General features: G+C 36.4%; 4 protein-coding genes, 1 long non-coding RNA gene and 2 pseudogenes across 5 annotated transcripts; 3 read left to right on the plus strand and 4 right to left on the minus strand.

Annotated features, from left to right (window-relative positions):
• The first annotated feature begins 12,338 nt into the window (after positions 1–12,338).
• LOC115984797 lies at positions 12,339–15,632 on the plus strand (annotated as a pseudogene).
• An 18,026-nt stretch (positions 15,633–33,658) lies between these two features.
• On the minus strand, positions 33,659–35,033 carry LOC115984798 (F-box protein At5g49610-like). The gene has a single exon (XM_031107800.1). It carries the CDS (start codon positions 35,031–35,033, stop codon positions 33,801–33,803), a length of 1,233 nt encoding a protein of 410 aa, XP_030963660.1. The 3' UTR covers positions 33,659–33,800.
• Positions 35,034–38,075: 3,042 nt separating this feature from the next.
• LOC115984799 (probable LRR receptor-like serine/threonine-protein kinase At3g47570) lies at positions 38,076–48,952 on the minus strand. Its single transcript, XM_031107801.1, has 3 exons — positions 48,156–48,952; positions 46,969–47,385; positions 38,076–38,248 (listed from the first exon to the last, which is right to left on the minus strand). The coding sequence occupies exons 1-3, from the start codon at positions 48,895–48,897 to the stop codon at positions 38,076–38,078; spliced, it is 1,332 nt and encodes a 443-aa protein (XP_030963661.1). The 5' UTR covers positions 48,898–48,952.
• Positions 48,953–49,201: 249 nt separating this feature from the next.
• LOC115984800 (LRR receptor-like serine/threonine-protein kinase EFR) lies at positions 49,202–50,761 on the minus strand. The gene has a single exon (XM_031107802.1). The coding sequence runs from the start codon at positions 50,759–50,761 to the stop codon at positions 49,202–49,204; it is 1,560 nt and encodes a 519-aa protein (XP_030963662.1).
• A 13,679-nt stretch (positions 50,762–64,440) lies between these two features.
• LOC115986767 lies at positions 64,441–69,742 on the plus strand (annotated as a pseudogene).
• Positions 69,743–89,622: 19,880 nt separating this feature from the next.
• Positions 89,623–90,524, minus strand: LOC115984801. The gene is made up of 2 exons (XM_031107803.1): positions 90,246–90,524; positions 89,623–90,087 (listed from the first exon to the last, which is right to left on the minus strand). Exons 1-2 carry the CDS (start codon positions 90,522–90,524, stop codon positions 89,623–89,625), a joined length of 744 nt encoding a protein of 247 aa, XP_030963663.1.
• A 42,248-nt stretch (positions 90,525–132,772) lies between these two features.
• LOC115986769 lies at positions 132,773–133,784 on the plus strand. The gene is made up of 3 exons (XR_004090876.1): positions 132,773–132,994; positions 133,498–133,577; positions 133,657–133,784. It is a non-coding gene; the product is annotated as an uncharacterized LOC115986769 (long non-coding RNA).
• The last annotated feature ends 10,395 nt before the right edge of the window (positions 133,785–144,179 follow it).

The raw sequence follows: 144,179 nt of genomic DNA on the forward strand, positions 1-144,179 counted from the left end.
TGTCACCTTGCTGTGCACTGCCCTCAGCTCTAACACCACTTGCTAAAGAGAGAACATCACGGGGAGACTCCTCTGTTGAGAGGTTAATGATATATAGGAACATTACTTAACTTAAAAGCTTAAATTTAAGAGTTTGGATTCAATTATATTATTTTAACTACTCATTCTTATCATTATTATTTCCTTCTCAGATCTATAATAATTATCTTATGTGGGAGAACTTCTAGATGTCCTTTTGCACAACAAACTAATACCAAAACTTCTACTACCACAACACTATCTTTGTGCTATTTAAAAATTAAGATAATGATGCATGTTGGGGAGAAAACATCTTGAGAAGACTCTTTTGTTGAGAGATTATTATAATATATAAGGATTCCACTTAACCTTAGAGCTAAAACTTATGAATTTGGGCCCAATTATGTTATTTTAACCATTGTCTCTTTTAGTATGGGTCATGAACAAGTCTTACTAGTTCCTCCTCTTTATGAGATTTCCTTTCACTAGCTCATTATCCATGGAAATTAATCACATGTCAATCTCGAATGCTCATCCATGGAACTAGCCCACATGTCTATTTCCATTGAAACCTTATGCCACGCTTGTGTGATGCTCACTTGTGTGTGTTCCAAGTATGCGCACCTTGTCCCCAACTATGAAAGGGGCCCCTATTAACCTTGTCACCTTGCTGCGCACTACCCTCAGGCCTTAGCTCTAACACCACTTGCTAGAGAGAGAGCATCTTGGGGAGACTCCTTTGTTGAGTGATTAACAGGGGTGGCGTTATGTTAGAGCCAGGGGGTTCAAATGAACCCCCTGACTTGTCATTTTATATATATATATATATATATATGTATAATTTTTTTTTGACTTTTGTTTTGACCCCTTAAAATAAAAAAATTTGAACACCCTGACCTTAAATTTTATTTAAAGCCAAATAAAATAAATTTGAATGTGATTATCTTAATGCTACTTTTACAATATTTTCATAATAAATGTTATATGACAAGTTTTAATTGGTTTTTATTTGGACTTATAATTAACATCACTTTTTACCTACCATTAACAACTTGCCACCTAGATTTTTGTTATAAAATTTTTGTGAACGTATTGTGTATTGAATATTATTAAAAAACAGTTTCATTTTTGCTCCTTTGTTAAAAATATATATGTATATTCTCTGTAAGACTCTGGCTTACTTTACTGTTAACAGCAAAATGAAGCTGTTTTTTCATGCACTTTTTTTCTCCATAAGCAAATTACAGTACTGTTACAACAAATATGTCTCTATCTACATTGGTGATTCTTTCCCATTCTCTTTATCTCTCTTTCTTTCTTATGTATTTTTTTTTAGATTTTCTCTTTATTTGATTAAGTTGTTTGATAAATACTCTATAGATTTTCAAGTCCAAGAAATTTTTTAGTGCTTGCTCAACTTCCAAGAGAGCGATCACATGTACGATTAAAAAGCCATACATGATTAAAAAAAAAAAAAAAAAAAAACATACACTTCTGTGGGGCTAGAGAATTTGTGACCCCAGCCTACTTACATTAGGGCCCAAGGCCCGTGCTGAGGAGAGATGTTGCCAAGGACATGCAACGAGAGTCCAAACATCCTAGAAATGTGGCCGAGGACGATCCTGTCCTCGGCATCCCCAAACCTAGAAGGGAAAAATGGCACGTCATCAAAAATAGCCCCCAAAGTGCTCCCAGAAGAAAAGGCGAGTACAGTAAAACGGGCACGGGAGCAGTGTAGGGTCGATTCAAGGAAAAAATGTCACTTCCGCATTGAATGCGCCAACAAACGTCTTGGCTGCATTAATGGGGAAAGGACCCCTGAACAGTATGGTTTCAGTTACTGCAACTAACAGAAGGTGGGGAAAGGCGGCTGATGGGACGAGCACTCAAGTAGTTACCTGCCTGACCAACAGATGGAAGGTCAGGATCAAATGAGAGGGGCTATATAACGTAAGAATCCCTCCTTGAAAGGGGGGATGGAGAAAAGAACCGGAGCCATGCAGGCCGTGTGAAAGGGAAAGTCTTCTTTGATAAATTTAGCTCGCTTCTGTGCAAGCATCTTGAACACCATGACCAACGCCCGTCCGTTCGTCAAGGCCTAGCCTTTTAGCCCACCATCTACAAATTTATTTTTTGGGCCTTTAACGTATGAACCCAATATGAATTGGGGATCGTTATAAACTGAGTCCTTACGATTGGCATCGTCTGTAGGAAGGGGCTTGTGCGTTGGCACAGGCGGAGTTTAGTCATGGTAGAATCAAGCCCCTGTCAACAAGGGTCCTTCGAAGGAAATAGTTATGGTAGTAGTGCAAGCTATGCGAAAGCCTCACCGTCATTTCCAGCAACACAAGGTTGTCGCCCTGACCCAGCTCCCACTCAGAGTTGCACTTCGAAGTGTCGGGAGCAATCCTAGGGGCTTCTCACATCAAATTTAGGCTCCACACATTTGCCAAGGGGCTAATCCTGGCAAGCCCAGTAGCCCGATTCACCGAACTCATATATGTGTTAGACAGAACCAAGGTATTGTATGGTCCTCAGACTCAAACCTATGGGGAAACCAACTACTTCAAAAAGAAAGTGCTAGACAGAACTAAGGTCTTGCATGGTCCTCAGACTCAAACCTATGGGGAAACTAGTCACTAAAAAAATATAAGTGTTGGACAGAACCAAGGTATTGCATGGTCCTCGGACTCAAACCTATGGGGAAACTAGCTACTTCAAAAAGAAAGTATTGGACAGAACCAAGGTATTGCACAGTCCCCGGACTCAAACCTATGGGGAAACCAGCTACTTCAAAAAGAAAGTGCTAGACAGAACCAAGGTCTTACATGGTCCTCGGACTTAAACCTATGGGGAAACTAGTCACTAAAAAATATAAGTGTTGGATAGAACCAAGGTATTGCATGGTCCTCGAACTCAAACCTATAGGGAAACCAGCTACTACAAAAAGAAAGTGCTAGACAGAATCAAGGTCTTGCATGGTCCTCAAACTCAAACCTATGGGGAAACTAGTCACTAAAAAAATATAAGTGTTGGATAGAACCAAGGTATTGCATGGTCCTCAAACTTAAACCTATGGGGAAACCAGCTACTTCAAAAAGAAAGTGCTAGACAGAAACAAGGTCTTACATGGTCTTCGGACTCAAACCTATGGGGAAACTAGTCACTAAAAAATATAAGTGTTGGACAGAACCAAGGTATTGCATGATCCTCGGACTCAAACCTATAGGGAAACTAGATACTTCAAAAAGAAAGTGCTAGACAGAACCAAGGTCTTGCATGGTCCTCGGACTCAAACCTATGGGGAAACTAGTCACTAAAAAATATAAGTGTTAGACAGAACCAAGGTCTTGCATGGTTCTCGGACTCAAACCTATGGGGAAACTAGTCACTAAAAAAAAAAAAAAAAAAAAAAAGTGCTGGGCAGAACCAAGGTATCACATGGTCCTCGGACTCAAATCTATGGGAAATTTCATATATCAAGAAAGGCCTAAGTCTTAGACAAAATGGGAATCCCGCGCGGTCCTCGGACCCCTAGCTATAAAGAAACTAAACACAACCAAGTGTTTAGACCTGGTCCAGTCAAGCCTCGGTCTTCGGATCGAATGCCCAGAACGAGTCAAGGCTATGAACATCATTTGAAGCGTGGCAAAGTGCCATAGTGCTCGGCATGACTCCTCGGACAGTTCATTTTAGGTTACACGTCCTCGGGTGATCAACCCATATACAATACAGAACCTTCAGCTGTTATCTCGGCTAATCTTATATGGTTAACCTACTTGAAGGCGGCATTATGGTGCCCGTCAGTTTTGATAAGTTCAAAGCTGTAACTCTTGATCAACAAGGGTGTTGGCCCTAAATATTATTCGAAAGAAAAAAACACAAACACATCCATTCACAAAATAATTGTTACAGAAAAGAAAGAACATGCGAAATGGGATAAAGCCATCTTTTATTAGACAAAGAAGTAGTACAGCATACAAAAAAGGGGCTTAGACAAGCCCATACCAAAAACTAACTATAAAGAAAAAATAAAAAATAAAAATAATACACGGGAGCGATGGATCCTTTAATCTTGCTCTAGCAGCAACTAAGCAGGTCTAGATGGCACCAATGATGGAAGAGAAGAAGAAGCAAAGGCACCTGATCCACAACCTTGCTCTAGTAGCGACTAAGCAAGTCTGGATGGCCCCAATGATGGAAGAGAGGAAGAAGCAGGGATGCTAAATCCCCATACCAACTCTAACAGCAATCGAGCCAGTATCACATTAGCTGCGATTGTGCAAGAACAGATGGTACCGACGATGAGAAATCTCAGTGATGCCGCACCAAAAATCTGATGCGACCTCCACCTGTTTTGGATTTTGGCTGAAGGAAGAAGAAGTTCCATTCTTGCCTCATCAAGGAGAAAAGGAACAAGTCTTTGCCTCCCTTGCCCTGACCAGGCCATTCTAAGCCTCGAAGACACCCAAAGCGTCTGAAGAGGGTAATAGGGACTCTGGGGACAATCGGAGGGTTAGGAATTTGAAAAGCTTAAAGGGTCTGCAAATAAAGGGAATGACCACCCACCGTACTTCTTATATGGGGAGCAAGCCTGATGGCATTTAATTTTTTGCAAATCTCCAAGAAAAACTACAAATAAGATAAGTCTTGCTCAATTCCCAAAGCTACCTTCAACCGTTGGATTTGCGTCGCCTCGAAAGGAGACCCTAATGAAGGCGCGTCTCGTATACTGAAACGTCAAGAACGCGGCATGGGTAACTAAGAGAATGTCTCACAACCGGGAATGTGTCCTAGGCAAATGAAGGGGCTCCAACATTTATGAAGGACAAGGCTTAGCAAGCCATGATGTAAGCTTGACGCCACCAAAACCCTCCTCTCCGGCCGAGGAGCCGGATAGCAGGATTTTGAGTACTAAACGTGGCCTAAGAACACGCTCGACACCTCAGATGACACGTTTAACTACCTAGAAGTATGTGTAGAAGCAAATTCAATGTCCCATGGGTGCAGATCAGTTAGAATTCTAGCATGTAATCCCAAATATATCATATGCACAACCCTTCACACATGCTAAGATAACTAATTTAACAACCATGAGATTCGCAGCAATAGTAATTGTTGGCAAAGGAAACAAACGTATAATTTAAAGGAGAAAGAAAGAAAGAAATTTCATACATATGGTTAAAGAGTTTAATTACAAGCAAATTCCAATGTCCTCGAAACAGAAGGGAAATTAACTAGTGGCTAAACTAAAAACAAATACAAAAATTGGCCAGGGCTTCTACTTCTTCAATTTTGCTTTAGCCCCTTCCTGGGGAGGCTGAGTAGGGTTAGCCTCAGGGCCCTCGGAGACGTCAGCAAGGGGAATGGCTTGAAGGGGCTGAACCAAGAGGGCTGGCTCCTTGGCATCAGAGACCTTAGCACTGACTGTGGACTTGGCAGCCTCTTGGGACACCTCAAGATTTAGACCTCTAGGTGTTCCTGTCGCTCCATGAAGCTCTCCTCCCTTTGTCGGCTTGCCAGAAGTGAGAACGAGTTGAGCAACTTCCGGTTGAGCAGCCTCAGTCTCCTGTGGAGCGCTCACAGCCTCTGAGCTGGCGGAGGCAGTCTCACAGATGGCCGGAGGATAGTACACCTTCTTCACCTTCCACAAGTCGGATAAAGCCTTCACCCTAGCTTATTTGAGGGCCTCATTCCAAACCTAGGAGCAGTATAGTCTGCATACACCAGGGATTTGAGCTTTAAGAATAGCCTGGGTCTCAGCCACCCCCGCATCGTAAGCCTCCTCCTCGGCCTTGTCCTTGGAGGTCTCGGCCTCAGTCTTGGCAAACTCAGCCTCTGTTTTGGCCCACACGGCTTCATCCCTGGCCCACTCCGCGATGCCCTTAGCATTCTCTGCCTCGGTCAGTTTCTTCTTTAAGTCATTGATCTGCTCCTTGGTGATCTCCAATTGCTCCTCGGCAGCAAGTAGGCGCCTCGTCTGGTCCTCGGCCTGTTTTTGGGCACCGGCCAAGCCTGACTCAGCACTATCCCTGGCCCTGGTCATTTCCTTTAAGTCCTCCTTGGCCTTTGCGAGGTTAGCCTCGAAATTTTTAAGGGTTCGAGCAGCATCTATACGTTTATTACGCTTAAGTTCTGCAGACTTACTTTGCCCCTTAGCTTCATCCTCCAGCCTATAGGTGGCCTGGACGGCCTGCCAATTGAAACAAACACATTATGAATGAGAATCTAGGAGCAAGAGTCAAAGGAGTCATAGGTTTTAGGTACCTTACCATACCCAGGTACCTCTTCATGCTGAGGACAACCTCCTGCATCCTCATACTCTTCAACTCGTTCATATTAGTAGGAAGCAGTAGGGTCCTCTCTAACGCGTCGGCCACATAAGCGCCTTCACCGTCTCCAAGGTTCCTCATGGATGCGTCTTCCATCAATGGCTCCCCATGGAGCATTGGGGCAGGAAGCCAAGCATTCAACGCAGACTGGGCATCAATCTCTTTCCCCTGTCCTTGATGCCCGATCTTTAACTGTTTTTGAGCTCGCGGGGTTTCGTCCTCCTCTCGAGAGGATTGGGATTTCCCCTCGTCCATTGGCTCTTTACCTTTTGAACTCCTCTTTCTCTTCGAGTCGGTGGGCTCTGGCCAAGGAGGCAGAGTCGATTGGGGAGGAGCAGGAAGTTTGGGTCGGGGAGATTGTGACTGCGACCGGGAAGGAGAAGACCTAGTTTGAATAGGTTGAGGCTGTGGTACGGGAGTTGGAACCCCGGACTGTGACTTCCCCTGTGCACTCTTCCCCGACTGGCCATCAATGAGGTCAAGCAAGCTGGTTGGGGGTTTTCTCTTAAGACCCATCTCCGCCCAAGAAGATGTACCCACTGACAACTGTTCTACCTCGGACAAGTTAGGGTCACCCAGGTCATCGGAAGGATCCTTGGATGGATCAGCTTGGTCAAATGCGACGAACTCTTCATCGGATAAACCCAAATCACCCTCGTCCTCCTCTACTTGGTGGGACGGAGAAGAATCCACCAACGGGATACCCTCCGGAACAGGAGATCCTTTAGAGATCAAAAACCCGTGCTCGACTACAGTGATTCTCTGAAGTCGAGGATCGTTGGCTCTAATCACATGCTTCGGGGCGGCAAATGACTTCTGGATAGGGTCGTACCCTAAGATTTTGTGAGCGGCTCTAACTTGGTTGTCCTCTTCATTTACAAAAACCGCCGCTTTAAGGACGGTTTCCAAATCCGCTCGGTTGGTCAGATGAAAGTGGCGTTGAAAGGTGTGTGGATTTGCAAAAAGAAGGCATGTTCATAATTAGTAATTGATCCACACAAATTAAGACGGCACCAAAGATTAAGCCCCCTCCTACTCCCTATACCCCACCTAGTTCTCCCTCCACAGTTGGGCAAGGAAGGCCATCGTGCCACTCCCCAGATACAATAAGGAAGTCCTTGTTCAATCCTTTGTTGGAATCGGGGAGGCACTGGATTAGCCGAACCCTATTGTCTCTCGTCTTCATGTAATAGGATTTGCCCCTCAAATGTTGGAGATTGTAGCACCAATTTACATCATGATGGGTTAGTCTTAGCCCCATTTTTTTGTTTAAGGCGTCCACGCAACCCAGGATCCTAAACACATTAGCGGCACATTGGGTGGGAGTTAATCGGAAATGCCTAAGGTAATCCCTCATTATTGGTCCCATGGGGATTCTCACACCCCCTTCTATAAAGGTGAGAAGAGGAATCACCACCTCGCCAGTTCTTCTCTTAAGATGCCACTCCCCCTCCTTGCAGTACCTCAAACTCACATTGGGAGGTATTTTATAATCGGCGATGAACTTTTCTATCGCCTCTTCGGTCTCAACCAACTTTTTTAATTTACCCATTTCTAGGAGCTACTAAACAGACTCAGGGAATGACAGGAGAAGGAGGGGAATGAGAGAAAAATAAACCTAGAAAAAAGAAAGCACGAGTTACTGAGAACAGAAAACTTACAGAAAGGAGAAAAATTTCCTCGGATGGGCTTTTTATGCTGGAGAGGGACTTGAGTTTGGATGAAAGTTTGACTTAACCCAGGGTATGTGCGCAAGAACTCTTAAGTGTGAAAGTGAAGAGACAAATCAGTTCTAAAGAATCATTTATACTTCCCATCAAAAGTAACTGTGCGGATTTTCCCGCCCATAAAGGTAAGGAAATTTCCACCGTTAGATTACCGTCGCACTGTTGAACGTGGGGAACGCAAAACCGCCCGCATTTAATGAAGACACGCTTCACATACCAAGGCACCAAGAATGTGTCTCTGGCAGACGAAGAGGCTCTGGTACTGATAGATGACAAGGATTGACAAGCTGTGACAGAGGCCCGATGTCATCAAAACCCTCCTCTTCGTCTGAGGAGCCGGACAGTAGGGTTTTGAGGGGCTATTGTGGACCCAGAGAATTTGTGACCCCTGCCCACTTACATTAGGGCCCAAGGCCCGCGCCAAGGAGAGATGTTACCGAGGACATGCAACGAGAGTCCAAACATCCTAGAAATGTGGCCGAGGACAATCCTGTTCTCGGCATCCCTAAACCTAGAAGGGAAAAATGGCACGTCATCAAAAATAGCCCCCAAAGTGCTCATAGAAGAAAAGGCGAGTACAGTAGAGCGTGCACGGGAGCAGTGTAGGGTCGGTTCAAGGAAAAACTGTCACTTTCGCATTAAATGCGCCAACAAACGTCCTGGCTGCATTAGTGGGGAAAGGACTCCTGAATAGTATGGTTTCGGTTACTGCACCTAACAGAAGGTGGGGAAAGGCGGCTGATGGGACGCGCACTCAAGTAGTTACCTGCTTGACCAACAGATGGAAGGTCAGGATCAAATGAAAGGGGCTATATAACGTAAGAATCCCTCCTTGAAAGGGGGGATGGAGAAAAGAACTGGAGCCATGCAGGCCGTGTGAAAGGGAAAGTCTTCTTTGATAAATTTAGCTCGCTTCTGTGCAAGCATTTTGAACACCATGACCAACGACCGTCCGTTCGTCAAGGCCTAGCCTTTTAGCCCACCCTCTACAAATTTATTGTTTGGGCCTTTAACATATGAACCCAATATGAATTGGGGATCGTTACAAACTGAGTCCTTACAACTTCAAAAGTAAAAACTTATATTTGTTACTATTTTTTTTCTTTGTTTCACATTACTCCTAGTTCTACTCTTAGGTGTGTTAGTATTCTTCTTTATCATATATTTTTATTTAATTGATAATACATATAAATATAATAAGTTATTATTAATTTGACAAAAATGTATGATTTATTATTTAATTATATTTGTTGTATTACTGATCTTTAAACTATTAATAATTTTTTTATATTATTGTACAATATAGTTGTATTATATACTGAATTGTATTTAAAATACTATTTTAGATTATTGTATATAATATGGAAGTTGTATGTACAAGAAAAAAAATCATTTTATTTTTTATTTACTCCCATGACAAATTTCTTGCTTTATCATTTTTGAATCCCCTAGAAAACAAATCTGGAGTCGCCACTGAATGTCGCCCATTACAAACTTTCCAAAATATAACAAGTTATCTTGTATTGAAGAAATTTGTATTGAATAATGAATATAGTTCTGTTTGTTTTTGTTTTGGGAATAATATTGACATTTTTTGGTTTTTGTTTTTTGTTTTCATTATTTCTTGTAAAATAGAAATGGAACTAGGTTGTGGCATTTTTTTTGGAACCATGTTATGGTAAAATGCAGTAAAATTTAAACTTGCTTCGTTTTAAGGTCTGTTTGGTTGTGTTAGGACATATGTGTTTCACTTTTTAAGAACATATGTCATTCTTTTATGTAATTGGCTAATCATTTGACAAAACACATTTTACTTGTATTTTGGTAGATCTAGGATGTGTTTAATACTTCAAGAAACATTTTGTTCAAGTCTAGTATTAAAGCCATGAAGATTGGACCAAGAAACAAGTGAAGAAAAGCTGTTCATTAAAGCTGGACAGATAGCTCAACACCTACGGACAGATAGCTCAACAGCTAGGCTATCTATCGAGCTCTTCAGTTGATTGTTATCGCAATTTCGACACCTCTCGATAGCTGGTGGATCGATCGAGAAAGCTCCTGTCTCATCGACAGCTCCTCGATAGCTGTATTTGTCAAAGTTTAAAGCTCGACACCTCCCAATCGATCAAGGTTACGGGAATTTAGATTTTCAGATCTGATTTTCGGCCCATGATGACATGTATGTGTAGGGTTTCTTTTCTCACAACCCTAGACCTATATAAGGCTTATTTTAGAGGCCGTCACATGAGAGAATACAAGGAGAACATATGCAAAAGGTGATGATGCCTTATTCTCTCTGAAATAAGCTACTGCGTCTTTGCGCTTTAGGGTTTTGTAACCAAGTGCTTCTTGATCTTTATTGTTGATGAAGTGAAGAACTTTGCAGCCAACATCTTCTTCAAGTTGGTGAGTGAGTCACGTACTAAGATTCGTGTAAAGGAGTTAGTCACGTACTAGGATCCGTGCATCAAAAAGGGTGACGTTCATATATTGAAGAGTTTAGAGGTTCTGAAACGTTAGAAGGTTTCAGTTGTGAGTTCATCTACAGGGATTGTAGAGTCTAGGGACAAAGGTTTTGTACTAGATCTGAAACTTCTCTTTACTATAGTGAATTGCTTTTTGGGAAGGTTTCCCCCCACGTTTTTTTTACTGTGAAACTAGTTTGTTTCATTGGTTTTCCTGGGTCATCATATCTTGTCTTATTTATTTTTCTGCTGCATGATTTTGACATGATATAGATGTTTGTTTGTTTTAACAAGTTTTATTCATAATAAATCTAATTAACAACTTGGTAAGATGAGTTGTCTGGCACAATTCATCCCTTATTCTTCAATATCTCTTCAATAAGAATTATTGATGTAGGAAATAACCAAATCAAAGGGCATCTTCTGTCGGATATAGGTATCACCTTACCAAATTTAGAAACATTTACCCTTAGCAACAACCAATTTATTGGATCTATCCCTGTTTCAATATCTAATGCCTTGAATCTATTTACATTGAATTTGGGTGGTAATAAACTCACTGGAAAGGTTCCTTCATTAGAGAAGCTAAATAAAATGAGGTTGTTTTCCATAACCCAAAACCATCTTGGAAATGGAGGAGCAGATAATTTGAGTTTTCTTTGTTCTTTGACAAATTCCACCAATCTAAGAGATTTGGAGATTAATACCAACAACTTTGGGGGAAAGTTGCCTGAATGCATTGGCCACTTCTCAACTACTTTGACTTTTTTCTATTTTAATAATAACAAAATATTAGGAAAGATTCCTAATGTGATAGGAAATCTGATAAACCTTGAGGACATAGAAATGTGGAACAATAAATTTTCAAGCAACATTCCCTCTATAATTGGAAACCTTCAGAAATTACAATATTTGGATTTATCTCAAAATAATTTCTTTGGGAATATTCCATCCTCTCTTGGAAACTTAAAAAATTTGTTGGAGTTGTATTTAGAAGACAATAATCTTCAGGGAAGCATCCCTTCTAGTCTAAGTCAATGTCGAAATTTGATAACTTTTCATCTTCCAAATAACAATCTTAGCGGTATCATATCCTTGCAAGTTTTGGGTCTATCATTCTCACCAAACAGTGTTGACTTGTCTGGCAACCAATTCACTGGTGTCCTTCCCATGGAAATAGGAAATTTAAAAAATATAGAACATTTGGATATTTATGAAAACATGTTATTTGGTAAAATTCCTGCTAGTCTTGCAAGTTGTGTAAAGCTAGAGTTTCTAGCCATGAGAAGAAACTTCTTCCAAGGGGATGTTCCTTCATCTTTGGAATCATTAAGAGGTCTTGAACATTTTGACCTTTCTAACAATAATTTTTTTGGCAAGATTCCAAAATTTTTGGAGAGCTTTGATTTCTTACAATTATTGAATCTATCATACAACCATTTCGAGGGGGAGCTACCAACAACTGGGGTATTCAAGAACGCAAATGCAACTTCAATTCAAGGAAATAGTGAGCTCTGTGGCGGCATACCTAAGTTTCAGCTTCCTAAGTGCAAATACAACAAACAAAAAGAAGTTGACTCTTACTGTGAAATTAATAATCTCTATACTTTTTGGGCTTTTTGGAGTAACTTTGATTCTATCGCTTCTACTTCTTTGCTCTTTAAGAAAAAAAAAGGAAGAAAAATACCTCAATTGATTCAATAGATTTCCTTTTGAATGTATCTTACCAAAGTCTCCTAAATGCTACCAATGGATTCTCTTCTGCTAATTTAATTGGTAAGGGTAGCTTTGGGTTCATGTATAAAGGAATTCTTCATCAAGGTAGAAATATGGTTGTTGTCAAGGTGCTTAACCTCTCACATCACGGAGCTTCCAAAAGTTTCATGGTTAAGTGTGAGGCTCTAATAAACATCAGACATCGAAATCTTGAAAAGGTGCTCACAACATGTTCAGGTATTGACTATCAAGGTCATGATTTTAAAGCTTTGGTATATGAGTTCTTGGGAAACGGTAATCTAGATGAGTAATTGCATCCAACTCCAAGAACAAATGAGGCTATTGAGGAACCAAGGAAATTAAGTCTTCTTCAAAGATTGAATATTGCCATTGATGTTGCTAGTGCATTGGATTATCTTGATCATCGTTGTGAAACACCAATTGTTCATTGTGACCTCAAGCCCAGTAATGTTCTTCTCGATGATGACCTAATTGGACATGTAGGCGACTTTGGCTTAGCAAGATTCCTTCATGATGTTTCCCAAGATTGTTCTGCTAATCAATCAAGCTCCATTGGGATTAAAGGAACAGTTGGTTATACTCCTCCAAGTAAATATATTTTACATTTCTTAAATTTAATTTTCTTTCTTTTTCCCATAGTTTCCTTCTATTAATTCAAGCATGAAATGATAGATTCAATATGGATGTATTGTATCTAGAAGATAAAATTAGGGCTGACGAAATACAATTTGATGCCCAAGGCAATAATTTTAAGTGAGATTTTTAAAATAGTTAAATACAAATCAAATAATATCTATTTAACTTTTTTTAAATCAATTTTTTTGCTTTTTTGAGATGCAAATTACTAATTCAGCTATTGTATTTAGGTTTTAGTGACGTCTCTTGTACAACTAATAATAATTAATTAACTTAATCAACACTCTGATATAAATTTTATTTTTACGAAACAGTTTAGGGTTTCAATTGAATTGGATTTCTATTACCTACATTTTAGCAGCCTTCTTGGAGGTGTGAGAAAACAAAAAATACCAAACCCATTTTTTTCTCTTTTTAAAAATAATATTTTGGATTTTTTTTGATGTGGTCCTTGTGACTCTTTTATGAAATTTTATGCATACAGAACCTTAGGCCTAGGCTTAAAGCTGACCCTAGATAAAATGTGTCATAACAAATTTTCACTTCTCTTTATTTTTATTTTTATTTCTTATTACATGCCATTGAAAATAAACCTTTATTACTTGTGAGATTTTTTTTCTTTCCCTTCTTTTTCTAGTACAAATATTTGCCTATCTTACAACATATGTTACATGCAATTGCAGAGTATGGTATGGGAAATGAAGTGTCACTATATGGTGACATCTATATTTACGGCATACTATTGTTAGAGATGTTCACAGGAAAGAGACCTACTGATAGCATTTTTCAAGATAATTTAAACCTTCCTGACTTTGTCAAAGCAACTTTGTCAGAACGAAAAATTGACATTATAGATCCTAATCTTCTTTGGGAAAGGCAAGAGGAAGAGATGAGTAGGATAAACAACACTCGAAATGAGGATCAAAATGGAAGTTCCAAAATTCAAGAATGCTTGATTTTGATACTTGGAATTGGAGTTGCTTGTTCCATAGAATTTCCAAGCGAAAGGATGAACATCGGTACTGTTGTAGTTAATCTTCATAAAATTCGAGAAAGCATTCTTAAAACTAGTATACAAAGACAACGAGTCTGCACGACAGGTAAATTTGTTTTTTCATTGATATATATATATATATATATATATATAGAATTTGGTAATGTATCCACCCACACCACATGATCTCATTAACTTAATAAAGCCATTCCAAATGTTTAAGGGAATCATATAGCAATTAGAAAGCCACTGTCCATCTTGCAAAACTAAAAAGATTGGAGCCACTTCAAATTTTATTAGTTCATTCTACTATACATAGGATTGGGAATGAGTCCAATTACTCTTCCTCTTCTTCTCTTTTGTGTGTGTGAGAGAGAGATTTGGGTGATTTCCATTATTAATTAAAGAGACATCACGAGAAATTGGCTTACGCCCCCTATTAATCTAGACAGAGATTCCTATAAAAGACATAAGCTTAAATTATCGGCACATGTACTAAATTGCTGTGATAGACATGTAAATGTTACAAATTTTAACTAATTAATTTATTGGAGAAATCTTGCTTGTTTAAAATTCCAAATTATTATGTAATCTCTCATATATATATATATATATATATATATATAATAAACATAATTAGATGCATATAACATTCTTAACTAAGGCTAAAAAACTTTCTCAAATAAACATATAGTTTAAGGGGTAAAGTGTGCATTCACATAGTTTAAGGAGGTAAATGTTTATTCTCATAGTTTAGAGGTGTAAGTGTAAAAGGAGATATAATTTAGGGAGTAAAGTGTAATTTTTCCAAAATGTCTTGCAAGCATGTTACTTGGTAAGAGTATGCAAATAGTTCATTCTTCTTTCTCAAAAAAAAAAAAAAAGTTCATTCTTAACTGATTCATTAAATTAATTTTTGTTATTGTGATGGAATAAATTTATTTCAAATTTAAAATTTTCAACTAAAGATATTAACAAACAATTTTTAAGAGCATGGTAAAAAAAAAAATTCATTGAAATTTATATTTGAACTAATATTAAGTTTTTGTCAGAAATTCTAGATTATGTTTGTATATAGAACTATATATTTAAGTATTAGGTATTTTTATGATAGATATGTATGATATCTTCTAACTAAATGGATTGCTAATTCCATAAATATTAAAGGGTAAAGTACACCACCCTCCATTGACGTTTATCGTAATGACACTCCTCACTTGAGATTTATATAAATGCAACAACTAAGTCCAAGCCTCTCAAACTATGATTTCACTAATAGAATATTTCATTTAAAAAAAATATTCTTATTCAAACTTGGAAAAAATGACACTACCCTCCCTTGAGATATGTATTAACTATTACATTTATATAAACCTTAAGGAATGAGTGTCATATGTCATTTCATAAAACATAAGAAGGGGAGTGTCATTTCATAAAACTTTAAGGTTGGTGTAATTTAGTAAATATTAAATGAGTTTGGATTTCATAATTCTACAAATTAACTTTCTTGCATTTTAAATTTTCTTAAAGGTGTAAAAAAAAATTTGATACTTAATTTACCAATTAAATTGTAGCCTTGTAGGTAATGGCTTAATGAATATCTTTTAAATTGTAGGGGAACAGCTCAGTCACAAGTCACTACTACATCATTTTTAGAAATTCAAAGCTTATTATTCTAATTCATTGAAATTTATCTTCCTTTACCACAGGTGCACAAGGTTGATAACTTATTATGAAGGTAGCCAGCATAGTTTGTCAAGTTTATGATATATTAAATTGGAGCAAATAATTCGTGTAATTCAGCAATCATGTCTTTAATGTACTATTTTCGTTAATTCAGCAATCATATTTCTAGCTTGGCATAAAGATCTGATGTATTTTCTCTCTGTGGTTTCAATAAAAAAAAGGCTTAGTCTTTAGATGCCTAGGAAATTTAGATCTGCCTCTATTTAAAGATTTTCATTATATGAATTAATTTGATTCATCGAAAAAATGTTCCACCACAATTTGTTTCTATATTTTAGGCTGATTTAGCCAGTTTTTCTTAATCTATTGGTCTATGTTTTCCCCTTCCAAAAAAAAAAAATCACTGTTATTTGTCAAATATTATAAAAAAATTAATTAAAAAAATCAATTAAAGATCTTTGTGGCAAAAAAAATCAATTAAAGATCTTTTAATTTGTAAAAATTTTGTACCTTTAGCATTTTCCACCTTTTAAAGGCCATAAAAAATTAATAGTTTAAATTTAAAATAAAATATATAAGTCCAAAAAAATTAGCTCAACAACAAAAATTACCAATAGTAAAATTAAAAAAAAAAAAAATTAAGCCCCATCAACTAATTTTGCACAAAACAAACAACCTGACCCTCTAAAAAGTTTTAAACAGAATAATTTTTTCCTTATCCAGCATGCACACAACAAAGACACCAAAAAAAATTCTCAATGATTAAGCAGAAGAGTTAGAGGCCAGAGCTGCTGCACACAGTGAGCAACAAAGCCGCCCCCCTAACTCCAAGTCCTAACTCCGTCCTCGGTTGAAACTTTAGTCCTGACTCCATCCTTGATTGAAACTATCCCCAAAAAAAAAAAACTTGCATAGTTGCACATGACCATCAATAAAAATAAACATCTCAAATCCTAAGCGTGTGGGAATACGTTAGCTGAATGAGAAATAGACACTTGTGGAATCTTCATTCACAACCAAAAAAAGAAAAAGTGGTGTGTCTTGATGTTTGTAATGGTTAAGATTCTCCGTGGAAACATCTCAAATCCTAAGCCTGTGATAGTGATCGAACCAAGAGGCTGAAGCCACAGAACTAATAGGCATGACTCATGAGCATGACCAAGAAGACCTTTCCTGCTTGTTACACCAAGTCCTTGTTCGGTACATATTTACAAGAAATGTCTTGATTACATGACACAGCACACCAGTGACTTTCATCAGCTCCAGCATTCTAGGAGCTACTAATCGTTCATAAAACTTTTCCATCTTTGCTATCATGCTTGGCTTAATTCTGTAAAACAGATCAAAATTACTCATTTGTTAAATTGCTCATTTAACAAATTCACCACCACCATTAGTCCTTAAAGTTTTGATTTTGGTATTAAACTGATTCTCAATAAAAGACTTAAAATGAACAAACACACTAAAGGCATTAGATTTCTGTTTAAGCAAAAACAACCATGTAAAATGAGTAAAATCATCAACAAATATCACATAAAACCTGTGATCAAGCACAGAAACAGAAGGAGTAGGACCCCAAACATCAAAGTGAATTAATTCCAAAGGAAAAGTAGTACTAGATACATGTTTTGGAAAAGAAGATCTGTGCATCTTAGCACTTATACAAGAAACACATTGTGAGCAATTGTCACTAGAAGAAGAAATGGTAACAGAAGGTACATCATTTAAGGTAGAATGTAAAATCTTGGAACGAGGATGCCTAAGTCTTTGGTGCCAAAGCAAAGCCTATAACAGTAGCAAAACACTTGGAATTGAAAGAGGATGTAGATGAAGATCAATCAGAAGCAAAGGGTGGTATAGGATAGACCCCATCTTTACTCAGCCTCTTATATAGGACTTTCCCCGTAGGTAAATCCTGAATTGAGAATTGATAAGCATCAAAATAACAAAAGGCATTATTTTGCAAACAAAGCTTATACACTGAAAGTACATTTGAAGCAACCTGTGGTACCCTAAGAGCAACCACATTAGTGGTTGCAAAATCTTGCAAAATACAAAAAAGTAGTTCATTTTATACATATCAACCAAAAACACACACATATCAGTGGGTGTAAAATTGTGCATAAATGCAAAAGTGCTACAGTAACCGTGCATATATTCACGGTAACTGTAACATTTGCATACTAATATTTTAATAATTTCTAATTTCACTCCTTTTTTTCTCTATCTTTTCCATCTACAAAACTAACGCATCTTCTCTCCCTCATCATCTTCTTCTTCCTCTAATACACACACTCCCACAGACACAAAATAAAAATTCAACCACAAAAATTAAAAATCAACAACAAAATCAACCACAGACACCACAAAATCAAATACACCCACACACGGACACACCAACAGACACAGAGAGAATGGATCGGCACTTGCGTATTAGCAAGTATCGGTGCTTGGATCAGCGCTTGTGGATTGGTAAGTATTGGCGCTTGGATTGGTGAGTCTCAGTGCTTGGATCGGCGAGTGACCGTGATGGAGAGGAGTTTTAGAGAGAAGAGTTTCAGTGGGAATGAAGAGAGTCTCGTGAGTGGAGAGAGAGAGTTTGAGATAAAATAATAATAAAAAGTGAGGAAAATGATTGTTTAAATAAAATAGATGATCGAATAGACAAACTGATGTGGATGTTTTATAAAAATGGGTGTGTACAATAGAAAAAGTAGTTTTTTTTTTTTTGCAAAATAGACAAGAAATTTGCACGGACTGATGCGGTTGCTCTAAGGATGTTATTAAGGTTGAAATTATGTAAAGGAGTAAGAAGCTTACCATTCCCAATATGAGTAACAGGTAATTCTTGCCTACTGCAACAGTCTCACAAGTTGTAGGTTGTTGATGTAAAGAGAGTTGAGCCAAGTCTGGTGTAATATGATTAGAAGCACCTATGTCAGTAAGCCAATTCTGGCTTGAAGGAGGACCTAAATGTGCATCCATTGAAGCAAGCTTAGCTGGGGGATGTCTCCCTTGATAGGCAAAGTTCATCCTATGATAGCAATCCAGAGCAGTATGGCCATTCTTACCACAGATCTGACACACTAGCCTCTAACCTTGTGGAAAATTAGACTTGGATTGTGGCTGGGAAGGGGAGAACTGACCTTGATCATTGTAGGATTGGCCAAAGAATTGAGACTGACCAGTAGTAAACTAATTAGATTGACCACCAGAGAATTGACCATTGCTATTACCTCTTCCATTGCCACGACCATAATTGTTGGAATTCTTTGCCCTTCCTCTATTGAAAGATTGATTATTGAACTGATTAACTGCCATAGCAAAAGAAGATGAATCTCAAAGATCAGACCTTTTCTTGATGGATATTTCTTCAGCATTGAGTAGAGTATTCATCTCTTCAAGTGTAACCACATCACTTCTACTTCGTATAGCAGAGCAAAATGCATCATATTCTGGTGGCAAAGCTTAAAGAGCTAAATGAATAAGCTCTTCCTCATCAAAACAAACTGCCACTGCACCAAGCTTATCATGAATTTCTTTGATTCTTTGAAAGAAAGAGTTCATGCTCTCTTAACCTTTCTTAAGGCTCATCAATTCATTCCTTAAGCTAAGAATGTGAGATCGAGAAACAGAAGCGAAACGTTTCTCCAAGATCTTCCAGACTCCTCTACCAGATTTCTAACCTACTGTGAGAGCCAAGATTGATGGAGAGAGAGTAGAATTGATGAAAGTGAATAGTGCCTGTCCACAATTCCTCCATTGAATATACTCTGAATTAGCTTCAGTGGTATAATTCCCTGAGCTATCCTTGAGAAGAGGATTTGGAGCTTCAAGATTGTCTTCAATGAAGTTGATAATTGAGTAAGCTTCCAAAATCACCTCAATTTGGTGTCTCCAAACCAAATAGTTGTTGTAATCAAGCTTTACTGTCATCATACTCGCCATGTTAGACAGAAGCAGCAACGAAGGATTAACTCCATGAGTAGAAACTGAAGAGTGTGTGCTTGTGCTTGAACTCGAAGCAGAGGAAGTTGAACTTGCAGAGGATGCCATTGACGGCTCTGATCCCATGAAAGAAAACCTTCATTCTTAGAGAGAATTGAGAGAAACCAAAAGAATTGAGATTTGTATTATCACACTAATCAATACATTACAATATCCCAATACATATATACTCTGTTATAGCTAATCTATCCTAACTAACCTGCATAATTTCAGCAGGATTAACAAACTAATAGATGATCTAATCTTGACTGTACACGTGTACATTAACCATAACTAACTCAGCTCTTAATAACTGACACTAAGCTACAGGTAGTTTTACAACCATGCTACTGAACTACATGTCGTTTCAGTAGCTCATGAGCCTTTGTCTTCTGCACTGCACCCTGCTCTTACAATTTCCATGGAGAATCTTAACCATTCCTTGATTCCAACCCTGACAATACGCTAACATCAGGACACCACATATTCTTTTGGTTGTGAATGAAAATTCCACAGGTCTCTATTTCTAATTCAGCTGAAGTAATTAATTAATGTCCCACATTTTTTTTTGTTAAAATACAATTTAGTCCTTCAAAATTGTCCTGAGTGGTTAATTTAATTTGGTACTTAAAATTTTAATATTATCAATCTGTTCCCCATGTTTACAAATGTGATCAGTACATTCCTTCTGTTAACTACTGCCACAATTAAGTACATATATGACACCATTTTTGCGTAAATTTTACTAACAATTTTATTTATTTATTCATTTATTAATGTTCATGGACTCATGTGCAAGTTGGAAGCCTTTTACCAAAACAATGTCACGTACAACACCAAAAACTATTGGCTGAAACCCACATATATCCAACATTAAACATGAGAAATAAAGGAGTTAAAACTAACAGAAGGCAAAGGAAAATAAATAAAGCACAACATGCATATTATTAATACTGAGGTGCGCATGCAAAAAATTTGGCTTATGTGTTATGAATCTTAGTTTTTTATGCAAGCTTCTACGTGTTTAATCTTTTCAAAATAAGTTTTACATGCTGCTTGTTTGCCCAATTGCTTGATATCGATGCCTTCATTCTCCTTAGTTCTGTCTCTCCCATGCCTTTGATTCGTTTTGACGCCAGATCTAATTTTATTGACGTATGGGACGAGAGGAAATTTATAATTTATGAGAAGTACCCCTCCCTCTCTTCATTTCCCTTGTCTTGAGTGTTCAAAAACACAACCTTCTTGAGTTCTAATTTTGCTTTCTCTCCTTCCACTTTGCATAACAATGCTAGAATCTTGCGTGTTTGTTTGTTTAGACCCTTTAAAACAGATTGTTTAACCTAATATATTAACCAAGTGTTTACTTAGGTTAATTATGAGATCCAAGTTAAATAGTGAAAGATCATATCATGCAAACAGTGGAAAAGTAAATAACACATATATGATCACCTAGGAAAACTAATGAAATGAACATTTTCAAGGTAAAAACCTGAGGAGGATTTGACCTAACTATCCTCAAGGTAAACAAATCCACTAATAGAGAATTGAAGTTTTTACAATAAGATTTAACCCTAAATCTATTGCTACCTCTAGTAGTAACTTACTGACAGACCACATGCAAGCTCTGAATCCACGGACTCTTTCTCTCTTGGATTTGTAGCACACAAGCTCCCACGTTTATGACTTTGAGATCCCACTCAAAGGTTTTAGATCACTACTTGTTGAACTTGCAGTAACTAGATTCCACCAGTATTTGATTGTAGATCTTGTTCTGGTAGACACTTGTAGAATTAGAAGGTACAGAACCTTTCAGATCTCACGAGAGTAATTCACAAGTCTTCCAAGAGTCTTTAAAATGTAGTTAGGATTTTCCTTTTATAATTAGGAATGTTGGATTGAAACCCTAAACGTTTTCGCGGGCTTAGGCCTGATTTAAATTCTATAGAAATTATTTTTTTGTGATTTTCAATCGGTCAGGCCTGATTTTTGATCGATTGAGCTTCACTGAAATTTAATTCTTTTTCCTGTAACTTGAATATTGTTGATACTTGACTTGAAACATTTTGAGCAATGTCTAACACTTATTCTAGACATGTTTTTATTCTCAGTTTGCCAACATATACAAATTAGGACTCTAAACATTTAATCCTAAATCTTTAGAACCTAACATTGCAATCTTTAAGGATAGTAAGCATACAGTTCTTGCATGGGAGCTTCAACTTTGGGTAGGCATGGAGTTGTAACATTAGTCATCCACTCATTAATATTGTTTCCACTTTTTTTTTTTTTTTTTTGATAAAACACCAGAAGCTTACAAAAAAGTTAGACCATACAATGATTAATTGGCATTTCAGTTGCCAACTTGGCTAAGGAGCTTACATTACTAAGAACAACTGCTGGGACATACACAGCATGGAAGACTAAGTCAGAGTGAATTAAGGTTTCACTTGCCAACAAAACTCTCTCTTGCCAAGTGGGAGTACACTGTCTGTTGGAAACAAGAACTGATCTCCTACTATCACTGAGCAGCAAAAGAAAATTGTATCCCAAGTCCCTAGCCTTAATCATAGCTTCAAGCATTGCTTCCTGGATTGTGAGTGCAGGTTGTTTCTCTGTACAGCTAGATGTTCTCTACAGAATGACATCCCCTGGTAGATTCCTAGCTTCATAGGCAAAACCAGAGCGATGTAATTTCTTGGCTCTTGATCCAGCTACCTTAATTATGAGTTGCCAAAGAATCTGAGGAAGCTTGTTTTCTCCTTTCTGATCTGACCTTCTAAGAGATGTTGTACTTGTTGGTTTTTAGACCCCTTAAAACAATTGATTTTACCTAGGTAATTAGCCAAGTTGTTACTTAGTCCAATTTAACAAATCTAGGTTATCACAATAACAAAGATCATATCATGCAAAACAGAGGAAAATAAATAACACAAGATATGATCACCTAGGAAACCAAACCAGTAAAAACCTGGGGAGGATTTAACCTAACTATCCTCAAGGTAAACTTGAATCCACTATCTTAAAAGAATCGAAGTTCATACAATAAGACTTACAAGCCCCCACGCTCGAGTTCTTATTGCTGCCAACCAGTAGAACTTACTGACACAACCACGTGCAAACTCCAAATCCACAGACTCCTTCTTTCTTGGATTTACCACCAGCTACAAGCACACCCGCTTGTGTTTTCTTTAAACTTCAATGGCAACATCTGAATTGATAATCAAGGCGTAGATAAATCTTCTCCTTGAAAACCCTAAGTTTGTGTAAAGAAAAGCTTCTCTAGATCTCACAAGAGATTTACACAAACTGCAAATATGAGTAACACTAAAACGTGGCTAGGGTTTGCCTTTTATACTTAGGACAAATAAGAAACCCTAAAAACATTTTAAAACACTTAGGGCTGAATTGGATGAATCTGCAGAAAAACATTCTACCCGAGCTTCGATCGATCGAGCCTGTCTTTCGATCGATCAAGCCAGGCTGAAAGGCACAATCCTTTCCTGCTTTAACTTGATTCCAACTTTACATAGACGCATAACTTTGAGCTAGACTTAAACACTTCTAAACACATTTTTTTGATCATGGTTTGCCAACAATACAAATTAGAGTTCTAAATACATAAAATCCTAAACTTTAGAACCTAACAGTACTGCAGCTAGAGAAGGCTTCTTTGTACCTACAAACAAGAGACTTAGCAGCTAGTACAACTTCTAGAGGGTTTGGGTTCTTCCCTTCATGAACAACAAGGTTTCTGTGAGTCCATATGGTCCAAAGTGTTGTGAAAATCCCTTGTAGATAAGATATGCTCTCTGGTTGTAGAGCTTTATGAATATGCAACAACCTCCCAAGCCATTGTTGTATGGAATAGTTCATAAAATCTGATGTGTGCACTGCCAAAGATGTACCATGCCAAGTAGCTCTGGCAAAAGGGCAGAATAAAAGGAGATGGGAAGTGGATTCTTCTTCTTCATCACAGAAAGGGCAAGCACCTAAGACAGGGATTCCCCTGTTCCTAAGGGTAAGGAAGGTTGGCAAACTGTCATGTAGGAGTATCCACACAAAGTTACTAATTTTCGAAGGGACTTGCACTTTGGTTACCTATAATAATAATAATAATCTATGCCTTAAAATGATTAAGATTTTCTTAAGCAAAAAATCTAGGACCCACACACTTTGACATAATTTAGATACATGACAAGGGAAAATAGATTTTCTTTTTTAGTAAATATTAGTGGTGGGCTTGTGTATAAGTGATATGATCCAATCACACATTTACAAATATTTAAATCAATAAAGTGTGAACAAATGCGTGTCGATAGAAGAGGTGTTTTCTTAAGATATCCTAGGGAAAAAAAAGGAGAAACACTTTTACTTTGGATTCAATACTTTTTGTTTAAACTTCAAATTTCAAGGCCACACCTAACTATGTTGAATTTATGGTGGGAGTTGGGAGGAATTTTGCCTCCATTAGAAAGAATTATTTATAGAGGCGAGCTAAAAGTCACAAATTGAGATATGTGTTGAAGCTAGTGCGATTGTTTAATTACCTATCATAAAATTTTTTACTCTTTTACATTTTAACTTTGTCTAACTTTATTTTTTTTTAATGGTTTAGACTGAAAGTTTCTTTTTTCAGCTCTCAATCTCAGCTATTGAAAGCTATTGCACTAGGTGCAATACTTATCTCAATCCAAAATTCACGAGCATATATATGTTTTAAATTGTCATGATAATTATAGGAATAAAGTCATTTCGAATGTCTTTGGAACTATAATTATTGGGTGATTTTTTTTGTTTGTTGATAATTCGATAGTTATAAGGGGTAGGTGGAATTTGAAGATTTTAGACTCGCTTTTAAAATTATTTTATTCTTATCATATTTCATTTTTATATTGTAGATAGTGTTTTTTAATTTGAAAATATTTATTTTTAATAATATCTACTTGAAAATATCTATCTATCTATTTATCAATCTTAATTAAATCTTAAGTTGGATCTAATAAATAAATTTATTACAATAAATTTTTTATAATGGAAAATTTTGATAAAAATATCACAAATATACAAAACATTAATTAAAAAAGAGTTAGAAGATTATAATATAATACAACAAAAAGATAACAATGAAAATAATCATAATAATATACAAATAGTTAATACATTATTATCTTTTTTTTTTTTAGGAAATAATACATTAATTCTCTTGATTATGTAAAAATACTAGATTCTTTTCAAAATCCATGTATCACTCGAGAATTTTGCTGATAATAATTGTTGTTCAATACTTTTTTCATATTTTTTTCCCCAACTGCAAATGGGTTTGAAACCTCAAGTCCAAAATGGAATAGACGAGGCCCATTTGGATTGACAAATGGGCTTGGTAATAACACGGTTCCAAAGTAGGCCCCAATGCTTGACAAAGAAAAAGACCAGGGTCACAGAGCTATTCTTTGTCATGCCATAAGTCCTCGGCCTTGTTCCTTCGGGTGTGTCATCTACTCAAGATATTTCTTGTAAATCTGTGGTATATGTATATGTGCAGTCAGGGCTGGCCCGAGGCTTAGGCAACTTAGGCCTAGGCCTAAGGCCCCCACCAAATTTGTTTTTTTATCCCTTAGAAAAAAAGGCCCATCTCATAAAGGCCCAAATTTTATTAAAAATACAGAGGCTATAGTATAATTTATATGCTATACAAAACCCAGTATAAATCCTCCGGGGGAAAGCAAGGAAGTACTAGAATCCATGAGCTATTTAAAGAAAAAAAATAGTACTAATGTACTGCATTGTAGAATTCAATACTAGATTGGGATTCCTGATTAAGTAACTTAGAGGAACCAAGATTATAAATTAAGGAGTTGGTAAGATTGATTACCAATTGATACCCAACAACTATCTTAGTCATGTATGTATGTAAGGTTAAGGTGGAAAGACTGAAACACAATTTGCCATAGCAATCAAATGCTTAATTAGAAGAAAAAGACAACATCAAGAGAAGAGAGTCAAAATTGATATGGTGTTCGCATGTTGATCAAGCCTGATCCTATAAAAATGAGAAGAAACATAATTCCTTACTTTTTGGCCAGTAAAGTTGTACACTTTTCACTAAATTTTTCAAAGCAGAAACAAAACTTTCCAATCCACATCATCATCCAAGTTTAGAGCGTAAAAAAGAGGCCAAAAAGACAAAAATCAATCTAGATTTTATACTTTATGAATCCGAATTATTAGAGTTCTTTAATTTTCTTTACCAAAAAAAAAGAGTTCTTTAATTTTCACACTCACGCCCATAGAGTTCTTGAATTATTCAAAAACAGAAATTAGAATGGTGCGTAAATAAATAAATCTAGTTTGATAATTTCACACACACAAGCACACTACCAAAAAAATCTGATTCCATGGATGAACAACATAATCCGTAACACTCACTTCAGTATCATAGGTTTTTGTTAAAGTGTTCATCTATTTGACAAAATTCATAATCCATTAAACTTTAAGGAAAGTGAAACAAATAAATCATATATAAAAATAAGACTTCTAATCAAAGTGGTAATTGTTTTTTGATAATTCGATAGTTATAATAAGAAAGATGAATTTGAACTCTGGATGTCTTGGAAATACTAAGAGATGCCAATCAATTGATCTATAAAACTTTTAGCAAAGTGGCAATTTTCTTGTCAAAGCTTGCATTTCAAAATTTTTGTCAATATCATAAACTTCTAATATTCCTAGGCTTTCAAGTAAGCAATTGAATGCAAAGAAAAAAGACAAGGAAAACTAAATACAGTGGAGTTTTTTTAGTACATTGATAACTTGCATGTAATATTATGATCTTGTGCCCATCTTAGGCCAAAGTTATAAGTCCTTAAGAGCACAGCTCAAGCAATCAATCCATGCAAGTAATAAAATGATGATATCAATTTTATTCAAACTCGGAGCATGTAAATTATTGGCAAACAGGGAGAAACTTTATCATATAATTTATAAAAGATAACATCATAATTTATAACATTCATAACCAATAGACCCAGTTAGTTGTGGAGACTGAGAATGACTTACAATATATAACTGAGAATATTGGATATCTTTTATTTATTTTAAGTCGAAGTATGGTTTTTCTAAAAGCACAAGCACCACCGCACTTCTTAGGTGAGTTGGTATCTCCCCTAATACAAAATGTTTTGGGTATTTAGGGGGTATAGATTCAGGCCGTGGGTAGCGTAACTAGTAGTAGTATTTCTAATCTTTATTAAAAATAAAAAAACCCACAAATGAGCCTATAAATTTTTTTTCTTTAAATTGAGCTTTTGCTACAGGCTTTTTGGAGGGCCTTAAAGCTCTTTTGATAAAATTACCGCACTGTTTTTAGTTACCCTTCTCCTAGTACTTAGCACAAAGCGAAATAGACACTAATTAAGGGAACTTTTGGTATATGAGAACTTTAGTAGCAGTATTTTTGTGTTGTAGAAATTAACAGAAAATGACTTTAGAGTTTTAAGTAATTGGCGAATTACGGTAAGTGGTGCGATGGTGGGTTCTATAGAAAATAGGAGATGAAAACAGAATACACCATGGTCTGTAGCCTATAGGTCTTTATTGTAGAAGCGACCTCGGCTACAAATGTTAATCAATAGTACATTAAACACATAAGTTAATTTATGAAGAAAATTTATTCACTTGATAGAAGAAGGGAAAGAAAAAAGACTTAGTGATGAATTAAACAACTAGGCAGCTCCTTCTCAAAAAAAAAAAAAAAAAAAAACTAGGGAGCTACAAATTATTTGCACCAATATTACATAACATAAACTTGGCAATGTAAGGTTGAATTTATTTGACTTTTTTTTGGGGGTAGGTGGGTGTGTGGTGGTTTCAGCCATTTTTAATTTGACTTTTGTAATGAATTTAGATTCTCTTAAATTTCTCCAAAAACCGCAATTTTAAGTTATTGATTATAAATTTCCTAAGTTTTTGCTCACCTGCATTCTTAAACACACTTTAAGACTGTAGGGAATTTAACCAAAATTCCCAACCTATGAGGAACAAAATAAATAGAGAAAACACACGCCAAAGAAAAATAATCACACGCACAAGACAATATTTACGTGGTTCGGCAATTTGCCTACGTCCACGGAGTTGCAGGGATTTCACTATTATCAGGGAAAAATACAATAGTGCACAAGAACGCTCTCAAGAAACCCAAATCCCAATTACACCCTAGCACTCTCTCACAGAAAAAATAAGAATAGAAACTGACTGCCTCTCTTTTCTCTATTTTCTCTCATGCGGTTGCTAACTAGGTTAATTGGAATTACTCCTTTTCTTTAATCTCACGGCTGCACATGTGGTTCGGCAATTTCTCTCATGTGGTTCGGCAATTTGCCTACGTCCACGGAGTTGCAGGGATTTCACTATTATCAGGGAAAAATACAATAGTGCACAAGAACGCTCTCAAGAAACCAAATCCCAATTACACCCTAGCACTCTCTCACAGAAAAAATAAGAATAGAAACTGACTGCCTCTCTTTTCTCGATTTTCTCTCATGCGGTTGCTAACTAGGTTAATTGGAATTACTCCTTTTCTTTAATCTCACGGCTGCACATTACTTCACAAAACCTAATATATATATATATGTCAAAGTCAGCTAAAAGGTGGGTTACTATTCCAAATAGGATTTGATCAAATAAGGTGGGCTTGTGGCAATTCAAGCCACACACGGGCCCACTTCAACAAATCTCCACCTTTGCTTGAATTGATCAAGCTACACTAGCAAACTCCTCCATCAGCTCCACCTTAACCCTTAAGGGCTCACAAGCTGCAAACATCAACCACAATCTTCCATAACACAATCCTTCATCCCTGCAACTCATCCTCCTGTCCTCAAGCTAGAAGACCAATTGAAGCTGCGCACAGCTTCAACTTCTCAATAGTGACACCCTTAGTCAACATGTCTGCCGGGTTCTTAGATCCACAAATCTTCTCAAGCATTACCAGCTTATCTTCAACAAGGTAACGGATAAAGTGGTATTTTGTCTGTATGTGCTTCGACTTTGAATGAAAAGCCGAATTTTTGGCAAGAAAGATTGCACTCTGACTGTCACTGTGTAGAATGCCCATCTCCTACTTCTTACCCAATTCATCTAAGAAACCATGTAGCCAAATCATCTCCTTTCCAGTTTCAGTTGCTGCAACATACTCAGCTTCTGTACTAGACAAAGTAACAATCTTCTGTAGATTTGAAGTCCATAATATAGCTGTACCACCCAGAGTAAAAATAAACCCAGTAGTACTCTTTCTACTATCAATATCACCAGCAAAATCAGCATTTACATAACCCTGTAGTTTCAAACTTGCACCTGTGAAGCAAAGACATGTATCTGATGAACCCTTCAGATATCTCAGAATCCACTTGACTGCCTCCCAATGCTGCTTTCCAGGCCTACTCATGAATCTACTCACAACTCCCACTGCATGTGCAATGTCTGGCCTTGTACATACCATAGCATACATCAAACTGCCAATAGCTGAGGCATAGGGCACTTTCTTCACTTAGTTTGAAGTGACTACCCAAGGGTGTGCTCATTGGTTTTGCTTCATTCATGTTGAACCTGCTGAGAACTTTCTTCACATACTCTGACTGTGAAAGCTTCAATGTACCATTAGCCTTGTCTCTAATGATTCTCATACCAAGGATTTGCTTTGCAGCTCCCAAATCCTTCATTACAAATTGTTTGGACAATTGCTTCTTCAAATTATTAATCTCTTCAATGCTAGACCCTGCAATAAGCATATCATCCACATACAACAGTAATATGATGTAAGAATTGTCAAAAAACTTAACATAGCAATAGTGATCAGCTTCACATCTCTTGAACCCAATTCTGTGCATAAAACTGTCAAATTTCTTGTACCACTGTCTAGGAGCTTGTTTTAGGCCATACAAGCTCTTTCTCAGTTTGCAGACTAAATTCTCTTGTCCTTGAGCAATGAACCCTTCTGGCTGAATCATATAAAGGTCTTCCTCCAAGTCACCATGAAGGAATGCTGTCTTCACATCTAACTGCTCAAGATATAGGTTTTCTACAGCCACCATTCCCAGTACTAGTCTGATTGTTGACATCTTCACAACTGGAGAAAATATTTCTGTGTAGTCAATGCCTTCCTTCTGCTGGAACCCTTTAACGACTAATCTGGCCTTGTAACGTTTGCTATCATCATGCTCATTCTTTATTCTGTATACCCACTTGTTGTGCAAAGCCTTCTTTCCTACTGACAATTCAGTCAGTTCCCATGTTTGATTCCCCAACAAGGAATCCATCTCATCCTTCATGGCTAACTCCCACTTGCTTGAATTCTCATCTTGCAAGACTTCATCATAACATTCTGGCTCACCACCATCAGTCAACAGGAGATAATTTAAAGTGGGTGAATAACGCTGTGGAGGTCTAATGTTTCTAGAAGATCTGCGGACTTCAGCTATAGGTGTACTCAGATCTACCTGTGAATTTACATTCTCCTTATCTTCTTCACCCCTTTTCTGGACAGTACCTTCAGTCAATTCATCTAAGTTGACAAACTCAGATTTCTTTTGATCTATCTTTGTAACATCTGACACTACAGTTGACCTGTCCTTGTACATAACCTGTTAATTAAATATCACATTTTTTGTTTCTATTCTTATTTTTTCTATGAGAGAGTGTTAGGGTGTAATTGGGATTTGGGTTTCTTGAGAGTGTTCTTGTGCACTATTGTATTTTTCCCTAATAATAGTGAAATCCCTGCAACTCCGTGGACGTAGGCAAATTGCCGAACCACGTAAATATTGTCTTGTGCGTGTGATTATTTTTCTTTGGCGTGTGTTTTCTCTATTTATTTTGTTCCTCATAGGTTGGGAATTTTGGTTAAATTCCCTACAACTGGTATCAGAGCATAGGGTTAGGTTTGAGTGGGAGCAATGGCATAGGAAGCAGGAAAGATGTCTGGAATAGAAAAGTTTGACGGCACAGACTTCGCGTATTGGAGGATGCAGATTGAAGATTATCTCTATGGGAGGAAATTGCATCTGCCTCTTTTGGGGGCAAAACCTGAGGCTATGAAGGCTGAGGAATGGGCTCTTCTTGACAGACAGGTACTAGGAGTTATCAGGTTAACTCTGTCTAGGTCTGTTGCACACAATGTTGTAAAAGAGAATACCACAGCAGATCTGATGAAGGCTTTGTCTGGTATGTATGAAAAGCCATCAGCAAACAATAAGGTGCACTTGATGAAGAAACTGTTCAATCTGAAGATGGCAGAGAATGCATCAGTAGCACAACATCTGAATGAATTTAACACTATCACAAATCAATTGTCGTCTGTAGAAATTGATTTTGATGATGAGATTCGTGCTCTGATCGTCTTGGCTTCTTTACCAAATAGTTGGGAGGCAATGAGGATGGCAGTAAGCAATTCTACAGGAAAAGAAAAACTCAAGTACAATGATATACGAGATTTAATTCTGGCTGAGGAGATTCGCAGAAGAGATGCAGGTGAATCCTCAGGATCTAGTTCTCCCCTAAACCTTGAGACAAGAGGTAGAGGTAATAATAGAAACTGACTGCCTCTCTTTTCTCTATTTTCTCTCATGCGGTTGCTAACTAGGTTAATTGGAATTACTCCTTTTCTTTAATCTCATGACTGCACATTGCTTCACAAAACCTAATATATATATATATATATATATATATGTCAAAGTCGGCTAAAAGGTGGGTTACTATTCCAAATAGGATTTGGTCAAATAAGGTGGGCTTGTGGCAATTCAAGCCACACACGGGCCCACTTCAACAAAGACTTGCCAAACTTTTAGAAATAGGGAAATAATAGTTACTTTCTTTAGAATTACTATTTTTATGGGTTTCTTTCTCCAGTACCCTGCACCCCTTTCTAAAACTTCTTAAGGCTATCCAAGTTTTCTAGCATGGTCATTAAAACAGATAACAGAGCTTTTATGGAAAGACATTGGAAAAGGTTGGCAAAGTTATCTTTAAGTTAAAAATGTGAACTTGTAAAATCTTCTTTTAGCTTTGTTCTAGAGCTCTTTGATCAAATTATGCCTTTACACAAGCTGCTTTGGGGGGGTGGTGGGAGGGGGGTGTTCATGCTCTGCAGGGTTCAACACAATTCTAAGACGTTTAACAACTTTTATAGAGTGACATAAAAGAGGTTGGAAAGTTTTCCTTGACTTTGCTTGCTAATTTAATTGGTATAGTTTTGGACTTTGTATCAGCATCCTTGGTTCAAATTCTATTTTGTCCAGGCCGGGTGGTTTATGTGTATCGAAAGGACTACCCCTGTTATGTAGCCCAGTTTTTGGGCCCAAAAAATATTTATTTTAAAGTAGATTCCATAAACTTCTCTCGCTATTCTTTATGAAAAAATTGATTTTGGCACCACGGACCATGGGTTTGTATATTCTGGAACCAACTCTAATTCCTAGATTAAGGGGAAACCTTGCCTAACTTTTTGGCTCTAAACTTCTAATTGTAAAAATCGACTATATTGCCTGAATCTACTTATATGCTCCACTAATCCCTACATAATTTTGTTTAGTTATATATCTTGCTTGAGTATTTTATATTAAATGCATTTCTTTTTTTGTTTATTTCAGACGTTTGACTTGGCAACAATGAATCACGATGACGTGGATTTCACTGCAAGCGCTGAGCTGGAACCATATTCTGGTGGTTCTACAGGCATGTCGAATGAGTTGGAATGTCAAACAAGATCGTGTTATGGGGTTGTCTTGTGGTTTGAGACTGGTTTTACCAGCAGGTTCTGCAAAGAAATGCCAGTTGTGTTGTCCACATCCCCATACACTCCGAAAATAGTATGAAGGGGAGTTACATATGTTCGTTATACTGGATACCCTATCCCAAGCGTTAGCATATATCCTATCCCAAGCATTAGCCTAAACTTGGTACGAAATAGTAAATACAAGAAATATGATTAGCATACAATACAAAATGATCACTCTAATTGTTTCATTCCTTCACCAAAAGAGCACGCCAAAGCTAGAGGCCTCTCATTCAATCCGACAATTCACCACAAAAAGATAACCACTTATATGCATCACAACAATCCCAAAACTATAAGTTTCAACAATGTTACTTGCACATATTTGTGAATAGTTAAACCCCTTAGGTAATGACTCAAATTTTGAGATTTCAAACTATGAATCTAATTTTTTTTTACTCTATCACATGGAAGATTTCTTGCCGTACATCAATTTCTATGTCATGTTAATAAAGGCCTCAATATAGTACACTCATAACAATGATAATTCTAGCACTACCATCGAATTTTGATTTCTTGCCGTACATCAATTTCTATGTCATGTTAATAAAGGCCTCAATATAGTACACTCATAACAATGATAATTCTAGCACTACCATCGAATTTTGCATAGAAGTTGATGACTAAAAGACCATGAAAAATCATGTATTTCTTTTGAATAAAAATCAATATCAAAACTTTCAACTTGCAAAATTTCAATAAGAATGACAGACTTTGAAAAAGGTCAAGGATGACAGACTTTTATATATATATATATATATATATTTTTTTTTTTTTTCTAGTTTTAATTAATTTTTCCATTCATATTTTGAAATATAATTATCTTCTTCATTAAATGTAATGAATCTCTTCACTCTTAACACATCTAGGAGTAAATTTCCAAAATTCCTAAAATTATTGTTCCTGCAACTTTTATTTAGAATAATTAAGCACTATTTGCATAAAAAAAATCACACTAAATGATTTAGCCCAATTTCATCAAATAATATTCACACAATTTAATATATATTTTTCTAAATAATTATACTAAAAAATTGAGAGTTCAAATTTTTTGAAATTTTTATTCTAATATTATTATGAAATTAAATATGGTCATTATATTCAAATATAATATTTTCTAAAAAATTGGAAAATTAACTATCTAATCTAATGCCCTTTCAAAAAGATTAAAATTCCTTTTCATACTCTTCAATCGATGTCCAAAACCACTACCTGAAAATAGAGGGAACAAAATCCTAGTTAACAATGAGGAATCTTCTATTGTGTTGTTTTTCTTTTCTTTTTGGTCCTCCTTGAAATGAAACATCACTTGGGTACCCCATCACTTCAATCTTCTTTGAAAACATCTGCAGCTGCTGAGCTAAGAGAATATGGGAGCAAAGTTGGATTCTAACATGTCCTTTTTCTTTTTGAAATTTTCAAGGATGAAACATCCCTTAGATCTTCACTTGACTTGTTCTCATCACTTTGATCTTCCTTGAAAACCCCTGCAGCTGCCAAGCTAATGGAATATGGGATCACAGTTGGATTCGACAAAATTAAATCTTGTAGCATAGATATATAGCAAAGCTGCTGCAGTTTCCTACTCCTAAAATTGTATGAGAACAAACACCTATCCATTGGCATAAACAACAAATCTTCATGGAAAGCCAAAAGCAAGCGCCTTTTTACATTACAGTGAGTCAAATCTGTATAACTTTCTTGACATGTATCAACCAATGTCACCTGATACTTGAGCACCCACTCAGATGAGGAATAATCTTTCAACATCCACACACTAAAATCTTCACCATGCACACACACATAATGAAGATATCCTTCTGCACATCCAAGAATGAGTGAACTTGAAGCTTCACCAGGTAACTTAATCACCTTAGAAAGCTCTCTTTCGACGTCAAAACTCAAAATATGGTGGTTCTGAGTTAGCCAATTGAACATCTTGCCAACGAAAACTTTATTGTTTTTGTAAATTTGATATCTGCAATGGCAAACCTCTTTAGAAGTTGTCCAACTACCTGTCTGTGAGGAGTACACTGCAAATGAATACAAATGTGGATCCACTTTTGATTGTTGAATGCTTACCAACTTGAAAATAGGGCGAGTGTTTAATGAATAACCAAATGGATAGAAAGCTAATCCAATGCTATCACCAACAACACACCCTTCTGGCTTCAATGCAATCCATTCTTTAGTCATTGGGTTGCAAATGTATATCACCAGTTCCTTTGCCTCCCTATTTCGCACTCTTCTATAAATATCACCAATAGGATGGATGCAACTCCGGCAACAGAGAAGCCCATTACACGAAGACATGATAACAACTTTCTCTGGAAGAAAATTCAATATGTTATTTTGGACGAATGATTTGTTCTTGTGAATAGGAATGTATGTGATAGGTCTAGAAACACAATCCACATTATCCTTGAACATTTGAAAGAAAAGCCCAGAAGGTCCTTCTCGTTCTAACCGTTTAGAAAGTATATGCAAGAATGAAGTACTACTAATAAACGAATTCCATCCTTTAGAGACACACTTGCTTGAAGAAAGATCCTTCGCAGACAATCGTGACAAAACTTCAGATGCAATATCAACATGAAAGAAAGGGATGTTTGCTTCTTCCATTGCTATCAATTCTCTAATCACTAAAACTTAGATGATTCCAAATTTGGTTCTACAGTTTAGTTTGATGAGAAAGGCCTGTCAATAGGATTCAGAGGAATGAGTCACTCAAGAATGGCCCTTGTAGGCATTAAATTGACAAAACCTGTTTAAATCTACAACTCAATATACACACCAAAAAAAGAAAAAGTTGTTCAAAGGGATACCATTTTTCACACAAATAAAGTTGGAAGTCACAAAAAGTCACATGCACTAATGAGGCTATTTAAATAAATAAATAAAAAGTGTTGAGTATTGTACTACATTGTAGGAATTTAAGACTAGATTGGAATTCCTGATTGTAAATTATGAAGAACTAAGAATATAAATGAAGGAGTTGTTAAGATTGATTACCAATTGATACCCAACAGAAACTATCTTAGTCATGTGTGTACATTTAAAGGTTAAGATGGAAAGGTTGAAACACAAATTGCCGTAGAATCAGAATGGCAAGATAAAAAGTGGTAAACTGTGTTCAAAACAAAAAACAAAATGCATACTTCATGGCACAGAATGCTCGGGAAAGACTATTAGAGATAGTGTTGCAAGAACAGAATCAAATGCATTCATTAGAAGAAAAACACAGCTCCAAGAGAAGAGAGCCCAAATGATATGGTATTGGCATGTTCATCAAGCCTGAGCCTATAAAAAAATGAGAAGTAACGTTATTCCTTTCTTTTTAGGCCAATAAAGTTGCAAACTTCTCACTACAATTTTCAAAGCAAAAACAAAAACTTTACAAATTAACCATATCATCATCAATGTATATGTGCAACGAAGGCAAAAAGACAAAAAATCAATTGAGATCTAGGAAGCACGGACACGGACATGGACACCTTATAGGTATGAGTATGACACGGGTATCATAATTAATTTCTGAAAAATTATAACATAACATAATAAATACGTCACGGGTATGGCATAGAGCATGAGTACTGAGTCTAGTTCCAGAAAAGAAATCAAAGTTAAGAATCCAATATTACCTCAGCAATATGATAGTCGCAGGTCTTGAGAGAGAGAATTATGCTGTTGCGGATTTCGGCTTCGGCTTTTGTATTTTTACTTTTTGATGGGTTTTGGATTCGGCTTGGTCTTCTTTATCCATTCGGATTCGGAGTTAGTTCTAGGATTGGGGTTTTTTTTTGCTGAACTTCTAATTGGATTTTGGGCCAGGCCAGATACGAGTAGGTTTGCAAAATGGGGCCTATGGGCTTATTTGATCCGTTAATTAGTGAGAGTGGTAGGAAAAAAAAAAAACACAATTCGAAGGAGGATAAATTAATTAAAAGAAAAAAAAACAGTAAAATGAAAAAAAAAAGATCTAAAGGAGACAGAATAGAGTAAAAAATCATAAACTTAATTGGTAAAAGTTGATCACCAAAATGATTTGGAGTAAATTCTTATACTATGTAGTGATTTGTAAAATTATTTACGTGTATTTTTAGTCACCTGACATATTTAATCAGCCATGTGACTTTTTAAAATTATATACGCAAATGATATACACATCCCATGTAGAAGATAATTTTCTATTTTGTTAAAAAAGGAAATTAGACTAAATGAAAATTAAATGTCTAGGGTATATAACACACCAAGCATTAAAAAAGAATATTGTGTAATGGGTATATATAGTGCCCATTTCACCTGAGGGTGGACCTCACAAGCATGAGACCCATCTCTATATGAAAGGAGTGCGGTACATACATTGATTAAATCGTATACCCTCCCCCAGCACGAGCCAAAAGTTGAGATCATCCCATTAGAAATGTCCCACATATTTTTGTTAAAATACAATTTAGTCCCTCAAATTTTTCATGAGTTGTTAATTTGGTCTGTACAACTTTTTCATAATACATTAGATCCATGCAATGGAACAAAAGCAGAGATCATCTAATTGGAATTGTCTGTCCTGGCAGCCTGTGTGGATTAGTTTTGCAGAGTTTATTTTTGTTGTATTAATCATTCTATTGTTTTTTATAATTTGTTTAGTCTTCCAAAGGGCTTTTACTAATAGCATTATATCTGTAATGGTTTTGTCCAGGGATTATAATGTTGCAAAGGATGAAAATTAGTGTCTTTTATAATTTGGAAAAAGTTTGGCTAAGTTCAATATTGTGATGTTTAAACTTTTTTTTTTGAGATAAATTCAATAGTTACAATAGGAGAAGAGAATTTAAAAACATAGTGTAACATGAATTATCTACACTATAATATATTTATGGAATACTTTAAGCATTTGTTGAGACTTCTACATTACCAAGTTGGATTTGGAGTGCTATGATATGCTGATTGTTACTCCCCTCCTTATTTAACTCAATTTGTATTAGAGCTCAATTTTTTTTCTTAATTTATATGTTGATTTCTAGATAATTTTATATTAAGCAATTCAGTGGACCATTTAGGCAATATTTGGTTAGTGAGAAAATGTAGAAGGAATTAAAAAAAAAAAAAAAAAAAAGTTTACCAGTAACATCTCCCAAACATTACTTTGGAAGTAATGCTCTTATGTATATGTGCAATTAGGGATAGCCATACCCATTGGGTAATGGATATCCAACCCTACCCGATTCAAATGTTCCGGGTAATACCCGGTTCTTCATGGGTAAAGTTTAACCGGGTAGGGTATGGATGTTACCCGAATTTTTTGGGTAGGGTATGAATATTATCCAAACCCGACCCGTATTTAAAAAAAAAAAAAAAAAAAAAAAAAACCTCTCATCGTCACTCACACTCTTCGATGAGAAACCACAACAACAACAACAGCAATCACAATAACTACTCGGAGGAGAGATTCAACAGAAGAGATTTCCTATTGAAGCAGTCGTACTTGTTTGGCTTCGAATGGAATTTAGCGTTGGAGAGGATGGTGATGGAGCTAGCAACAACGTCACCATGGCGGTACAAAAGAGGAAATTTCTGGAGCAAACGACCATCGCTGTTTGGATCCATAACAAAACCTAAAGTTTTCTCATTCCGCTACTACAGAGGAATGAAATCGCTGTTTTTTCAATGAAGATGATTCTTCCCATTATCGGAAAGATTAGCCAGCTCCGGCAACGACATTGGAGATGGATCATCAAGAAGAACGAAATCAATGACGAGCCCGATGTTCATGAGATCATTGGTGGTTGTCGTCGGAGTAGCAGCGTTCTCGTTGAGCCGGTTATGATGTGGAGATCCTGAGGCACTACTATCAACGGACAAATTCAACAAGAGGTAAGATTAATAGAAACAGTAACAAACTAAAGAGTAGGAAAAAATACACGTGGAGGGGCAATAAAGCTATTGGTTAGTTTTTAAGTTAAAATGTTTTGGATTTAAAAAAAAAAATTAATGGGTTTCGGGTAAGGTATGGATATCCATAGATAATATATCTGGGTATGGATACTAATGGGTATTGATATTCAGGTATTCATGGGCAAATTTTTCGGGTAAGGTATGGTTATACCCGATCCATATCCTACCCATGGTCATCCCTAGTGCAATAAGGGCTGCCATAGTTTTAGGCAACTTAGGCCTAGGCCTAAGGCCCCACCAAAAAAAAAAAAAATTTCCCATTAGAAAAAAAGGCCTATCCCCATTGTAAAAGGCCCAAATCATATAAAAAAAAAATGGAGGCTTATTACTAGAATCCATGAGCTATTTAAAGGAAAAAAAATAGTGTTAAATAATGTACCGCATTGTCGAATTCAATACTAGATTGGGATTCTTGATTAAGTAATTAAGAGGAACTAAGATTATAAATTAAGGAGTTGGTAAGATTGATTACCAATTGATACCCAACAACAACTATCTTAGTCATGTATGTATGTAAGGTTAAGGTGGAAAGACTGAAACACAATATGCCATAGAAATCAAATGCATAATTAGAAGTAAAAGACAACACCAAGAGAAGAGAGTCAAAATTGATATGGTATTCACATGTTGATCAAGCCTGATCCTATAAAAATGAGAAGAAACATAATTCCTTACTTTTTGGCCGGTAAAGTTGCACATTTTCACTAAAATTTTCAAAGCAAAAACAAAAACTTTCCAATCCACATCATCATCCAAGTATAGAGCGTAAAAAAGAGGCAAAGAGACAAAAAATCAATCTAGATTTTGTACTTTATGAATCCGAATTATTAGGTTTTGGTTCTTCTTCATCTATTTTGACTTGAATTGTTTTTTTTTTTTTTTTTTCCAGAAATTAGAACTTCTAATCAAAGTGGGAATTGTTTTTTTGATAATTTAATAATTACAATGAGAATGATGAATTTGAACTCTGGATGTTTTGAAAACGCTAAAAGATGTCAACCATTTGATCTATAAAACTTTTGGCAAAGTGACAATTTTCTTATCAAAGCTTGCATTGCATCTCAAGATTATGTCAAATATCATAAACTTCTAATATTCCTAGGCTTTCAAGCAAGCAATTTAACGGAAAGAAAAAAGACCAGGAAAACAAAATACAGTGGGGGTTTTTTTAGTACGTTGATAACTTGCATGCAATATTATGATCTATGCCCATTTTAGGCCACAGTTATAAATCCTTAAGAGCACAGCTCAAGCAACCAATCCATGCAAGTAATAAAATGATGATATCAATTTTATTCAAACTTGGAGCATGTAAATTATGGGCAAACAGGTAGAAACTTTATTATATAATTTATAAAATATAACATCATAATTTATAACCTTCATCACCAATAGACCCAATTAAATGTGGAGACAGAATTTATTTATTTATTTTAAGACGGAGGATGGATTTTCTAAAAGTACGACAATATAAATGAGCACCATCACACTTCTTAGGTGAGTTGGTACTTGGTACCAACTCTAATACAAAATGTTTGGTGTATTAGGGGTATAAATTCAGGCTGTGGGTAGCGTAACTAGTAATAGTATTTCTAACCTTTATTTAAACTAAAAAACCCACAAATGAGCTTATAGAAAAAAAATTTAAAATTGAGCTTTTGCTGAAGGCTTTTTGGAGGGCCTTAATGCTTCTAAGGACTAGATTTGGATTTGACCTAATATAGGATTGGGTTTTAGCCCAACAAGCCCAAACAATGAATTTATAGAACGTGGGTGAATGAACTACTTCTAGTACGTAAGAAAGATAGTAGCAGTTGTCTATTTAAGAGAATCAAACACAAATAAGGTAAGAAAATTTTGTCCTCGGAACAATCCGAAGAGCTCTGTTATAATATTCAGTTGATGATCAAGATTACAATGGTTTTCCAGATTGTTTCATGCCTCTCTTTCTAGCGCCCTTTTCATGCTATATATTATAATTTTTGGTATCATCCCTACCATACACGTGTAGATTAGATTCTAGGAACTCCTTCCTGTCCCATCCAACATCTCCCAGAATTTTCAACTAGTAGCTGTAAGGCTGCTTCACCACTGTTCAAGTATCACCTCCATATTAATGCAGTTAGGGAGTTAATTGGGATGCATTTAACGCGGAGGTAACAGCTTTTGAAGATATTTGTTACCTTCTTCTTCTCCTTGTCTATCCAATGTCTAACTTCTAACTGTAATGCAACCTGGAAGGACTTTCGAGACAATAGGACATTCTTACCAACCTCGGATCCCCAGTTCTGATGTGAATGTTCTCCTCGGACACCTTTTGAACTATCATGTACAATCTTTATCTCTTCCTCTTTTACCATTCCCATAATAACATTACTTAGTCATCCTCAGACTAGTAAATATCCTCGGATTGGGCCATAGGCCCAATATATACAGTTTTAATGGTACCATCTAGCTGTTTGGCCCCCACAATGCTCTTTTGATAAAATTAATTACCACACTGGTTTTTTTTTACCCCTTCTCTTAGTTCTTAGCACAAAGCCAAATAGACACTAATTAAGGGAACTTTTGGTAATTGGTATATAAGAACTTTAGTGGTAGTATTTTTGAGTTCTAGAAATTAACAGAAAAATGACTGTAGAGTTTTAAGTAATTGGCGAATTACAGTAAGTGGTGCTCTAGTGGGTTCTATAGAATATAGAGGAGATGAAAACAGAATACACCATGTTCTGTAGCCTATAGGTCTTTATTGTGGAAGAGACCTTGGCTTCAAATGTTAATCAATAGTACATTAAGCAAATAATTTAATTTATGAAGAAAATTTATTCATTTTATACAAGAAGGGAAAATAAAAGACTTAGTGCTGAATTAAACAACTAGGGAGCTCCTTCTCAAGGAAGAAAAAAAAAAAAAAAAAAAAAAAAAAAAAAAAAAAAAAAAAACTACAAATTATTTGCACCAATATTACATAACATAAACTATGCAAACTGTGATGCAACCTTCATGATAAGTCATCAGCCTACTTGCGGTGAAAGAAGACAAATTTCAATATAATAAGCATTGGATTTCAAATAATGACGATGTGGTGAGTGAGGTCTTTCCAATCGTAACAAAAATTTTAAAAATAAATATTAACTCTTTACCTACAACTTAAATTAATTTGAAAATTAAGAATCACCTTTTATTTTGGTGGAATTATGATATCCTCATTTAATATTTATGGAATTGGCAATCCTTTTACGTAGAAGATTTAGAATTATAGACAAGCAAGATTTGTCCAAACAAATTAGTTTATTTATTTTATTATTTTAAGAAAAAAGATGTCTGTCCAAACAAATTAGTTAACTTTGTAGCCTTTAGAAGTTTACATCTCTATGTCACCAATTCAATACATGTGGCAATAACTTACATATCTATATGTCACCGCTAGCCCCCCAAGGCACGTTTGGCAGACTGTAACGGTAATTACATAGGAATATGAATAAATATTACAAGGAATACAAGACGCTATAATGTAATGTTTATTACTATTAATTTTTTTGGTGACAACACAATGATAGAACCCTAAAGACAATGAAATGAAAGTATTTTAAAACAAACTTAAGATATATTTTAGAAAATATCTTACTCATATAATTATATTTTCTAAAATTAATTTTTTTAAAATTTGAAAGAGAGATTAATTATTTTTTGTGATTTTTTATTTTTATAATTGTTATGTGCATATAGAAAGTTTTTTTATTTGGAAATATATTAATTTTAAAAATTAATATACCTATTAAGGAAAATAATATTATAGTCATAAACTATTTTACAACATTTTTACAAACTGCTGATGTGACCAACCTTTTATGGGTTTTTATCTAGACCCACCATTAATATAATTTTTTCATTTACCAATAATCACTCACCACATCAGCAATTTGAAAAATAGTTTGTATCTCTAGCATTATTTATTAAGGAATAACTATTACATCCATTTTAGAGATGAATAGTTATTTCTCATTTTAAAGAATAACTATTCATAAGGAATGACTATTCTTTATAATAAAAACATAACCAAATTACTTAATAGCTAAACTATAGGAATAACTATTACATTACACTATTTATTACAGTCTACTAAACGTACCCTGCATGTTTTCTTTGGAAATATCACAAGGCTCTTGACAACTAGATATTTTTAACCTGTACAGTTGTTTGATTTAATTTTATATTCATTTTGCATTAACTCTTTGTAATTCATTGTAATTACCATATGTCCCATAAACTTTGTAATTAATGGAAAATATTATTGATTAAATATAAAAATGAATAAAATTACAAAAATTCACTTGAGACTTGGGTCCGCCTACTTTTCTTTTTGGTGATAAAATCGGTTCTCATTGTCATTGCATTAAGGACTAGTTCCATCCCCCAGCACTAGTGGTGGTTCCAATATTTTTCTCTAGGGGGTTTAGTTAGAAATATGTCATATAAAAGACAAGTAAAAAATAAAATGATAATTTTTTCCCTATATATACAAGTTCCATATTATATCTATAGTCTAAAATAGTTTGTAATTAATAATAAATTATTATATTCATATGTAATTTCAATTAAATAAAATTATATGATAAAGAAGAATAGTAACACATCTAGGAGTAGGAGTAGAACTAGAAGTACATGTGAAACTGAGAAAAAAATAGTAACTAATATATGTTTTTGCTTTTGAAGTGCGTGACCATTAAACCATACATGTGGTCATTCTATTGGAATTTGAGAAAGCACTAAAAGAATTCTTGGACTTGGAAATTTATAGAATATTTATCAAACTACTTGATCAAATAAAAATAAAAATTAAGGAAACATAGAAGAGAGAATGAGGAAAGAATCTCAAATGTAGATATAGATTTGTGGTTGTAACAGCGGTGTAATTTTTTTTTTTTTTTTTTTTTTTTTTTTTTTTTTTGATGAGAAGAAAAATTTAGGAAAAAATAGCTCCATTCTGCTGTCAATGGCAAAATAAGCCAAAGTACCGGAGAGAAGATTAATTTTTTTTTTTCAACTAAGGTGCAAAATGTTGAAACATTTTTTTTTCTTTTTTATAAAATTAAATATTTTACAAGTAGTGTCATTGACACAACACTTTCAAATAAATCTCACAACAAAATCTAGGTGACGAGTTGTTAAATATAGGTAAAAAAGTGATGTCAATTGTGGGTCTAGATAAAAACCAGTTACAACATGCCACATAACCTTTATTGTAAAAATATTATAAAAGTAGCATTACAATGATCATATTCAATTTTATTTAAGTTGAGTTCAAACAAAATTAAAGGTCAGATTGTTCAAAATTTTATTTTAGAGAGGTTAAAACAAACTTGTTTTAAAAATTTTATATATAAAAAAAGAATTTTGGCAGAGGTTCATTTGAACTCGCTGGCCTGAATATAATGCAGCCCCTGCGTAGGACTGATTGATGTCCAAGAATCCAATAATCTCTTCAGCCCATGCTTCTAGCCCAGATCTACAAATCTACATGACATATAGGTACCGTTCACGTCCAGCGTGTCTACGTCTTCTTTTTTTTTTTTTTTTTTTTTAGAACCAATGTAAACAGTAATTCAAAAATTATTATTATTTTTTATTTTCAATTTTCAGTTTTCAGTAAAATAAGCAGTATCTAAATACATCCATACTAGTTTAGGACTCTTGCATTCAACCATCAGTGAGCAAATGATTCAAGGGTGGACTAGTTGAGGTTATTGGATAATTCTATTGTTGATTGAAGTTGCAATAGTGCATTTGGTAAATTAAATTCTATATCTCTGGAACTATAAATTTATTTTAATCTTATATCATATTATGAGAGAGAGAGAGAGATAATTAATTGGATCTCAAATAAGGTCTCTTAATAAATTTATTCACTTAATAAAAATAGATAAAAAATAATCACATAATACACCAAAATGATAATAATAAAAATAATCATAATAAAGTTGAAATACTTATTATAACAATTCTTTTTTTTTTTTTTAAACAAACACACACCTAAGGGAGAGAGAAAGTGGTTATTATAACAATTCTTTTGGTTATATTAAAAGACCAAATTCTTTTCAAAAAATATGAATGCCTTAGAAAATTTTACTGGTGTTAATTATTATTAAAAGAGTCCTTTTTTAATTTTTAATTTTTTTATGGGGTCAACTGCAAATGGGCGTAAAACCACAAGTCCTATACGGAGGAGACGAAGTCCATCATGGGCTGATAAATGGCTTAGGACGAAATGGGGGCCTTGCTAGATGGACAAAGTGAACTAACAGAAAAGGAAAACCAATTTCTCAAGCCCAGACTATATTCAAATAAATAAAACACACACACACACACACATATTACTTTGTAGAGTTTTTTGCGAGAAAGATCTTTAATTGATTTTTTAATTAATTTTTTTAATAATATTTGACAAAAAAAAGTGATATATTTTTTTTTTGAGGGAGAAAACATAGACCAATATATTAAGATAAACTAGCTAAATTAGCCTGAAGTATAGAAATAAATTGTGGTGGAACATATTTTCCATGAATCCAAGTAATTTAAATAATGAAACTCTTCAAATAGAGGCAGATCTAAATTTCTTAGGCATCTAAAGCCTAAGCATTTTTATTGAAGCCACAGAGAGTAAATACATCAGTTCTTTGAGCCAAGCCAGAAATATGATTGCTGAATTAACGAAAATAGTACATTAAAGACATGATTGTTGAATTACACAAATTATTTGCTGCAATATAATATATCATAAACTTGACAAACTATGCTGGCTACCTTCATAAAAAGTCATCAACCTTGTGCACCTGTGGTAAAGGAAGATAAATTTCAATGAATTAGAATAATAAAAAGCTTTGAATTTCTAAAAATGACGTTGTAGTGACTTGTGATTGAGCTGTTCCCCTACAATTTAAAAGATATTCATTAAGCCATTACCAACAAGGCTACAATTTAATTGGTAAATTAAGTATGAAATTTTTTGTTTTTTTTTTGTTTTACACCTTTAAGAAAATTTAAAATGCAAGAAATTTAATTTGTAGAATTATGAGATCCAAACTCATTTAATATTTACTAAATTACAGCCACCTTCCTAAATTTTATGAAAAGACAGTATGACACTTAGTATGACACTCATTACTTTTTTTTTTTTTTTTAGAGAGTTTCAACCTATGGCTCTGCTCTCGATGATAGTTCTTTATCATCAGACCAATACACCAATTAGTTTTTGGTGTAGGCGGAGATTGAACTCCAGATCTCTTATACAACTATCAGAGACTTTACCAGTTGAGTTAACTGGAACCCACCATGACACTCATTCCTTGAGGTTTATATATATGTAATAGCTATGACATATCTCAAGGGAGGGGAGTGTCATTTTTTCTAAGTTTGAAAAAGAATATATCTTTAAAATGAAATATTCTATTAGTGAAATCATAGTTTGGGAGGCATGAACTTAGTTGTTGCATTTATATAAATCTCAAGTGAGGAGTGTCGTTACGACAAACGTCAATGGAGAGTGGTGTAATTTACCCTTTAATATTTATGGAATTAGCAATCCATTTACTTAGAAGATATCATACATATCTATCATAATAAATACCTAATGCTAAAATATATAGTTCTATATACAAACACAGTCTAGATTTTCTTACAAAAACTTAATATTAGTTCAAATGTAAATTTCAATGAATTTTTTTTATACCACGTTCTTAAGAATTGTTTGTTAATATCTTTAGTCAAAAAATGTAAACGTGAAATAAATTTATTGTATCACAATAACAAAAATTAATTTAATGAATCAATCAAGAATGAACTATTTCCATACTCTTACCAAGTAACATCCTTGCAAGACATTTTGGAGAAATTAAACTTTACCCCCTAAATTATATCTCCTTTTACACATACACCTCTAAACTTTGAGAATAAACATTTACCCCCTTAAATTATGTGAATGTACACTTTACCCCATAAACTATACCCTTTTTTTAGACTTAGTTGTTGTTTTTTTTTTTTTTTTTGAGAAAGTTTTTTAGACTTAGTTAAGAATGTTATATGCATCTAATTATGTTTAGTTTAAAATATTATATACACACACACATGAGATTACATACTAATTTGAAGTTTTAAACAAGCAAGATTTCTCCAACAAATTAATTAGCTAAAATTTGTAGCATTTACATGTCTATCACAGCAATTTAGTACATGTGCCGATAATTTAAGCTTATGTCTTTTATAGGGATCTCTGTCTAGATTAAAAGGGGGCGTACACCAATTTCTTGTGATGTCTCTTTAATAATGGAAATCACCCAAATCTCTCTCTTACACACACAAAAGAGAAGAAGAGGAAGAGTAGTTGGACTCATTCCCAATCCTATGTATAGTAGAATGAACTAATAAAAGGAGATCACCCAAATCTCTATCTTTTTAGTTTTGCAAGATGGACAGTGGCTTTCTAATTGCTATATGATTCCCCTAAACATTTGGAATGGATTTATTAAGTTAATTAGATCTAATGGTGTGGGTGGATACATTACCAAATTCTATATATATATATCAATGAAAAAACAAAATTTACCTGTAGCACGAACTCGTTGTCTTCGTATACTTGTTTTAAGAATGCTTTCTCGAATTTTATGAAGCTTGACTACAACAGTACTGATGTTCATCCTTTCTCTTGGAAATTCTGTGGAACAAGCAACTCCAATTCCAAGTATCAAAATCAAGCATTCTTGAATTTTGGAACTTCCATTTTGATCCTCATTTTGTGTGTTGTTTATCCTCCTCGTCTCTTCCTCTTGCCTTTCCCAAAGAAGATTAGGATCTATAATGTCAATTTTTCGTTCTGGCAAAGCTGCTTTGACAAAGTCATGAAGGTTTAAATTATCTTGAAAAATGCTATCAGTAGGTCTCTTTCCTGTAAACATCTCTGACAATAGTATGCCATAACTATAGATGTCACCATATAATGACACTTCATTTCCCATACCATACTCTGCAATTGCATGTAACATATGTTGTAAGATAGGAAAATATTTGTACTAGAAAAAGAAGGGAAAGAATAAAAATCTCACAAGTAATAAAGGTTTATTTTCAATGACATGTAATAAGAAAGAAAAAAAGAGAAGTGGAAATTTGTTATGACTTATGACACATTTTATATAGGGTAAGCTTTAAGCCTAGGCCTAAGGTTCTATATTCATAAAATTTCATAAAAGAGTCCGAAGGACCACATAAAAAAAAAAAAAAAAAAAAAAAAAAAAAAAAAAAAAAAAAAGCTCCAAAAGATTATTTTTAAAAAGAGGAAAAAGGTGGGTTTTGTATTTTTTTTTCTCACACCTCCAAGAAGGCCGCAAAAATATAGGTAATAGAAATTCAATTCAATTGAAATCCTAAACTGTTTCGCAAAAATAAAATTTATATGAGAGTGTTGATTAAGTTAATTAATTATTATTAATTGTACAAGAGGCGTCACTATACCTAAATACAATAGTTGAATTAGTAATTTGCATATCAAAAAAGCAAAAACTTTGATTTAAAAAAAAGTTAAAGAGATATTATTTGATTGATATTTAACTATTTTAAAAATCTCACTTAAAATTATTGCCTCAGGTATCAAATTGTATTTCGTTGGTCCTAATTTTATCTTATAGATACAATACATCTATATTGAATCTATTATTTCATGCTTGAATTAATTAATAGTAAAAAAAACTATGGGAAAAAGAAAGAAAATTAAATTTAAGAAATGTAAAATATATTTACCTGGAGGAGTATAACCAACTGTTCCTCTAACCCCAATGGAGCTTGATTGATTAGTAGAACAATCCTGGGTAGCATCATGAAGGAATTTTGCCAAGCCAAAGTCGCCTACATGTCCAACCATTTCATCATCGAGAAGAATATTGCTTGGCTTGAGGTCACAATGAACAATTGGCATCTGGCAATGATGATGAAGATAATCCAATGCACTAGCAACATCAATGGTGATATTCAGTCTTTGGATAAGACTCAACTTCCTTGGTTCCTTAACAGCCTCATTTGTTCTTGGAGTTGGATGTAACCACTCATCTAGGTTGCCATTTCCTAAGAACTCATATACCAAAGCTTTAAAATCACGACCTTGATAGTCAATACTAGAACATATTGTGAGCACCTTTACAAGATTTCGATGTTTGATGTTTCTTAGAGTCTCACACTCGGCCACGAAACTTTTGGAAGCTCCATGATGCAAAAGGTTAAGCACCTTGATGGCAACCGTATGTCTACCTTGATCAAGAATTCCTTTATAAACGGACCCAAAGCTACCCACACCAATTAAATTAGTAGAAGAGAATCCATTGGTTGCATTTAGGAGACTTTGGTAAGATACATTCAAATTTGAATCACTTGAGGTACTTACATTCCTTTTCTTTAGTAAAGAATAAAGAAATAGAAGCAACAAAATCAAAGTTACTCCAAAAAGCCCAGAAGCTGTAGAGATTATTATCTTCAAGTTAAGGGCCATCTTCCTCTTCTTGGAATTTAAGTATTTGCATTTAGGAAGTTGAAACTCAGGTATGCCTCCACAGAGTTTATCATTTTCCTAGGCAAAGTTGCACTCATGTTTTTGAAAACTCCCTCTGTTGGTACCTCACCCTCAAATTGGTTGTAAGAGAGATTCAATATTTGCAAATCCCAAAACTCCAAAGATGAAGGAATGACTCCTTGGAAGAAGTTTCTTCTCATGGCTAGAAATTCTAGCATCACACAACTTCCAAGAGTTGTTGGGATTGTACCAAATATCATGTTTTCGGAAATGTCTAATTGTTCTAATTTTTTAAATTTCCTACTTCTATGGGAAGGACACCTGTCAATTGGTTGGCTTTCAAGTCTAGAATAATTAGGGAGACTAAGTGAACAATAACTTCTGAGGCTATGGTACCACTATTATTAAGGTACAACCTTAGCAAATTTTGGCACTGACCTAGACTTAAAGGGATGCTGCCTTGAAGGTTATTATTTCCTAAATTCAAAATTGTCAAAGCTGTTAAATTTCCAAGGGAGGATGGAATGTTTCCAGAAAATTTGTTTTGGGATAAATCTAAATATACTAACTTATGAAGAATTCCAATTTCAAAGGGAATATTACCTGATAATTTATTGTTCCCAATCCGCAAGTCCTCCAAGTTGATCAGATTTCCTATCTCAGCAGGAATGTTTTCTGATATTTTATTATCATCTAGATAAAAATCGGAAAGAGTAGTTGAGAAGTTGCCAAGGCATTTAGGCAACTTCCCCCCAAAGTTGTTGAGATTTATTTCCAAAAAGGTGAGATAAGTAGTATTTGTCAAAGAACAGAGAAAACTCAAGTCTTCTGTTTCTCCACTTCCAAGATGGTTGACGGAAAGGCTTAAAAATGTCAATCTATTTAGCTTCTCCAAAGAAGGAACTTTTCCACTTAGTTTATTACTAGCCATTTCAAATGTATCTAGATTTGTGGCATTAGATATTGAAACAGGGATGGATCCAGTAAATTGGTTCTCAGAAAAGATAAATTCTTCAATATTTGGTAGAGTGATACCAATGTCGAATGGAAGAGACCCTTGGATTTGATTTCCACCTACAGCAAAAACCCATAAAGAAGAGAGATTGTACATTGAGCGAGGAATGGTTCCAGAAAACGTATTACACTCCGCATCAATAATTGAAAGTTTCATCAATTGACCAAAAGAATTAGGGATACTCCCACCCAAATTATTAAAAGTTGCAGAAAATATTTTTAAAAATGATAAGTTCCCGAAAAAAGGTGAGACAGTTCCTGTAAGGTTATTCCTATGAATAGTAAAGAATTGGAGCTTTGTCAAGGAGGTAAGCGTAGTAGGAATTTCTCCTACCAATTGGTTACGACTAACACGAAGGGCGACAAGGTTGTTGTAACCAGATAAATTGCTTGGAATTTCCCCCTGTATTGTGTTATTGTACAGTTCTAAGACTAGCAATCTAGTCAAATGACCAATTTCTGGAGGGATTTCTTTATGAAGTGTGTTGTTTTGTAGGCTTAGATTCCTTAAAAAACTTAAATTCCCAACATATGGAGATATAGAGCCTACCAGTTTTAGAGATCGCAAGTTCAATACGGTAACCCTTTGGTGTCGGCGGCCACATGTAACCCCTTGCCATTGACAAAAGTGGATGCTATCATTCCAAGAGCTCATAACCCTAAGAGGATCATGGATTATCTTGGCTTTGAACTCAAGCAATGCCAAACGGTCCGTCTCATTATTCCCGCTGACCACTGAGGTGACAAATATGCCCAGGCACCAAAGAAGAATAAAAGCGTGTATGGAAAAAGATGAAGATGGAGCTGCACTCAGTTGCAAAAGCCCCATGCACTATGGTTGAAGGAACTTTGTTTAGCTAAATGTTCTGGTGATTATATTTTGAAGGAAAAAGATTAGTTTACAAACTAGCAACTGCGTATGTTGTCCAGAGAGAGGGCTGATTTGGCTGTGTAGCACCTTAAGAACAAGCAAATATATAGCATGGGAGGGAAAGGAGAAAATTGGTGCAAGAATTTCAGTGTTCGGACCCACTCCAAAATTGCAAGAATAACTTGAGGGTAATATTCAGGAAGCATATTGGAAAAAGTGTAAAGGACATTTTTCCCCCTTTTTTTTTGGGATGGTAGGAGAGTATGATTTCTTAGTTAGAAATATCACCAAATGCCATTTAAGTTATAAGGTTTTGGACTTTACACAATTGTAAAATTTACATTTAGATTCAAACGTAGCAATTTTTGTCTAACTTTTAGGGGTATACATTGGTAAAACCTAGCTTTTATTTTTATAATGAGAACTTTGCGGCCGATTCTTATCTTTATCAATTTGATGAAAATTTTATTTTATTTTGTTTTTGTTTTTGTCTTTTTTTTTTGAATTTGTATCTAGACTCACACTCACCATTTTGTTATATATATATATATATATATATATATATGGAAGTGTTGTCCTGGCTTTAAATTGAACTATTTCATTCCATATTTATGAGACATCTTGAAAATTCCATGGACCTATGGTGTGGTGAAATAAATATGAGACTTTTAAGTTTAGGTCACGTCCCAACACAATAAGTCCATCAGTACTTTCTTTGTGTCATTTGTATTGGTTAAGGGCGGATATTGTAACTATTAATACTTAATAGTGACAAATTACAATACATCATTTTATTTTTTTGTTAGTATTTTTTAGCTCTTATAATTGTGGTAAATTACAATAGACCATTATTATTATTATTTAAATTGTATATTTTACCATAAAACAGTATTCCAAAAAAAAAAAATTTGTTTGCCTCAACACATTTCTACTAATTGCTCTTTTTTTAATTTTTTTTTTTTTTTTTTTTTTTACATAAATCAATATAAATAAGCTGCCAATATTATTTGCATTTTTTTAAAAAATTATAACATATCAGTCCAAAATATAATCTATGTCATCATTCCCCCAAACCTCAAGATAGGGGAATGTAAATATCCTAAATTGGTATCAAGTCGCTATTATTTGTTACAATAGTTATTACTATCATTTTCTAATGTAACCCAGTATGAAAGAATTAACGGTGTAAATGTTCTCATTTTATTAATTCAATTATATATATATTCTCATTTTTGCTGCAAACTGTTGGTCAAAGATAAATTAAATAATAAATATTATTTTTATACATCTTAACATATACTATATAATATAAATAATAATAATAATAACAAAAACTAAATGAAAAATTATTCTTTTTTTTTAATAGAAAACAAAGAACATGTTCCAAACTTTTAACCATAAAACTCATAACATCTTCTCTTTCTATATAGTGGAAAGAAAAAATATTATTGTATTCCTACACCCCAAAACTCTCTAAATTAATGCAAATGAAAATGAGATTGTTTTTGGAAGCCTTTACTAAGGAGATCTACTTATATTTGTAATCTATAATATATATATATATATATATATATATATTCATGTCAACTTTGAACAGACTATTTTACTCATTACTCATGAAATATCATGAAAATCCCATAATCTCATAATATGGTGAATTGAATGTGGTAACACTGGGTATACATCAACTTATGACTTATGTGACAACGTCAATTGCTAATGCAAGTAATTTTCTTTATGAGAAGAGCTAATGCAGTAATTTGAAAGCAGTGCTGAAGTGTGTCAACTTTCAATGTTAGAATAATTGAAGCCTGGGCTCAAACTGGGGAATCTAGCTAGTAGTGGAGGTTTTGGAAAATTGGTAAATATTAGTATTATTATGGAGCACTCACTTTGGTTGAAGTCCATTATAGTTATTGATTTGAGTAAATACTTTTTTGGGAAACAATTTTAAGTCAAGACTGATTATCGAAAAAATCAACTTTCAAGGTTAGAATGATTGAAGCCTGGGCTCAGATGGGAAATCTAGTGGTGGAGGTTTAGAAAATTTGGTAAATATTAGTAGTATGGAGCACTAGCTTTGGAAAAAGTCCATTATGGTTATTGATTTGAGTAGACTTTTTTGGGCAACAATTTTAAGTCAAGTCTTACAACTTACGTTTATATATAAACGCGCGTAAGTTGTAAGTCTTATAGTTAGAATAATTGAAGCCTGGGCTCAGATGGGAATAATTGAAGCCTAGACTCAGTGTGTCAACTTTCAACTTTCGAATAATTGAAGCCTGGGCTCAGATGGGAAAGTTAGTGGTGGAGGTTTTGAAAAATTGGTAAATATTAGTAGTATGGAGCACTAACTTTGGTCAAAGTCTATCATAGTTATTGATTTGGGTAAAGACCTTTTTGGGCAACAATTTTAAGTCAAGACTTACGGTTTACGTTTATATTCCTATAATGAGTCTTATGAAGGGTATTTTTAAGGAATTTGTTAATGAACTATGTGATTTAGAAAATATTTTAGAAATTTTTTTATGGGCAAGAAAAAAATAATTAATTATTTTGATAGTTTTTTATATATTTTTTATGCAAATGATATCAAAATTTTTATAAAATTGACTATTAAAAAATTCACTAAATGCACATATTACCAGGACTCTAATAATAATTTTAAGGGGTCTAATGTTAAGAGTCTTAAAGTTTAGTTGGTTAATGTTAAAAGGTTTATTTCATTATGTACATTAAGGGTTCTAATTCATTAACCCTCGACTAGTGAATTGTCATAAAAAAATTTGCTTAAAAATAACAACCTTGTTTTATTTATGTTTTTTTTTTTTGTTGAAATTATATTATGAGTATCGTTTCAGATCCTATTTTGGTTTATCCATTGGAATGACACTATATTATGAATACCATTTCAGATCCTATTTCAATTTATCCCAAAAGGGTCATGAGTTATCTTGGCTTTGAACTCAAGCAATGCCAACTGGTTTGTCACATAATTCCCGCTAGTTACAGAGGTGAGAAACAGGCAAAAGCACCAAAGAAGAATAAAAGCATGCACGTAAAAAGATGAGGGTGGTGAAAGTCCCACGGAATATGGTTCAAGGAACTTTGTTTAGCTAAAATGTTGGTAATTGGCTATGTGTTGAAACGGTACATCTGTGTCTTGTCCAGAGAGGAAGAGGGCTAATAGTATGGCTATTTAGCACTTCAAGAAGCAAATTTATAGCAAGAGAAAGGAAGAAAATCAGTGCAATGTGATGGTCGGACTCACTCCAAAATTGCAAGAATTATCTGGGGGTAAAATTCAAGAGCAACTAACGTTCACATTGATGCCACAATTTTGGTTCACACAAAAGACATTTTGTGGGACCTAACTGGGTTCTATGGAGATCTTGACACGGCACAACCACCATTCTCTTGGAAATAGCAGATTTTAGATCATGGTTCTAGAGATTGATTCTTGCCTTATCATGAGGCTGTTTGTTTAAGCTGTTGTGAAAACCTTCAAAATGGGCATTTGTAAAAAAAGTTTGTGTGTTTGAAATGACATTTTAAACGTCTTTAAAAATGTAAATTGATTTTAAAACGTGGGTTTAGGTTGCACAGATGCCTAAACAAACAAACCCATATAGTTGATTGAGATTAAAATCATGGACACCTTAAGGGATGGAGTCAGGACTTGAAGTTAGGGGCAGCTTTGCTATTGGTTGTGTGCCATAACTCTAGACTTCGGCTCTATTGCTTAACAGGTAGTAGTTATTTATTTATTTGTGTTTTTTATGTGTGCATCTAGGTATGGATAAAATTCTTTTGTTTAAAATTTTTTAAAATGCCGAGTTGTTTGTTTGGGTAAAATCGGTTAATTGGGCTAAATTGTTTTTGGCTTTACTATTGGTAATTTTTGTTGTTGGGTAATTTTTGGGTTTGTTTATTTTGTTTTAGATTTTAAATTTGACTTTAAAAGGAGGTAAATGCTAAAATTACAAACTTTTCTTAACAAATTGCTAATGTGGTGAGTGATTATTACTAAATAAAAATATAATGTAAGTGATGGATTCATATGCAAATTAATAAAAATTTACTACTTTAACAGTTTATAAAAATATTGTAGAAAAGTTTGTAGTTATTGTAGTAATCTTAAAAGAATTAATGATATTGTTAAGATGGATAAAATGTAATTTATAGAACAAAATTGCTAAAATTGATACCTATGTATATATTAATATTTTTTTTAAAAATAAATTAGGGGGGCCATTGCCCCCGTTGTCCAAGTCTCCCACCGTCCTTGGACACGTTGTCCCCCTTAGGTGAAACATGGTCTCTCATGCATACATAAGTCCTCTGGCTTCTTCCTCTAAATTTAAAGACTTCGGTGTAACAAGGACAGGTCTTCTTTTTTTTTTTTTTTCGAGAAAGAGGACAGGTCTTCTGGGTCATATGCAATAAGTCCTTTGGAGTTTGGACTCATATTTCCATGGGGAATCTTAACCATTCCGTGATTAAATTTAAAGACTTTGGTGTAACAAGGACAGGTCTTCTTGGTCATACGCAATAAGTCCTCTGGACTCATATTTCCGTGGGGAATCTTAACCATTCCGTGATTAAATTTAAAGACTTTGGTGTAACAAGGACAGGTCTTCTTAACCCTGATAATACTCTAACATCAAGACACCATATATATTTTGGTTGTGAATGAAAATTCCACAGGTAAAATTTTCCTGAGTAGTTAATTTGGTACTTCAATTTATTCTCTCATGTTTACAAATGTGATATGTTGGTGAGATAAACACTTTAGGGAAATTCCTTGAATGATTAACATAACATATAGAGACACACTTTAATCCAAAAAGTCTAAGCTCAATGGGTACATAATCAATTATGTTATAGTAACAACTCATTTTACTCATCTTTATTCAATGTGAGACTTCACTCACACGTGTATACTCAACATGATCAATGCAATCCTTCTATTAACTACTGCCACTATTAAGTACATATTAGAGAGGTTCTATCTCTCTCCCATGCCTTTGATTCATATTGACGTTGGATATAATTTTATTATTTTATATACTTTGATACACCTTAAGTGGGGATGGGGGGAGGGAGATTCAAATGTTAGCAGTCACGATTATGATGGACTATATATATTGGATATTTTTGCATTTTGGTAAGAAAATGTGCCTTTTGGATTTTGAAGATCATAATTATGTTAGGCTATTTTCAAGTTTTATTTTGAATCATAATTATAAAGTTGTTTGAATTTAATTACAATTGGATTTAAGAGTGTTATAAACCTTTTTTTTTTTGAGAAACAAGAGTGTTATAAACTAATACTTTGTTAATGTTAGTTGAGAAATATTAAACACAAGCTTTATCCTAGACCTGGAAAAATTGGGCTCGAACCCATTATCTTGCCTAACTCAGAGGATATAAATGGGAAGGGGTAGAGTTTTTTTGAACCTATGAAAAGACGAGTTAACTCGTACTCAACCCACTGAAACTGTGGGTCAAGTTTACATGCAGGTCACACGGGTTAACCCATTTTTTCTTCTATATCTATTTCGGCCTTTTTAACATCACCCTTTCTCTCACTAGAAAACAGATTCCTTTCTTTACTTCTCAATGTTTCTCTTTCAATAATCCATTCTCACACAACCGGAGTTTGGTAAGGGTCCTCATATTTTCATCTTTCCTATGCAACCCATCTTCTCTTCTCAAAACTTTGTTCTAGCTTAGTAGTTGAAGGAAACAACGTATACTCTAGTCTTGCTTGGCAAAGAGCACCACTTACGATTTCTTGTTGCATTTAACTATTAATGGTGGTAGTTTTCTCACCGAAACCCTGAAATTATTAAGGCAAAATTGGTTACTACATTTTCAGGATTTAGGTTAAGAACAATCTGGTGATAATATTTTTGGTGTGAAAGATTTAGAAGTACATGCAATGTGTGATGCTTCTTTTAATCGGCATCTCCAACGAATTTGGCAAGTACTTCCAATAGTGTTTATATATATATATATATATATATATATATAATTTCATAACAAACTAATTATTGAAGCTATGTTATAATATGTTTGGATTTTAACTCCTTTAATAATAATTTATGGGTGTTCTACACACGTTAAATCTTATAAACATACCATTTTTTTTTCCTGGTGTAGTATGTAAAGGAGATAACTTAATGAGAGTATGAGACTCATAAATCATAATATTTGCTTGGTGCCCTAATCTTTTTATTATTTTTATTTTTATTTTTGATGAAATTGTTTGTAAGTATGTAGGTGAACAGGCTAAAATCGTTTCCTATTGGATTTTACTTTAATTGATTATCACATATATAATTCTTTAGGATTTGACAAATAGCATCATTATGTTCTGCCGAGGTGGATCCACTTTTGACAAAAAAATAAAGCTCCGGAGCAAGGCCGACATTGACTCTAGAGGTTTAATTTAATTGCAATTCAAAGATCAGAATAGTTTTTTTTTTTTTTTTTTTTTTTGGACCTTCAGTTTCAATGGACCGGTGGGTGTGTTAGCTAAGATTAATTAATCAATCAATTTAAAACCTATCCATTTTGAAAAAAAAAAAAAAAAAAAAAAAAAAATCAAAGATAAAGAATCTTCCAGATCATGAATGCAATTATATAATATTGACTATATTAGTTGGCATACTGGACACGATGGAATTGCTGAATGTGACTTTTTTTTTTTTTTGATAACCTTGCTGAATGTGACTTGAGTGACACGTCCATGTCTAAGAGGTTTTGACATCACAGTGGTCGGGGAGACAAAACCACGACCAGGGGCTGAGCCAACCAGGGGGGCATATGCCCCCTGACTCCTCTCAAAATATCCCTTAGGTACTTCTGTTCTTAAGTAGTTTGCCTACCTAATATGGTGAAAACAAAAATACTCTCTCTAGGGAAATAGACCCTGACAGCAACCTGACAAAGTAAAAACAATCTCCCTCACGTATCAAAGGATTCAAAGCATGTGGATTTTCACTTACTTCACTATTTTTTTAAAATAGCTTATATCTTGTGACAAGATTCTTGTCTCATGTTTTCACCCATTTTACTGGTGTATTTTTTTTTTTCATTTTTAAATTCACCGTACATATAACTTTTTTGGTTAAGTAATGCTATAGATATTAACAAATTTTACTACATTAATCATAAAAGATGATGTATTACCATCACAAAAATCAATTATATTTATTTATTATTTTGTTGAGTGGTACTAATCACATTCTTACCACTTCAATTTGTTAGCTTTTTGTAATAAAACTTGTAGCAACTTTAGTATTTTTTTTTTGTCTCAATTTTTTTAAGTTTCTATTCTATATCTTGACTTTTTCAATGTTTTAAACTCTGTTTTTATTATAAATCCAAATTTGTTCACAATTGTTTAATTGTTTTTTTATTATAATCAATTAATATTTTTTAAATTAATTTTATTTTTGCCATCAACTTTTAATTTTGCCTTCCTAGATTGAAATCCTGGCTCCACTACTGTTCATGGCCGATAATTGGTAATACCACCAAGCCACCATGGCCAATGATGGTTTAGGCTTTAAATATATATATATATATATATATATATATATATATAAACAATGATGGTTTAGGCTTTAAATATAACAAAACACAGTGACACAGAGTTAAAAGCAAGCGACAAAGCCTACTTGTTAAGAACCAGAAAAATCTTAAGTAATTGGAATCTAATATCATTACTGCCAATTAACAACAAAACAAATCCTGAAATTTAATAATAAGTAAGAAAGATCTTCTATAAACCAACTAGGTATTGGTACTGACAAATAAAAATGAAGAAAAACAATTAAAGCCATCACCCACTATTCTTCTAATCTCTTATTTAAATTTCTCTTTCAAAGTGGTAAATTTCAAATCTATCTTCTGAAACTTAGAATGCATATAAGAACTTTAGTAGTAGTATTTTTGTGTTGTACAGCTTAACTGAAAATGACTTTAGAGTTTTAAGTATTTGGCGAATTATATTAAGGGTGCTATAAAAAAACAGAAAATGAAAACAGAATATACCATGTTCTGTAACCTATAGGTCTTTATTGTAGAAGAGACCTTGGCTACAAATGTTAATCAATAGAACGTTAAACACATAAGTTAATTTATGAAGAAAAATTACTCACTTGATACAAGAGGGGGAAAAAAAAAACTTAGTGCTGCAGCTGAATTAACCAACTAGGGAGCTACAAATTATTTGCACCAATGTTGCATAACATAAAGCTTGCAAACTATGATGGCAACTGTAAGCGACTAAATTTCTAGTTTGAAATAAATCAAACAAGTAAAATAGTTTCACAAATGCGAATTTATATTGATGATTGTGTGGTACAATTCTCTGAGATTACAAAAGAGTGATCCTCTGATTCGATCTCCTTGCAAAACTTATTGATTAGATTTATGGTAATGTGGATTTGACTTGAACACAAAATATCCTTCAATTTGGTCGATGGATGGATCGAAGATTACTGAAACGGAATTACAATGAATCTCTGGCTATGAGCTTGTTTAGAAATCCTTTGTTCTTCGCGTTCTTCGTGTTCTTCGTGCGTTCTTCGTCTTCGAAGGTTTGTGGTGGAAGTTCTTCGAAGCTTTAGAGGCTTGAATCCGTTGAGCTTCAATGATTTGTGAGTTGTTGATGTTTTCGGACACTTTTGGCTTGATTCCCGTGAACTTTAGGATCTAGGCAGATGATCTGGACGATTCTGCTTCGAATGTTCTTCGATTTTGGGGTTGAAGTTCTTGAAGTTCTTGAAGGCTTTGAGGCTTGATCTTCACAGAGCTTTTTCACTTCTGAATTCTGGTCCTCTAAATGTCTCAGGAAGGCTTCTATTTATAGGAGTTTTGGGGTGGGTGAGCGACACGTGGCGGAGCTTGATTGGTGACACATGTCACAGCTTGATTGGTCCGCTTAAGTCATCGCTTACACGTGCGAGGCTGCTTGAGTCATCGCTTACACGTGCGAGGCTGCTTGAGTCATCGCTTACACGTGCGAGGCTGCTTGAGTCATCGCTTACACGTGCGCTGATGCGTGATTGGCTCTTGCATGACACTTGGCAAATTTCTGTTGGCTTCTGAATAGTGATAGCAAAACCTAGCAGCAATATATGGTGTTCTGTAATTGGCTGTATTTTGTGGACTTGGTAATGTGACGTGTCAGCTTGTGATAGGTCGGGAATTTTCCCTCTCTACAGCAACCTTCATGATAAGTCATCAGCCTACCTGCAGTGAAAGAAGATAAATTTCAATACAATAAGCATTGGTTGAGGTCATTGAGGTGAGTGAGGTCTTTCCAACAATAACAAAAATTTAAAAGATAAATATTAACTCTTTACCTACAACTTAATTTGATAATTAAGTATCATTTTTTATTTATTTTACCTTTAAGAAGATTCATGGTGCAAGAAAGCAAATTGGTGGAAGCATCATATCTCTACTCATTTAATATTTATGGAATTGGCAATTCAATTACTTAGAAGATTTAGAATTATAGACAAGCAAGATTTGTCCAACAAATGAGTTTATTTATTTATTTATTTATGTTATTTTTAAGAAAAAGATGATTGTCCAACAAATTAGTTAACTCTGTAGCCTTTACAAGTTTACATCTCTGTCACAAATTCAGTACATTTGGCAATAATTTAAGCTGAAGTCATTGATAGAGATTTCTGTCTAGACTAATAGGATATTAGCCAATTTCTTGTGATCTCAGTCGTTCCAATAGTGGAAATCACCCAAATGAAAAAACTTTTTAGGCCCCATTATATATATATATATATATATATATATATATTTCTGAAAAAAAAGAAATGGAACAAGCTATATATTTAACGGATAAAGGTTACATTTAGGTATTAATTAATTAATTGGGGCCAATCTAATCCTATGTTGCATAACAGCAGAATGAGCATATATATCAATTTTTAAGCGACTCCATTCTTCTCAGTTTTGCTAGGGAACACAATGCTTATGTTGTATGATTTTCATATTAAATGGTGGGTGAAACTCGTTTTGTTTGTTTGTTTTTTTGTTTTTTTACATTTTTTTTTACCAGCAAGTTAGGTGAATAGTGGGAGAGGGGGTTGATGGAGGAGGTAAGTGAAGGGATATTCTATTTTACACCACTTTTTGGGGGTTTGTTTAGAAATTGTGGGATGTTACTTGAAGCTATGATTTACGTAACTTGGGAATAAAATGCCATGTTCAAGCTTAATTGGGTATTGTCATTAGGATTGCTCCTATAAATTAATAGCTTCAAAGGTCACAAATTCCACCCCTTAGCTTTGATTGACTGCTTTTCTTTAAATGACCACCTGCAAGTCATATGACTTTTAAAAATTGAATTCTTTATTTTGCCCTTACAAATTTCTTAATATACTGAATATTTATGATCATGTGACCTGCATGTGATCAGTAATTTTAACTGTCAACTAGGCTATATGTATAGACATAAAAAGAGTTCCTTGGAGTAGCACAGGATTCTAGCTCATAATTGTTACATATCTAAGTTTCCTCCGAATTTGGTCAAGAAATATGATCAATGGGCTCACATTTTATTTCACGCTCTAACTAACACTAATGGTCCTTTTGGATTGAAAAGATGAGAGGGAAAGTAGAGTAGAGTTGGCTGGAAACTAATCTAATTTATAACCAACTCTGCTCTACTTCAATTCCCTTTGCTCCCCTTCTCTCCCTCAATCCAAACAAGCATTTAATTGTCTTGGGAGTTCAAAATTCGTCCTGTTCCTGACTTTTAAATTTGGTTAATCCTCCTCCACTTCACACACTGATGCCAGAATCTCGTCATCTTTAAGGATATACATTAGGCATGCCTTTCTTGCATGAGAGCTCCAACTTTGGGTAGGCGTGGAGTTGTGAAAAATATTCTCCTAACATTAGTCATCGACTCATAAATATTGCTTCCACTTTGTTTAATAATAATAATAATAATAATAATAATCTATGCCTTACAAAGATTATGATTTTCTTAAGCAAAAAATCTAGGACCCACACACTTTGACATAATTTTGATACATGACAATTGAAAAATAGATTTTTTTTTTCTATACCAAATATTAGTTGTGGGTTTGTGTATAAGTGATATAATCCAATCACACATTTACAAATATGTAAATCCTTAAAGTGTGAACAAATGCGTGTCAATAGAAGAGGCATTTTCTTAAGATATTCTGAGAAAAAAAAGGAGAAATACTTTTACTTTGGATTCAATATTTTTTGTTTAAACCTCAAATTTCAAGGCCACGCCTAACTATGTTGAATTTATGGTGGGAGTTGGGAGGAATTTTGCTTTCATTAGAAAGAATTATTTATAGAGGCGAGATAAAAGTCACGGATTGAGATATGTATTGAAGCTAGTGCAATTGTTTAATTACCCGTTACAAAATTTTTTACTCTTTTTCATTTTAACTTTGTCTAACTTTATTTTATTCAATAGTGAAGATTGAAAGTTTCTTTTTTCAATTCTCAATCTTAGCCACTAAGAGCTATTGCACCAGGTGCAATACTTATCTCAATCCAAAAATCACGAGCATATATATGTTTCAAATAGTGGTGATAATTATAGGAATAAAGTCATTTCCAAAATCTTTGGAACTATAATTAATGTGGATTTTTTTTTTTGGTTAATAATTCAACAGTTATAATGGGTAGGTGGAATTTGAAGATCCTTAGACTCGATTAATCTACACTTTTAAAATTATTTTATTCTTATCATATTTCAATTTTATATTGCAGATAGTGTTTTCTAATTTGTAAATATTTATTTTTAATAATATCTACTAGAAAATATCTATCTATCTATCTATCGAGAGAGAGAGAGAGAGAGAGAATCTTAAGTTGGATCTAATAAATAAATTTATTACAATATTTTTTTTTTTATAATGGCAAATTTTGATGAAAATATCACAAATATACAAAACATTAATTAAAAAATATTTAGAAGATTGTAATATAATACAACAAAAAGATAATAATGAAAATAATCATAATAATGTAGAAATAGCTAATACATTAATTTTTTTTGAGGAAATAATACATTAATTATCTTGATTTTGTAAAAATACTAGATTCTTTTTAAAAACCATAAGAATTTTGCCAATAATAATTGTTGATCAATACTTTTTTTTTTTTTTTTCCCCAACTGCAAATGGGCTTGAAACCTCAAGTCCAACATAGACTTAGGCAAATTGTTAAATTATGTAAATATTGTCTTGTGTGATTTTTTTTTTTTTTTTTTTTTTTTTTTTTCGCATATTTTTTCTCCATTTTTTTATCTCAAAAATCTAGAAATTATTGTATATTTCCTGTACGTACGTCCATTAAACACTTGTAGTTAGTGTCTATTTACAAAATGAACCATGGAGCAATGGAGTACTCTCTAGGAGTGCATTTCTGCGAAAGGTCCCGCATATAATTACAAGAAACAAAAGATGGACATTGTGTATGTATTCTAAGTTGGCTGCTTTACTCCTTTAATCCCTTTCACTTGTAGTTATCTTGATTGCCTCGCGGTAGGTATGATGTTGACGGACAGGTCTTCTTTGTCATGCCATATCTACTATGCCTACTTCCTTGCGATTCCCCGCTATGACATTTTCCAACCCTAATAATACGCAAACACTAGAACACCACATCTTTTGTGTGTAGTGTGAAAGAACCGACAGCGCCGTGATTAAGCAATAATTGGACGGTCTAATAATTACACATCATGGTGCCAAGTAGTGGATAGATGTGATAAATTAATATATATAAAAAAAGGCAAGATATAAACAGGGATAAGGCAAAAAAAAAAAAAAAAGTGAAAAAAAATGACCAAATAAAAAAACCAATGAAGAAAATTATGTGGAGTTGATTATTTTATTTTGGGCTGATGTGGAAACCGGGAGCTTCAAAATTATATGAGGCTTTACCAATTTGCTGTAGAATGAACCCAATTAGAAGTAAACAATTTTCTATTGTTTGGTACTAATGTTATTGATGTGATGTTTACTCAAGATCTGCAATTGAGAAGGAGGGAGGGTCTCCTTTTGGGATATTCTATTTTACACCAATTTTGGGGTTTTTTTAGAAACTGTGTGATGTTTAAGCTTTGGCTTACTCTACTTTGGAATAAAATGTCACGTTTTAGCTTAATTGGGTGCTGTCATTAGGATTGCTCATGTAAATTAATAGCTTCAAAGGTCACAAATTCAACCCCTGGTTTGATTGACTGTTTGTTTTTATTGATCACCTCATATGACCATAAAAATTGAATTCCATTTTGTCCTTATAATCAGTTAATGTTCTAAATGTTTATGACCAAGTGACTTGCATGTGACCGTTAATTTTAACCATCAATTAGGCTACGAGGTACATACACGGAAAAAAATTTCTAGGACTGGCACTGGAAGTCAAGCTTGCAACTGTTGCTTATCTAATTTTTTTACTTTGTACACTGAATTTGTTCAAGAAATATAAAGGGGCTTGCCGTCCATTACACGACTCTGACTAATAGTACCTGAATATCAAGGGGTTCGAAACATCACCATTCTTGCACTAGTTCTCTTCTTTCACTAGCTATAAATATGCTTCTTCTTGAGCTGCAAAGCAACGAAACACACAGTTGTATGATTTCAAAGTCCTAGTTAACCAACATTTTAGCTAAGCAAAAGCCTTTTCAACCACAATATTGAGTGGGGTTTTGTTCACACCTAAGTTCCGCTCCACCATCCTCATCTTTTTCCATGCGCACATTTATTCTTCTCTGGTGCTTTGGTCTGTTTCTCACCTCTGTGGTTGGCGGGAATAATGAGACGGACCGGTTGACACTGCTTGAATTCAAATCCAAGATTAGTGATGATCCTCTTGGGGTGATGAGCTCTTGGAATGATAGCATCCACTTCTGCCAATGGAAAGGTGTTTCCTGTGGTCACCGACATCAAAGGGTCACTGTGTTGGACTTGCAATCTCAAAATCTGGTAGGCTCTATATCCCCAAATGTTGGAAATTTAAGTTTTTTGTGGAAGCTAAACCTTGAAAACAATAGCTTTTATAATGAAATTTCTCCAGAAATTGGCCGTTTGCACAGACTACAAGTCTTGCTATTGAACAATAACACAATAAGTGGAACAATTCCTAGCAATTTGTCCAGTTGTGCCAACCTCAGAGTGTTTCATGTGGCTGTTAATAATCTGGTTGGAGAAATCCCAACAAAGCTTGGCACCTTGTCAAACCTCAAATTCTTTATTATTCATAAAAATAATTTGAAAGGAATTATCCCACCTTCTTTTGGAAACTTATCATCTCTGGAAGGGTTTTCTGCAGCTTATAATAACTTGGGTGGGAGTATCCCTGATTCTTTAGGCCAATTAATCAAACTTGAAATCTTTGGTGTGGATTCAAATAAGTTGTCTGGTACAATTCATCCCTTATTCTTTAATATCTCTTCAATGAGAATTATTGATGTAGGAAATAACCAAATCCAAGGGCATCTTCCGTCGGATATAGGTATCACCTTACCAAATTTAGAAACATTTACCCTTAGCAACAACCAATTTATTGGATCTATCCCTGTTTCAATATCTAATGCCTCGAATCTATTTACATTGAATTTGGGTGGTAATAAACTCACTGGAAAGGTTCCTTCATTAGAGAAGCTAAATAAAATGAGGTTGTTTTCCATAACCCAAAACCATCTTGGAAACGGAGGGGCAAATAATTTGAGTTTTCTTTGTTCTTTGACAAATGCCACCAATCTAAGAGATTTGGAGATTAATACCAACAACTTTGGGGGAAAGTTGCCCGAATGCATCGGCAACTTCTCAACTACTTTGACCTTTTTCTATTTGAATAATAACAAAATATTAGGAAAGATTCCTAATGTGATAGGAAATCTGATAAACCTTGAGGACATAGAAATGTGGAATAATAAATTTTCAGGCAACATTCCCTCTATAATTGGAAACCTTCAGAAATTACAATATTTGGATTTATCTCAAAATAATTTCTTTGGGATTATTCCATCCTCTCTTGGAAACTTAACAAATTTGTTGGAGTTGTATTTAGAAGACAATAATCTTCAGGGAAGCATCCCTTCTAGTCTAAGTCAATGTCGAAATTTGATAACTTTTCATCTTCTAAATAACAATCTTAGTGGTATCATATCCTCGCAAGTTTTGGGTCTATCATTCTCACCAAACAGCGTTGACTTGTCTGGCAACCAATTCACTGGTGTCCTTCCCATGGAAATAGGAAATTTAAAAAATATAGAACATTTGGATATTTCTGAAAACATGTTATTTGGTAAAATTCCTGCAAGTCTTGCAAGTTGTGTAAAGCTAGAGTTTCTAGCCATGAGAAGAAACTTCTTCCAAGGGGATGTTCCTTCATCTTTGGAATCATTAAGAGGTCTTGAACATTTTGACCTCTCTAACAATAATTTTTCTGGCAAGATTCCAAATTTTTTGGAGAGCTTTGATTTCTTACAATTATTGAATCTATCATACAACCATTTCGAGGGTGAGGTACCAACAACTGGAGTATTCAAGAACGCAAATGCAACTTCAATTCAAGGAAATGGTGAGCTGTGTGGCGGCATACCTAAGTTTCAGCTTCCTAAGTGAAAATACAACAAATCAAAAAAGAAGTTGACTCTTATTGTGAAATTAATAATCTCTATACTTTCTGGGCTTTTTGGAGTAACTTTGATTCTATTGCTTCTACTTCTTTGCTCTTTAAGAAAAAAAAGGAAGAAAAATACCTCAATTGATTCAATAAATTTCCTTTTGAATGTATCTTACCAAAGTCTCCTAAATGCTACCAATGGATTCTCTTCTGCTAATTTAATTGGTAAGGGTAGCTTTGGGTCCGTGTATAAAGGAATTCTTGATCAAGGTAGAAATATGGTTGCTGTCAAGGTGCTTAACCTCTCACGTCACGGAGCTTCCAAAAGTTTCATGGCCGAGTGTGAGGCTCTAAGAAACATCAGACATCGAAATCTTGTAAAGGTACTCACAACATGTTCAGGTATTGACTATCAAGGTCATGATTTTAAAGCTTTGGTATATGAGTTCTTGGGAAATGGCAATCTAGATGAGTGGTTGCATCCAACTCCAAGAACAAATGAGGCTATTGAGGAACCAAGGAAGTTAAGTCTTCTTCAAAGGTTGAATATCGCCATTGATGTTGCTAGTGCATTGGATTATCTTCATCATCGTTGTGAAACACCAATTGTTCATTGTGACCTCAAGCCTAGTAATGTTCTTCTTGATGATGACCTGATTGGACATGTAGGTGACTTTGGCTTAGCAAGATTCCTTCATGATGTTTCCCAAGATTTTTCTGCTAATCAATCAAGCTCCATTGGGGTTAGAGGAACAGTTGGTTATACTCCACCAGGTAAATATATTTTACATTTCTTAAATTTAGTTTTCTTTCTTTTTCCCATAGTCTCCTACCATTAATTCAAGCATGAAATGATAGATTCAATATGGATGTATTGTATCTAGATGATAAAATTAGGGCCGACGAAATACAATTTGATGCCTAAGGTAATAATTTTAAGTGAGATTCTTAAAATAGTTAAATACAAATCAAATAATATCTATTTAACTTTTTAAAAAAAAAATCAAAGTTCTTGCTTTTTTGAGATGCAAATTACTAATTCAGCTATTGTATTTAGGTTTTAGTGACGTCTCTTGTACAACTAATAATAATTAATTAACTTAATCAACACTCTCATATAAATTTTATTTTTGCAAAACAGTATAGGGTTTCAATTGAATTGGATTTCTATTACCTATATTTTAGCAGCCTTCTTGGAGGTGTGAGAAAAAAAAAAAAAAAATACCAAACCCACTTTTTTTCTCTTTTTTAGAATAATTTTTTTTTTTTTTTTGATGTGGTCCTTGGGACTCTTTTATGAAATTTTATGCATATAGAACCTTAGGCCTAGACTTAAAGCTGACCCTAGATAAAATGTGTCATAACAAATTTTCACTTCTCTTTATTATTATTATTTTTCTTATTACATGCCATTGAAAATAAACCTTTATTACTTGTGAGATTTTTTTTCTTTCCCTTCTTTTTCTAGTACAAATATTTGCCTATCTTACGACATATGTTACATGCAATTGCAGAGTATGGTATGGGAAATGAAGTGTCACTATATGGTGACATCTATAGTTACAGCATACTATTGTTAGAGATGTTCACAGGAAAGAGACCTACTGATAGCATTTTTCAAGATAATTTAAACCTTCATGACTTTGTCAAAGCAGCTTTGTCAGAACGAAAAATTGACATTATAGATCCTAATCTTCTTTGGGAAAGGCAAGAGGAAGAGACGAGGAGGATAAACAACACTCGAAATGAGGATCAAAATGGAAGTTCCAAAATTCAAGAATGCTTGATTTTGATACTTGGAATTGGAGTTGCTTGCTCCACAGAATTTCCAAGCGAAAGGATGAACATCAGTATTGTTGTAGTTGAGCTTCATAAAATTCGAGAAAGCATTCTTAAAAGTAGTATACAAAGACAACGAGTCTACCCTACAGGTAAATTTGTTTTTTCATTGAGATATATATATATATATATAGAATTTGGTAATGTATCCACCCACACCACATGATCTAATTAACTTAATAAAGCCATTCCAAATGTTTAAGGAAATCATATAGCAATTAGAAAGCCACTGTACATCTTGCAAAACTAAAAAGATTGGAGCCACTTCAAATTTTATTAGTTCATTCTACTATACATAGGATTGGGAATGAGTCCAATTACTCTTCCTCTTCTTCTCTTTTGTGTGTGTGAGAGATTTGGGTGATTTCCATTATTAATTAAAGAGACATCACAAGAAATTGGCTTACGCCCCCTATTAATCTAGACAGAGATCCCTATAAAGGACATGAGCTTAACTTATCGGCACATGTACTAAATTGTTGTGATAGACATGTAAATGCTACAAATTTTAACTAATTAATTTATTGGAGAAATCTTGCTTGTTTAAAATTCCAAATTATTATGTAATCTCTCATATATATATATATATATAATAAAATAAACATAATTAGATGCATATAACATTCTTAACTAAGGCTAAAAAACTTTCTCAAATAAACATATAGTTTATGGGGTAAAGTGTGTATTCACATAGTTTAAGGAGGTAAATGTTTATTCTCATAGTTTAGAGGTGTAAGTGTAAAAGGAGATATAATTTAGGGAGTAAAGTGCAATTTTTCCAAAATGTCTTGCAAGGATGTTACTTGGTAAGAGTATGCAAATAGTTCATTCTTGATTGATTCATTAAATTAATTTTTGTTATTGTGATGCAATAAATTTATTTCACATTTACATTTTTCAACTAAAGATATTAACAAACAATTTTTAAGAACATGGTAAAAAAAAAAATTCATTAAAATTTACATTTGAACTAATATTAAGTTTTTGTAAGAAAATCTAGATTGTGTTTGTATATAGAACTATATATTTAAGTATTAGGTATTTTTTTATGATAGATATGTATGATATCTTCTAACTAAATGGATTGCTAATTCCATAAATATTAAAGGGTAAAGTACACCACCCTCCAAGACGTTTATTGTAATGACACTCCTCACTTGAGATTTATATAAATGCAACAGCTAAGTCCATTGAAATTTATCTTCCTTTATCACAGGTGCACAAGGTTGATGACTTATTATGAAGGTAGCCAACATAGTTTGTCAAGTTTATGATATATTATATTGGAGCAAATAATTTGTGTAATTCAGCAATCATGTCTTTAATGTACTATTTTCGTTAATTCAGCAATCATATTTCTGGCTTGGCTTAAAGATCTGATGTATTTTCTCTCTATGGTTTCAATAAAAAGGCTTAGTCTTTAGATGCCTAGGAAATGTAGATCTGCCTCTATTTGAAGATTTTCATTATTTGAATTAATTTGATTCGTTGAAAATATGTTCCACCACAATTTGTTTTTGTATTTTAGGCTGATTTAGCCTGTTTTTCTTAATCTATTGGTCTATGTTTTCCCCCCAAAAAAAAAAAAAAAAAAAAAAATCACTATTACTTGTCAAATATTATAGAAAAAATTTAATAACAAAAATCAATTAAAGATCTTTTAATTTGTAAAAATTTTGTACCTTTAGCATTTTCCAACTTTTAAAGGCCATAAAAAATTAATAGTTTAAATTTAAAATAAAATATATAAGTCCAAAAAAATTAGCTCAACAATAAAAATTACCAATAGTAAAATTAAATATATATATATATATATATATATATTTATTTAAGCCCCATCAACTAATTTTATGCAAAACAAACAACCTGGTCCTCTAAAAAGTTTTAAACAAAATAATTTTTTCCTTGTCCAACACGCACACAACAAAGACACCAAAAAAATTCTCAATGATTAAGCAATAGAGTTAGAGGCTAGAGCTACCACACAAAGTGAGCAGCAAAGCCGCCCCCCTAACTCCAAGGTTTGACTCCGTCCTCGGTTGAAACTATCTCTAAAAAAAAAAAAAAATTTGCCCAGTTGCACATGATCATCAATAAAAATAAACATCTCAAATCCTAAGAGGGTGGGAATACGTTAGTTGAATGAGAAATAGAAACTTGTGGAATTTTCATTCACAATCAAAAAAAGAAAAAAGTGGTGTGTCTTGATGTTTGTAATGGTTAAGATTCTCCATGGAAACATCTCAAATCCTAAGCGTGTGATAGTGATCGAACCAAGAGGCTGAAGCCACAGAACTGATAGGCATGACTCATGAGCATTACCAAGAAGACCTTTTCCTGCTTGTTACCCCAACTCCTTGTTTGGTACATATTTACAAGAAATGTCTTGATTACATGACACAGCACACTAGTGACTTTCATCAGCTCCAGCATTCTAGGAGCTACTAATCGTACAGAAAACTTTTTCATCTTTGCTATCATGCTTGGCTTAATTCTGTAAAATAAGTAAAACATATCAAAATTACTCATTTGTTAAATTGCTCATTTAACAGATTCACCACCACCACCAGTCCTTAAAGTTTTGATTTCGGTATTAAACTAATTCTCAACAAGAGACTTAAAATGAACAAACGCACTAAAGACATTAGATTTCTATTTAAGCAAAAACAACCATGTAAAACGAGTAAATCATCAACAAATATCACATAAAACCTGTGATCAAGCATGGAAACAGAAGGAGCAAGACCCCAAACATCAGAGTGAATTAATTCCAAAGGAAAAGAAGATTTGTGCATCTTAGCACTTATACAAGAAACACATTGTGAGCAAATGTCACTAGAAGAAGAAATGGTAATAGAAGGTACATCATTTAAGGCAGAATGTAAAATCTTGGAATGAGGATGCCCAAGTCTTTGGTGCCAAAGCAAAGTCTGAGCAGAAACAATAGCAAAACACTTGGAATTGAAAGAGGATGTAGATGAAGATTAATAAGAAGCAAAGGGTGGTATAGGATAGACCCCATCTTTACTCAGCCTGCTTTATAGGACTTTCCCCGTAGGTAAATCTTGAATTGAGAACTGATAAGCATCAAATTAACAAAAGGCATTATTTTGCAAACAAAGCTTATGCACTGAAAGTAAATTTGAAGCAATCTGTGGTACCCTAAGAGCAACCAGATCAGTGGTTGCAAAATCTTGCAAAATACAAAAAGCAATTCATTTTACACATTTTAACCAAAAAAAACATACATATCAGTGGGAGTAAAATTGTGCATAAATGCAAAAGTGCTATAGTAATCGTGCATATATGCATGGTTACTATAACATTTGCATACTAATATTTTAATAATTTCTAATTTCACTCCTTTTTTTTTCTCTATCTTCTCCATCTGCAAAACCAACGCATCTTCTCTCCCTCATCAACTTCTTCTTCCTCTGATACACACACTCCCACAGACACAAAATAAAAATTCAACCACAAAAATCAAAAATAAAAAATCAACCACAAAATCAACAACAAAATCAACCACAGACACCACAAAATCAAACACACCCACACACGAACACACCAACAGAGATAAAGAAAGTGTATCGGCACTTGTGGATCAGTGAGTATCGGTGCTTGGATTGGCGCTTGTGGATCAGCGAGTATTGGCGCTTGGATTGGCGAGTCTTCGAGTGACCGTGATGAAGAAGAGTTTTAGAGAGAAGAGTTTCAGTGGGAATGAAGAGAGTCTCATGAGTGGAGAGAGAGTTTGAGATAAAATAACAAAAAAAGTGAGGAAAATGAGGAAAATGATTATTTAAATAAAATAGATGATAGAATAGACAAACCAGTATGGGTGTTTTGTAAAAATAGGTGTGCAAAACAGAAAAAGTAGGCTTTTTTTTTTTTTTTTTTTTTTTGTGTGGCAAAATAGACAAGAAATTAATTTGCACGGACTGATGCGGTTGCTCTAAGGATGTTATTAAGGTTGAAATTGTGTAAAGGAGTAAGAAGCTTACCATTCCTAATATGAGTAACAAGTAATTCTTGCCTAATGCAATAGTCTCACAAGTTGTAGGTTGTTGATGTAAAGAGAGTTGAGCCAAGTCTGGTGTAATATGATTAGAAGCACCTATGTTAGTAAGCCAATTCTAGTTTGAAGGAGGACTTGAATGTGCATCCATTGAACTTGCAGCCATTGAAGCAAGCTTAGCTGGAGGATGTCTCTCTTGATAGGCAAAGTTCATCCTATGATAGCAATCCAGAGCAGTATGGCCATTCTTACCACAGATTTGATACAATAGCCTCTGACCTTGTGGAAAATTAGACTTGGATTGTGGCTGGGAAGGGGAAACTAACCTTGACCATTGTAGGATTGGCCAAAGAATTGAGATTGACCAGTAGTAAACTAATTAGATTGACCACCAAAGAATTGACCATTGCTATTATCTCTTCCATTGCCACAACCACAATTGTTGGAATTATTTGCCCTTCCTCTATTGAAAGATTGATTGAACTGATTAACTGCCATAGCAAAAGACAATGAATCTCAAAGATCAGACCTTTTCTTGATGGATCTTTCTTCAGCATTGAGTAGAGTATTCATCTCTTCAAGTGTAACCACATCACTTCTAGTTTGTATAGCAGTGCAAAATGCATCATATTCTGGTGGCAAAGCTTCAAGAGCTAAATGAATAAGCTCTTCCTCATCAACACAAACTACCACCACACCAAGCTTATCATGAATTTCTTTGATTCTTTGAAAGAAAGAGTTCATGCTCTTTGAACCTTTCTTGAGGCTCATCAATTCATTCCTTAAGCTAAGAATGTGAGATCGAGAAACAAAAGCGAAACGTCTCTCCAAGATCTTCCAGACTCCTTTACCAGATTTCTAACTTACTGTGAGAGCCAAGATTGATAGAGAGAGAGTAGAATTGATGAAAGTGAATAGTGGCAGTCCACAATTCCTCCATTGAATATACTCTAAAATAGCTTTAGTGGTATAATTCCCTGAGCTATCCTTGAGAAGAGAATTTGGAGCTTCAAGATTGTCTTAATGAAGTTGATCATTGAGTAAGCTTCCAAAATCACCTCAATTTGGTGTCTCTAGACCAAATAGTTGTTGTAATCAAGCTTTACTGTCGTCATACTTGCCATGTTAGACAAAAGCGGCAACGAAGGATTAAGAGAATCTCTAATGTTAAGATTGCTCATACTGCTAGAAATATCCTCCAGACTATGCATAAAGGCATAAAGGCAGTTAAAATCAATAAGTTGCAGTAGTTAACAACTAGATTTAAAAGTATTAGGATGTCTGATGATGAATCTTTTGATAAATTTTATGCTAAGCTTGATGATATTGTTAATTTTGCTTATAATCTGGGTGAAATCTATGATCAACCTAAAATTGTTAGGAAGATTCTTAGATTTTTGACTAAAGATTTTAGACCCAAAGTGATTGCCATCACTGAAAGCAGGATGTGGACTCCATCCCTGTTGATGAACTTGTAGGATCTCTTTAGTCCTATGAGCTGGACCTACCTAATACTAGCAAATCCAAGTCAATAGCTCTTAAGTCTGTTGATGATGTTGATGTGAGTGGATTTGATAATGAGCTCTCTGCTACAGAAATTGCTTACTTGCCAAGAATTTTATAAACTTTCTTAGGAACAATAACAGAAGGGCAAGAGGTAAGAACACTGCTGAACCTAGAAATTTTAGGAGGAATGATCCCACTAAGGTTAATAACATTGAAAAACCTAAAGAAAAAAAATAAGTCAACCTTCTAATAATTCTATGGGTCAACAATGTTTTCGGTGTCAAGGGTATGGTCATGTGAAATCTGAAACATTCTTGAGGTCTAAGGGTAAGGCTATAGCTGTAATCTTTAGTAATGATGAAGTTTCTAACAATGAGTCTGGTAGTGATGAGAAAGGAAACTTCATTACTTTCACTGCTACTGTTGTAGTTGATGAAAGTGTTTTTGTTGAAGAGAACCCTTCTGATGGGGAACTTTTTGAGGATGCAAATTTACAAGAAGCCTATAATAAACTTTGCAAAGTTGCTGCAAAGGATATAATGAGTGTTGATTTAGGCTTAAAGAAAATTGCATCTCTTGAACTTGAAAAGAAAAATTTGCTCGTGAAACTGTTTGATGCTAATGAATTGTTGAATAATGTGAAGACTAAGAATATGCTTTTACTTGATAAAGTTAAGAATTTGGAACTTGAATTATCTGTTGCTAGAGAATAAACTAATAGATCTGCAAGCTCCAAACTTGATCACATACTGAGTGTTCAAAAGTCCCCTTCTAACAAAACTGGTTTAGGTTTTGTAGAAAGCATCTTTGTGTCTAAACTCCATTCCACAAACTTTGTTCCTTCTTCCGAACTCTCTATGAGTGAGATTGTCAAACCCTCTGTGAGTGAGGCTGTTAAATCTGTTGAAGTTACACCACCTAGGAAGATTAAGGTTGATCTTTAAGAGTCTAAACCTAAGGCTCCTAACCCTTCTAAGGGCAAGTTGCATGATAAGCCTGCATGAGTTTATCATTTTTGTGGAAAGTCTGGGCACATTTGTCCAAACTGTTTCAAGTTGCAAGCTGCTAAGTGGGCAAATAAGTCAAAAGTACCTGTGCCTCAAGCACAAGATCCTATGGTACTTATTGTGAAATTTTAAAATACTCGCAAGTGTACGAACCGTACCGAAGTATAGTTGGACAAGAACGAGGTCAAACCCACAGGGACTTGTATGAATGTAGGAAAATTAATTAAACCTTAACCAAATTAATCCTAATCTAGTTTAAATAAAAATTGGTTGGTTGCAATAAAATAAACTAAGCAAATAATAAAATTAAGCAAATAATTAAACTAAGCAAAAGATATAAAGTAATAAAAAGATGTAAACAATTAAGAGAAAGGAATTAAGGTTTTGGAATCTGCCTTGTAAATCATATCAGCATATATTTATGATCATTAATTTTTCCCAACTCAGTACATGATAATCTAGAAATCAATCTTGCTATCATGGAAAATATCATCATTAAAACTTATATTTAAAAATCTAAAGCATGTTCTTCTTCGCTTCTTAAGTATAAAATCAAATCATCAATTGTATCCGTAGTCAAACAAATCACAAGATATATCCAATTCTAAAAATCAAATCATAAATTGTATCCATTGACAAACAAATCACAAGAGATATCTAATTTTATAATCAAGAATTAATAAACCAAGCATTCAATTAATTAAGACAAATTCTAAATCATGAGAAAAACATGATTGAACTCATATCTAGAATCCCATCTTAGTTAATTGATATGAAGCAAGAACAATTTAAATAATTAAAGAACAACTATTGTGGGAAAAATCAAATCACATAAATATTATTGATAATCGTTAACAAGGTTTCATCCTCAACCCTAATTATAAATTTAGCTACTCATAGTAATTGAAAGAAAACAAAAATAAAGTACTAAACATTAAATTAGACAAATAAAATAAAACTAACTGTCATAGAAGAAAACCGAAGAAGTAGCTGCACTCTCTATACATTCAGTCCCCTCAGCCCTAGCACTAGCCTCCGCCTCCCTAAATTTTGCCCTAAAGAGTCTTTAAATAGGTCAAGGAATCCTATTACAAGTTGAATTCCCGTTTGGAGAAAATCCCAGATTTTTAGGCTTCATTTAACCGACTATTTTGGCCCATTTAACTTCAGAATTTGGACTTTTGGTAAACTACAAAGTTGTAGCCCTTTAAGTTAAATTTTCAGCCCAACTTGAATCATCTCGATTGGACATTTGAGCCGAAACTTATGCTAAAAATACTAACTGATGTGCAGTCTGGAATCCTAATCCGAATTGGACTTAGATTTGGTGCAAATTTCGTTTGATTCCTTGCTTCAATTGGACTTAAATTTAATTGGGTTGATCTTTTCTTGAATTCATGCCTAGCTGGATGTAAGTTGGCTTGATTCAATTGGCCTAGCCCCACTTTGCATATAAAGTCCTTGTTACCTACAACACAAAGATATTATATAATCAGTCACAAAATAACATAAAAGAAAGGCTAAATATGTAGATATGTACTTTATTGTATATACAGGCTAAATATGTAGATATGTACTTTATTGTATATACTTCATGCACATCAAATACCCCCAAACCTACATTTTGCTAGTCCTCGAGCAAAACAGATAAAGAGTAAAACAAAACAAAGAAATTAAAAACAAAGAAAAAGGAAATCCTAACTAATCCACTTTCGCAGGAATTTTCGATTGCATTTAGCGTATGCAACAAGCCTTTAAACCCCTGGCTTACACTAGTGGACGAGTTGTAGTCTCGTGAGGGTTTGCAGGGAATATACCCACAAAATTTTGAGAATGAATACTAAAAAAAAAAATAAATTAAATAAATGAACAAAACAAAGAAAATCAATTTTTTTTTTCAATTGCCTTTTGCAAAGAGGATTAGTTCAAGTTCAAAAACACTATAAATGCTAAAGAAATATTTCATGCCATCAAAACTCAATGTGAGTGAAAAGTGGTAGCCAACCCAAACATACTCTTAGTTTTAGAATAAACTTGACTCGAATCTCTATTTGAAAGTATGCTTTAACTCAAATCTTTCCGGTGTTATCACTTAACAAATGAAATCACTCTGAAATAGGGTGTTACACTCTCAACAATATATGTGAGCGGATTAATGTAAGCAAAATCAAACACCTCACATATAAAACACATGAAAAATGCTTAATCAAGAAAGAACAAATAGTGTCATGAAAGGATGCCAAAAAGAATTTATACCACACCTTTTTCCTCTCAGTCATATCAATATCTAAACTACACAATCTTCAAGATCAAATAAGGACTTTATTAGGACGTAATGTAAGGTAAAAGCAAAGGAAATGAAATAAAATGGGTGAAAGTAAATAATAAAAAGTGTTTTCAAGATTTGTCAGAATGTCAACTCTTTTTGGAATTTCCATTCAACAATTTTATTTTATTTTTTTTAAACTTTTCTTCTTCAAAGCAGTACTCCTTCCTTACATTTCACTTCTCAAAATTTGATGAGAACCCTTTTTATTTTCTTCTTTTCTTTTTTTTTTTGAATTTTTGCACAAACCACCACATTGAAATGAACTGATCAAATTCCATCTTAAAACACTGTGGATAAGGGCTTTAAGAAAGAAAGGCTAATTAAAAGGCTCAACGGGGTGACTAGCGATAATGTATCAAGAAAGAAAAAGAAAAACACATGTATGGCTCAAAGTAGACAAAAATGGCCTAATCTCATCTCTCAAAGACTAGTATAGTTCATTCAATATCAATGACTTCAAAAGATTCAAGTGTGGCATAAAATCATTTTCTTGGTCAAAAGAAAGAACAATGAGACTACAACAAGGGAAATATGTTACGCACTTCCAAATGAACTTTAAGATTAGAAACAATAAATAACCCTCCAAAAATAATGATTGGCTCAAAACTCACAGGGCTATGTGCATGTGCAATGAATTGAGCATGAAAGCACTGAAATTCTTTAAGCAAGAGTAGTATAATGAACTCAAAACATAAACCTCAAGCTAGGCAAAAGTTTTTTTTTTTTTTTATTAACACAACTAAACAAAACAAAAAGATAGAAATCTATATAAATCCCCCCCCAAACCTAAACCAAACATTGTCCTCAATGTTAAAAATGATACTCTCAAATATATGTCTTGAATGAAAAGAGAGCAAAATATGAATATGCAACATGAGAAAATCAAGTAGGAAAAGTGAGGTAAGGAGAAAGAGGAGACGTACCTTGATCAAGCTGATTGTTATAAATTTTAATTTCTGTCAAATATCAGCTAAAACAAAAGAAAATAAAATGAAACAAGAAAATAAACACAAAGATTAATCTAAAATCAGAAAATAAACAAGAATTTTTTTTTTTTTTTTGCAAAAAGATTTAACACAACTAGAGATCAATCCTGATAAACAGGACCATCCAAACCTCAACAACACCATGGAGATAAATAATGCATATTATGAATGGACTAGTCCAATGATATTATAACTTACCTGGGTCAAAAACATGTTGAGAAGCTTTTGTAGTATCTTCCAAGTGAATTCTTTGCATAACCACAGAAGCACTAATACCTTTAATATCAGCAATTCTCCAACCTATAGCTTCCTTATGCTCTTGAAGTATACTTATCAATTGGTGTTCCCAAAAGTCATCCAACTTTAGTGGTTCTACAATAGATGGGAATGGGGATGAAGAAAGTGGGAAACGGGCCACTTTTGGCTGCCAGCTATCAATACTTAAGAGAGGAACAGAATCCAACAATGCATTGACCTCCTCAATTGATTTTTCAGTATCCAAATTGCAATCAAAACAGGTTAAGCAAGCGTTTGGGGGATCCTCACAACTTGATTGTAGGAAAGTATCATGGACTATGATGGAACACAAACTCGTCGGTAAGAGTGGGCAGATGGAATCCCTTGTGGTGTGCGAGGGTATGCTCGATGAGGGTCACCGGTGTGGTGCCTGCCACAACGTCTCCGATGCCAAAGTTAGGATAATGATCAAACAAAGTAAAGAATCAGAATGTACTCTCAAAGTGTCAGTGTTTTTTTTGTACCTTCTGTTTACTGTGTGAGAGCTTTATACTTGCGGCCTTAGGGGCTAGCCGTTGGGGTTGTTAATGCTTTCTCAAGTAATGCCCCTGGTCCAATAATGAGACTTTTAAGAGGTTCCCAACGGTCTGCTTGGTTGATTTCGTAACTGCTCAGGTCATTGATTGACTGCATTGAATGACTCCCTGCCTTCGTCAGTGATGATAGCTTTCTTCGTTGTTCCTGATGACTTCATCAAGGATGCTTCATTCGTCATTAATGTTATCTTCGTCCGTGGGATGTGGCATCGTCATTCCCATCAGTTGCTCCTCAGGTTCTGGGGTCGTCGGTGACGTGTCATGACGATCACGGAAGATGAAAAGTTTTTCTTGTGACTCTTGGGGTTCTGTTCTGCTTTTAATGCTTAGTGGCGGCGTTACACGCAATCATGGCCACGTGGTGCGTGATGATCTGTGGAATTAATGGTATAACCCTTGGGTTTCCCGCTGGTTTTTCAATCGTTTTTTGGCCTATGTTTAAAACTTCTCCTCTTTAATTTTTCTTTTACTTTTCAGAGAGCAAAGACAGAAAAATTTCCCAGTGATACTCTGAGCATTCTCTTGAGACCGCCTTTCTTCTCCAAATCACTTTGCGCTGTGCTTTTGCTGTTCCGCCATTGGAGGTGCGTTTCTCTTTCCTTTTACTTCCTTCTTTTTTCTTTTACTGTAGCATAATTTCTGATTCTCTGTTTCCTTTTATTTCTCTTCTGTCATTGGTCTTTGATTTTCTTTTGGGGATTTAGTTTGTACCGTACTTCTCTGCCCTCCAATTTCTGCATTTCCATGGTTGATAGTTTGGAGGTTAGGATAGCTTGCCTGTCGATCTCCTTCCTTTTTGCGCGTCTAGGGGGGTCTTTGGTACTTATCCGTTTTTAGAAAATTTTGTGTTTGAGGGCAATTGTCTGAGCGTGGTTTTGGGTGACTTGTTGCCCTTGCTCCGTCAATCGCTTAATTGGTTCAAGGGTTTAGCAAGGAGAGGGTTAATGTCTGAGGTTAGGTCTAGTGACCTTGAGACTGGGTTGTCATCTAGTGGTGACCCGGCTGAAGGAGATACAGCCGTCTCTGGCCCTCGGGAGGTTAGGGCTTTTTACGCCCTCAGGGAGGTTTGTGATCTGGACGCCGAAACCGTAAATAGGTTCAAGGACAGGTTTCAGTTTCCGTCTAGGGTTCGTGTTCGTCTACCTAGGGAAGAAGATAGGGCCTGCCACTTTTTTCCAAGTGAAGTATGTTTTTACGAGTCAACTTTCACTTGCGGGCTTAGACTCCCCGTCCACCCGTTCCTGATGGAACTTCTAGCTCATTTTGGTATTGCTCCCGAGCAGCTCATGCCTAACTCGTGGAGGATCGTGATCAACTGTATGCAAATATGGTTGGCCTCCAATGGGGATATGATCAGGATAGGTGAGCTCACCTACTTGTACCGTTTGAAAGAGTCCAAGGAGTGGGGGTATTATGAGTTAATCCCTTGGGAGAGAAAGACTAGGATTGTCAAGGGCTTGCCCTCGTCCTTCAGGTATTGGAAGTCGCGCTTTTTCTTTGTGTCTGGGGACGACTTCGAGACTCAATCCAGCAGTGATTGGGGTGATATCCCGAGGTTGCTCCGTCGGTGGGGAACCCCGACCTCAGGTGCATCAGTATTTCTCCCCGTCGTTTAATTTTGCCACCTTTGAGGCTCTGGTCTTGCTAACTTCTTTGTTTCTTTGTTTGGTATAGTTAAGAGACGGCCTGGGCTTAAGAACCGGTATAAGGAACGCATCGAGACTGCGATCGGGTACGCTGAAACAATTGAGAGCTGGGACGAACTGGTTGATCCCAGGTCTCTTGCATTTTACAACCTCGGTCCTGATCCATCTCCTTACGTTCTTCGCCAACTTGGTATTGAAGGCAAAAAAAGTAAGTATTATCCTCGTCAGTGTTGATTCATCTTATGTGCACTTAAGCATTCTTGATGGGCGTTTTCTTCTTGCAGAGATGACGACAAAATTTAACAAGGACATGTACGCGAAGATGAGATCGAAGAAGGATGAACCGCTGTCCAATCTGGGGAAGAAGACTGTGCGTGTGACCGGGAAGGGTCCTGCTCCCACACCCTTTAATATCGTTCCTTCCATAGCTTCTGAAACGACGAGGACTGCCTCCCCGACCGCTTCAATAGAGGAGATTCCTACTCCCGGCTCCAAAAGGCCGCGTGTGGCTGGCAAAGGGAAGGAGAAGGAGAAGGTTGATACTCGTTCGTCCACAATATGGGATGATGAGAGGATGGCCGTGGACAGGGCTCACGAGGTTGTCACTCCAGCGGACTTGAGGGCTCTTTCTGACATGTCTTTAAACGATGTCGTCTCTCGTCATGTTCACAAACTCGTCCAGGTACGGAGTTCTTCCTTCTACATTTTTTTTTTTTTTACTGACGTTTCTGCGATCCCTTCCAGGTGTTGGGAGAGAGCCTTCATATTACCACTGAGTATCTCACCCAAGAGACCAAGGTGGCATCTTTAACAACCCGGATGGAGTCTCTGGAGAAGGAGAACTCTGACTTGAAGAAGAACTTGATCGCCTCTATGGACGAGACGACTTCATTGAAGGAGAAAGTCAAGGTGCTGGAGGACGACCTCAGGGTTGAGCGCGGGTTGACTCAGGAGAAGGACGAGCAGCTTCTTTTAACCAAAGAGAAACTTGTAACCATCGCTGCCCAATCCGTGGAGGCTTTCCAAACCACTGACGAGTACAATACTGTGCTCTTCAGTTGGTATTTCAAAGGTTTTGAACTTCTTCGGAGGTATCTGGTCAAGCATCCTTCTGGAGTCAACATGGAGAGCCTGGATCTGGAGGAGGTGGACAAGGAGATGGCTTTGGATGAAGCGGCTCAGTCTTCTGCCCCGGGTGATGAAGCGCCTGAGCCTGCTGCTGACGTGCCGGCCAGTGAAGACACTGTTGATGCCTGATTTAAATACTTAGAAAATATTTCCTTTTGTTTTATGGTGGGTGCCCGTCTTGTTTTGGGCCTTTTCTTTTTGTAAATCTAATTTCAAAACAATCAGTTTTATTTTGAAAACAATGATAGTGGCCCAATGGTTATGGGTTTGAATGAAGCATACTTACTTTTCCTCCAGATGCTTTGGTTGATTTACATTCGTCTATACTTTTGTACCTTGTGATTCGTTAACAATTTGTTGATTGATTGTTGCATCCTGTTTTGATTTGATGTATGGCTCTCTTTTCTCCGTCAAATAGACTCCTGCCATTTGCACCTGCCAGGGGTTTCTGCCTGGGTGGCTTATGTCCGTCCAGGCAGACTCTTGTCACTTAGTTTTTTTTTTTTTTTTTTTTTTTTTTTTTTTTTTTTTTTTTGTAGATTATCGTCAGTAACTTACATCTGTCAAGGCGGAATCTTGTTACTTAGTCTTTTAAACCTCCCAGGATGGTCGTCAGTAACTTACATTCGTCAAGGCGGAATCTTGTTACTTAGTCTTTTAAACCCCCCAGGATGGTCGTCAGTAACTTACATTCGTCAAGGCGAAATCTTGTTACTTAGTGATTTATACCCACCAGGGTGGTCGTCAGTAACTTACATCTGTCAAGGTGGAATCTTGTTACTTAGTGATTTATGGGCCTTATGATTGACCAGTACTGCCTGCACAAAGACATCAGAGGAATAATTCTTTTATTAATTTCAAGAATGAATGCATTCGTCTATTACATTTACTCATGGTGTTTCTTTAAATGCTCAATGTTCCATGGCCGAGGGAGCTTTTGTTCGTCCATGGTTTCCAAATGGTAACTTCCCTGTCTAGAGTAGTGAATGACGCGGTAAGGCCTTTCCCATGTAGGGCCCAGTTTTCCTCGAGTAGGGTCTTTAGTTGCTGTAGTGACTTTGCGAAGGACGAGGTCCCCTATGTCCAGTTGCCTGAGTTTAACCCTCTTATTGTAGTACTCGGTCATCTTTTTTTGATACTTTGTCATCCTACTGGATGCGTTATCTCTTACTTCATCTAGGCAGTTCAGGTTGAGCCGTAGTTCATTGTCATTGAGTTCTTCTCTGAAAGTTCCTCGTCTGATGCTTGTTACTCCAACCTCTACTGGGATTACTGCTTCTGTGCCATAGGTAAGCCTGAAGGGTGTCTCTCCTGTCGGGGTTCTGCCTGTGGTTCTGTAAGCCCACAGGACACTAGGTAGTTCTTCTGGCCAGGCACTTTTGCTTCGTCCAGCTTGGTTTTGATAATCTTGAGCAGCGTCTTGTTCGTCACTTCCGTCTGTCCATTTGCCTGGGGATGTCCCGGGGATGAGAACTGATTCTTGATTCCAAGGTCTGAGCAGAATTCTCTGAAGCCTTGGCTGTCGAACTGCCTCCCATTATCAGATATGATCGTTAAGGGAATCCCAAACCTGCAGATTATGTTTTTCCACATAAAGCTCCGGATCCGAGCCTCAGTGATCGTTGCTAGGGCCTCTGCTTCAACCCATTTTGTGAAATAGTCAATAGCAACTAGAAGGAATTTTACCTGACCTTTACCTTGGGGCAGAGGACCGACGATATCGATTCCCCATTGTGCGAATGGCCATGGGGAAGCTATAGTCGTCATTTTCTTTGCTGGAAGCCGTTGCACATTCCTGTATCGCTGACATTTGTCGCACCTTCTGACGATATCAGCAGCGTCCACCTGCATGGTTGGCCAAAAATACCCTGCTCTTATCACCTTGTTGACCAGGGATCTGGAGCCGGCATGGTCGCCACATATTCCACCGTGTACTTCCTCCAGGATGTATTTGGCCTCGTCCTCGTCGACGCACTTCAAGTAAGGCATAGAGAAGCCTCTCTTGTACAAGACGTCATTTAGGATCGTGAATCTGGCTGCTCTCTTCTTGACCTTTCTGGCTTCTTCTGTGTTTTGAGGGAGGTGCCCGTCCTGGAGGAAAGATATTATGGGCGTCATCCAGGTGTCTGTGCTCTGGAGGGTGAACACTGCAACCTCTTCAATACTTGGGTGTTTCTGGACCTCTATTGCCAAGTCCATGATCGTCCTCCCTTCTTCTGATGATGCTAGTTTTGACACTTCGTTAGCCCCCATATTCTGGCTTCTTGGGATCTGCACGAACTCTACTATATCGAACTCTTGAGTTAGTTGTCTCGTCAGTTTTAGGTATTTTTGCATTCTTTCTTCCTTTGCCTCGTACTCTCCCCTGATCTGTCCGATTACCAGCTTTGAATCACTCTGGATCAACAAGTTTTTGGCATCAAGAGCTTTCCCAAGCCTCAGGCCCGTCAGTATTCCTTCATACTCGGCTTCATTATTCGTGGCTGGGAACTTTAGTTGGACCCCATATTTCATCACTTCTCCGTCAGGGGTGGTTATGACGACCCCTACTCCCCCCTTCTTTTTGGCTGACGAACCATCTGTCTGTATTGTCCATTTATCGACTCCGTTAGGAATTCCATCTTCGTCTGGGAGAGTGAATTCAGCGATGAAGTCGGCCAGAGCTTGCGCCTTGATAGCAGTTCTTGGATGGTACTCGATGTCAAATTGACTAAGTTCAATTGCCCACTGGACCATTCTCCCTGCTGCTTCTGGTTTGTTCATTGATTTTTTGATTGGTTGATCCGTCATCACAAGGATAGGATTTGACTGGAAATATTGCCTGAGCTTGCGCGAGGCTACTATTAGTGCAAACACAATCTTTTCAATCCTTGGGTATCTGAACTCAACTCCTTGGAAGGCTTGGCTGATGTAGTAGACCGGGAGTTGCTTCTTGCCTTTTTCTCTAATCAATGCTGCACTCACTATCAAGGCTGGCACCGCCAGGTACAGGTATAGGTTTTCTCCTTCTTTGGACGGGCTTAGAAGAGACGGACTGCTCAGATATTGCTTTAGTTCTTGGAAGGCCGCTTCGCACTCGTCGGTCCAAGCAAAGGCTTGCTTCAAGGTCTTAAAGAAGGGCAGGCATTTGTCTGTGGCCCTAGAGACGAACCTGTTTAAAACCGCTATCCTTCCGGTGAGTTTTTGAACTTCCTTGACAGTCTTGGGGGACGTCATGTTGATGATGGCTTGCACTTTTTCTGGGTTTGCTTCTATTCCTCTTTCGGACACCATGAATCCCAGGAATTTTCTCGAAGCAACCCCAAAGACACACTTACTTGGATTCAATCTCATCTGGTGTGCTTTGAGGGTTGTAAATGTCTCCTTCAGGTCGTCCAGGTGTGCAAGCTCTTCTTTGCTCTTGACGAGCATATTGTCCACGTACACTTCCATGTTCCTGCCAATTTGTTGGCTGAACATTTTGTTCACCAACCTCTGGTATGTAGCCCCGGCATTCTTCAGCCCAAATGGCATCACCCTGTAACAGTAGAGTCCTTGACTTGTGATGAAGGCGGTCTTCTCCTGGTCTTCTTTAGCCATCCTTATCTGGTTGTATCCTGAGAAGGCGTCCATGAATGTCAGTAATTTGTGTCCGGCTGTGGAGTCCACGAGCTGGTCTATCCTGGGTAGGGGGAAGCTGTCCTTTGGGCATGCCTTGTTCAGGTCGGTGAAGTCTACGCACATCCTCCACTTCCCGTTTGCTTTCTTCACCAGGACTACATTTGCCAGCCATTCAGGATAATACACCTCCTGGATGAACCCTACTGTCAGAAGTTTGGTAACTTTCTTTGTAACTGCCTGGTCTCGTTCTGGAGCGAAGGTTCTTCGTCGTTGCTGGACGGGTTTCCGTTCTGGGTCCACATTCAACCTATGCTGGATGACTTCTGGGGATATGCCCGACATGTCCTCGTGACTCCATGCGAAGACGTCTAGATTCTCTTTGAGGAACTTTATAAGTTTTGTTCTCATCTCGGGGCTCAACGTCGTTCCTATCTTGGTCGTCTTGTTCGCCTCTCCTTCTACCAACTCCACCATCTCCAGGGCCTCTATCCTGTCTTCTTCCTTCTCCTCGATCATCCAAGAATGGTTCTCCTTCCCAGCCAGGACGGCTTGGTAGCATTCTCTTGCCAGGACTTGATCTCCTTTCACTTCACCGACACCATTATCTGTTGGGAACTTTACCTTCAAACAGTAAGTTGACGTTGCCGCCTTCCACTTTTTGAGAGTGGGCCTTCCAACGATGACATTGTAGGATGAGGGACAATCCACCACCAGGAAATCTACTTGCCGAGTCAACTGCACTGGGTAGGTCCCCGCCGTCACTGTCAACGTCACTATACCCCTGGGGTAGACCCTGTCTCCACTGAAGCTGACGAGTGGAGAGTCAAAAGGGCGCAGTCTTTTTGGATCTAGTCTCAGTTGCTGGAAGGCTGGGAGATAGATGATGTCCGCAGAGCTGCCATTATCGATGAGGATCCTTTTGGTATTGAACCCTTCTATATTTAACATTATGACCAAGGGATCGTTGTGGGGTTGCTTTACTCCCATGGCATCTCCCTCATTGAAAGACATGTCTTCGTATGTTCGTCGGTGCTTGGATGGGGGAATGGTGTGGACGCTGTTAACTTGTCTCTGGTATGCCTTTTTGAGTGACTTAAACGACCCTCCTGAGAACGGCCCTCCTGTGATCGTGTTGATCTCCCTGATCACTTTGTTTGGAGGATGGGACGGACGATCGTCATCCCGGGAGAACGATTCGTGCTGGGTTTTGTCGTCGTTTCTGGACTTGCTATATTCTCCTTTCTTCACGTATTTCTGTAACTTCCCTTTTCGTATTAACTCCTCTATCTGCTCCTTCAGGTCCCTGCAATCTTCGGTGTTGTGGCCGTGATCCTTGTGGAACCGGCAGTACTTGTTCTTGTCGCAGACATTAGGGGATGAGTGCAATGGTCTGGGCCATTTGAGATAATGCTCGTCCTTGATCTGCGTGAAAATCTTGTCAACAGGCATGACCAGAGGAGTAAATCTTACCGTCCAAGGATTTTTATCATCTTTCCTCTTATTCCCGTCGTTGTTCCGACGATCTGGTCGATCTCTCTTCTGCCCCCTACGATCGTCTTCCCTTCTTGCTTTGTCGCCTGGCTTCTCGGTATCCTTTATGGCCGCTAAAGCGTTTTCAGCATTCATGTATTTCTGTGCCTTTAGGAGCATTTCTGCCATCGTCTTTGGTGGATTCTTAGGGAGGGAGGCCACAAGATCTCTAGACCTCAGCCCTGCTTTGAAGGTCGTTAGCTGCACCTTGTCATCGGCTTCGTCCACCTCCAAAGTCTCCCGGGTGAATCGTTTGACGTATGACCTTAGAGTTTCCTTCTCTCCCTGCTTTACGGTAAGTAAGTAGTCTACCGGCCTTTTTGGACGTTGCCCCCCTATGAAATGGCGTAAGAAGGCACTGCTTAATTGCTCGAAGTTGTTTATGGACGAGGTCCGCAACTTCGTGAACCATTCTCTTGCAGCTCCTTTGAGAGTGGTTGGGAAGGAGCGACACAGTATCTCGTCAGGCGGTTGTTGAAGACCCAGAGTCGTCTTAAAGCTATTAAGATGATCTTGAGGGTCCTTGAGTCCGTCGAATGGCTCTAGTTGAGGTAAACAGAATTTTGACGGTACGGGGCACTCAAGCACCGCTGCGGTGAAGGGTGAATCCGTAGCCCTTACCATTTTGTCCACACTCCGGTCCGTTTTCTCTTTGATGGCGCTCCTTATTTCGTCCATTTCTTTCCTCATTTCTTGAAAAATATCTGAATTCTGTTCGTCCAGGGTAGCTGGCCTTTGGGGGGTACCTCTCCTGTGGCTATCCCCTTCTCCCTCCAGGTTACCCTTGGACCGGCTTTCGTCCTGTTGGGCTTGCTGAACCTGCTGGAGTCGTAGCTTCATCTCCTGGTTTTGTTTGGTAAGTTCTTCAATGGTGGCTGCAAGGGCTTGAACTTGCTGGGTCAAGACTGCTGAATCTGGGTTGGATTCCATCTGGATATAGAGAATTAATGGAAACTACGTTTTCGAATATGAATCTGAAAACTCGTTCCCACAGACGGCGCCAAACTGATGGAACATAAACTCGTCGGTAAGAGTGGGCAGATGGAATCCCTTGTGGTGTGCGAGGGTATGCTCGATGAGGGTCACCGGTGTGGTGCCTGCCACAACGTCTCCGATGCCAAAGTTAGGATAATGATCAAACAAAGTAAAGAATCAGAATGTACTCTCAAAGTGTCAGTGTTTTTTTGTACCTTCTGTTTACTGTGTGAGAGCTTTATACCTGCGGCCTTGGGGGCTAGCCGTTGGGGTTGTTAATGCTTTCTCAAGTAACGCCCTTGGTCCAATAATGAGACTTTTAAGAGGTTCCCAATGATCTGCTTGGTTGATTTCGTAACTGCTCAGGTCATTGATTGACTGTATTGAATGACTCCCTGCCTTCGTCAGTGATGATAGCTTTCTTCGTTGTTCCTGATGACTTCGTCAAGGATGCTTCCTTCGTCATTAATGTTATCTTCGTCCGTGGGATGTGGCATTGTCATTCCCATCAGACTAGGCTCCCAATCATGTTAACCTCACATATATCCTCATTGTCTAGTACTTGCTTACTTATGTCAAAAATATTAAGCTCAACAGTCATATTCCCAAAAGAAATCTTCATCACACCACTCCGACAATTGATCAAAGCATTGGATGTGGCTAAGAAAGGGCAACCCAAAATGACATGGATTTGTGTATTGGCATTTAGAGTAGGTTCAGTGTCTAACACAACAAAATCAACAGGAAAATAGAATGCATCCACCTTAGTTAGCACATCCTCAACAATACCTCTAGGGATTTTCACAGACCTATCAGCTAATTGAAGTGTCATGGTTGTAGGTTTCAACTCCCCCAAACCTAGCTATAAGTATACTGAATATGGCATTAGGTTCACACTTGCCCCCAAATCTAGCAAAGCTTGCTCAATGAGATGATCCCCAATCCTGCATGAAATTGTAGGAGATCCAGGGTCCTTACATTTCATTGGATATTTATTCTGAATGATTGAACTAACTTGCTCTGTCAAAAATGCCTTTTTAGGGACATTTGTCTTTCTCTTCATTGTCACAAGATCTTTCAAAAACTTGGCATAAGCAGGAACTTGCTGAATTGTATCAAGAAATGGAATGTTTATTTGCACTTGCTTAAAAACCTCTAAAATGTCTCCAAATTGTGCACTTTTCTGAGGACTGATTAACCTTTGAGGAAATGGAGCTTTAGGAACAAGATCCTGAATTGGAGTGGCGGGTGGGTTGTCCTTCTTTTCTCTATGATCATCATGTGAACTATGAGTTCCTTTTTCGTTTAACACAATATTTTCATCATCCTCCACTTCTGGCATTTTCACTTGATTATCAACTTGCTTACCAAACCTAAGGGTAGTAATAGACTGAACATGTTCTTGTCCATGAGTAGAACTAGAAGAACCATTGATGGCATACTGTCCTTTTGGGTTAGGTATAGGTTGACTAGGAAACTTTCCTTTTTCCCTTTCTCCAACTTGGGTTGCTAATTGGCGAACTTGATTTTCCAACTTTGAAATAGCTTGAGTATTCAAATCGGTGGAACTTTTCATCTCTTGAATGGCTTGGCTAGTTGATTGCATGAAAGTTCTGAGAGACTCCTCCAAAGATGGTTGTTGTCTTGGTGGTGCTACAAACTGAGATGTTGATTGAGGAATGGAAGGATGTGCTTAAGTAGGTGGACGAAATTGACTTTGTTGATGCACTTGTTGTCCACCTACATTTGTGGGAGGCTAATTTTGCCTCCATGAGAAATTAGGATGGTTCCTCCAATTTGGATTGTATATCTCTGAAAATGGACTAGCAAATGGTTTTCCATAATTATTTAGTGCGTTTGCTTGCTCAGTATAAAAATCAGGATACCCAACTGCAGAAGGACACATTTGTGTTATATGCATAGGACTTGCACAAATAGAGCATGTTTCACTTTGAACTTGATTGACAGAATTCATCACTCTACCTAAAGCTAAAGTTTCAACCTTACGAGTGAGATTGTCCAACCTAGCTTTTATGTCTAAATCTTCACTGACTTCATACAATCCTCCTTTCTTAATTGCAGGGGCACATCTCTCTTTACGATTGGAAAAATCCCATTGTTGTGAACTTTCAGAAAAATTCTCAAGAAATTTGTACGCCTCATCATCTACAAGACTCAAAAATCCACCACCATTCATGGACTCAATCATGTTACGATTTGTCTGAGTCAAACCATTATAAAAATATTGTACTAGTCTCCATCTTTCAAAACCATGATAAGGACACTTTAAGATCAAGTCCTTAAATCTCTCCCAACTCTCATAAATTTTCTCTTGTTCATCTTGATAAAAATCTACAAAGAATTAAGCCATGCTTTTGCCTTATCCTTCAAGGAAAAAGGGAATAAACGCAAGCGAACAGAGTCATCAGTGAAATTCTGAAACTTACAAGTAGCACAAATCTCAAGAAAATCCTTCACATGCATATAAGGATCTTCCCTATCCAATCCATGAAAAGTAGGAAGAAGGTGGATTATCTGTGGCTTTAACTCAAAATGTGCAGCGGTGGTTGCAGGCAATACTATGCAAGATGGAGGGTTGGTGGTTATGGGTGAGAACAACTCCCTAAGAGTTTTTGAATCATCTCCTGTTTCTCCCATTGTGGATGAATAATCAAAACTAACAAGACGATTTTCTTTATCACGTATCCAAGTTCTCATACACCAAGCACAAAGAAAAAAAAATAATTTGTTTTTTTTTTTTTTTGTTTTTATATATTTTAAAAAAAAAATTAACTACAACTAGTAGAAGGAAAAATTCAATTAAGACCTAATTTATTTTCCTAACCAAGTCCTCGGCAATGGCGCCAAAAACTTGTTTTGATATTTTAAAATACTCGCAAGTGTACGAACCGTACCGAAGTATAGTTGGACAAGAACGAGGTCGAACCCACAGGGACTTGTATGAATGTAGGAAAATTAATTAAACCTTAACCAAATTAATCCTAATCTAGTTTAAATAAAAATTGGTTGGTTGCAATAAAATAAACTAAGCAAATAATAAAATTAAGCAAATAATTAAACTAAGCAAAAGATATAAAGTAATAAAAAGATGTAAACAATTAAGAGAAAGGAATTAAGGTTTTGGAATCCGCCTTGTAAATCATATCAGCATATATTTATGATCATTAATTTTTCCCAACTCAGTACATGATAATCTAGAAATCAATCTTGCTATCATGGAAAATATCATCATTAAAACTTATGTTTAAAAATCTAAAGCATGTTCTTCTTCGCTTCTTAAGTATAAAATCAAATCATCAATTGTATCCGAAGTCAAACAAATCACAAGATATATCCAATTCTAAAAATCAAATCATAAATTATATCCATTGACAGACAAATCACAAGAGATATCTAATTTTATAATCAAGAATTAATAAACCAAGCATTCAATTAATTAAGACAAATCCTAAATCATGAGAAAAACATGATTGAACTCATATCTAGAATCCCATCTTAGTTAATTGATATGAAGCAAGAACAATTTAAATCATTAAAGAACAACTATTGTGGGAAAAATCAAATCACATAAATATTATTGATAATCGTTAACAAGGTTTCATCCTCAACCCTAATTATAAATTTAGCTACTCATAGTAATTGAAAGAAAACACAAAAATAAAGTACAAAACATTAAATTAGACAAATAAAATAAAACTAACTGTCATAGAAGAAAACCAAAGAAGTAGCCGCACTCTCTATACATTCAGTCCCCTCAGCCCCAGCACTAGCCTCCGCCTCCCTAAATTTTTCCCTAAAGAGTCTTTAAATAGGTCAAGGAATCCTATTACAAGTTAAATTCCCGTTTGGAGAAAATCCCAGATTTTTAGGCTTCACTTAACCGACTATTTTGGCCCATTTAACATCAGAATTTGGACTTTTGGTAAACTACAAAGTTGTAGCCCTTTAAGTTAACTTTTCATCCCAACTTGAATCATCTCGATTGGAAATTTGAGCCGAAAATTATGCCAAAAATACTAACTGATGTGCAATCTGGAATCCTAATCCGAATTGGACTTGGATTTGGTGCAAATTTCCTTTGATTCCTTGCTTCAATTGGATTTAAATTTAATTGGGTTGATCTTTTCTTGAATTCATGCCTAGCTGGATGTAAGTTGGCTTGATTCAATTGGCCTAACCCCACTTTGCATATAAAGTCCTTGTTACCTACAACACAAAGATATTATATAATCAGTCACAAAATAACATAAAAGAAAGGCTAAATATGTAGATATGTGAGCACTTTATTGTATATATTTCATGCACATCAGTACTTATTAGTGAATTGGTAAAAGCTCTTAACCTTTATTGGAAATCATTCTAATGTGAATAACAACTCCAATGCTTGAGGTGCATCTAAAAAGTTTTGGATGCAAAAGGCTCAATCTATGTGAGTCTTTCTGACATAGTCCTTGTGCTTCATCGCTCTATTCTTGGTGACTATTTTTCCTTGTTATTTTTGTTTTCCTTGTTTTTGTCTAGGATTTGCATTGCATAACATTCATGCATTTCATTCTAGGATTGTTTTTGTTTCTTCTTTTCAAAATTTTTTTTTAAAAAAAAAAAAAAAAAGAGAAAAAGGAAGCAAAATGTGTTTTGAATTATTTTTCTTGGATTTGAAATCAATGTTGGCCATTTTATTTTTACATAACATGTTTATGTACCTTGTTTAGCTTGGATGAGCTTCTTTATTGCACTTTACTAGTTTGAGTTTTGTAGTGCATGTTATGTGGGAAGATGTTTATATTTTTTGATCACATGATCATGATCTTGAAGTCACATGTTTTTGATTGTCAGACTTGAACTTATTGAGAAAGGCATAAATAACCATTTCACTACTGTTTACTAGCCAATCATTAACACCTTAGTGCATATCGTAAGATTTTGTTCTCAAAAAAGTGTAGCACATGCACAAAAAAAACATAAGGTGTAGCTTCGGTTTAAATGCTAAAATTGGTGTTTACATTATTGGGCTTTAATAACTTCACAATCAAATAAAATTGGTGTGTATATTATCCTAGCTGTTATTAATAAGTTTCTAATCAAATAAAATTTGTGTGTGCAATATGAGGCAAATCAAGAAACTTATATGATTGCAAGCTTTTATTCTAGGAGATGTGAGAGTTATATGATGTAACTCTTTAGGTGATAGTCTCTCTCGAATTTATGTGATGAATTTTGTAGAAATTGTGATTGATTTCTATTTACATATCACCTCACATATATCTTAAGCTTTTGCTAGTTGCACACACTACACAAGTTACTCTTTGCTAGACTTTATACATGTGTGTGATTTTGGTTTGGCCAAACAAGTTTGAAAATTCCTTGAGTTTTATGCAAAACATGTTTAATGCTTGAGAATATAAGGAGAATTGATTGAAAATCTTAATTTAGGAAAAATTGGGTTCAAAAGAAGTGTCTTTGAAAAGTATTTCATCTCATACTCATGCATTTTATTCATAAAATTCAATGCTTTGAGGAGTTTTTGCAGAAAATTGCTCTATTTTTCAAAAAATTGTGTTTTCCAAATTTTCGATTGATCGAACCTGTTTTTCGACTGATCGAAAATGCGATTAAAATTTTGGTTTGAACCTGACCGTTTCGATTGCTGCTCGATTGGTTCTGGAACAATCGAAGGAATTTTCAACCAATCGAACCTAATTTTCAATCGATTGAAAATCGTTTAGAGATTTTTTTAAAAACCTTTGTTTTTCACGTGTTCATCACTTTTTCAAAACTTTTCAAACTCTGTTCTCTCTCTTTTCGATTGGTCAAGGAGTCAAAGAAAATTTTTGTCGTTTTCCTCCAATCCTTTTGCAAGGTTTTTGTCATCTAAGGCCGGTAAGACCTTTATACCCCTCCTTTTTCATTTATTTTCATTATTCATGCATTTTTTCATGCATTTAAGGGTGATTTTCGAACCTAAGAAAATTTGGGGTTTTTGATGATTTTAATCTTTTCTTTGGAAATTGATCAATGGGTTTTTGTTGTGGGATATTAAACAACTATTCTATGTGAATTAATTTGATCAATTTGGCGATTTATGAAAAATTGAAATTTCTAGGGCTTGAAACTACCCGAATTGTGGATTTTGTTCAATTGTGCTAAATTTTGTGAAATTGGCTTGTTAGATTGATTCATTTGATCATTCTATTGTGGTATCTTTCTTGTGAAGTGGTCAATTGATCAATTTGTTGAGTTTTGAGAAAATGTGTTTTTCAAAGTTTGGGGTTTTTGATGTAAACTCTATGCTTAAGCCAATTTTGTGAATTTGAAGTAAAATTGAACTTATTTTCACTGCATTAGAGCATGCATCATGTATTGATATTGTTCATGCATCATATAGAATTGTTATTTCTATATTTTTTTGTCCTAACTTGCAATCTGCCTTTGGGTTTTCTTGTTTTTTTTTCTTTCTTACTTGGTTTTTTTCTATTTATCCTTATGATCTTTAGCATCATGTCTGGGAAGACCAGAGCTAATAGGAAATCCACCTCCACTTCTTCTCCTACCTTTGATAGTGAGAGGTTTTTGAGTGAGAAAAACCAGGAAGCTTATGAGAAGCTGAACCTGTGTAGAAATGTTTAGGCTGAGAGAAAGGTTCTTCTAGATGAGCTTGATCCTGAGATTAGGCGTAACTTTGAGCATAGGGCCTGGTTACCATTTTTGGATGTAGATCATCCTCCTCCAACTACCTTGATCAAAGAGTTCTATTCGAACCTCTCTGTCCACTCCTATGATTCCAACACTTTTGTGAGAAGTTGGATACAGGGTGATGAGTACACCATTACTCCTTTAGTAGTAGCTGCTGCTCTTGGGATGCCATTAGTCCAACATCCTGTTTACCCTTATGATGAGTTTTCTCCCCTAGACGACATCATGTCTTACATCACTGGGTCTTCTATCTAGTGGGGTTATGGTCCTCGGATCACTACTGTTGAGCTCACTAAGATTCACTATCTCTTCTTGAGGATTGCTTGTCATTCCTTGTGGCCTATCTTTCATCTGCACACCATTCCTTTGGAGCATTATGCGTTTTAAGTTAGTTGAAGCAGTCAAGCCTAATTCGTTTGCCACAAAATTTGCTACAACCTTCACTTCATATAGTGTAGACACTGTTCTAGCAAACATAGAGTACGAGGTGTATTAATGCAGAGAAACAAGTGCATGTATTGCAATAGAAGCAAAGAAACCAGTAGCGGAAAGTGTTTGCATATTCTGTGAAAGCAAAAAGATGAGTATTTATCCCTACAAAAGCAAAGAAATGAGTATGTGCTACTGCAAAAACGTAAAGAAATAAGTATACAAATTGCCACAAGCATAGAGAAATGAGTACCATTGTAGAAGTCCAAGATCACAAGGAATTTTCAAAAAGCAAACCAAGAAACAAACAAAGAAATGATAAAGAAGAGAAGGATGCACACATCATCATCAACGACAATCTCTTTGAATGAGGGTAGAAGAAGAAAAAGAGGCTAAGAATACCTATTGCAAATAGACCCTTGAATGGGGCAACAATCCCTTTGAATGAAGGTACAAGTAGAAAAAGAGGCTAAGAATGGCCTATTGCAAAAAGACCCTTGAATAGGGCAACAATCTCTTTGAACAAGGGTAGAGGTAAAAAAAGAGGCTAAGAATGGCCTATTGCAAAAATACCCTTGAATGGGGCAACAATCCCTTTGAACGAGGGTAGAAGTAGAAAAAGAGGCTAAGAATGACCTATTGCAAAAAGACCCTTAAATGGGGCAACAACCCTTTGAATGAGGATAAAGGTATGCGAAAGACCCTTGAATGGGGCAATAATCCCTTCGAAGGAGGGTAGAGGTAGAAAAAGAGATTAAGAATGGTATTTTGTAAAGAAATACCTCGAATGGGGCAAATATTCCCTTTAAATAGGGATGGACATAAAAAAGGAGATCAAGAATGATCTCATGAGCTAACAATCCCTTTGAATAAGGTTGGAAATATAAAAAGACTAAGAATGGTCTTCTGCAAAATATTCATTGAATTGGGTGGCAGACCTCTTGAGTGAAAGAAAAAGAATTAGTAGAGAAAACCAAGAAATGTTTTTGTAGAAAAGAAGTGGTGAAAGAATTGCTTTCCTTACAAAGAGGAAGGAAAAAGAAGAAGATGGGTATGCAAGCAGAGAAGAAGAAAAAAAAAAAAAAAAAAGCAAGGCCCCGGACATAGCTATCAACAACACAACACAAATTAAATGAAGTCAATAATGGGAAAAGTATCTTGAAAGTCATTTGGGGTAGGCGTGGCAAAAAGTAAGCACTCCCTCCGCAAACTTTCAACACTGACATTAATAGTGTTAGCGGCAGATGCTATCTTTCATCATGAAGTAAGCATGGGTAATCTCGAAATTGCAAGCAAGAGCTCTCAGTAAGGACCTCTCGCTTCTATAAAATAACAAGCAGGCAATTAGCAGAAACAATTGAGCTAAAAAGAGGCAAAGTTTTCAACAAACTTGCTTTGGGGTGACAACAACAAAACCACCACCCTCATGAAGAGCAACTTTTTGGCTACCCTTGGAGGGTCATAAATTTGCAAAAAGAAAGAGAACAATTTGCCTAAGAAGAGTGAAGATTAAACAACAGGTCCGCAAAGAAAAGAGGAAAAGCATTCGCGTGTGAAACAACCCACGAAAGAAAATTGCATAAGTTTTTGCATATGAATTGTAAAAGCAATCCATATGCTCGGGGGGCTGAATGTTAATGCCCATTTTTGCAAATCCATACCCAAAAGCCCATGAGGAAGAAAGCTCAATAAGATGCATGACTTCAAAGCCCATACGGAGGACAGCTCAATGAAAAGCAAGGCGCAAAGGCCTACCAAGAAGACCAAAGAGCAAGAGAGGTCCAAAGAAAGAAATGCAAGGGAAAGCGATATGTAGTAGAATACAAATCTACAGCATAATACAATTTTGCCACAGAATACAATTCTCCAACAGAATCGCATTGGCAGAGAAAGACAAATTTGGCTCAAGACCCTTTTGATCCAGTCAACATTATTTAACCCACAAAGGCTCAAATCCTTTTGTACAAAATGATAAGTGTGAAAACTAATATGAAGGAGCACGATGAAAAGAAACAAGGAATAGCAGGAAGTGTTAACAACAGGAATTGCATGAAGGAAAGAAAAGCCAAACCAAAGGAAATGACAAACATAGTAGGAAACGCATAAAGAAATAAGACAAAGACATGTAGCAGAATGAAACAAAGCAAATCTACTACGACAGAAATGGCGTGGGAATGAAAGAAGACAAAAGCAGAAGATAGTGGAGCAAGCACAGAATGGTCGGAGCACTACTAACCTGTACCCAGCCAATACAAGGGAGGTGGACCCATGGTCAAGGGGATTCAGAGGGTGTGATTTGGTGGTGGAGGGAAAATGGGCCTATATTTAGTTTCCAGTTGTGACTTCTTTTAGGAATATACCCTGCTGGGATGGTCTCTTACCCTAAAGAGGTAGTAAATGGCTAGGACCATCTGATGCATGCTATAAAGGTAGGTGGTGAGGTAGCCCAATCCTTATCCATCTGAACCTAGAGGTAGAGGTATACAACAAAAACAAACAAAAGGGAATTTTGTCATTAAATGAGTAGTGGTGCAAAAAATGTATTCTGAGCAGTGGTAATGGCTGGACAACCAATGGATTGGTGGGTAGTCATGAAGGAATGCTCATAACAAGCCAAAAACAGTTGGTGCAGCCCTAGGGGTAAAAGAGAGAAATCTCATTGAATCAGTTCACTATAAAAGAAAGAGGTAGCCATGGATGAAAGGAGGCAAGCACCTAAGTAGGGAACCCATGGTAAGAGAGCAGTAAGCACCTAAGGGAGGCACTTAGAGAGAGATAGAGGCATCTAGAGAAAGGGACCCAAGAAAAGGAAATACCAAAGGGGGAACAACCCATGACTAGAGAGTAGTAAGAAACTAAGAGTAAAAAGAATGGAGAGAGAGAAAGAAAGAAAGTGGTAAAAACAAGAGAGAAAACATGACAGGAATAGGGGCATACATCAATAGACCATCTTTTCCCTCCCTCTTAGCAAACCCACTCTTTGAAGTCCCCCAAAAGTAGTAGTTAGTAGCCATTTAGGCCTATTCTCCAAAATGGCAAAAGCCTATGACAAGATTGTTCAAGTTGGGGTTTGGGTTTCTTCTTGGTTTACATATTATATGGGAAGATTCAATATTTGATTTCTGTTGCAAATATATTTGATTTCACTCATTAGAACTTATATCTGCTGTATTTAGTCATTCTGCTGTAACACATTTTTATCACGTTTGTTGCATCAGTTGTCCTACTGTGGTATTTTTATTTGTTGTACTAGTTATTCTGCTGTAGCACATTTTTATTGTTGGGTTCTAAGACTTTAGGTTTAAATGTATTAGAACATCAATTTGTAATGGTGGCAAACCATGATCAAAATATTTTAGTCTTTGTTTTAGGCTTGCTTAAAGTGTGTTTGAGTGTAAAGCTGGAATCGAGTGTTTTGCAAGATTTACTGTGTAAATCTGCCTGGCTCGATCGATCGAGAATTAGACTCTATCAGTCGAAGCTCGTGCAGATTTTTTTTTTCTGTAGAATTTTCCAACTCAGCATAAGCCTGTTTGACGTGTAGGGTTTTATGTTTTGTCTTAAGTATAAAAGGGAAAACCCTAGCCACTTTTTTGGTTGCTCCTTATGCTATGTGTGTGAATCTTTTGTGAGATCAAGAGGTGGTTGCCTTCACATATACTTAGGGTTTCCAAGATTCAAGATTATGTCAAGAATTCGGTGATCGATTCAATTGCTGCGTTCAAGAGCTTAAAGATACATAAGCAGGTGTGCTTGTGCTTGTTGGGAATTCAAGAAAGAAGTAGTTCATGGACGTGGAGCTATCACGTGGTCGTGGTAGTAAGTTTCCCATTCAAGGTAGCAATAGGATGTTAGTGGTCTAAGTTACTATTGTGTAAACTTCAATTCTTTCATAGTGAATTATATTTTACCTTGAGAATAACTAGGTTAAATCCTCCCCAAATTTTTTACTAGTTTGATTTTCCTAGGTCATCATATCTTTATGTTCTTTATTTTCCACACTTTACATTGATAGAAATATATTTGTATCAATCTAGATTTATTAATTTACCTAAGTTAATCACTTGGCTAAATAACTAGGTTGATATGGTTGTAATTTAAGGGGTCTAAAAACAAACATTTATTATATTTACCATATTAGCTATTATACTAGCTAAACCTTTTTTGCTGAAACTTTTTTATTTTTCTGTTATTACGTGTTTTACTTTTGACATAAACTAATTATTATCCTACAATAAGTATATATACATATACATTGCTTCTCATGTTCTGCAAAAATATATGTATTTTATATATGTATTTACAAATACATGTATGTATATATTTGAGAATATGCTAATCCATGTAAATTAACATTTTCTTGATTGGTATTTTCTTTGGGTTTTAGATTTGTTTATGTGCAGGAAGTAGAAAAGTATTTATACAACAAAAAATGAAGAGTAGTCATTCATGTTGCAGAAAAGTGTAGAAAGTTTTACTGCACAACAGAAGGTTTTACTGCACAGCAGAAAGCTTTACTGCGCAGCAAAAAGCTATATCGTGCAGCTAAAGGTTTTACTGCACAGTAGGAAGCTTTACTGCACTGCAGAAATTTTTACTGCACAGCATAGTAGAAAGTTTTACTACACAACAGAAAAGTCGGTCCTGTGGCAAAAACGGCAGAAAAGTTCCTTTTGCATCAAAAGCAGAGGATAAGCTCACTTTGTAGTGTCTTCCCTTGGATTTTGGAGTCAATGTTTGCGCACAAAATGGGCGCAGCAGAATGGTACTTTGGAGCCCATTCCGTGAAGTGCCTGACCCAACTTCCTTCTTAGAAAAAGCCTAAACTAAGCATTGTCCAATAACATCAAGACACGTGTCTAAGGTACAAGAAACGTAAAAAGAACCCTCGACACATACACTTTGTTCGTTTGGCACCATCTTCAAGATTATTAGTTGATTCTTGGTATATTTGGAGGTAGCTAGGTAATATGTATTTTGATTTTTGTTTTTAAGTTTTTTGGTTGGGCTCCAATTTTTGTTTAACACTAAAGGTATTTATGGCTTGAGAGAAGTCTCATCAAGTTATAATATATATATATATATATATATATATGTATATATATATATATATATATATAATTTGTTAGTGCCTTTTGAATGTGTAAATATTTTTGTAATTTCACTTTGATGTAGTAAATGCACTTGCTCATAGATGTAAGCTATTGCCGAACTACGTAAATTCTTGATGTTCCTAATTCTCTTGAGTTTTTGTGTCCTCTAACACCATTTGCTAGAATGTGAACATCTTGTAGACACTCTTTTGTTGGGAAGTTAATGTAATATATAGAGATGCCACTTAACTCAAAAGCTTAAACTTCAGAGTTTGGATCTAACTATATTGGATCTAACCATATTATTTTAATCACTCATTCTTATTATTATGATTTAATGTGTGACTTTACTTACACATGTATACTCAACAATAATGCATTTTGTGACAATATTAAAACATTGATAAGCAGCCTCGAAAAATAGTGCAAAAAAAAAAAAAAATAATGAATTTTAGTTTTACACCTTTAAGAAAATTCAAAATGCAAGAAAGCCAATTTGTGGAGTAATGGAATCCAAATTCATTTAATATTTGCTAAATCACACTGATCTTCCCTAGAGATTTCTGAAATGACACATCCCTTCTTATGTTCTATGAAATCATACTCTACCAAGGAGGTTAATTTCATACCAAAGACCATTTTGGTTTGGTCAAGAAAACAAAGTAATTTGATACTGGTGTACTGTTTCAGGATTGCTATTATTCATAATTATTTATTTAAGTACAAATTTATTAATTTTTATGTTTATCCACATCAAATTGAAAATACACAAATTTTATAAGCCTAAATATTAGTCTAAGTACATTAGCCAATATATTAACTTAAATAACAAGTTTTTTTTTTTTTTTTTTTTTTTTTTTTGAGTAGGTTCAAGTTAGCTCAACTGGTAAAATTTCTAATAGTTGAATAAGAGATCTAATGTTTAATCCCCTCTTACACTAAAAATTGATTGGTATCTTGATTTGATGATAAATATTTATCATTAGGAGCGGATGAAACTATCTCAAAAATAATAATAATAATAATAATAACAAGGTTTTTTTTTTTTTAATAAAAATATTTTCAAATTTTTATTATGCTGCCAGAAACACATATGCATGGTTCATGCTTGTACAACCCAATATATTTTCGGGTTAATTTTAGATGAATACCAGCATTTATACTTTTTGGTGGGTTTTGGATTCAGCTTGGTTCTTCTTCACCCATTCGGATTCGCAGTTGGTTCTAGGCTTGGGATTTTATTTTATTTTGTAAGGTTGAATTTAATCAACCATTTTGTTGGCTTTATTCCATGCCAATTTTCTTGTAATTTAGCACTTAGAAACCCTGTATTTAGGTGGAAATTGTGTAAGGGTTGTGTGTGAGAGAGTGTGAAGAAATACTCAAGAATGTGCACTAAAGCAGGGACTCGCGACTGGATCTCACGGGTGGCTAGTGACTGGCAAGATGCCAGATGATGCACACGAGTGAAGCATGCAGAGAAGCTGAACCGTCTTGCCAGCAATAGCACTACAGGACAAAAAGTCCAAACTAGCCATTCAATTAGCTCGCGGCTTGGACTCGCGACTCAATCAAGTCACGAGGCCAAGTGGTCAGTCCACTCTGTTTTGGAAAAATTGACTCTTCGCATTCCTTTCTCACTCTAGTATAAATACCCCTTATACCCATGAAATATGGAGAGCTTCCAAAGAGAATTTTGAGAGAGAAACCCTGGAGAAAAACAAGATTGACTTATCCACAATCTTTACATAGTGACTCTTCAAAATCCTCAACTCTCACTCTCTTCATTGTTACATCCTTGAGAGGTTCATTAGCTAAATCCTTTTCTCACCATACCCTTATCTATGAGACAGCTTTTTGGTGCTTGGGAAGCAGTTAGGAAGGGACCAGTTGATAATGGTTGATGCTATGGGCTATAGCAGAATCCGGTAAGTTAAAGAAGACAAAGGTTCGGCATAACCTCATTGGAGTAGGAGCTTGGAGGGCTTAGGTACATTAGGATTTGGCTTGGAGGGTCTTCTACTGTTCATGTATCCCAACTTGATTCTCTAGTGGACTATTGACTGCTTGGAGGGCGGCAGAAAGGTTTTACGCTGAAGACTTCGGTTTCCTTTTCGATAACACATCGCTGTGTTATCTTTGTGTTTGCATCTCTCTTCCCTTAATCTTTGCCATTTTATTTCTACTATGAATGTGATTTTATTTGGTTTATATTATGTTATCAATTCTGTTTTAGCTTATTTACATTTTTTGCACTTACATTGTTTGTTGATAAGCTTGAATTGGTAATTTGTAATTTGGGGGTCTAAATGTTCAAGGGTGTTTTACACACATTTTAAACTTTCAATTGGTATCAGTGCGAGTGCACTTGCTGTGGTTTAATTACCTAAGTGTGATCCTAGACCCCTTAGCTATGGATGAAGCTATGGAAAAGGCTATGTTGAATTGTGGCTCAAATGTTTGTGATAATGACTATATGAGTATATTTGAAGGGTGTCCTAACAATGAACTCCTAGAGTTATTAAAAACAAAGAAACATGCTAGGATGTTTGTTCACATGATAAAATATTTTGAAAATGAGAATCACATCTTACACAATAGTCTATGTGAAAGAAACATGCTAGGATGTTTGTTCACATGATAAAATATTTTGAAAATGAGAATCACATCTTACACAATAGTCTATGTGAATCAAATTCTTTGATTAAGAAATATAAAAGAAGAAATAGAATATTGTGTGATAAGGTAAAGAATCTGAAAAAGAAAATTTTCTCTAACAAGAGCATGGAAAATGTAGACAAGTTTCTGTTTGAAGGTCAAGAGTGTTTGTCTCATGCTTGTTTGTTTGTGTGCACTTCCTTGAAAGTCTTCAATTCATGTTTATGGTATCTTAATAGCAGTTGTTCTCGTCACATGATAAGGGATAAATCACTGTTTAAGACTCTCAAAGAGAAGATTGGTGACTATGTGACATTTGGTGATGGAAGTCATGCTCAAGTCATGCTCAAGTTCTTCGCAAAGGGACTATTGAGATACTGGGATTACCTCTATTGAAAGATGTCTTATACATCAAAGGGCTGAAGGCAAATCTCTTAAGCATCACTCAATTTTGTGATGAGGACTTCCTTGTTCAATTCTCAAAGAAAGGGTGCGTAATCATTGATGAAAAAGGGATTCAAGTCTTGGAGGGATATAGGACTACCGACAATTGCTACGGAGTAGTTCCTATGGCACCCATTTTGTGTAGAAGTGCTCGTGTTGACATGTTGGAAATTTGGCATCATAGATTTGGGCATGCAAATTTCAAACAAGTAGCTAAAGTATCTAAACTTGAAGCGGTTGAGGGACTTTCAAAGTTTGGAAAGGTAGAGAAGACTATTTGTGGTGCATGCCAAATGGGAAAGCAAACAAAGGTAAGTAATCACAAGGTGAATGTGATTACTACCTCACGTTGTTTAGAGTTTCTTCACGTTGATCTAATGGGGCCTACAAGAATTGAAAGTTTAGGAGGAAAGAGGTACATTATGGTCATTGTTGATGATTTCTCAAGATACACTTGGGTTGGTTTTCTTAGAGAAAAATCAGAAGCATGTGAAAAATTGGAAATTCTTTGCAAGAGACTACAAAATGAGAAAGGGGTTCCTATTGTCAAGATAAGGAGTGATCATGGCAAGGAGTTCGAGAATGCAAGGTTTGAGTCATTTTGTGAGAAGAATGGGATCAAAAAGGAATTTTCTACCCCCAAAACTCCTTAACAAAATGGGGTGGTTGAGAGGAAGAATCGGGTGATTCAAGAAATGGCAAGAGTTATGCTACTTAACAAGCAAATTCCTCAAAAGTTTTGGGGAGAAGCCGTGAACACCTCATGTCACATTGGTAATAGAATATTCTTTCGAGCGGGAATAAAGAAGACTGCTTATGAAATTTGGAATGGAAAGAAGCAGAGAGTGAAGTACTTCAAAGTGTTTGGAAGCAAGTGTTATATTCTAAATTTTTGGGAGAACCTTGGAAAATTTGATGCAAAAAGTGACGAAGGCATTTTCCTTGGGTATTCTACTACTAGCCAGGTATATAGAGTTTTCAACTAGAGAACAAAGACGGTAATGGAATCCATCAATGTAGAAATTGATGATGCTATAACAAAGGTAGAGATGATTGATGATGGAGAAGGACCAAGTACCAAAGTGCCCACTGCTAAGGTCGAAGCTCTTGATATTGAAGTTGAAACACCTACACCAAAAAAGGAATCAACTCCTATGAACTCGAGAACAGAAACAAGATCAATGTCTAGAACATCAAGTCCACTCACTCCTCAGGAAGTTCATCCCCCTATCTCTTGGAATGATGAAGTGTCCACCTTAAAGAAGCCATCATCAAGAGTGATTAAAAACCATCTGAATAGCAACATCATTGGATCTTTAGATGAAGGTCTTCGCCTTAGGAAAGGAAACATTATCTTGGCCAATCATGTAACATATCATTGTTACCTTACCCAATTTGAGTCGAAAAGAGTAGAAGAAGCTCTTCAAGACAAAAATTGGGTAGAGTCAATGCATGAAAAGTTGAATAAATTTGTGAGAAATGATGTATGGGAACTTGCTCCTAAGCCTGAAAATGTTCATGTCATCGGCACAAAATGGATCTTCAAAAACAAGACCAATGAAGATGGAGAGATTATCCAGAATAAATCTCAGCTAGTGGCTCAAGGATACACTCAATTGGAAGGAGTAGATTTTGATGAATCCTTCGCTCTAGTGGCAAGACTTGAGTCCATTCGAATTCTTATGTCAATTGCATGCACTATGAACTCCAAACTCTATCAAATGGATGTGAAATGTGCATTTCTAAATGGATAACAGAATGAAGAAGTGTTCGTTGAACAACCCAAAGGCTTTGAAGATCCTCACTTCTCCAACCATGTGCTGAGATTGAAGAAAGCTCTCTACAGCTTGAAACAAGCTCCTAGTGCTTGGTATGATCGGCTTACCAATTACCTCTTGGATAGAGGATTCAAGAGGGGGTATGCCGACTGGACTTTATTTGTTAGGAATAATGAAGATTATCTTCTTATGGCTCAAGTATATGTTAATACCATTGAGACTTGGGCTATAGAGTTATCTGAGAAGATGAAGAAAGAATTTGAGATGAGCATGGTGGGGGAGCTTACATTTTTCTTGGACCTTCAAGTCAAACAAAAGAAGGAAGACATATTCATTTCACAAGAAAAATATGCTAGGAACATTGTCAAGAAGTTTGATTTAGACTCCAAAAAGCATGCCTCTACTCCCATGAGTTCACTTACAAAGCTGAATGTTGATTCTTCCGAGGTAGAAGTGAGTCCAACCTTGTATAGGAGTATCATCGGGAGTTTGCTCTATCTTATAGCTAGTAGACCGAATATTGCATTTAGTGTGGGTGTTTGTGCTAGATATCAAGCTGCTCCAAAGGAATCCCACCTGACTGGGATGAAGTGAATCATACGATATATCAATGGAACTCCTGATTATGGGTTGTGGTATTCAAAGGACTCTAATGCTTGCCTTGCCGATTATTCAAATGCATAATGTGCTGGAAGTGTGGATAATCGAAAGAGTACTTCAGGTGGTTGCTTCTACCCTGGTAACAATCTTGTCTCTTGGATGAGCAAGAAACAAAATTCAGTGTCTCTCTCTCCGGCTGAAGCAGAGTACATAGCTATTGGAAGTTGCTGCACACAACTTCTTTGGATTAAAAAGCTACTTCATGACTACGAGATTCCTCAAGATAAAATGTGTGTTTTTTATGATAACTCCAGTGCTATAAATCTCTCTAAGAATCCAGTTCAGCATTTGAAGTCAAAACTTATAGAGATACATTGCCATTTCATCAGGGATTTGGTGGAAGATAAAGCTATGTGTCTTGAGTTCATACACACAGATAATCAAAAGGCAGACATCTTCACCAAATCTCTCGATGGTCCACGATTTGAATCACTCCGTAAGACCATTGGTGTTGGTACAATTCCTTGAATCTCATATGTGTTGTGTGCTCTTTCTCTTTATCTCGCTTCGATTTATCTTTTGTAGGGCACACACTACCTTGTTGAGTTTTTGTATAGCATGTTCTATTTGTTTGCTATTTACTTTAAATGTTTTTAACATTGTGGCTTTTGATCAATCTTTTCTTGCTTTTATGTCAAAAATCCAAAAACACATAAAAAGTAGAAAATCCAAAAAGTTTGATCGACATTATTGTGTTTTGTCACAAATATGTTTTGCTTTGTACCTTTGTACTTATGGCTTTGTGCATTTTTGAGAGTAGCTTGTTCTTTATGCACTCATATCATTGTGGGAGAAATCTTGATATCTATGTGATTGTTGTAAATAGATCTTCAAACTTGTAATGAATGATTATTCAATGGTATTGTTGATCTTGAGACATGCATAGACTTGTGCCTATATATCTTCCCACTCATTTATTTTATTGTTTTTGATTAACGAGCTCACCAAATGTAAATCTCCAAATGAAAAGAGATATTGAGCTGCAAAAGCTTGTTGCACATACTAGTATTTGACTAGGAAAAAGGGAAAGCGACGTAAAATGAAATATATGATGCCAAAAACCAAAGGCTTACTCATCAAATTGAAATATCAAAAATTTCTGGCATTGTTCTCAAAATGAGATGTAATGATTTAAAAAGATCAAATGATATGATGTATATGCAGCCAAATGAAAAGCTTCAAAGTTATGTTATCAAGTTTTGTGAAAGGTCATATATGCATATTTCTATAATTGAGATGAGTCACTGTATCTAGTGCTAATTGTGTATGTCTTGGTTGAATTGATCATTGAAGCTTCACATTAGACTAAGGACTATCTCAATTTTGATATCCACACACATTACACATGTTTATGTTCAACAAATGCCATATTCATTTGTGTGATTATACTTGATAAAATATGTTTTCACATGCTCAATTTTGTTGATCAAATACAAAAAGATTTTTGAGTGTTTTAGTTGTTTTTGGAAAGTATTTTGTTTTTACAAAAAGCGTCAAATTTTCAAAAACAGTGTTGCCCTATTCTGGTGACTTGGTCGCGGGTCAGTCCAGTTGCATGTTCTTAGTTGTGAGCACATACAGTATGTTTTCACAACTCACTAGTGGGTCATTGTCTTATTCACGAAAAATACTTAGAAAATTTTTCAAAATCAGGGTTTTTAGGTTTCTCGTAACTTAATGTGGCAACTTGTTCATGAATGGAAGTCTAGTTGCGAGAGTCATACCGAAAGTTTCGCGACACAACTCACAACTCTCACGCAGGTGGAACTTCAAGTCACGAAAAACACTTAGAAATTTTTTTAAAATTAATTTTTTTTTTTTTTAAGTGTTCTGGTGACTTGCTTTGGCGTCTTGCACGCGATTAACTCAGTCGCGAAAATTGCGTGTTTTGCGCAAATAGGTCAGTTTTTAAAACTTTTTATTTTTCCCTCGAACACTTTTGATTGTTCATTGTCTTCCCCGTTTATCCCTCTCTCAAACCCACCGTGTTTTTCATAGAAACCACCATTGTTGTTCATCATTTCTACTTCAATCATCAATAAAAGGTATGGGTTCCATTTCTTTCTCATGTATTTCACTTTTCTTGCCTAAGATTTCTTGGATTGTGTATCTTTGATAATCTCTGTATTTTTTATGCGTGAATACGGGTATTTGTTGCCTTGAATAGATTGTTGTGTGGGTTGTGTTGAATATGCATTATTACACTCTTTGGCTACATAATGTGTTATTTGTAGCACACACACATTCTCTAACACAATTGTGATCCTAATCTAATGATTTTAGGGTTTTTCCACAATATTCCTTTTTTTTTTGGACTACTCTATGCTAATAGAGTTTGTTGTCTTGTGTGTTCTCTATTTCTCCTTGATGTAACATGATGCAGCTTAAAAATGTCTCCACTTAAGAGTGCAACTGTGAAAGAAGGTAGCAACAAAGGAAAAGAGCCGGTGATTGATGTTGATGACCCCTCTCCTAGGCCAAAAAGGACCCGATCACCTTCAGGAGTATATGATCCCCACAAATTTAGATCCTATGCCGCATTTCAGACCCATGAAAAATATTTCAATGAAGCCATACCACTAGTTGAAAGGGCTGTTGGCTAATCATCTCTTCGTGAAATCAACATTCCCATATGGTTTGCCACCAAGGATTGGAACTTTCTTCTCTTTGACCTTGATGTTGCGTACATGAACATGGTGAAAGAATTTTATGCTAATGCCATTGTTGAAAGAGATGAGCTCAAATGCTGGGTTAGAGGAAAAAGTTTCTCCATGTCTCTTGTTTATCTAGCAGATATCCTCTACACATCAACCAACCAATGCTTACTACAACACCGGTATATGATGATTTGAATCTAGAAGAGGATTTACTTCGGGAAACCCTTGGAAGAAACTTGGAATTCTTCTAAACTGGGAATTCAATCAGTGTTTCCTCCCTATCTCCTGAATTGAGGGTGCTTATAATAATCATGTTCCACAATCTATATCCTCAATCCAGCATCGGATATATGAATCTAGGGAGAACCTTGTTCCTTCATGATCTGATTTCGGATGAAGAGATTGACATTTGTGCTCATATCTTTCATCTTTTGTGCAAAACAATTCTACGAATTGATTCAAGGGCATGCATTCTTTTTTGCTGCCTCATTTCAAGGATTTTGAAGCTCAAAGGTGTTCACTTCTCTCCAAACCCAATTGGACCAAATCCAAAGGAAGCTAGAAGAAAATGAGAACTAGCTATTCCATGACAAAAAGGGGGAGATGATGATGATAGGGGGAGTATAATGATAGGGGGAGTACTGATGCTGAGTAGGAGCTGATGTTGAGCAGGAGCGGCCTATGTTTAATGCTTTGTTTATTTGCTATCATATGACTTAGTTTATTTTCAGTTTATATGTACTTTGGGGTTTGTACCCTTGCTTTGTGGTGTAGTACTTGTTGTTTAATGTTTTTGCATTTTCTTTAAGTACATCACTCTTGTGCCCTTGTTGGATTTCTATCCTTGATGCATTTACCTAGTGTTTATGTATCGGTTGAGTGTTGGACATGCAAATGATACTTTGCATTGAGCTTATTAGCTTGTATGTCCGGATGTTCATTCCTTGTGTGAATGAGCATTGTGGTCACTATCTATAGTGATTGTTCATTTTTGGTCAAGCCACGGTTTATTACTTAATTCCATTTTGCTTTATTGCCTTGTGCTTGCTCCATATGCATTACAAGTTTTCTGCTAACAATGATCATATTGTTTTATTGTGTTTTCAGGAGATACTTGTTCTTATGGTTCAAGAGCTTCACAGATTCTAGAGTTAGGTGTGAGTGAGTTTTGTTCAGCTATTCCGAACTCACATGTTAAGCCTAGAGTTTGTTTTAGGATTTTGTCACGGAATAGCCAAAAGGGGAGATTGTAGGGTTGAATTTAATCAACCATTTTGTTGGCTTTATTCCGTGCCAATTTGCTTGTAATTCAGCACTTTGAAACCCTGTATTTAGGTGGGAATCATGTAAGGGTAGTGTGTGAGAGAGTGTGAAAAAATGCTCAAGAATGTGCACTGAAGCAGGGACTCACGACTGGATCTCGCGGGTGGCTCACGACTGGCAAGCCGCCAGATGATGCACATGAGTGAACATGTAGAGAAGTTGAACTGTCATGCCAACTATAGCACTATAGGACAAAAAGTCCAAACTAGCCATTCGGTTAGCTTGTAGCTTGGACTCGCGACATAATCAAGTTGTGACGCCAAGTTGCCAGTCCACTCTATTTTAGAAAAACTGACTCTTCACATTCATTTCTCACTCCAGTATAAATACCCCTTATACCCATGAAATATGGAGAGCTTCCAGAGAGAATTTTGAGAGAAAAACCCTAGAGAAAAACAAGATTGACTCATCCACAATCTTTACATAGTGATTCTTCAAAATCCTCAACTTTCACCCTCTCCATTGTTACATCCTTGAGAGGTTCATTAGCCAAATCCTTTTCTCACCATACCCATATCTGTGAGACGGTTTTTTGATGCTTGGGAGGCAGTTGGGAACGGACCAATTAATATTGGTTGATGCTATGGGCTATAGCGGAATCCGGTAAACTAAAGAAGACAAAGGTTCAGCATAATCTCGTTGGAGTAGGAGCTTGGAGAGCTTAGGTACACTGGGTAGATTAGGTTTGGAGGGTCTTCTGCTGTTTATATATCCCAACTTGATTCTATAGTGGATTATTGACCGCTTGGAGGATGACGGAGAGGTTTTATGCCGAGGACTTCAGTTTCCTCTTCAATAACACATCGCTGTGTTGTCTTTGTGTTTGCATCTCCCTTCCCTTAATCTTTGCCATTTAATTTTTGCTATGGATGTTATTTTATTTGGTTTAGATTATGTTATCAATTCTGTTTTAGCTTATTTACATTTTCCGCACGTACATTGTTTATTGATAAGCTTGAATTGGTAATTTGTAATTTGGGGGTCTAAACATTCAAGGGTGTTTTACACACATTTTGTACTTTCATATTTTATTTAATTATTATTATTATTATTTTTTGTGAAACCTCTAATTGGAATATTGGGTCAGGTCAGTCATGGGTAAGTTTGCAGATGGGGCCTATGGGCTTATTTGATCCATGAATTAGTGAGAGAGGTAGAAAAAGAAAATTGAAGGAGGATAAAATAATTCAAAACGAAAACTTAGGGGAAAAAACAGTAAAATGAAAAAATAAAATCCAGAGGAGACAGGACAGAGTAAAAAAAAAAAAGGGAAAACAAATCATGAGCTTAATTGGTAAAATTTTTCCTTAAAACGATTTGTGGTAAATTCTTCCAACATAGTAAGTAGTGATTTGTAAAATTATCTATGTAAATTTTTCATTATATGACCTATTTAGTGAGCCATATGACTTATTTAACTAATACGCATAAATGATTTTGTAAATTCCACGTAGCAATTAGATTCCTTCAAATTGATTTAAAGAAAAACTTTGTCCAACCATATTTTAAAGGAGACAATTTTCTATTTTGTTGAAAGAGAAAATCATATTAAATAAAAAAATATCTAGGGTACATAACACACCAAGCATTGAAAAAGAATATTGTGTAATGGGTATATGTATCACCCTTTCATTTGAGGGTGGACCTCACAAGCGTCAAACCCATCCCTATATGAAAGGGGTATTACCTACACTAGTTACATCATATACCCTCTCCCAAGCATCAAACAAAAGTTGAGATCATCCCACTAGAATTGTCTCACGTATTTTTGTTAAAATACAATTTAGTCCCTCAAAATTTTCATGAGTTGTTAATTTGGCCTGTACAACTTTTTAATCTACATTAGGTCCTATGCAATGTTTCAAAAGCTGAGATCATCTAATTGGAATTGTATGTCCTGGCAGCCTGTTATCAATTTTTTCTTGCAGAGTTTTGTTATCAATTTTATTTAAACTCGAAGCATGTAAATTATGGGCAAACAGGGAGAAACTTTATTATATAATTTATAAACTATAGCATCATAATTTATAACATTGATCATCACTAACATTTCTCTAAAAAAAAAAAAAAATTCATCACTAACAGACCCAGTTGATTCTCAAAAAAAAAAAAAAAAAAAAAAGAAAAAAGAAAAAGAAACAACAGACCCAGTTAGTTGTGGAGACTGAGAATGACTTACAGTATATTACTGCGGATACTAACTTGATACAAGAAAAAAAAAGTGCTGAATTAAAAAACTAGGGTGCTACAAATTATTTGCTCCAAATCCAATGTTACAAATTAATCATAAACTTAGCAAACTATGATGGCAATCTCCATGATAAGTCATCAGCCATGTGCACCTGTGCATCTCCGCTGTAAGAAGATAAATTCCAAGACAATACTAAGCTTTGGATTTCAAATAAAAATGATGTGGTGAGTGCGGGTCTTTCCAAACAGTTAAAACAACTTAATTTTAAATTAAGTATTAACTTTGATTTTACCTTAAGAAAATTCATGGTACAAGAAAACAAATTTATGCAATTATCAAATCTCAACTCATTTTATATTTATGGAATTGGCAATCCATTTATTTAGGAGATTTAGAATTAGCACATTGAAAAAAAAAAGATTTAGAATTATAAACAAGCAAGACATGGATTTTAGTTTAACTGATAAAGTTTATTGTGTAATCATTGTAGAGTGGGTGCCATAAGTTCTAAAAAAAAAAAAAAGCAAGAAATTAATTTATTTTCTTTTTCTTTTGAGAAAAAGATGATTTTCCAACAGATTAGTTAACTTTGTGATCTCAGTCGTTCTAATAGTGAAAATCACCCAAATGACAAAGCATTTTAGGCCGCTTTGGATTTTTTGTTCTTGAAATTTCTTTTAAACAAGCTATTTATTTAAAGGACAAGAGACAGATTTAGGTATTAATTGGGCTCATTCCTTATCCTATGTAGTATGTATAGCTGAATGAGCATATCAATTTTTAAGTGGCTTCATTCTACTCAATTTTCCTAGGAAAAAAAAAAAAAAAAAGCACTAATATGAAAGAATGTGGCCTTCTAATCACTATATGATTCCTAATTTCAAAGGGATGATGCCTTGAAGGTTATTATATCCTAATTTCAAAATTGTCAAAGCTATTAAATTTCCAAGGGAGGATGGAATGTTTCTAGAAAATTTGTTATGGGATAAATCTAAATATTCTAACTTATGAAGAATTCCAATTCCAAAGGGAATATTACCTGATAATTTATTCTTCCTAGTCCGCAGGTCCTTCAAGTTGATCAAATTTCCTATCTTAGTAGGAATGTTTTCTGATATTTTATTATTATCTAAATAAAATGCAGAAAGAGTAGTTGAGAAGTTGCCAACGCATTTAGGCAACTTCCCCCCAAAGTTGTTGCCATTTATATCCAAAAAGATGAGATAAGTGGTATTTGTCAAAGAACAAAGATAACTCAAGTCATCTTTTTCCCCACTTCCAAGATGGTTGAAGAAAAGGCTTAAAAATGTCAATCTAGTTAGCTTCTCCAAAGAAGGAACTTTTCCACTTAGTTTATTAATTCCCATTTCAAATGTATCTAGATTTGTGGCATTTGATATTGAAACAGGAATATATCCAGTAAATTGGTTGTCACTTAAGATAAATACTTTGATATTTGGTAGAGTGATACCAACGTTGAACGGAAGAGACCCTAGGATTTGATTTCTAGATATAGCAAAATTCAAAAAAGAAGAGAGATTGTACATTAAGTGAGGAATGGTTCCAATGGCAGCTCTAAGAATTTTGTTTGGGGGGTCATTAAAAAATTTTAATAAAAAAAGAACTTGAATATATCAAATTATCGACAAAATAAAATTAATACATGAAGTTTTACAATTTTCTTCTATAAGTTTTCAAATTTTAAATTGTTATATGATAGTTCATTATGAGTATCTATGCCCAATGTGGATAGCTATGACTATGAGGCTATGACTATTTTATTTTGTTAAGTCTATCTTACATTTTTATTTTTATGCTGTTGTTATTATCTATTTGCTATTGTTTTTATAAAATATTTTAAATTAAATGACTAAACTAAACTCATTAACTTCGTATTAATTATTGAGGCACACAACCACACTCATTCATATATAACCTTATACACTTTGCGTTTACTTAACCAGTCAAATGCTTGGACAATCACTAATTTTACAATTTTTTTCTTAAATTTTACTAACTTTATAAAAAAAAAAAAGTTATTATAACATGATAACAATACACACACATGTAACAAACCATCTCTATTTCCTAATTATTAAATTATATAAATTTATATTATATTTATATTGTACACACAAATGTCCACACACATCATAATTCACAAAAATAGCATTATAACAAAAAGTAATACACACTATCAATATTAGACACATTCACACACATAATATAAATTTATAAAAAAAAGTAATACTTACGATTCACAAACACTGACTCTATACTATTAGAGTTAGAAATACTTGTAAATTATAATAAGGGTGTGCAAAATTTAAGTTAGGGTATGCAAAAATATTTTTAAAAATAAATTAAAGTATTAAACTAACAAAAAAATAAATAAATATTTTATATATATAATTTTTTTTTTTTGAAGTCAGGGGGTTCATTTGAACCCCCTGAATATAGAATAGCGCCGCCCCTGAATGGTTCCAGAAAACCTATTATACTGCACACTAAAAAATGAAAGTTTCATCAATTGACCAAAAGGATTAGGGATACTCCCACCCAAATTATTAAAAGTTGCAGAAAATCCTCTTAAAAATGATAAGTTCCTAAAAAAAGGTGAGACAGTTCCTGTAAGATTATTCATATGAATAGAAATGAATTGGAGCTTTGTCAAGGAGGTAAGCGTAGTAGGAATTTCTCCTACCAATTGGTTATAACCAACATGAAGGGTGACAAGGTTGTTGCAACCAGATAAATTGCTTGGAATTTCCCGCTGTATTGTGTTATTGTACAGTTCTAAGACGAGCAATCTAGTCAAATGACCAATTTCAGGAGGGATTTCATTATGAAGTTTGTTGTTTTGTAGGCTTAGATTCCTCAAAAAACTTAAATTCCCAACATATGGAGATATAGAGCCTACCAGTTCTAGAGATTGCAAGTTCAATATGGTGACCCTTTGGTGTCGGCAGCCACATGTAACCCCATGCCATTGACAAAAGTGGATGCTGTCATTCCAAGCATTGACAAAAGTGGATGTTGTCATTCCAAGAGCTCATAACCCTGAGAGGATCATGGATTATCTTGGCTTTGAACTCAAGCAATGCCAATCGGTCCGTCTCACTGTTCTCGCTCACCACCAAGGTGAGTAACAAGCCAAACCATCCAAGAAGAATAACTGCATGCATGCAAAAAGATGAGGATGGTGGAGCTCAACTCAGGCTTGAAGAAATCCCTATGTAATGCGGTACGGTTGGGTATATTTCTTGGAAAGTTACAACTTTATGTTGTCTAGAGAGGGCTGATTTGGTTGTATAGCAGCTAAAGAAAAAGCAAATATATAGCACAAGAAAGGATGAAATTAGTGCAAGAACTTGAGTGATGTTCAGACCCAGTGATCCAAAATTGCAAGAACAAATGTATACTAAGAGGCATCCTAAACCTCAAAGTCTCAAATTGTAGACGGAAGTAGAAAACTCTGCCCTAGCTTTTGTAAAAGTCCAATGGTGGGAGTGACGACAGCAAGTAGTAGTATTCAACTATTTGTTAAATATATTAGCAACACGATGTTTTATACCATGTTATATATCTAGAGTGGATATGGAGGGGAAGCGTAGAATAAGAACACTAAGAACATGAGGGTTACGTGGTCCAACCTTGTTGGCCTACATTCATGGAGGAATCCCTTAAGGGTTACATATTTATTGTATAAGAGTGTTGTATAAGAGTGTAGTACAAAACCTGTGTTACAATGAATCCTAACATGAGTATATATAGGCGACTAAACCCTAAACTACTAGTACAAGCAGGAGTGGGTTTGGGCCTATTACATTGGGCTAATATGTCTAATATATCTCTAACACCCTCCCTTAAACTCAAGACAGAAGCTCAATGAAAGTTTGAGGTTGGATAAGCATGAGAAGATCACTTGGAGATGCTTTGAAGAAACCACAATGAAGAATATGCCAATTGACCAATTCAGAGTTTCAAATGAAGAAATGGAGCCCAAAATTGGAATCTATGCAAAAAAACTAAGTAAGATAGGCAATTTCGAAAATTTTGACTTTTGGTTAAAGGTCAAAGTCAACTAGTCCAAGGTCAAAGTCAACGGATACATGGTCCGGGTTGGTTTCGGGTTTTCGTGTCGGGTCACAAATCGAGCAACAGAGCCACTGACGTCATCATATGACGTGTTACTGTCATGGACTAGGGCTAATGTGGACGTGCTTGTGTGGCTACTAACGTGGAGTGATGACGTCATCAGATGATGTCAGGATGACATTAGCAACAGTGTGTTGGCACGTGTGGCACGTGAGAATAGGTAACCAGTGTATGGAGGAGAGTTTAGGAAAAACTTCGGTGCGTGGAGGTGCATGTAACATCCGATGAGCTCCAAATTTCTCAAGTTTGCAAATCAACGAGCTATAAGGCCATTAGGGTGGCATGTGTAACCATAGGAGGATCTGAACCTGTGAAATCCATGGCGACGCATTGAAAAGTTGGTAGAAACTGCGGCAGCACGTGGGGGCGTGTGCAACATTTAATGGAGACCAAACTTTTAGGTTTTTCTCGCGAGAGGCCGTGGGGCACATCTATGTGGTTGGTTTTATTAGGCGAAGCTTGGATTTGCACAGATCTGAGATTGATGTCACAGGTTTGCTTGAGTTTGTGGATCTTGGACATAGCACTAAGCCACGGTGGCTGTGAGATGCTGTGGAGTCTTAATCCTGCAAACAAGCATGTGTGACTTCTAGTGGTGGTGTGCACATGAGAATCTTCTTTGCATGCTAGAGATGTTTGTTTAATGCCAAGAATGAAGTTTAGCTTTAATACCATGTTAAATATATTAGCAACACGATGTGTTATACCATGTTGTATATGCTAGAGTGGATGCAGAAGGAGAAGTATAGAATAAGAATACCGAGAACATGAGGGTTATGTGGTTCAGCCTTGTCGGCCTACCTTCACGGAGGAATCCCTTAAGGGTTACATTAGGGTAGTACAAAACATGTGTTACAATGAACCCTAATATGAGTATATATAGGCGACTAAACCTTAGACTACTAGTACAAGTTGGAGTGGGCTTGAGCCTATTACATTGGGCTAATATGTCTAATATATCTCTAGCACTATTAATGCCGCAGGTTTTGTAGAAATTTATGTTCTTAAGTGTGTTGATTAGTGAGTTTATAGAAGTCTATTTATTTTTTTTTTTAAAAATATTTTTATAGGAATACTAGAGATAAAAAATTTTCAAATGTGTTACGATGGTAATATTTGTTTTTATTCCTTTAAAATTTTAAATAAGACATTTTTTTTTTGGCAAATAACAATTAAATAATAAGTATCTAGCTTTCTGTATTGTAATTTTTTTTTTTATTAAAATATTTTTTTGGTTCGAGTTAAAATTAAATAAGTACCATCTCATTGAAGTTTATATATGAAAAATGTTTCACCTAAAAGTTATCACCTTGAATTTCAAAGTGTGTCGAGTCGGTCTTGTTTGTTACAATGGTTATTACTTATTGTTAGTGTATAGTTTAGACTAGTTTAGCCCAGTATACTGTACTTGTAATTTACTCCTATTACTTGTTCTACACACATACCTAACCTATATAAAGCTCTCTATTGTATATTATTATTTACATACATCAATATACAGACTATTCAGTCTTTCTCTCACACTTTATATTGTTAACATGGTATCAGAGACATTCCTCTGACTTTTAAGTTCCTGTGGATATCTCCGGCGTTCTTCCGCTGCCCTCGCCTTCATCCAGTAGTCACAGTCAGAAGCGAGTCACCGCCGTCACACCCACAGTCCCAACAACTCTCGGATCTCATTGTTCTACTCATCCAACTGTCAAAGCAAAGGCATAGAGTGACAGAACAGCCAATCTCGAGCAAAACCCAACCAAGAATGGCCAGAAACCACCTCACACACGCTCCCATGCGCTGGCTGAATTTTTTGCCTCACGAGCACGCGCTTCACGCACCGCCACTCACTTACACACACCGTTTGTATCTCTCACGTGCCTCACGCGTTAGGACACACGGCCTCCACGCGCTCCCATGCACCTGCTCCATTTCACGTACTACCACGTCAACCCTAGGGTGATGTCACACTGCCACGTCAGCACACATCAGCCGTTGACTGTTGACTTTGACCAGACTATTGACCGTTGACTTTGACCAAGTCAAAATTTTTCAACAGGACCTGTCTTGCTCAGTTTTTCATGTAGATTCTGATTTTGGGCTTCGTTTCTGCATTTGAGGTCTCTAAATCTTACTTTTTGGTCATTTTCTTCATTATAGCTCAACAAAATGAACGAGATATCGTACGTCCTATCACCATTATGTTGGATGGCCCTACTAGCTATTATGCATAGTCTCAAAATATGACTGTCTTTCTCAAGGGTCGTAAACTGTGGAGATATGTGACTGGTTCAGTTCCTAAGCCAGTACCAAACCCTAAGTCCAAAGCAACAGCTGCTGAAAAGTTTTCCAAGACTGCTGTTACGACAGATGATTATGAAGAACGCCTACAGGAATGGAAGAGTATTCAGAGTAAGATCTTGTCTTGGTCTATCAATACCTCTATTCCCTTTATTCATAATCTTCTTCCTTGTCTTGAAACTGCTGAGACTGCTTGGAAATTTTTGACCGATCGTTATAATTGCACTAATGATTCAAGTTTGGAGTTCCACATTGATTCAAAATTTTATCAAATGCGCCAAGAGACAAGTCAGTCTATTTCTGATTTTTATTCTCAGACTTCTACTATGTGGGAACAACTCTCTGTTGCAGATCCTCCACTAAGGACATTAAGCTCTTTGTCAAATATCGGGATTGCCGTAAATTTATGCACTTCATGATGGGTTTGCGTGAGGATTTTGAGCCTACTAGAGCTTCTTTACTTAGCCGGTCTCCTACTCCTTCTCTTGATGCTACAATAAAGGAGCTCATTTCTAAGGAGAATCGTCGGCCTACTTATCACATGTCATCATCTGATCATGTATTGGCTACACCCTCTCCACAGCCTCCCATTATTGCATTCACTGCTCCTCCATGACTAAAATCTAGGCATCCCACCTCTTAGTCTTCCAAAGGTACTTACTGCAAGTTTTGCCATGCCAAAGGCCATGACATCTCTATTTGTCACAAACTACAAAAATTTGTGCAAGAGCAGAATAAAGCTTCTTTTCCTCAGGTAGCTGCTGTATGTCCTTCAAATCCATCGGTTCCTACAAGTCCATATTTGGCTTCCTTACTATGGTTGATATTGAGGCAGTTGTTCAACAGGTTTTATCCCGCACTTCCACTGCCCTTTTTGTCACCTCAGGTAAACAACCTTGGTTTTTGATATTGCATGTTGTAACCATATGACTCCTGATAAATCCCAATTTTTTGATAAGGCACGCTTAGAACATCTAATCACCATTTACATTGCTAATGGAAGTCCTATGCTTGTTAGTCATAAAGGAATAATCTCTTCTCCTTATTTATCCTTTAGTGACACTTTTCATATTCCAAAGTTATCCCTCAATTTGCTTTCTGTTGGTCAACTTTGTGAATTAGGCGTAGATCTTCTATTTACTAATAATGGTGTGGATGTGCAGGATCCCTAGACGGGTCAAGTGCTTGGGACAGGTCGTAAGGTTGGTCGCATGTTTGAGGTTCATGACTTGAAGATTCCTTCACAAGTTGTTTCTGCAGCTGCTACCACTGCCACCTCTTCACCTGATCTATGGCATGCTCGTCTTGGTCATCCATCCTTATCTCGTCTTCAGTTGTTAGCTTTTCAAGGTCATTTAGGTTCAGTTCAGTTTCAAAAATTTAATTGTACTTCTTGTCATTTTGGCAAACCAACAAAATTGCCCTTTAATAAAAGTGACTTATTTTCTTCTGCCCCTTTTTATCTTATACATTCTAATATTTGGGGTCCTGCACTTGTTCCCACTGAAGGGGGATCTAAATATTTTGTCATATTTGTAGATGATTTTTCTCGATATACTTGGATTTATCTGCTTCACCATAGGTCTAAACTTGTGCCTATTTACCAAACATTTCATAAAATGATTGAAACACAGTTCAATCGTACCGTTAAAGTCTTTCGATCAGATAATGCTCAAGAATATAATGATAAATCTTTCCTATCCTTTTTAGATAGTCATGGTACCCTTCCTCAGCGGTCTTGTCCTTACACCTCTCAAAAAAGTGGTCGTGCAGAACGAAAACATCGTTACATTCTTGATATTGTCCGCACCCTTCTCATTTCTGCCTCTCTTCCTGAGCTCCTTTGGGGTGAGGCCACACTCACCACTGTGAACACCATTAACCGTATTCCTTCACCAACTACATACAACAAATCACCATTTGAGCTTCTTTATGGTCAAAATCCTGACTACTCCTCTCTTTGGATTTTTGGTTGTGCTTGCTTTGTCTCTCTTCCTCTTTATGAATGAACGAAGCTCTAGCCTCATACTTGTCTCTGTTGTTTCCTTGGTTATGGTGTATCTCAAAAGGGGTTTCGCTGCTATGATCCCATTTTTCATCATCTTCGTGTCTCCCATCATGTTAAGTTTTGGGAACATCGTCCTTTCACAAGTCTTCAGCAGTTTCCTGCATCCTCTTCCTCAAAGTCTCCTAGTTTTACTGACCTTTTCCTAACTCTCTATCTTGAACTTATAGAGGATTCTTCAACATCGACTGCCTCTCCAAATGACTCATCTCCGGTTCTGTCCCCGGCATATGACCCGCTTGTCTTGGATCCTGTGGCACCACGCTTTCTTGAGTCTCCTATTGGTCCTGAACTTTGTCGTTCCACTCGGCTAAGCATTCCTCCCCCTTATCTCACTGATTATTACTGCTCTTTTGCTCTTGCCACCCTTTATGAACCTCACACCTATCGTGAGGCCCATACTGACCCTCTTTAGTGGCAAGTTATAAACGAAGAACTAGATGCCCTTCATAAGAATCACACTTGGGATATGGTTGATTTGCCTCCTGGTCAGTCTGTAGTAGGTTGTAGGTAGGTTTACAAGATCAAGACCAACGCTGATGGATCTATTGAACGATACAAGGCTTGCCTAATTGCCAAGGGCTTTACTTAGGAGTATGGTATTGACTATGAGGAAACATTTACTCCTATTGCTCGCCTTACATCTGTCAGATGTCTCATTGTTGTGGTTGTTGTTCGCCATTGGCCTCTTTATCAAATGGATGTGAAGAATGCTTTTCTCAATAGAGACCTCCATGAAGAAGTGTACAAGCAACCACCCTCTGGCTATCCACACTTAGGCAGTCAAGTTTGCCACCTTCGTCTTGCTCTTTATGGCCTCAAGCAAGCTCCTCGAGCTTGGTTTGAAAAGTTTAGCTCAGTTGTTACTCAACAGGGTTTCACTTTGAGTCCTCATGACACTGCTCTCTTTGTCCGAAGATCTTCTGTTGGTATCACTCTTATTCTTCTTTATGTTGATGACATGATTATTACTGGAGATGATTCTGTAGATATCTGCTCTCTTCAAGATTTCCTTAGTCAGAATTTTGAGATGAAAGACCTAGGCACTCTCAGTTATTTTCTTAGGCTTAAGGTTAACTTATCCTCGACTAAATATGCTTTTGATCTTTTCTCCAAAGCTAGTATCATCGACAACAAGACTGTTTCCACTCCTTTAGAATACAATGCAAAGCTCACACCCTTGGATGGTCAACCTATATCCGATGCTACTCGCTATCGTCAGTTGGTTGGCAATTTGATCTATCTTACTGTTACTCGTCCGGATATTTCACATGCCGTAGGTATGGTAGTAAGTTCATGGATGCCCCTTGTTCTGTCCACTATGCTGCTATTCTTTGGATTCTCTGATATGTCAAAAGCACACTTTATCATGGTTTGCATTACTCCTCTCGATCTTCTCTCGAGCTTCATGCTTATTCAGATGCTGACTGGGCAGGTGATCCGACTGATCGATGCTCTATCACAGGTTTTTGTTTCCTGTTAGGTACTTCTCTTGTCTTGTGGCATAATAAGAAGCAGGATGTAGTTTCTCGTTCTAGTACTGAGGCTGAGTATCGTGCCCTTGCCGACACCACTTGCGAGCTTGTCTGGCTTCACTGGCTCTTAGTTGACATGGATGCTCCACAGCCTACTGCAACTCCTCTTTATTGTGTCAATCGTAGTGCTATCTACATTGCTCATAATGATGTCTTCCATGAACACACCAAGCACATTGAGATCGACTGCCATATCACTCGCCAAAATCTCAAGAAAGGAAATCTCAAGTTGTTCTCCATCTCCTCTACTAACCAGCCTGCTGATATCTTCACCAAGACTTACCCACCTAGTCGTCTTTGAGATCTTATATCCAAACTCCAGTTGGCTTCCCCCTTGCCACCTCGAGTTTGAGGGAGGATGTTAGTGTATAGCTCAGACTAGTTTAGCCCATTGGGCTTAGCTCAGTATACTCTACTTGTAGTTTACTCCTATTACTTGTTCTACATACATACCTAGCCTATATAAGGCTTTCTATTGTACATTATTATTTACATACATCAATATACAGACTATTCAGTCTTTCTTTCTCACTTTATATTGTTAACATTTATTACTATGTTCTATTTTTTCTTTTTTCAGAATAAAGCCAAGGTAGTATGAAAGCAAAGGTGCAAATTTAAAGCCTTTTTTTTTTTTTTGGTAGTGAAACGTTTCCTAATTTCTGCGACAAACTATTCTAGTATACCCAATTTGGTCAAAATGTCACCTACACGATTTATAACTTTCTAAAAATCCAGAGTTGGTGTAACACCAGGTATTCTTTATCATGCCATAAGTTCTCTAGCTTCTTCATTATGAGAAGGTACATAGGGACTCACTAGCTGAGGAGATATATATCCGATATAGGTATATTTTTTCCTTCCTTACAGGTGTGTCATGTAATCAAGAATTGGTGTAACAAGAGGTCTTCTTTGTCATGCCCATAAGTTCTCTAGCTTCTTGCTTACAGGTGTGTCATCTAATGATTCTAATCAAGTTATTTCTTCCTGGAAATCTATAGTGGAGTTGTAACAAGGATAGGTCTTGTTTTTCATGCGATAAGTTTGGCTTTGGTTTCTCGCTATCACACACTAGTGTACCATTAGAGATGCCACTATGAAGAATCTTAATCATTTGAATTTCCAACCCCCATATCTTTTTTTTTTTTTTTTTTTTTTAAATTCACTAAACAATATTCCTCAGTCTGTTACTCATTCAGCTAACATAATAGATGTCCTAATATTTTCTTTGAACGATCATTCAAAGTGACACGGATGGAAGATATTATCACTATTCCCACTGTTGCTTAGGCTAATCTAGATATGTTTTGTTAGGGACATATTTTATGTAATTGGCTAATCATTTAACAAAGTGCACTTTACTTGTAATTGGGTAGATCTAGGATGGGTTTAGTCCTTCAAGAAACAAGAGTTTAAGTCAAGTATTAAAGCCATGAAGATTGGACCAAGAAACAAGTGAAGAAAAGCTGTTCATTCAAACTTGATAGATACCTCGACAAAAACAGTATCTTTCAAGATTTAAGAATGAAGCTCGACAGAAGCTGAATCTGTCGAGATATACAAAATCAAAATTTCAAGATCTGATTTTCAAGTCATGCTGACATGTATGTGTATGGTTTCTTTTCTCACAACCCTAGACATATATGAGGCTTATTTTAAAAGCCATTATAGAAGGAGAACACATGCAGAAAGTGACCTAGTGCCTTATTCTCTTTGCAAGTAGTTATTGCTTCTTTTGCGCCTTAGAGTTTTGTAACTAAGTACTTATTGATTTTCATTGTTGATGAAGTGAAGAACTTTGTAGCCAACAACGTTTTTTAAGTTGTTGAAGTTAGTCATGTATTGGGATTTGTTTATCATTGATTAGTCTCGTACTAGGATTCGTGCAAAAGTGTGGCGTTCATATATTGAAGAGTTTAGAGGTTCTGAAGCGGTAGAAGGTTTTTGCTGTAAGTTCATCTACAAGGATTGTAGAGTCTAGGGACAAATGTTTTGTACTAGATCTGAAACTTTTCTTTACTATAATGAATTGCTTTTCAGGAAGGTTTTTCCCCAGGTATTTTTACTGTGAAACTAGTTTGTTTAATTGGTTTTCCTGAGTCATCATATCTTGTCTTATTTACTATTCCACTGTGCATGATATTGATGTTTGTTTGTTTTGACAAGGTTTATTCATAATAAATCTAACTAACAACCTGGGTTTAAAATTTGTTAATTCTATCAACCGAGGTCTAAATTTCCTAACAAGTGGTATAAGAGCAAGTACACTCTAATTGGATTAATTTCCTGAGTGTGATCCTTGACCCGCGTTGTCATGGATTGTGGACAATCTCTTTTGATTCCTCTTTTGTTTGATGGTACTAACTATGCATACTGGAAAATTTGTATGAAAGTTTTTTGTAGGCTCTTGATGAAAAAGTATGGCAAGTTGTTGAAGTCGGCTGGGTTAAGCCAAAGGAAGTACCGGTGGATTAGGATGAAGCGAAGATCAAAGCGGCAAATTTCAATAGTAGGGCTTTAAATGCTCTATTTAGTGATGTGACCAATGAGAAATTCAAAAAAATATCATCCATGGAAATTGCTAAGGAAGCATGGACTATTCTTGAGACCACCTATGAAGGTACCAAGACAGTGAAGATCGTTAAGCTTCAAAGACTCACCAGCAGTTTTGAAGAAATAAGGATGGTGGAGGATGAGACCTTTGATGAGTTCTATGCTAAACTCAAGGATATTGTGAATTCTACCTTCAATCTTGGAGAATCTATTGTGGAACCCAAAATTGTTAGGAAAATCCTTAGGTTCCTACCTGAAAGATTCTATGCCAAGATCACTGCCATTGAAGAAGTGAAGAATATTGATTAAATTCCTTTGACTGAGCTTATAAGGAATCTTCAAACCTATGAGATAGGATTAGGTAAAATGGGAAAAAGTGGAAAGAGTAGGAACATGGCTCTTAAGGATATAGAGGAAGAAAGTGATGACTTTGAAGATGAAGACGAGGATGAGAACTTAACCTTTATAGCTAATGAGATTATCAAGCTTCTTCAATATAGGAAAAAAGATAAGAACAAAGCCCCTAAGAAATTTGAATCCTCTAGGAATGGCAAGAATGAGAAACCCCTCATCCAATGCCATGAGTGCAAAGGTTTTGGTCATATGAGGATAGAGTGCCCAAACTATCTTATGAAGGAAAAGACAAAGAATTCAAAAGGTAAAGTGTTGGTTGCTACCTTGAGGGATTCAGGGAGTGATCTTTTTTATGAGTATGTGGAAGAATGTGGTCACTTTATGACTTTTGTTGCCACAACTGATAAGGTGATTGTGGAGAGTGCTAGTGACAGTGAGGATTCTTCTGATGATGAAGTACCTAAGAAGTTGAACCTTCAGGAAGCCTATGATAAGCTATGCACTGAGTTTATAAAATCTGAAAAGGCTTTACATCTTTGTAGAAAAGAGCTTAATGAGGTAAAAGCTGAAAAAGTTGATCTATTAGTCAAATTAGATGACACTACAAGGTTAGTTGAGACTCTTGTTGTGGAGAACACCTCATTAGATTAGAAGGTCAAGAATCTTGAGGTAGAGCTTAGTCAAGCTATAACTTAACTAGAGATGATATCTAATGCAAAGCTTAATGAGGTATTGAGTGCTCAAAAGCCTAGTTCTGGTAAGACTGGCTTAGGATATGTTGTTTCCTCCGGCCCCTCCTTTTCCATGGCTTCTGGATCAAAGATTGTCTTTGTGCCCCAATTTGAGAAAGGTGATAAAGGTATGAAATTCAAAACTGATTTGGCTAATTCTAAATCCTTTGTTAGACCTCACTCTAGGAAGTCTAGTAGTTCTAAAATTACTCATGTTTGTCACCATTATGGCATTTCTGGACATATTCAACCTAATTGCTTCAAGTTGTATCCTCATAAGCAAGTGTCCAAATGGTTACAGGTTTCCTCTCAAGGTTCAACACCTTTGTTTGGAGAGTTATTAAAAACTTTGAGCTTTTTAACTCAATTTCAGGAGAATTCTAATTCTTCTATGTCCTTTAGTGAACATACTAGGACACATGCCTTTTTATCTTCATAGCCAAAGACTCGTATTATATGGGTGAGAAATGAGCCTAAGACTTAATTGTCTTTTCTATCCGTCCTTTACTTTATTTCTTTCTATTTAAAGTAGGACTCTTTTTGCTTGATTTTTTTATCTGCTTTTGGAATCATGCTTTCATGCTTTCATGTTGTTTGTCTATTTTTGTTTGGTTCTTTTGTTTTTATTTTGTTTTGTTTTCCAAAAAAAGAAAAAAAGAAAAATATAAAAACAGTGTGTTTGTGTATCTCTTGTAGCTTAGATAAGTATCTCAATGCACAACTAAGCAAGTGAGATTTATGACTCATGTTTGTGATGAGTACAATTAAGATGATCTCTTATATATCATGCTTATTTCACTCTTTTTGATGGGAATGACTGGAAAATCCTAAGAGAAATGTATAAATAACCATCTTACTACTAAAACCCACCAATCATGTGTAATATCTGTGTGCTTTGGCACAGCAAAAGTGTGATGTTTTAAGCTTATGTAATTGGGTATTTTCTTCTCTATCTTATATGCCCATGCATTCTATGCTCAAAAGAAAAATATGCAAAGAAAATAAAAGCAAAAAGAATCAAAATGCTTATACTATGGTTGTAAGCATATTTCTAGAAGATGTGGGAGTTATAGGATGTACCTCAAAGGTGATAATCCCCATCAACATGTTGTTAATTCCGCAGCTCGAACCCTTTTCCCGCTAGACCCTCAGGCATTTTGTGTATGAGGAGATGCCAATTCAACTACAAGGCCTTTGGCCCTATCAAACAATTATGATTGTGTGTGGGTGTATTTGATTTTCTCATGTCTCAAATCTTCATAATATGAGACAATTATGCACTGCTTTGTTTCACACACAACACGCAAATTCTTTGCTACTCTTAATATATGTGCAAGTACAATGTGATTTGGCCATTACAAAGGATACATGTGTTAATATATACTTGCTAAATTGTCTTAACTTGTTTTTGAAATATAAAATTGATTAGACTTGTTTAGTGTGTTTGTGGATCTTTGAATGCTTTGCATCTAGAGTTGAGGTGTGGTTTGAGTGCTTAACATGTTACTTGGATACTTGTTTGAGAAGCCATCTTGTTGCTTTCTCATCTTATGTGTTTTTCCCCTTGAAAAACCTTTTTTTCGCATCCTCAATAGCTTCTCGATAGAATCTCAACAGATACCTCTTCTATCGAGATTTCTAGGTTTGACCTCGACAGCTTCTCAACAAATAGGTCGATCCATCGAGCCAAAATCTTGTGCTCTCTGTTTGCTCGACATATCCTCAATCCATCGAGGTTGGCTTCTTCTTGATAGCAGCTCGACAGCTTCTCGATCTGTTGAGACCCTCTTGCATGCATTGTCTTTCACATGTTTTGCATCTTTCTATTATCTTGTCATCCATAGCATCTTATTTCATTACATTCATGCTTTTATATGGATTCCTTGTGCCCCCTTGATCATCTTTATGTTTCTCGGGTGAAGTTTTATAGCTTCTTGTACCCTTTGTCAATCATGACAAAAATGGGGGAGAAAATGTGGTTTCTTTTTAAGATTCTACATGTTAGGGGGAGAAATACATGCCTTTGTAAGTGAGAGTTGTGTTTCATCTTGTTAGGGGGAGTGTTTACCTCCTTGTTGTTTTAGGAGCTTCTTTTAGCTTCTTGTGCACTGGTCTTATGATCATCTTATTACATACATTGTACTTTATTTTTATTTATATATGATGATGTTTGTCTTCTTCACCTACCTCTACATGTGTTGTTTCTTTTCTCTCTTTATACACATGTTTCTTTATTTACGCAATCTTTATTTTTGTTTCACACATGATGCTTTGATGAGTTTTGTTTAAGTGTTTTAGAAAGATAGGTTGTGAAAGTCTATCATGTTGTGAACTCTTTTCTTGCAAAAATTTTCAAGAGTTAGTAGTAAGGATAGAGTTATTTTGTAATACAACAAGTGGTTATGAGTTTAGTGATTTAAGACTTCTCTTATAATTATTTGTTTTGTTGTGGTTTTGTCATGGATTGCCAAAGGGAGAGATTGTTAGGGACATATTTTATGTAATTGACTAATCCTTTGACAAAATTCACTTTATTTATAATTGGATAGATCTAGAATAGGTTTAGTACTTCAAGAAATAAGAGTTCAAGTCAAGTATTAAAGCCATGAAGATTGGACCAAGAAACGAGGGAAGAAAAGTTGTTCATTAAAGCTCGACAGATACCTCGATAGAAACAATATCTATCGAGATTTAAGAACGAAGCTCCACAGAAGCTGAATCTGTCGAGATCTACGAAATCAGAATTTTCAGATTTGATTTTCAGCTCATGCTGACATGTATGTGTATGGTTTCTTTTCTCACAACCCTAGACATATATAATTCTTATCTTAAAGGCTGTTATACAAGGAGAACACATGCAGAAAGTGACCTAGTGCCTTATTCTCTCTTAAGAAGTTACAGCGTCTTTTACGCCTTAGGGTTTTGTAACCAAGTACTTCTTGATCTTCATTGTTGATGAAGTGAAGAACTTTGTAGCAACAACCTTCTCCAAGTTGTTGGAGTTAGTTACATATTGGGATCTGTGCATCATTGGTTAATCACATACTAGGATTCGTGCAAAAGGGTGGTGTTTATATATTGAAGAGTTTAGAGGTTCTGACGCGGTAGAAGGTTTTTGCTGTAAGTTCATCTATGATAATTGTAGAGTCTAGGGACAAATGTTTTGTACTAGATCTAAAACTTCTCTTTACTATAGTGAATTGCTTTTCGGGGACGTTTCCCCCTAGGTATTTTACTGTGAAACTAGTTTGTTTCACTGGTTTTCTTAGGTTATCATATCTTGTCTTATTTACTATTTCGTTGTGCATGATATTGATGTTTGTTTGTTTTAAGAAGATTTATTCATAATAAATTTAATTAACAACTTGGGTTTAAAACTTGTTAATTTTATCAACCAGAGTCTAAATTTCCTAACATGTTTGAAATCTTTGCCACCAAAATTAATTTCAATGGCCCTTGCTAAGCTTTCCTCCACTAAAATTTTAATTTTTTTATGAAGAAAGGGAATTTTTTATTTGTGGATAATATGAAAGAAAGGGATTTGAGAGCTAGATTATTATACATCATGCTGTAGAGACCATTGAAGAAGAAATTGAAGAGGAAAGTTTCAAGGATCTCAATGAAATGAAATCATATGATTGTCAATTTCAAGATCCTTTTATTTTGATGGTAAGCAATACACCAAAGTTTATTGATTTTATTGGGGTTGATACATTTAATTCAATTGTCAGTTCTTACTTGGCAAATCTCTTCAATTACATGAAGACCAAGGAAAAAAAAAATTTAAGTTGATTTGTTTATTCCATTGATGAGTTGCAAATATGGAAAGAAGATCAAGGGGCTCAAGCATTCAAAGTATTTGTTCTCTTGGCATGAAAGATTTAAGATTGAAACCCTTAACTTGAGGACGAGTTTGTTTTAAGTGGAGGGGTCTGATGTAGGATAGAACCTTCAAAATAATTTCTGTAATTTGTTATATTTGGTATTTTTATGAAATTTTCATTATTTTAGGTTTATGGCATGTCTTTCCCTGTTTTTAGGTTTCTTTAATGTTTTTTAGGCCAAATTTGGCTCCTGTTATAGTTAGGTATTAATTAGGAGTTATTTTAGAATATATTTTCTAGTTTATGAAATTTTACGAAACCCTTAAATAGGCTCCTAAGTGTGTAAACGTTTTTTTAACAATCATTCAATCAATAAAATTTAAACTTTTGTCTTTCTAATTTCTAAAGGATTTCACACCTTTTCTCCTTGTGGATTCAAAAACCCTTGTGGGTTCAAAGAACCCTTTTAGATTCGAGGTTATTTTAAAAAACAAACGTGTTTTGTTTTTTGTTTTTCAGAAGTAGACGTGTTTTGCTTCTTGACGTTTTTACATCTTGCATCAAGAAACGTAAAAATCAGTGTAGGAATTTGAGTGATGTTCGGACCCACTACAAAATTGCAAGTATTATTTGGGGGTAAAATTTAGTTAGATACTCATTATAGGAAAAAATAAAAAATCGTATAATGAATGGAAATCATGTTAATTTTGATTAGATTATTCCACTCATTACTTATGAAATATGATGAAAATCCCATAAACTTTTAAGTTGGCATATGAGGCAATGTCAAAAACGTAGCTACAGCTAACCTATAGTCCTGTTTGTTATAATAAAATGAAACTAAAATAATGAACCTATAGTCGCGTTTTGTAAAATGTAGCTATATGATAGTTATGTGGCCATGTTTTTAGTGTTTGTAGCTCTGTTTTATCGGGTTGGGCCTATGGCTACATTTGGAAAATGCGGCTATAGATCTAGCCCAATTTGGACTTTCTTTTTCTTAAAAGGAAGTCCTACAGCCGCGTTTAGAAAACTCGGCCATAGGTACATTTCAAGTCCTTCAGACCCTCAGGTTTCTCTCTCTCTAATTCGGTCTCTCACCTTCTCTCCCACTCTCTCCCACCCCTTACCCTCTCTTCGATCTAAAGAAGGCATAGCCTCCTAGCTCCTTCGTGAAGCCCAGCTACCACCTCCAAGATGGTGGTTCCCAAACTCTCATCCTTTCTCTTTCTAAACCCAAGCCAAATACTTCATATTTATCTGATTTCTCTCTCTAAAACCTAGAACTCAACTTCTCGATCTATTAGCTAGGAGAGCCCCAAACAGCGCATTGAACATGAATCGGTGTTGTGGAGGTTAAAGTCTTCACAGCTCTGCAATTACATCCTTCCTATTGCCCTGCTCAGCTTCCAACACTGATTGATGACCCTATTGCCGAGTTCCAGGTGTGTTCCTTAGGATAGAGTAAGGTTTAGCACACTTAATCCTAACTTAGATTTTTTACTTTCCTGTTAATACAGCCTCTTTAGCAGAATTTGAAAGATAAAGGCTTATGATTGTTGGTTAAACTATCAGAGTCCAGATAGTGGTGTACTTTGAATCCTAACTAATTTTTGTTGGTTTTTTTGCCCCTTAATTTACTATTTGAGGGTTAAACATTGAGTGAAAAGGTACATATTCTGAGGTGGGTATTTCAAATCAAGGGTTCAACTTTAAAATCTCAGGAATCACTGAGTCGGTATTTTCAACACTAAGAACATTCACATCAGTTCTTCTAAATTTTTTGTCTATTTTACTTTTCTATTTTACACATCCACTTTTACAAAATACCCACATCAGTTTATCTATTCTACACATTTATTCAATAAAATATTCATTATTTTGCTAATTTTTATTATTCACTCCCTCACTACCCCTCTTTCTCACAGCACCACAGCCATCATCACCACCACCATCACCACCCAGCCACCATCACCACCATCATCAGAAACCAAAGAAAAATCAGATCAACCCACACATACTGATCAGCCCACACGAAAAATCATCAGAAACCAAAGAAAAATCAAATTCAACCCACACATACTGATCAACCCACACAAAAAATCAGATTCAACATTAGATCAACCCACACAAAGAAAAATCAACGCCGATCAAACCATCGTCTCCATGCCTCCACGCCTCCATGCCTCCACACATACCCAGATCAACCCACAACCCAAATCAACCCAGACCAAGAAAACCCACACAAACCAAGACCAACCCACACCATAAACTCAGATTAAACCACCATCGAGACCTCCCCACGTCCTCGCCATCGATCATCGACCCAAACCCACACTGCCACCATTGAGACCACGCCACACGCCATGCGTTGATCTCGCCATGCTGTGAACTCCGGTGGCATGCTTTGAACGAGAGAGAGAGAGATGTGAGAGAGGGAGAGAGAAGTGAGGATGAAAGGATGGGGTGAGTTTTTTGTGAGAGAAAGAGAGAGCGCACAGTGCTTGAGAGAGAGGGAGGTGAGAGTCAGGTGGAGAGGAGAGAGAAAAAACTATTAAAAAACTAAATACACAAGCTACAGTGTTGGTGTAAATTTACACAGGTACTGTAGCTCGTTGAAAAATTTAGAAGATTTTACACATTTTTAAACGGATTGATGTGGAGTATTTTTTGGTTCAAAATGTGTAAAAGTAGTCAAAATGTGTATTTTACACATTTATACACATTTAAACCAGAGTTGATGTGAATGCTCTAACGGTTTATAACCCCCGACTCCTTTAGTGGGTTTTACTGTTTGTCTTTTTTTGACATAAAAAATGGTTAGAATTTTGAGATGGGATTTTCCTAAAACTAGTTAGGATCCAACATCTCAAAATCCGGAGTGTGATTAAAATAGGACACCTTTTACTCTCTAAGTTACAGTTTCTAGTTCGATTTTAATTTTTGTTTGATTTTTTTTTTTTTGGTAATCTGTTTGATGTTAGGACCTAGATTTACATTGGTTTCTGGCATTCTCATTCCATCTCTGTTAAGAAAGTTCAATGTTTTTGCTTTGATGAAAGAAAGTTTAAATTTTTATGAGTTGTGTTGTTAGCTATTTGAGGAGTTGATATGTAGTTTATGTTGGTTTTACTATATGTGTTAATAGCTCGAGCAAGCAAAGTATATGAAGGATGTGGTGTACTCTGTAAACTTGAGCTTTAAATGGTAATATAAGGGTTCTAGGAGAAGGATAAAAGTTTTGTGGGCCTATGCTGTTAAAGCTGTTGTTTTCAGTGAAGCGCTTCTGGTTACTGGATTTTTATTTTGGCAACTTGAATGCTCTTTCTCATCAATTATAATCTTCTGGGGATTTCTTCTTTTTTGGAACCCTGCCTCATGAATTGGAGGTCATTTGTTTGAATCTTCCATTCTCTCCCCCCTGTGGCAAAAAACTGCTTGTCAGAAAGATTTGTTAGAGTTTAGCTTAATTGTTAAGAGCAATATGAATATGCTGTAGTTGACTCCAATCACACTCTTTTTCTATTGGTCCTCTTTAAGTAAAACATGTTTGTTTTGTTTCAGCCTAGTCCATTTTTCACTGAACAATTGGCGGCTTTTGAGGAGTGGCTTGACCATGGATCTGAGCATAAGAAACCGCCAGAGCAGTTGCCTATTGTTCTTCAGGTGTGGCACTTCTCTTTTGATCTGTAATTCTGGCTCTATCATTTAATCACCTTTCCTATATTATATTTTCTTGAGGTTTTGGCAGGTTTTTTTTTTTTTTTTTTCTCTGATGGAAATTTCACCTGACTATGTTTATTTGTTAGTGGCATAGCCTGTAATTACAGTATAGTGTAGTATGAGTTGTTTGAACAAATTGGTTTACTAGCTGTAAGTCTCTAATTAACTAAGGAAAAAATAAGATAGAAGGCTTGGGTAGTGATGGCAATTGTGTCATGGTCGATGTAAATTGCTTTAAGTGGCGCCGTTTGAAATTGTGCCTGCTGGTGTGTAATGATTTTATGTTTCTAAGATTAATTTTTGTCTTTATGTTCTTTCCTTCCCTAGCCCATTTTTTGCCTTCTTCTTCCCCCCTCCCCCTGCTGAATCGATTCTCTTCTTCATTGGGTCAATGTTTGGTGTTTCCTTGCTTATAATAACAAGTCTGTCAATTATCTTTGTTCCAGGTTTTGCTTAGTCAATGCCATCGATTTTGAGCACTGGTTCTTCTTGGAAGATTCCTTGATATGGGAGGGTGGTAGATCTGGTAGTTTTTAATAGCTTTGTTGTTGCTTCTCTGTTTCATCTTGTAGTGGCGTTTTATGTAATGATTAATTTTTTCCCAGGCCTTCTGTCGGAATATTTCCATATGTCCTGAAGTTGTTGCAAACAACACTTGAGCTACGAAAAATTCTTGTATTTATATGGACGAAGACTCTAGCACTTGATAAGGTATATACCTAAATCTACTTCAAAATGTTTCAGCAAATTTTCGTTTGTTTAATTGCATAGTTAATATGCAGCGTTTTATTGATACATTGATAGCTGGGGTAGGGGGATTTAAACTCTAGATGTTTCTATTTGGAAATGCCAGGAGGAGTCAATCTGCCACTTTTTTTAATAGAATTAATTTTGGTAAAATTTGTTTTCACCAATATTACATGTGCCTGGCAATGTTTGGAATTTCATTTTTCACTAGAATTTTGTTCTCTTTGTGTGAATTTATTTTATTTCCTGTTTCTTTGTTTCAGTCTTTCTGGTTTTGATTTAATTTAATTTTATGTTTACTGTGTTTAATATGTCTGAATTTGTTGGTTATTATTATATCTGTCTGCCATAACTCGTTTGTAATAGTTCTGCTTGCCATAAATTTGCTCCTAACAGACAAGACATAAGTTTGTACACAAACTGGCCCAAGTTGAGTTACAATTGGACCGGCCCTAGCTCCCTTACTCAGAAACACTAGGGCCCATTACCGCAGAAGACAGCCTAGCCCATTACCACAGGAGGCAGCCCAATATACCATACATACAAAAAAGGCCCCTACATTAAATTGACGACTTCACTGGGGAGTTGGGAAGCAGACAGGGGTAAAGGAAAAGAAAACAGAGCCCCTCGCAAACAATACCACCCAAGTCCAAGACAACACGGAATATGAGTGCTGTACTCTTACAAGCAAAATCCAGGTTAACGACGCCTCACTAAGAGTAACTTAACCAAATAGAAGGTGCCAATAGAATGGGGGCTGATCCTCAGCTTCAGACAAGTGTCCCCGTGGACAATGTCAACATCTTTGTCGAAGTATTGCAATCATTGCACACTCGCAGCAACAACTGATGGAAGAGATCCATCAACTGAAGGCAGACAAAATAAAAGAGAAAGGCAGCCAGCATGACCCGGATCATGTGGTAGACAGAGAAGAGACACTGGCAGGAGGTGTCCCTCGAAACGCAGGATGACGTTTCATCACCATGGTTGAGGTAACGGCTCTCTTGGACCAAAAGAGAGCCAGAGCACCAAAGGAGAGGTTTTACGCAAGGAGACCTCCCTATCCTCTAAAAGTACTCAGCAAGCCGTATCCCGAGAGGTACGAACCAAGGGTCTTTGCCCAGTACGATGGCAGGAAGGGAAGTGCGGTAGAGCACGTGAGCAAATTTATTGACACCCTTGGCCCTTACGCAGCAGACGAAGACTTATGTCTGTGGGAGTTTTCAAAGTCACCATGCGACCGGGCATACACCTGGTACATTGGTTTAAAACCTAGATCAATCCCAACCTGGGATAACATGGTGGACGTATTTTGCACTAAATACCTTCATGGGGAAGAAACGGTGACGCTTGCAACTCTGCAGGCGACCAAGCAAAGGAATGGAAAGGATCTGATGGAGTACATCAAACGGTTCAGGGACATAGCACTTGATTGCTATGATCACTGTGAGGAGAGGACGTTGGTAGAAATGTGCATGACCAATATGATTCAGGAGTTCAGAACTGTCCTGGAGAATCTAGAGATTTCCCAGTTTGCACAGCTATTGCAGAAAGCTAGAAAGACGGCTCAGTTCGTGAAATCCAGTTCAGACAAAAGGAACGCATTGCAGGCTATGGCGGTGTCCACTGGAAACTAGAGAAGGAAAATAGAGGGGAGGGAGTATGATACACCCCCACCCTTATCATGCACTCCTAAGGAGCTGGATGTGCTACTTGACAAATGGATAGCGGACGAGATCTTTAAACTCAACCAGGTTTTTAGAGAGCCTACGGAGGAAGAAAGGAGGGATCCTCGCCTCTGTCGCTTGCACAACTATGTACAACATCCCACCGTAGAATGCTGGGTGCTCCATAGGCTGGTGCACCGCAGGATCAAAGAAGACACATTAGAGCTGACCCAGCAGGAAGTCCAAAGAAACCCATTCCCAAACCACAAGGGAAAGGGTATAGCAGTAGTAGTGATATGTACAGACCCGGGAGAAAACGAGGAAGAAAACTTGGCCCTGCCTGCCGCGGCGATTACCACTCTTCAGCAAAGTGCCAAGTTCAAAAATCTATTTGACCAGTTGAGACTTATAGCAAAAGAAAGAAAAATAGCTACGGAGGCTTTAGTAAGTATCGCCTCCAGAGTAAGGGTGGAATGCCTGTCAGCAGAGATGCCAGAAGACAGGGCCCTCCTGTAGGAATCAACAGAAATCACATTTAGCAGTGAAGATATGGAAGTGAGGCACCCGGATCATAGGAGGCCCCTCTATTTAGCAGCATCTATAAATCAAATCCCCATCAAGAGTGCCCTGGTGGATACAGGTGCTTCCGTAAACCTCATTCCATTGAGCACCCTGCAAGCCACATGAATTTCAGAGAAAAAGATCCAAGGATGCCATATGGAAGTAACAAGATTCGGTGGAAGAGGTGAGTACGCGCAGGCCACATTCAGTTATGGTTGAAAGTAGGCCCTATAGCCTCTCTAGCTTGCTTCTACGTGATTAGAATGGAAGTATCTTACCATGTGCTTTTGGGAAGACCTTGGTTACACAAACACTGACTAGTCCTGTCCACTTACCACCAATGTGTGAAGGGAAAATTGAATGGCAGGATGATACGCATAGCCACGAGGCACCTTTGTGCCTAGGTGGGAGGATGTTCAAGATGACATAAAACCTGATTTAAGAGACCTACTGGCGCGAAAGAAGAAAAGGAAAGAAGCGCCTGCCGCAAAGCCAGAAGAAATACCTCAGTGCATCAGGGTTCGAGGCCTTAATGGCAGGATTGTTTATAAATTATGAAGGTGCATGGGGCCCACGGGTGAGATGCAAGTGTGTCTTACCCAAAAAGAGCAACACAAGAGTTGGGCGTGTTGCGTTGCTAAAGGAAGTTTGGGAAAAAAAGAAGAGAAGGATGAGGCAATTGTGGCAGAAAAGGACATCCAGGTTATGACAGAGGAAGAGTTAGAAGAGGTTGACTTAGGGTCTGACCCGCAAGAACCAAGGCCCATTTCAATTAGTGCAAGCCTGACAGAAAAGGAGAAATCAGAACTTATATTGTTGCTAAAAGAATTCAAAGACATTTTTCCTTGGGATTACAATGAAATGCCAGGGCTCGATCCCGGGCTTGTCGCACATACATTGAATGTGGACCTAGAGGCGAAGCCAGTGGCCCAGCCTGCCAGGATATTTCACACAGAAATAGAAGGGCAAATAGTCAAATAAGTACAGATGTTGCTAGCCACAGGATTCATGAAGCCTATCCAGCATCCCCGCTGGCTATCCAACATAGTACTAGTAAAGAAGAAGAATGGGCAGATAAGATGCTGTGTAGATTTCAGGAATCTTAATAAAGCTTGTCCAAAAGACGAATTTCCACTGCCAAACATGGATTTACTGATAGATTCTACAGCAGGAAACGCCATGTTCTCATTCATGGACGGTTTCAGTGGGTACAATCAGATCAAGATGGTGCCAAAGGATGCAGAGAAAACTGCCTTCAGAACACCCATGGGCAATTTCTATTATACTGTGATGCCCTTTGGGCTGAAAAATGCAGGCGCAACTTATCAACGAGCAATGACGGCCATATTGCATGACATGATGCACCAGAAGCTAGAAGACTATGTGGATGATATAGTTGTTAAGTCAAGGAGAAGAGAAGAACACTTTCGAGTGTTAAAAAGAGTATTTGAAAGATGCAGAGCTTTTAATCTAAGAATGAATCCCCTCAAGTGCGTATTCGAAGTGTCCTCTAGAAAATTTTTGGGTTTCCTGGTTCACAGCAGAGGCATAGACGTGGATCCGGCCAAAGCCACGGCCATAGCAACTATGAGACCTCCTGCCACAGTAAAAGAATTGAAGAGCTTCTTAGGAAAAGTCTCATATATCCGGAGATTCATCCCTGGATTGGCATCAATCACATTTGTCTTCACCAAGTTACTTAAGAAGGGGCAAAGTTTTGAATGGGGGGAAGCGTAGTAGACGACCTTCAAAAGGCTGTAGCAGATAATGATGAATCTCCCCACAGTGCAGGCCCCTATTCATAAAAGACCACTACTACTCTATTTGGCCACCAACTCGTACGCAATCGGTGCACTAATCACTCAGGAAGATGGAGGTGGTATCGAGCAGCCAATATACTATATCAGCCGCACCTTAAAAGATGCCGAAACTCGTTACCCAAGGGCAAAGAGAGCATGCCTAGCCATTGTATACGCTTCGCAGAGTTTGCGTCACTATTTCTTGGCATACGAAGTGTGGCTGATGACTAAGTCACATGCCATTAAAGCTCTGTTACAACAGCCGATTCTCTCTGGCAGGATATCCCAGTGGTTGCTACAGTTATCACAATACGACTTGAGAATGGGGACACCTAGGGCAATGAAAAGTCAAGCTATAGCAGATTTATTGGCGCAGTTTCCAGGAAAGGAAGAATTCCCACTGGATGATGAAGTTCCAGGGGAAGTAGCTATGGCAGAGGAAGTCAGGGAATAGTGGGTAATGAAATTTGATGGGTCTTCTACTACCCATTCTGGAGGGGTAGGAGTAGTTCTGTATCATTAAGAAGACAAGGCAGTGGCACTGTCATTTAAGCTGGAATTCCCCTGTTCGAACAACACGGCGAAGTACAAGGCCTATCTAACTGGGCTTGCCACAGCGCTCAAAATGGGAGTCAAACATTTGAAAGTACTGGAAGATTCGAAATTGGTCGTCTGCCAGGCCGAAGGAAGTTTTTCCTTAAAGGAGCCCCGCCTAGCTCCGTACAGAGCAATGGCCCAGAAAATGGAAGAGAAATTCTCGACCTTTGAGATAGAACATGCCCCGAGGAACGAAAATCAGTTTGCAAATGCATTAGCCGTATTGGTTTCATAAATAATCTTCAAAGGGAATAGCACTAATATAGAAGTCAGCAAGAGGGAAGAATCCATCATTGAAATGTTGAAGGAAAAGTTCCGGAAGGAACAGGGCGAAGGGGATTGGCGAATCCACATAAAGAAAACCTTGGTGAAGGGGGACAACGCAGCAAAATTGAAGATATTAAAGAACTATGCCTTGGTAAAAGAAGAGTTGTACCGTAGGATGCCAGGTGAGATTTTATCCAGATGCGTGGGCCAGGAGGAAGCCCAGAGAAAATTGAAAGAAATACATGACAAGACTTGCGGGTCTTGTGGCGAAGTTAGTCTTTACCATAGACTCCAGAGGGCAGGCTTCTATTGGCCAAGCATGGGTAAAGACGTAGATCAAATCCAAACCCAATGTGGGACTTGCCAGCTTGCGGTAGATAGGGAGGAAAGTTATGCTGTGTTCATCAGCGAGGATTGGAGAAGCCCTTTTGTGCAGTACCTAGCAGAGGGCATCCTGCCACAAAGGCACAGTGAAAGGTACAAGTTTAAGAGATTGGCAACACGTTACTTCTTGCATAATACAGTCCTTTTCAAAAAAGGATATGATGGAGACCCTTTGAGGTGTTTGGGTCCTGAAGAGGCTAAAGAAATGATAAAAGAAGTACATTCAGGGAAATGTGGTGAACATCAGGAGAAGAAAAAGCTTTACAGGTGCTTGCTGCAGATGGGCTACTACTGGCTAACCATGAAGAAAGATGCGGTAGAGTTTGTAAAGAAGTGTCACAATTGTTAGGTACAAGCCAACTTGATTCATACCCATCCATAAGGCTTACACAGTATGGTCACCCCATGGCCCTTCCACACTTGGGGGCTAGATTTGGTAGGGCCAGTCAACCCGCCATCATGTGGGTACATATAGATATTGGTAACTACAGAATATTTTGCTAAGTGGGCGGAAGCAGTACCACTCCGCAAGGCCACAGGAGGAGCAGTGGCAAACTTCATCAAAGAAAATATAATCGTGAGGTTTGTGGTGCCCCACAAGATCATCAGTGACAATGGCACACCATTTGTCAACAGTGATGTAAGGAGAATGCTAGAGTTCTACCAAGTCAAGCACCACAGGTCATCACCCTATTACCCTCAAAGGAACGGGCAGGCAGAGGCAACAAACAAAATTCTCATAAAGATCATCAGCAAGATGAGCCAAGAGTATGCGGGAGGATGGGCAATGCACCTGCCAGATGCTCTCTGGGTATACAGAAAATCACCGAAGTTAGCCACAGGCTTTTCACCCTTTTCTTAGTTTACGAAACTGAAGTAGTGAGTCCAGCAGAAATATTGACACCGTCCTTAAGGGTTATACAGATGCAAGAAAAAGAAAAAGAGGGAGAAGTCTTCGCGGCAGAAAGGTTTGAGACCTGGAAGAACTTGATGAAAAGAGGGAAGAAGCCCAGGAACGTAGCCGGAGATACAGGCAGAAAACGACTGAAGCCTATGGCAGGATGACCAAGGAAAGAGTGTTTGCGGAAGGACAACTAGTGTTAAAAGTGGCAGACTATGACAGGCGAGGTCTGGCAAGACCATCCAAGTTTGCACCAAAATGGGAGGGACCCTTTGTGATAAGGGAAGCGCATTAAAGTGGGTATTATCGCCTAACTCAAATGGATGGCAGGGACTTAATGGACCCCATCAATGGAAAATGGCTGAAGCGTTATTTTGCTTAGAGAAGAAAGTTATGTGGTTAACCCCTTTCCTTAGTTGATTGTTTATGTTTCCTTTACTTTTTCTTTTTTATTCCTCCAAGTGATTATGTCACAAAAGAAATTGTAACGTGCTTTCATGAGTATGCAATGAAAAAGTACGAAGTATTAGCATCATATCATAGCAATAGTAAAGAAAAAGTAACAAAGTGTAGCATTATTACAAACCCAAACTGTGGCAAACACAAGCCCAAGTAACTACGACAGGAAACATAGAAGTGTTCTGTGAGACATAACAAAAAATAGAGAAACAAAGAAACGGGAAAGGAAACAGTGCTATCATCAATGAAGTCCAGAAATGAGACTCTGATCTCCAAAGCGACTGGGTCCACCAGTGCTGGAAAGAAGACGCTCACGGCGACCCTCCAAATCAGCCACCTCTTTCTTCAAAAGCTCAATACAAGCGTCTATGGCCTCAACGGCTGGCTGGACTCTCCTCATGAAAAAGGCTCGGGAAATCTCGCGTAGATGATCAAGAATAAACCCCACAGCAAAACCCACACTAATGAGCTCCTGTATCACGGCCCTCCACTACAGGATCCTCCTGGCAGAGACGGAGTCAATGAAGTTATGCTTGATGTCATTCAGCACACACCCCAGCATTTGCAAGAAATGCTCCCTAGAAGAATGACTAAGGCGAAACTCCTGCATAAAATTGCCGTGACGACTGTAGATCATCACTAAGTGTGAGATGTAGTCCTCAGGGATTCGAAAGCCATAAAAGTCCACATAAAGAGGATCGAAAGTCCAAAAGTCTGCCGGACTAAGGTCTTTAACCTCCGGCTGGTTAAAGCGGACAAAGAAAGATGTAGCATCATCCGGGACGGCGGCAGAACTACTACCCGCCTCAAACTGAGAAGGGATAGTAGGGAGTGGACCTATAAAAAAAAAAGGGGAAACGTAAGGCAAAAAAAAAAAAAAAAAAAATGGCACAGGAAGAAAAGGCTTGCAGAAAAAGAAGATGAAATAAGAAGAGAAAGAAAAATTGCCAAAGATACTAGGAATGAGGGCTACGGGTGTAGCTGAAACAGGTATCACAAGCACAGAAGAAACAGGGGTAGTAGGTATGGCTGAAACAGGTACTGAGGGTGCGGCAGGAATAGATGCTACGGGTGCGGCAGGAGCATTCATTCCCCTGCCTGCTGCAATTTCTGGCCTCTCAGAAGTCTTTGCAAACGGGAAGATAAGCATACAAGTGAAATGCAAAAAAAAAAAAAAAAAAAAAAAAAAAAAAAAGAGAAGGGGAAGGAAGATGCATACCCATGAAGTCAAGCTCCGGCGAAGCGCTCCCTTTTTCATCAGAATCAGAAATTCTCTTTTTCAGCATGGGTGCATCATCAGGATCCTCAAGGATATCATCGGATCCCTCTGAAGATAAGTCCAGATCAGGACCACGGGTAACGGAGCCGGGAATGGAGGAAGGAGTAACAACAAGCGAAGCACCATCCTTTGCAGCTTGGGAGATAGCTGCAAAAGGGTCACTAGTCAAAATCACAAGCGGCAGAACGGGAGAAGTGGTTTTGGTTTGAACAACAGCAGAAGGAATGGCTCCCTCTGGAGGAGTGGGTCCCTCAGCAGGTAAGGGTGTAGTCTCACCAATCCCTTAGACATGAGTACCCTCTCTAGGTATCGGCTCGGCAGAAAGGGTGGGAGTTTTGGCAGGAGTCTTGTGTGTGGAGGAGCAGGCATCGCTAATACCGCCTCGACCCCAAAAAATCCTTCCATAGGCACACCCATGGAGGCGGAAGTCTCTTCGGCGTTAGGGTGATATATGGACAGAGGCTCAGGCTCCTCCTAAAAAGAAAATTTTTGTTAAGTAAAAAAAAAAGGGGCAAAAGACTCGTGGCGGATGCATGCGAAAAAGAAAGAAGAAAGAAGTGGACTCACCTCAGATTCAAGCTCATCGAGCAAAATGGGGCAGGTAACTAATGAGTCTTCCTTATGCTTGGACTAAAAGGAAAGAGGCAGAAGAAATTGGCGAGTTAGCCGCGAGAAAATTAAGAAATTTTATCGAAAAAGGAAAAAAGGGAGAAATAACTTACCCTCTTTTCAGTGGTAGACACGGGGTGAGGAGTAGTTTTCCTTTTGCTACCATAAGTCCTGCTAGCCAGCGGAGCACCTGCAGGAGGAAGTGGTGTGGCAGGCTTGGTTTTGCCAGTAGACTTGGGTTTGGCAGGCGCTTTCTTGCTCGGTACAGAGAGATTGATTACTTTTTTCTCCCAACCAGGGGGATAGTTGCCAGCGTGCCAGAACCATCCTTTCTTCTCTGCGTCCCATTCAAAAATGGCTGACCGGCTCTGTTTTCTAGCATACGCCAAAATGGATTTAGAGAGAAGCAGCAGGCAAGGGTTAACCGAGACAACCATACCTAGCCCTTCAGGAGGAATAAGGGAGAAGCCACGACTCCCCACTAACTCAGCCATGAATGAATCCATCACTGCATGCCAGTAACTATGCATGGGAAAAGTGCAGACACCCTCCCTTAGTGAATCGGGAACTGTAACGACACTGAAACACTTTTTCCAAAAGTCAAAGGCAGTGTGCCGCAGGAAAGAACGGACCGAAGTAGGAGCTCCCATGAGGGAAGAAATGTCATCAGGGATGTCTTGATCCAGTCTAAACTACCTTCTCACCCGGTTGGCAAGATAGTGAACAAATCTAATGCCTTCATCGGCTAGGTAAGGCAGCCATCCGGCATTGGTAGCGGCAAGATAGGTAATCCCAGTTTCATCAAAGCCGACCAATGGGGTAGTAGTCCCAACGATGTCAACAAACGAACCCATGACAGAATCTGCACAAGTATAATCAGCACCCAAATTTCTATAGGCTCTCCAAGAGAAACCCTCGCCTTCATCAAAAGATTCAACCACAGAATAGCTAATCGGCTTCAAACCAGACCAACGAAAAGCAAGTGGGAAATCAGATTCAAATCTGCTACAAAAATCGGTAATCACTCTCGGACAACTCTGGTACTTCTCTTTGGCAACCCAAGCGGGTCTACATTTTGTCAAATATTGAGCACAACACTCAAACAACCACCATTGAAGTATAGTGCAATGAACGGAAGAAGTGACAATATGGCAGGACCCAGCCTGACTCTCATCATTACGGAGGATATCTAATTGAACATACAAGTGCCCTAGGAACATAGGAGCCAGCGGCAAGCTCACCCCGGCAGATATTTTGATAGCCAAACAAAAGTACAAAGGTTTTATGGCATAGTGGGGGTGGGACCCAAAAACAAACTCCAAAATGCAATAAAAGCCACACGGTGGGCAGTAATAGAAAACTTAGAGGGAAAACTCACCCAGTAGGATAACTTGGCGTTTCCAGTCATCCTTTTCCTCAGTTCAACCTCAATGGCCTCTTCCTCAGGAGAAGGCTCTAAGGCGGCAGGATCAGCATCGCCGAGAATGGGCAAAAGCAACCGGTTAGCCACATCTTCGAGAGTCATGATGAGCTCGCCACATGAGAAAAAGAAGGTGTAGGTGGTGGTGCACCATTGCCGGACCAAGTGACGGAGGTTATAAAGGTCCCAGAAATTCGACAAGCAGCGAGACGAGACTATAGCCTTCAAAACGCCAGCTCACTGCAACAAACTCATAAAACCCGTGTCGGAAAGCTCGCTGTCAACCCATTCCTTCCAACCGGAGGATGTGCTAGACCCAAATTCAAAATGAAGGGGTACAGGAAGCGAAACACCTTGGCGAATGGACAGATCGGGAATTGAAGATGCTAAAGGAGCCCAAGAAACGTCGGGGTCTCACCGGACAAGGGTAATCAATAC

The sequence above is a fragment of the Quercus lobata genome, chromosome 4 (assembly GCF_001633185.2).
Source record: "Quercus lobata isolate SW786 chromosome 4, ValleyOak3.0 Primary Assembly, whole genome shotgun sequence".
Classification (NCBI taxonomy): Eukaryota; Viridiplantae; Streptophyta; class Magnoliopsida; order Fagales; family Fagaceae; genus Quercus; species Quercus lobata.

Excerpts from the sequence above, each read along its gene's own strand:
- LOC115984800 (XM_031107802.1), bottom strand. The coding sequence starts at position 50,761 with ATGGGGCTTTTGCAACTGAGTGCAGCTCCATCTTCATCTTTTTCCATA.
- LOC115984799 (XM_031107801.1), bottom strand. The coding sequence starts at position 48,897 with ATGGCCCTTAACTTGAAGATAATAATCTCTACAGCTTCTGGGCTTTTT. Across the intron at positions 47,386-48,155 it reads AGTTGGTTATACTCCTCCAG|AGTATGGTATGGGAAATGAA; the intron begins GTAAATATATTT and ends ATGCAATTGCAG. Across the intron at positions 38,249-46,968 it reads ACAACGAGTTCGTGCTACAG|GATCTCCACATCATAACCGG; the intron begins GTAAATTTTGTT and ends GTAGTGCCTCAG.
- LOC115984801 (XM_031107803.1), bottom strand. The coding sequence starts at position 90,524 with ATGGGAGAAACAGGAGATGATTCAAAAACTCTTAGGGAGTTGTTCTCA. Across the intron at positions 90,088-90,245 it reads CTTTTTCCTTGAAGGATAAG|ACAAATCGTAACATGATTGA; the intron begins GCAAAAGCATGG and ends GGTTTGACTCAG.
- LOC115984798 (XM_031107800.1), bottom strand. The coding sequence starts at position 35,033 with ATGGAAGAAGCAAACATCCCTTTCTTTCATGTTGATATTGCATCTGAA.